Genomic DNA, 130660 nt, shown 5'->3' with positions numbered 1-130660 from the left:
AAGCACAACAAAGTCGGTGTTAAAGATATGTAATAAAAGCCTATTTCAAACTATAGCCTGCTGAATTTGCACGATAACTTTTCTTTCGGCACAAATTTAAATGCGGAATTGACTCGCCCATGGAATAACGTTTCAGCATTGTCTCAATGAAGAGTTTAGCGTTCGACTAGCCATGTGCGACATGCACGCGAAGTTACAAGCCTGCTAGATATCAGCAGGCCGACGAGCAATCTCCACCGTTGTAGTATATATGAAGTCTGAGCTGGAATGTGAAGCTAACTGATGCTGGTTAGCTTTAGGAAACCCTGAGTAGATCTAGCTTGCTTCAGTGGATACCCCTCAGTTTGTTAATTAACTGACCTCATAGTTTTCACTAAAGTGGAATGAATGTCCACCCTCCTTCCAACTGAAGATGCCTTCACATTCAGACTTCAGCTGCTTCATCATGTTTTGGACCCTGTCTGCTCCTAATTGGAACTATTTCCGTGTTGCACTGCACAAACAAGTTATACTGGCAAGCAGGAAGAGGTGCAGGGGTGTCCTCCAGATCATTAAAGTGTCACGTTTCACTCCCAGACATTCTCTTCTGGCTAAATAACATTTTCACACTGTCTCTGTCTTTCCTCATAACTCACACAGAGGAAATCCACCCAGACATAAACAGATGAATTGGAGCTGTGTGTGTGTAACCAAAACAAGGCTGGCTATCATTCAGTCAGACCACAGTTATTAGGGGTGAGGTGAGTGTGGTGTATTATGGTAATTGTGTAATGAGGGAGAAACCAGGAGGGGTTGTTGTGTGTCTGATATGTTAAGTATTTTCTGTGTTGCAGGGGAGAGGCTATAAGGACACTCCTGACCTATAAAACGACTAACTAAACTCTAAAACTGACCTTAACCCTAACCTAATGTTAACAAATTCTGAAGTTAAATATCGCTTTGCAGGTCAGGAGTGTACATATAGCCTTTTCTGTGTTCCAGTCTCTGCTCTGGGCGTGAACAGGAAGGCAGGAGCCAGATCACCAACAGGGGGCGCTAGTCACCATAACCATAGTGTCAATGTGATGTTATCTCCTGAGAGAGACAATGACATGTTATGAGTGTATCTCTGGTTACTATATGGTCATAAAATATGTTTTTGAGCAAGTGGTTGGAAGGATTTTTTAACCAAACAATATTAAATGCACTAATATGACAGTTGTTCAGCCAATACCCTTGTTCTTTAGAACTGAATATGTATTTTGTTTATTTGTTGGTATCTGTGGTCACATAAGAATCCAATAGAGACAATATATTTTGCCATATTCCCAATTCATGTCTGTTATCATAGTGACTGACTGGTATCATAGTGACTGACTGGTACCCTATGGCGTGTTTTCATGGATGCCATGGAAAGCCAGGCTTCCCAAAAAAAGACAAAAGAAAAACATTTAAAAAATTCTTTCATCTTTGTGTTTCATAAATTTCCTTCAATTCGCAAGAGGCTGAATGTATCTCACTGGAGTGATTATCCAAGCGAACGGAACAACACCCCGCTGTCTCTGTATGTGTATCCCATCTATGCTGTCTGGTAAAGCTTCCATGGCAGGGTCTTGTCCCCTGCCATTACCTCCTCCCAGGTCCAGGATGTCCTCCACTCTTTTTCACGCTGCTTGGTCCTTGTTTGGTGGGTTATTCTGTCACGTTCGTTGAATGGAGGAGACCAAAGCACAGCGTGATGTGAATACATTCTACATTCTTCTATTTATTAACGAAGAAACACTAAACAAACTATACAAAACGAACGTGACGCTATATATAAACAAGTGCAGACACAGGCAACTAACCATAGATAATAACCCACGAAATACCCAAGGAATATGGCTGCCTAAATATGGTTCCCAATCAGAGACATGATAAACAGCTGCCTCTAATTGAGAACCAATCTAGGCAACCACAGACATACATAACACCTAGACTAGTAAACACCCATAGACATACAAAACCCCTAGACACATACAGCACCCATGTCACACCCTGACCTAACCAAAATAATAAAGAAAACAAAGAATACTAAGGTCAGGGCGTGACAACTACTTAAGTTGTTTTTGGGGTATTTGTACATTACTTTACTATTTATATTTTTGACAACTTTTACTTCTTCACTACATTCCTAAAGAAAATATTGTACTTTTTACTCCACACATAATTTGCAAATAAATTCATTAAAAATCCTACAATGTGATTTTCTGGATTCTTTTTCTAATTTTGTCTGTCATAGTTGAAGTGTACCTATGAGTAAAATTACAGGCCTCTCATCTTTTTAAGTGGGAGAACTTGCACAATTGGTGGCTGACTAAATACTTTTTTGCCCCACTGTATATATAGGGATGTAACCCAAGCAAAAGAGCGAGGTGTAAACATCTAAATAATACACGGGACGAGACCTGTACTAACAAGTGCACAAACACGTAGCACGAAAGCCGATACAACAGAGCACAGGTACTCACAAGACCAACGGACATGGGACAATAATAGACAAGAACAATGGGGAACAGAGGGCACAATTATACACATACTAATCAGGGGGAATGGGAACCAGGTGTGCGTAATGAGACGACAGTCTGGGGTTGGTGGTAATGAATCCAGTTCAGTGACGCCTAGAAGGCCAGTGACGTAGACCTTCGGAGCTGGTGAACAGAATGAGCAGCAGTACCGGGGGATCTGTGACAGACCCCTTGACCTTTTCTACATTTTGTTACATTACAGCCTTATTCTAATATATTTTTCCTCACCCATCTACACACAATACCACACAATGACAAAGCAAAAACCTGTTTTTAGAAATGTTTGCAACTTTGTTAAAAAAATACATACTGTAAGTATTTAGACCTATGTGACTCGAAATTGAGCTCAGGTGCGTCCTGTTTTCATTGATCATCCTTGAGATGTTCCTACAACTTGTTTGGAGTCCACCCATGGTACATTTTATTGATTGCACATGTGGCCTCCATCATTCTTAAATGGAAGAATTTTAGAACCAACAAGACTTCCTAGAGCTGGTCGACCATCTAAACTGAACAATTCGGGGAAAAAGGGCCTTGGTCAGGGAGGTGACCAAGAACCCAATTGTCACTCTAACAGAGTTCTAGAGTTCCTCTGTGGAGATGGGAGAACCTTCCTGAAGGACAACAATCTCTGCAGCACTCCACCAATCAGGCCTTTATGGTAGAGTGGCCAGACGGAAGACACTCCTCAGTAAAGGGAACATGACAGCCCGCTTGGAGTTTGCCAAAAGACTCTCAGGTCTGATGAAACCAAGCTTGAACTCTTTAGCCTGAATGCCAAGAGTCACGCCTGGAGGAAACCAAGCACCATCCCTATGGTGAAGCATTGTGGTGGCAGCATCATGCTGTGGGGATGTTTTTCAGGGGCAGGGACTGGGAGATTAATCAGGATCGAGGGAAGGATGAACGGAGCAAAGTACAGAGAGAAACTTGATGAAAACTTGCTCCAGAACACTCAGGACCTCAGACTGGTGCAAAGGTTCACCTTCCAACAGGACAACTACCCTAAGTTTTTTTTCCCAGTTTAAAAAAAAACTGTTTTTGCTTTGTAATAATGGGATATTTATTGTGTGTAGATTGATGAGGGAAAAAAAAACGATTTAATCCATTTTAGAATAAGGCTGTAAAATAACAAAATGGGGACAAAGTCAAGGGGTCTGAAGTCTTTCCGAATGCACTGTAAGTAAACAAACTTTTATCAATCATACAGTGGGAAGGATACTATAAATCAAAACTGTGAATGCATGTACCAATCCAAATAAATACATACTCTGCCTTTGAGATTAGTCTCTGGTCATGTGACTACAATACAGACTGGATGTCTTAACAAAGTCAATCATTCTGAATAACAATAGATGTTTTTATTCATTCTCATCAATGACAACATTCTAGAACTGAGTTATCATTCATCTAAGTCTGGTATTCAGGGTAAACTGGTTAATGACTATACAATTGATTAAGTTCTTTGTAGAATGTTGACCGCTGTATAGAAAACATTGTATTTCTAAGATGCTTAAGCTTAACTTAATAGCTACACCCACCGACACGGGATAGTCTTTATCCCTCATGGCCCTGACAAAACTGGTGTGTTGCCCCTGTAACAGTACAAATTTAAACCGTCCCCTCGCCCATACCCGGGCGCGAACTAGGGACCTTCTGCACACATCAACAGTCACCCTCGAAGCATCGTTACCCATCGCGCCACAAAAGCCGCGGCCCTTGCAGAGCAAGGGGAACTACTACTTCAAGGTCTCAGAGCAAGTGACGTCACTGATTGAAACGCTATTTAGCGCCCACGCTAACTAAGCTAACTAAGTTTCACATCTGTTACACCCCTCGCTGTAGCTGCCCTTCTCCACATTGACAGACTTATAGTGGTCTTCTCCCCTTTAATGCTCTTACACTCACCCTTGAAAAATGCCATAAGGTCTGGACTAGACAAATAGTTGACATACTGTACAAACAATTATCTAGGCTAAAAAACGTTGTTGTATCTACTGCTCTTCTAACTAGCTGGCTAAAGTGTAGTCAGTGGCTAGCTAAGAAAGTGAAGGGGTGTGTAAGAAGTTCAACACTTTATTCAATTCATTTCAATACAGCACATGGATTCATCATGGATTGTGCATAAGTCTCTGATGGCGCTGGTGAACGGTAGCTGACACTGTTGCTAGAGATGACGTTCAGGATCTTCCTGCAGGAATTTGTAGTCTTGCTGAGGGCTTCTGTTGCTAATTAGCATTTCACATCATTCGTGGGGGACAACATGTTTATCTTCATTATGTGACCTGTTTCACTCTTTCTTGGAGTAAAATATTTAGTTTTGTCATAAGATTGTCTTTAGTCAGGCCTAATCTTATTTAAGTCTTTTCAACATTGGGGGAGAGCAGGCAATCTTCAAAATCCACCCTCTTCTCCAGACCCATTAGAGGTGTATTATGTTGAGTCCAATTTAGTTTGATAGAGCCAGACAGTCTAAAGTGGATTGTAACTGTTGTGTTGAAGTAACATCATGCCATTCATACTCAATATCTGGCCTTTCTCATCCCATTACTCCTGATGAAGGACCGCTTTTTTTTCTTAGAGGCACGGGAGACGGGTGTTAAATTAACTTTTATGGACAAATATTAATTTCATGATCGTTTTTGCTCTGCCACTTTGGCTGCCAAGAGCTGTTCACCGTTGATTTGTGCCACGGGCCACGATACAAAGCACAGTGTTCTGCTTTCACTGTATAGGCCCAAGCTTCCCTGCTGAAAAACGTTAACGCACCCTTCACACGCACCAACCCACCCGAGACGCGAAAAAGCGCCCGCTTCTGGCATGGCGGGCACGCGGTGTGTTGTTGTTCTTGGAAGGCGTCGGGGCAGAAACATTCCTCCCTGACTCCAGTTCTGTAAATCTCGCAGTCCCCTAATGCTTTCCATTCACTTTATCTACGCTTTACATCTTCAGCAGCGTTGGCTTTATGCAGAAAATATGTTGGCATCCGACACGTCCCTTAAGAAAAAAACAGCGTCTGCGACTTGTTAGCGAAAACCAAAGCGCCGGGGGTTTGAAATGTTGATCCTCCAACAAGGTGTGTTTTTCTATCCGGCTTTATGAAAGTCATAAGCACCACGTATCATGCTCCTATATGTAGGCATATTCGTTTTGGGCTGTGTTAGTCCTAACGGAGGCCTTATCTGTTATCAACTGCATAGGCCTAGCCTGCTCTAAATACAGCAACAATCACCATAAAGAACAGATATATAGGTCTTTCTCCGTTGGGGGTATAGGCTATTTACTGTATGTATCTGCTGTTCTGCTAATATGAAGTATTTTAAAGTTTCGATTTGTATGTGTTTTGGTTTATATCAGAAGGACACCGGTCAATGTTTTATTATAGGGCTATCTGATGTTAACTGCAGTTGACTGATTAGTTGTGTTTCTTCTGAGGGGTTGACAGTTTCTGGCAATGTGACAGTGTCTGTGAGTGAGTGACTTTCCTGCAGTCTCTCTTTGATGACAATGTGCCAGTGGCTCAGTGACACACAGTGGATGTAACTGGGGCACAGCAGGGTGCCAACAGCAGTATGGGTATGTACACACTGTACAAGGTCACGCCGTGTCACCTCTCCACCATCTTAACAGGGCGGTCTAACTGGAAACCAGACTTTTCTATTATTTTCAGAGCAGCCGTTCTCCGTATGGTCTGCAGTAAACCAGGGTGGGTTTGTGTGCATACTGTTTGTTTTAGTGTTAATTAAAATGTGGGAGAGTGGGTAGGTTTCTCCCGAGGGCTCGGGGGAGACTGTGGTGGGAGATAGGACGGTGTGGTGGTCCCCTTGAGCTGTCCAGTGAGGTGGTCTGGTCTCACCCCCTTCTGGCCCCTTCACTCACACACTGTGGCAGGGCTGTGGTGACTGCGGGCTCTGCGCTGGCCTGGTAGTGAAGGGCTTATTACAGTCTGTGGAGGGGAGACAGCGAGACTGCACCTCAGGCTCCACTATGGTATTATTCAACAGAATGGCCACTAGAGGACACTCTGCCACAGCCAGCCTGGAGGGATCGGTTTTCCTGACCTTGCAGAAACTGTTCTGCTTTTATCTTGTCTCCTCTATATGGTCAGCACTTTTTCAGGTAGTGTGTGTATGTGTGTTCAGGTAGTGTGTGTATGTGTGTGTGTGTAAGTACATGTGTGTGCAAAGTTGCTTATACTTGAGTTAAGTATCTTCTTCTTGTTTTGTATGTCTGATCATGTTGCGTGGGTTGTTTTATGAGACTTCAATAGCAGTCTGTTTTGTTATGTCTGATCATGTTGCGTGGGTTGTTTTATGAGACTTCAATAGCAGTCTGTTTTGTTATGTCTGATCATGTTGCGTGGGTTGTTTTATGAGACTTCAATAGCAGTCTGTTTTGTTATGTCTGATCATGTTGCGTGGGTTGTTTTATGAGACTTCAATAGCAGTCTGTTTTGTTATGTCTGTGACCAAAAATGATTAGACATAAAAGACTTGCTCTGTAACACCTTCCTTTTCTACCCACAATGAGAATTGCCTTGCAATGTATTACGCTAGTGTGTCATAGTTGCCCTCAAGGCATATCTGTCTGGTATGTGGCAGACTATATTGCTGTGTGTGTGTGTGTGTGTGTCTGTGTGTGTGTTTAAGTCTGTCTGCATGTGTTTATCAAGTAAAGTGTTGTCGAACACACTATATTGTGCTCCACCATACTCTATTTACTTCACTGTAGTTCTCTAAATTGTGTTCTGCCCGACACTAAAGCATTCTGAAAATATAATAATTTCCTCACCATATCATTCAGTTGTGCTGTACTCTGTCTCTGAGTCAGTGGCCTAGGACTCTAGTTATAGTTTCACCATGGAGATGTGGTAGGGAGGGGCAGGGGCCAAGTGAGCGTTTCTCTTTAATATCCCTGGCCTCTACAGAAGCTGGCATGAAATGAAAGCCCGCAAGCTGGAGATGGATGGCAGACCCAGCACTTCAAAGACCTCTATCCCCCTGTATGTGCCACGGGTCTAAAATGGGAACCTGCTAGTTCACTTTAGTACAAAGACACACACACACACACTGACACATACTTCCAGACACACACACACATTGGATTATCTGTTTGTTCAACATACTGGTGTTTCCTGATTCTTTCATTGGAGTAGGTAGGATTATATTGCATTGACACACAAGACTCAGCCCGTACTCTACACAGACCAGTGCAGCATAACCAATCAGAGCTGCAGTAAGTCTATATGCAAATAGACCTTTGCCATATATGGATATGTGTCATTTACATTGAACTGGACTGTATTTACAGCTGTAGTCATGAGTAGATGCCTTTGTTTTGAGATCAAAGCCAGAGATGCATGTAGACACGTGTGCACATTTTGTTCATATTTTGCTAGTTAGTGAGTTATTAGTCCAGTTATAGATCATTTGTAGTCAGCAATAGGGGAGTGATTGCTTCCTACAAGAGCACAAAACGTGTACATTTATAGACATCTTTGAAAAGCGAGTCAAGTAAAGAGTTTTTTTGTCTTGAATGGGCAGTGTTGTATTTTGAGACAGGCTTTAAAAAGCTAAATAGCCAATAGTCAGAGGGTAGCAGAATTTGTCTGATTCTCTGTAATAATGGTATGGGAATAATAATGCATTTGATTTTGTTAACTGGTTTCTTGCATCAAACAACACAAAAATATTTTCAGTCACCCCCTGTCTGAAGGACAAGTGTATAAACAGGTTAATGTCAAGCCCTTCAAGTCTCATGGTATGTAGGCCTGCATTGAACACCACACATTGGCTGCCTCTGTACTGTAGGCTGAATTATAGAACAGCTATTTCCATTGTTTTTGATGGTAGGCCACTCTGGTAGGCCTACATTATGATAAAATAGCCACAGTAGCCTACTTGGCCTCTGTTGAAACTGTAACTTAAAGCAGGTACAGCCTCGGTGTTCACAGTAAACGTGTGTTTTCACTACATGCACAACTTTGTGCTCAGCAGGCCTGAAATTTGCTCAGTGAATCCAAACATGTGAGGGAACATTGGTCATGACCCATAATGAATTCATTCTTTAGTCATGTTTTTTTTCATCATAATTTAAATAACTTGTAGAAATACACTTTATGACACTGTCATGAGGCATTATGACCACCCTGTGTCACTTTACTTGGACTAAGAAAATACACTTTGTGACACTGTTATGAAGCATTATGACCATCATAACCATATCAGCCAGATAGGCCTATCACGCACATGCCCTTATGTCAGTCATCAGTCACAAAGAGGGTGTCTTGTCCTGCTACGAAATCTACTCCCGCATTCATCCCAGTCATCAGCAACAGAGCATTGGGGTAGGTGCATGTCCGACATCAATGTGTGCACGATTACAATGATAATGTAATATGGTCAATTTCAAAACATTTGATATAGTATAAACATACTGTTGACACATAGGCTATGGTGTAAAGGAATGTTTTGCCTTGTGAGGTAGGTGTTGTGGGTTTTTACACTCTCATGTAGGTGTCATAACTAGCCATAAAATAATGCAGTATATGTCACAGCAGGCCTAAATATGTGTCATGACAGTATTATCACCATATTGTGTGTTATGACATATTGCGACATGGTTATGACCGTGTCATAACGTGTTATGACGTTGGGTGTCAAGTAAAGTGTTGTGTGTTCAATAGAAAAGAGTAGAGTGGAGAAGACTGTAGTTCACTAGAACAGAATGGAATAGAGTTCAATAGAACATGGTTTAGTAGAGTAGAGCACGACAGGAGCATGACATCAGTGCGATGTTCTCCAAACTGAACCTCTGATCTTACCTCTCACCGCAGGTGCTCCTCCGGCCCCCAGTTTCTCAGTCCTCTGATCTGAACCAAGGTGTCTACTTTACTCACCAGGAGCCATATTGCCATCACATTTCAAATTAACACTGGAGGAGGAGAAGGAAAAGCCCTATCGATTGCCCTGCCGCTTTACCATAGCAGACAATAGAGGCAGGTTGTCTCTCCTAATGGCTTTTAGCCATCCATTAGGCAGTGCAGGGTTTAAGTAAGTAACAGAAGGCCTGTCGGAATGCTTTAACCATTAATAAGACAGCAAGTGTTACTCCTGAAGGATGTCAGTTCACCAGGAGACCTGCTCTGAACATAAGACCTCCACAAAGCCCAGATTAGCCTGCTCCTTTGTTGCAGGGAGCTGTGGCCAGACTCAACCCTGTCTGCTGATAATCTCACCGGACATGTTACAGTAAATGCCTTGGCTCGGCCCGGGACCTCTTGAAGTAAAAATAGGAGGTGGAACAATGGTGTGGTTCTGTACCTTTAATGATGGAAGGGAGGGTGGGGCGATATGGGTAACAGGGTCTGAAGTGAGTCAGTGTTATATGGTACCAGAACCTTGAGCAGGACCGCAGGGCTGGCGTAGCTTTAAAGGTAGGGTAGGTTGGAGGAGCCTGCTCGATTTTGTTGTTCGCTTGTGTCTGGCTCTGCTTTCCTGGACGGCGAAGCGGACATCTTGTTTTTATTAAAATTGTTTATTAGGAGTGAGTTCCCTCTCGGTTTTAGTGAAATATGTTGTAGACGACGCTGTTTCAAATCAAAGTGATTATTGGGTAAGTGGCTTTGATGGTACAACAGCCATGCCTCAGACACTTAGGCTGTTTACACATGGTGCCTAATTCTGATTTTCTTTTCCACTAATTGGTCTTTTGACCAATCAAATCAGATCTTTTCACATCAGATATTTTTCAGAGCTGATCTGATTTGTCAAAAGACCAATTACTGAAAAAAATATCAGAATTGGGCAGCGTGTGTGAACGCAGCCATATACTCACAGAGAAACACATTTCGGTACACACACACACACACACACACACACACACACACACACACACACACACACACACACACACACACACACACACACACACACACACACACACACCAGTCCACATGTATTTCATGATACTTCCTTGATGTAGTGCCTATGAGTTGAACTAAAAGACAGCCTCACAAAATCAGTGTATTGGTTTTCTCTCACCAGCCCAGTAAATCCTCCATAGAGAGTTCAGAGACCTGGGATATCCTGCCCCAGTTTGCCCCTCTGGGTTCTGTCCCAGCTGGGCACGGTGTCTCCTACCCTGGCCTGTCCCTGAGAGAGAGACTCACCATGCTATTCTTGCTCTGGCCTGCTCTCCCTCTGGCTCCTGGGCTTTCACTCTGTGACCACATTTTTCCACAGAGACGTCTGCCGGGGATGTGTGTGTGTACCATTTTTGGAAGAGTCCCTGTGTTCTCTCTGCTCCAGCGCTCAGGAGAATCATAGAGCTACGGAAGCCCCGCGGGTCCATTTCTCCTGCGGCTCAACCGCATGCCCTGGGATGGAGCATCAGTTGGAAATGTTTATTTTTTTTTCCACAGTTCATAAAAAGGAGAGCCTCCTCCGTTCTCTCCAGTCCATATTAAACAGATCAATTGGCCTGGTTGCTGCTGGTTACAGTAACAATCAACACCTCGCCTGCCCCAGACTGAGGCATTTCAGTGTGTGTATCCGGTTTCCCCACGCGCACTGTGTCTACTCAGTCATCAGCAAGGCCAGTGTCTTTGCCAAAACTCTCCTCTACCTCTGAACGTCTGTAACTGCAGCCTCTGAGGGTGTGTGAGAGAGGGGGCTGTAGTTTTCACTGTAAACGTGATGATGAGCATGTCTTTGACTTGAACCATCTCATCAGTGGTAGACCACAGTGGCAGCCATTGCATCATACTATACCTGAGAACAATTATCTGTATGTGATGAATGATGACCCAGTGAGAGTCACTTTCTGCTGCGCACACCTCATAAAGTGGCATTCATGATATACTGTAATGGTGTTGCTCAATGAAAAAAATGCCTCCTGTAACACTCTATACCCATTTTATTTTCATTGTCATCATTTTTATTTCCTGATTTTCCTGTTTATGGCATGGTTCCTCAGATCCTCAAAAGGTTCTACAGCTGCACCATCGAGAGCATCCTGACTGTTATGGCAACTGCCCGGCCTCCGACCACAAAGCACTACAGAGGGTAATGCGTACGGCCCAGTACATCACTGGGGCAAAGCTCCCTACCATCCAGGACCTCTATACCAGGCGGTGTCAGAGGAAGGCCCTAAAAATGGTCAAAGACTGTTCTCTCTGTTATCACATGGCAAGTGGTACCGGAATGCCAAGTCTAGGTCCAAGAGGCTTCTAAACAGCTTCTACCCCCAAGCCATAAGACTCCTGAACATCTAATCAAATGGCTACCCAGACTATTTGCATTAGACCCCCCACCCACTCCTTTACACCACTGCTACTCTCTGTTGTTATCATCTATGCATAGTCGCTTTAATAACTCTACCTACATGTACATATTACCTCAATTACCTCGACTAACATTTGCCCCCGCACATTGACTCTGTATATAGTCTCGCTATTGTTATTTTACTGCTGCTCTTTAATGACTTGTTACTAAAATGTCTTCTTCTTCTAATAAATAAAAAAACTGTGTTGTTGGTTAGGGGCTCGTAAGTAAACATTTCACTGTAAGGTCTACATCTGGTGTATATGGCGCATGTGACTAATAAAATGAGATTTTACTTGATTTTAGTATTTACTGTCTTTCGACTGTCATTTTGATGTGCCAGCACCTCCCTCTCTCCCAGCCAAGTACTCTGCCTACACTTCTAGCCTGTCTGAATCTGAGACCTGTACAAGTACTGTATAATGTTTGGTGGGCAGTGGGCTGGTATCCAGTCTGAGAGCAGTGGTGGAAACAATAGCTGGGCAGAACAATGGCCTGGCTCCAGATCTGTAGAGCTGTGCTTGGCCTCGCCCAGACGCTACGTCTTATTTCCTCTTTGATTACTCATGTCTGCCTCACAAGCAGCAGGCGCACTCATAGGCTTGTCTGTCTGTCCGCGAGAGAAATTACAAAGAAAAGGATTTTTGTCAGTGACTGGTTTTGATTTTGGAGGCAGGGGGTGTGATATGTGTGTGTTTGCTTGTGTTTGTGTGTGTGCATCTGTTTACTTTTGTGTGTGTGAGTGAGTGAGTGATTAGCGGGGAGAGTGGAAGATGTCTGCATTCGTGATTCAGACTCATCCAGACAGGTTTAGCCAGACTGGCAAAATTAGAACTGGAAAAGTAAAAGTGTGTGTGTTCTTGTGGGTAAGTGTGTGTATGAGGAGGTTGCTGTGTAAATTTATGTCAGTTTCCAGTGATGGGGTTCCAAGGTCTGTCCATAAACAGCATTTAAACAGGGGACTGGTAGCGCTGCCATGGAGGCCCAGACTGTAGAGCCACCCAAGCGTGCCGATCGCCTGCAGTGGGCTGGGTCTCCTTCACCACCGCCCTCCACCCCCACCCTGCCTGCCACCAGAACCCCCCAGCACCCCCTTCGCCACAGGGCCGGAGGTAGGAAATCAAACCAATTAAGGTCGTATTTAAAGAAAATTGGAGCAGGGTCGGAAAAGTGGGGTCTTTTCCAAAAACCACATAAAGAAAAACTCCAGGGCTGCTCGTAGGCAAAATATGGAATGGCATCGGGACTGATATGGAATGGCACTCTTTGTGGTTGATGGTGTTGAAGGCACTTTTCTCTTACTCTTTACTAATACAGCATTCCCTGGCCTCGCATAATTCTAGCTTTTGACAATTGAAAGTTTAGCTATTTCGGCTATTAATCATGTGAATTTGTTCTTGTCAGTGGTGTTTCTTATTCAAACAGAGGTTCGGGGAGAGATGGATGTTAAATAATGATTCTGACCAGGAGGCGTGGCTGCTTTTCCACTCAGGTTGTCTGTTCCCTGCCTACTGTGAGATTTTACTCAGTGTAGAGTAGAGACAGAAATTCTCTTCATAATGAGTGCATCGGGTGTAGCCAGGACACTCCAGGTGCCACTATCTAAACCCCTGGTTGGGAAAGAGGGGCCTCAGTGAAAACACAGACACCTGTGGGGTTAAACAGTGAGAGGGAATGTGGAGTGTGATAGTGGTGTCTGATCCAGTGGTATGTCTGTATGAATGTGTTTGGAGGAGTATGTGATATGTGTGAGTTAATCTGAGGGGGATCTTTACAGCTAGAAAGCTTGTCTGGGATCAGCAGTAATTGCCCCCCTTGGTCGGGGACGTTAGCACATTTCTAGCACTCTCTCTCTCTCTGATCTTCCTCATTGCTGTCATCTCTCAGGAAAATCCCCTCATTACTGAGCCCAGAGTGTAAATGCACCATTTTTATTTTCCCCCCATAAGAAGGCTTTGTTCCCTCTCCCGTTTCGCTTTTTTTATCTCAGCACTTAAAAGCAATTATTCCCTAAATATGAATGCTTTCAAACAGACGCAGCTATTCAAAAGTATTTTTTTCTCCCTTCATCTTTCTCTCCTTTGCCTTATGGGCAAAAACAAATGGAGGAAAGTAAAGGTGTCTGGTGTCTGAAGAGCTCTCTCCCCGGCTGCAGAAAGAGAGTTGTTGTAATGTGATCTCACATTAAGGATGAAAACAAAACAAAGAGAGGGTGCGGACCCCTGAGGATGCGCCCCGTCACTACAGAGGAACCATGGGAACTGCTTCTGAGCCCAGCGGCTGCCAGACGAGGGGGAGTGGAGCACAGTCGCGCGCCGGCCACATGATGAGATAGGACTCTATAATGCAATAACACTGCTGTGTTTAGGAGGGCCACACAGCAGTGTCTGATGTTCACACCTGCAGACGCAGGCTCAAGGTTACCATTCTTGTCTGGGATGTTTGTGTGATACTGCTGCTCATGATGATGATAAAGATGATGATAATACTGACGATGATGATAATAGTAACTAGAAAAGGCCGTTACAGTAGAAACTTTATGTGCTTGCTCAGCTTGCTGAAAGTATTATTATTCGTGGTTGTGAAAGAATTTTACATAGTGAGATAGTTAGGCCTATATCTTTGAGATATCTTCCACTAAATATTGGTGACCATTAAAACAAATCTTCCAATGTTGATTAATGCAACTTTAAATGCTTACATTTATTAAAAAAAAACATTTTGTCAACAATCTACACAAAATACTCTGTAATGTCAATGTGGAAGAAAGATTCTAAGGGTAAAACTAAATCATGAAAAATAAAACACTAAACATCTTGATTAGATAAGTGAGTCCCTCAGTCAGTACATGTTAGAATCACCTTTGGCAGTGATTACAGCTGTGAATCTTTCTGGGTAAGTCTTAAAGAGATTTCCACACCTGGATTGTGAAACATTTGCCTGTTATTATTTTCTAAATTATTCAAGCTCTGTCAAATTGGTTGTTGATCATTTGCTAGACAACCATTTTCAGGTCTTGCCATAGATTGTCAAGCAGATTTAAGTCAAAACTATAGCTCGGACACTCAGAAACATTCACTGTCTTCTTGGTAAGAAACTCCAGTGTAGATTTGGCCCTGTGTTTTAAGTTATTGTCATGCTGAAAGTTGAATTCATCTCCCAGTGTCTGGTGGAAAGCAGACTGAACCAGATTTTCCTCTAGGATTTTGCCTGTTCTTAGCTCCATTCTGTTTTCTTTTTTTTATCCTGAAAAACTCCCCAGTCCTTAACTATTACAAGCATACCCATAACGTGATGCAGCTAGGCTTGAAAATATATAGAGTGGGTCTGTCATGTACTGTCATGTTGTCTTGTCTCTGTCCTTTCCCTTCACCCTGTCTCCCTCTGCTGGTCGTGTTAGGTTACCTTTTCTCCCCCGCTTTCCCCCAGCTGTCCCTTGTCTCCTCTAACTACCCATTCACCCCGTTCCCCACCTGTTCCCTTTTTCCCTCTGATTAGGTCCCTATATCTCTCTCTGTTTCTGCTCCTGTCCTTGTCGGATTCTTGTTTGTTTGTGTCATTCATGCCTGAACCAGACTGTCATCATGTTTGCTGTAACCTTGTCCTGTCCTGTCAGAATCTGCCGGTCCATCTGAGCCTACCTATGTTTGGTAATTAAAGAAGCTCTGTTTAAGTTGATTCGCTTTTGGGTCCTCATTCACGCACCCCGTAACAGAAGAATCCGACCAAGAATGGACCCAGCGACTTCGGATCCTCTCCACTCAGCCGTCGAGATCCAGGGAGCGATGCTAGGCAGACACAAGCAGGAATTGTCTGCTGCTCGACATGCCGTTGAGACCCTGGCCACCCAAGTCTCCAACCTCACAGAACAGGTTCACCATCTCCGCCTCGATCCACCGGCCACTTCCAGGGCTTTCGAATCTCCGGAGCCCAGAATCAATAACCCGCCGTGTTACTCTGGGGAGCCCACTGAATGCCGCTCGTTCCTCACCCAGTGTGATATTGTGTTTTCTCTCCAGCCCAACACTTACTCCAGGAGCACTGCTCGTGTCGCCTACGTCATATCTCTCCTTATTGGACGGGCTCGTGAGTGGGGCACGGCAATCTGGGAGGCAAGGGCTGAGTGTATTAACCAGTATCAAGACTTTAAGGAGGAGATGATACGGGTTTTTGATCGATCTGTTTTTGGGGAGGAGGCTTCCAGGGCCCTGTCTTCCCTATGTCAAGGCAATCGATCCATAACAGACTACTCTATTGAGTTTCGCACTCTTGCTGTCTCCAGTGGCTGGAACGAGCCGGCCTTGCTCGCTCGTCTTCTGGAGGGTTTCCGCGCAGAGGTAAAGGATGAGATTCTCTCCCGGGAGGTTCCTTCCAGCGTGGATTCCTTGATTGAACTCGCTATTCGCATTGAGCGACGGGTTGATCTTCGTCACCGAGCTCGTGGAAAGGAGCTCGCGCTCTCCGTCGCCTCCCTCTCCGCATCACTACCATCTTCCTCTGCCGGCTCGGGTGCTGAGCCCATGCAGCTGGGAGGTATCCGCATCTCAACTAAGGAGAGGGAACGGAGAATCACCAACCGCCTCTGTCTCTATTGCGGTTCCGCTGGTCATTTTGTCACTTCATGTCCAGTAAAAGGCCAGAACTCGTCAGTAAGCGGAGGGCTACTGGTGAGCGCTACTACTCCTGTCTCTCCTTCAAGATCCTGCACTACCTTGTCGGTCCATCTACGCTGGACCGGTTCGTCAGCTTCCTGCAGTGCCTTAATAGACTCTGGGGCGGAGGGCTGTTTTATGGACGAGACCTGGGCTCGGGAACATGACATTCCTCTCAGACAGTTAAAGGAGCCCACGGCCTTGTTCGCCCTGGATGGTAGTCCTCTCCCCAGGATTCAGCGTGAGACGCTACCTTTAACCCTCACTGTTTCTGGTAATCATAGTGAAACCATTTCTTTTTTAATTTTTCGTTCACCTTTTACACCTGTTGTTTTGGGCCATCCCTGGCTAGTTTGTCATAATCCTTCCATTAATTGGTCTAGTAATTCTATCCTCTCCTGGAACGTCTCTTGTCATGTGAAATGTTTAATGTCTGCTATCCCTCCTGTTTCCTCTGTCTCTTCTTCACAGGAGGAGCCTGGTGATTTGACAGGGGTGCCGGAGGAATATCACGATCTGCGCACGGTGTTCAGTCGGTCCAGGGCCACCTCTCTTCCTCCACACCGGTCGTATGATTGTAGTATTGATCTCCTTCCGGGAACCACCCCCCCCCGGGGTAGACTATACTCTCTGTCGGCTCCCGAACGTAAGGCTCTCGAAGATTATTTGTCTGTAGCTCTTGACGCCGGTACCATAGTCCCCTCCTCCTCTCCCGCCGGAGCGGGGTTTTTTTTTGTCAAGAAGAAGGACGGGTCTCTGCGCCCCTGCATAGATTATCGAGGGCTGAATGACATAACAGTGAAGAATCGTTATCCGCTTCCTCTTATGTCTTCAGCCTTCGAGATCCTGCAGGGAGCCAGGTTTTTCACTAAGTTGGACCTTCGTAACGCTTACCATCTCGTGCGCATCAGGGAGGGGGACGAGTGGAAGACGGCGTTTAACACTCCGTTAGGGCACTTTGAATACCGGGTTCTTCCTTTCGGCCTCGCTAACGCTCCAGCTGTCTTTCAGGCATTAGTCAATGATGTCCTGAGAGACATGCTGAACATCTTTGTTTTCGTTTACCTTGACGATATCCTGATTTTTTCACCGTCACTCCAGATTCATGTTCAGCACGTTCGACGTGTCCTCCAGCGCCTTTTAGAGAATTGTCTTTTTGTGAAGGCTGAGAAGTGCACGTTTCATGCCTCCTCCGTCACATTTCTCGGTTCTGTTATTTCCGCTGAAGGCATTAAGATGGATCCCGCTAAGGTCCAAGCTGTCATTGATTGGCCCGTCCCTAAGTCACGCGTCGAGCTGCAGCGCTTTCTCGGCTTCGCGAACTTCTATCGTCGTTTCATCCGTAATTTCGGTCAGGTGGCAGCTCCTCTCACAGCCCTTACTTCTGTCAAGACGTGCTTTAAGTGGTCCGTTTCCGCCCAGGGAGCTTTTGATCTCCTCAAGAATCGTTTTACATCCGCTCCTATCCTTGTTACACCTGACGTCTCTAGACAGTTCGTTGTCGAGGTTGACGCGTCAGAGGTGGGAGTGGGAGCCATCCTTTCTCAGCGCTCCCTCTCTGACGACAAGGTCCACCCATGCGCGTATTTTTCTCATCGCCTGTCGCCGTCGGAACGTAACTATGATGTGGGTAACCGCGAACTGCTCGCCATCCGGTTAGCCCTAGGCGAATGGCGACAGTGGTTGGAGGGGGCGACCGTTCCTTTTGTCGTTTGGACTGACCATAGGAACCTTGAGTACATCCGTTCTGCCAAACGACTTAATGCGCGCCAGGCGCGTTGGGCGCTGTTTTTCGCTCGTTTCGAGTTCGTGATTTCTTATCGTCCGGGCTCTAAGAACACCAAGCCTGATGCTTTGTCTCGTCTCTTCAGTTCTTCAGTAGCCTCCACTGACCCCGAGGGGATTCTCCCTGAGGGGCGTGTTGTCGGGTTGACTGTCTGGGGAATTGAGAGGCAGGTAAAGCAAGCACTCTCTCAAACTCCGTCGCCGCGCGCTTGTCCTAGGAACCTTCTTTTCATTCCCGTTCCTACTCGTCTGGCCGTTCTTCAGTGGGCTCACTCTGCCAAGTTAGCCGGCCACCCTGGCGTTCGGGGTACGCTTGCTTCCATTCGCCAGCGTTTCTGGTGGCCCACCCGGGAGCATGACACGCGTCGTTTCGTGGCTGCTTGTTCGGTCTGCGCGCAGACTAAGTCCGGTAACTCTCCTCCTGCCGGCCGTCTCAGGCCGCTTCCTATTCCCTCTCGACCGTGGTCTCACATCGCCTTAGATTTTGTCACCGGACTGCCTTCGTCAGCGGGGAAGACTGTTATTCTTACGGTTGTCGATAGGTTCTCTAAGGCGGCTCATTTCATTCCCCTTGCTAAGCTTCCTTCTGCTAAAGAGACGGCACAAATCATCATCGAGAATGTTTTCAGAATTCATGGCCTTCCGTCAGACGTCGTTTCGGACAGAGGTCCGCAATTCACGTCTCAATTTTGGAGGGAGTTTTGCCGTTTGATTGGGGCTTCCGTCAGTCTCTCTTCCGGCTTTCACCCCCAGTCTAACGGTCAAGCAGAACGGGCCAATCAGACTATTGGTCGCATCTTACGCAGTCTTTCTTTTCGCAACCCTGCGTCTTGGTCAGAACAGCTCCCCTGGGCAGAATACGCCCACAACTCGCTTCCTTCGTCTGCGACCGGGCTATCTCCTTTTCAGAGTAGCCTCGGGTACCAGCCTCCGTTGTTCTCATCTCAGTTCGCCGAGTCCAGCGTCCCCTCCGCTCAGGCTTTTGTCCAACGTTGCGAGCGCACCTGGAAGAGGGTCAGGTCTGCACTTTGCCGTTATAGGGCGCAGACTGTGAGAGCTGCTAATAAGCGTAGAACGAAGAGCCCTAGATATTGTCGCGGTCAGAGAGTTTGGCTCTCCACTCAGAACCTTCCCCTTAAGACGGCTTCTCGCAAGTTGACCCCGCGGTTCATTGGTCCATTCCGTATCTCTCAGGTCATTAATCCTGTCGCAGTGCGACTTCTTCTCCCGCGATATCTTCGTCGCGTCCACCCGGTCTTCCATGTCTCCTGTGTTAAGCCCGTTCTTCGCGCCCCCGCTCGTCTTCCCCCCCCCCCCCCCCATCCTTGTCGAGGGCGCACCTATCTACAGGGTCCGTAAAATCTTGGACATGCGTCCTCGGGGCCGTGGTCATCAGTACCTAGTTGACTGGGAGGGGTACGGTCCTGAGGAGAGGAGTTGGGTTCCCTCTCGGGACGTGCTGGACCGTGCGCTGATTGATGATTTCCTCCGTTGCCGCCAGGTTTCCTCCTCGAGTGCGCCAGGAGGCGCTCGGTGAGTGGGGGGGTACTGTCATGTACTGTCATGTTGTCTTGTCTCTGTCCTTTCCCTTCACCCTGTCTCCCTCTGCTGGTCGTGTTAGGTTACCTTTTCTCCCCCGCTTTCCCCCAGCTGTCCCTTGTCTCCTCTAACTACCCATTCACCCCGTTCCCCACCTGTTCCCTTTTTCCCTCTGATTAGGTCCCTATATCTCTCTCTGTTTCTGCTCCTGTCCTTGTCGGATTCTTGTTTGTTTGTGTCATTCATGCCTGAACCAGACTGTCATCATGTTTGCTGTAACCTTGTCCTGTCCTGTCAGAATCTGCCGGTCCATCTGAGCCTACCTATGTTTGGTAATTAAAGAAGCTCTGTTTAAGTTGATTCGCTTTTGGGTCCTCATTCACGCACCCCGTAACAGGGTCTCAGTAATGTGTAGTTTTGGATTTGTCCCAAACATAACACTTTGTGGACAAAAAGTGAATTGCTTTACCACATTTTCTTCAGTATTACTTTAGTGCCTTGTTGTAAACAAGATGCATGTTTTGGAATATTTTTATTCTGTACAGGCTTCCTTCTTTTCACTCTGTAAATTAGGTTAGTATTGTGGAGTAACTACAATGTTGTTGATCCATCCTCAGTTTTCTCCTATCACAGCCATTAAACTCTCGAAATGTTTTAAAGTCACCATTGGCCTCATGGTGAAATCCCTGAGCGGTTTCCTTCCTCACCGGCAACTGAGTTAGTAAGGACGCCTGTATCTTTGCAGTGACTGGGTTTATTGATACACAATCCAAAGTGTTAATAACGTCACCATGCTCAAAGGGATATTCAATGTCTGCTTTTTTATTTTGACCCATATTCCAATATGTGCCCTTTTTTTGCGAGGCTTTGAAAAATCACCCTGGTCTTTGTGGTTGAATCTGTGTTTGAAATTCACTGCTAAACTAGGGTACCTTACATATAATTGAATGTGTGGGGTACAGAGATGAGGTAGTCATTCAAAAATCATGTTAAACACTATTATTTGTTAATTGACTTGCTAAGCACATTTTTACTCCTGAACTTGTTTAGGCTTGCTGTACAAAAGGGGTTGAATACTTATTGGCCAAAGCCATTTCAGCTTTTCATTTTTAATGAATTACTTTGACATGATATATTGTGTGTAGGCCACTGAGAGAAATCTCAATGTAATCCATTCAAAATTTTGAAAAACTCAAGGGTTGTGAATACTCTCTGAAGGCACTTCAAATGTCATTTTAAAAGTGAACCCAAACCTTTCTCTGTCCAGTTTCAACAGAAATTGTCCAATATGAACTGCACTATCTAGCTAGCTAGCTAGCTTAGCTCATCGTTAGCTTGGTTTGCTAGCTAGCTAGCTTAGTAAAACATGGTTGGCAATAGGCAACATTTTGGCTAGATAGCTGTATTGTACAGACATCATTTTCTGTTACAATTACCAAACGTTTGAATGAACAAATTATTTATGGAACCATAATGTGATGTAGGACAAGATTGGATGTTGCATGCAATTTCAATTGCATTTTAATTGCTTCGTGTATCAGCAAAGTTCCATGATATGATTTCACTTTCAACTTGCATCCGCACCAGAAATTGTGTCCAAATTGGCTTAACAGTTATCAAAATGCTGCATCGAAGCAGCTAAAGTAAGAAAAGTGTGTTTTGGATGTCTACCTTAAAAGTGGAAAGCGACAGGTTTAACCGTCCTTGTCTTGAACACACCTGCCTTATTATCACCCTTGACGCCAAGGGTGATAATAAGGCAGGTGTGTTCAAGACAAGGACGGTTAAACCTGTCGCTTTCCACTTTTAAGGTAGACATCCAAAACACACTTTTCTTACTTTACCATAACTACACATGCAGGTCACCATAACTACACATGCAGGTCACCATAACTACACATGCAGGCTTGACAACTTGTCCGTAAAATGCAGTTAACAGTAGAGATCACACCTGTAGCTAGATGTCATTGGGCTCCAATTTGATCCTCTAAACAGTGATTCGCAGCACTAAAAACATGACCAAATATCGTTTTGGTAATCACCCCAAGGTGCGTCTGCTCTGACCAACACAAACTTTGCACCAATATTTAGCTGAACAGTAAATGGGAGTGTTCGAAGCGAGTGGGCAAATTAGCCATTCCACATTCAATAATTAACAATAGGCAAAACTAGATACTTATTTGATCATAACAGGCACACCAATGGTCGGAGATATTCTTTAAAACATTGAATGACCAATGCTGCATATATCGATCGACTCTGCTCTCTGTGTCAATTACTAATGAAATCATGCAACTGTGCATGATAGGGTATCAAATGAAATAGGATAATGTATTAAACATTGTAGGCTATACTGTAGACTATCCTAAAAACTAGTGGCCCCTCCAGTGGACGGTCAAAATCATTACTTTAACTCAATGTTGTCAGGCTACCATATATTTTATACAGTAGAGCGGGCCATTTTTACAATGGCACTGTCACATTGGGAAAGCAGACAGTGGCATTGGTAATGAACAACTCTCCAAAGGTGTCATGTCATTCTAAGAATAGCCTACAAAAAAGTTTTTGCTAAGCCCTCCACCAGACATTTTTCCTACTGTTCCATTCATCCCGTCAAGACTGTCACGTTGGATTATTAGATCATTGGAACATGCACATCGCTGTCTTAACAGGTTCAAACAACCACATTTGTGAATCCATTCCACAATGATTATGCAAGGTATTTTTTATAGGGTGTCCACCCAGGCACAGGCTCATAGTGCAAGAAAATGCAATTTAGTTAGGAAATTTCATTTTCTTATAATATAAAATACATTTAACCCCAAAAATACGACCATCCAGTTTCTGAGTCACTCAGTGCGGTATTTCGGTAAGAAATCATCAACATTAGATCTACAGTGCCTTGCGAAAGTATTCGGCCCCCTTGAACTTTGCGACCTTTTGCCACATTTCAGGCTTCAAACATAAAGATATAAAACTGTATTTTTTTGTGAAGAATCAACAACAAGTGGAACACAATCATGAAGTGGAACGACATTTATTGGATATTTCAAACTTTTTTAACAAATCAAAAACTGAATAATTGGGCGTGCAAAATTATTCAGCCCCTTTACTTTCAGTGCAGCAAACTCTCTCCAGAAGTTCAGTGAGGATCTCTGAATGATCCAATGTTGACCTAAATGACTAATGATGATAAATACAATCCACCTGTGTGTAATCAAGTCTCCGTATAAATGCACCTGCACTGTGATAGTCTCAGAGGTCCGTTAAAAGCGCGGAGAGCATCATGAAGAACAAGGAACACACCAGCCAGGTCCGAGATACTGTTGTGAAGAAGTTTAAAGCCGGATTTGGATACAAAAAGATTTCCCAAGCTTTAAACATCCCAAGGAGCACTGTGCAAGCGATAATATTGAAATGGAAGGAGTATCAGACCACTGCAAATCTACCAAGACCTGGCCGTCCCTCTAAACTTTCAGCTCATACAAGGAGAAGACTGATCAGAGATGCAGCCAAGAGGCCCATGATCACTCTGGATGAACTGCAGAGATCTACAGCTGAGGTGGGAGACTCTGTCCATAGGACAACAATCAGTCGTATATTGCACAAATCTGGCCTTTATGGAAGAGTGGCAAGAAGAAAGCCATTTCTTAAAGATATCCATAAAAAGTGTTGTTTAAAGTTTGCCACAAGCCACCTGGGAGACACACCAAACATGTGGAAGAAGGTGCTCTGGTCAGATGAAACCAAAATGGAACTTTTTGGCAACAATGCAAAACGTTATGTTTGGCGTAAAAGCAACACAGCCCATCACCCTGACCACACCATCCCCACTGTCAAACATGGTGGTGGCAGCATCATGGTTTGGGCCTGCTTTTCTTCAGCAGGGACAGGGAAGATGGTTAAAATTGATGGGAAGATGGATGGAGCCAAATACAGGACCATTCTGGAAGAAAACCTGATGGAGTCTGCAAAAGACCTGAGACTGGGACGGAGATTTGTCTTCCAACAAGACAATGATCCAAAACATAAAGCAAAATCTACAATGGAATGGTTCAAAAATAAACATATCCAGGTGTTAGAATGGCCAAGTCAAAGTCCAGACCTGAATCCAATCGAGAATCTGTGGAAAGAACTGAAAACTGCTGTTCACAAATGCTCTCCATCCAACCTCACTGAGCTCGAGCTGTTTTGCAAGGAGGAATGGGAAAAAATGTCAGTCTCTCGATGTGCAAAACTGATAGAGACATACCCCAAGCGACTTACAGCTGTAATCGCAGCAAAAGGTGGCGCTACAAAGTATTAACTTAAGGGGGCTGAATAATTTTGCACACCCAATTTTTCTGTTTTTGATTTGTTAAAAAAGTTTGAAATATCCAATAAATGTCGTTCCACTTCATGATTGTGTCCCACTTGTTGTTGATTCTTCACAAAAAAATACAGTTTTATATCTTTATGTTTGAAGCCTGAAATGTGGCAAAAGGTCGCAAAGTTCAAGGGGGCCGAATACTTTCGCAAGGCACTGTAGATCTGTACATATACAGTAGGTAGGGGTAAAGTAGCAGCTGCGTAGGTGATGAGTCAAAAGAGTTAGAGCAAAAAAAGGTCAATGCAGATACTCCGGGTAGGTATTTGGTTAACTATTTAGCAGTCTGATGGCTTGGGGCTAGAAGCTGTTCAGGGTCTGTTGGTTCCAGATATGGTGCATCAGTACCGCTTTCCACTCGATAGCAGAGAGAACAGTCTAGGACTTGGGTGGCTGGACTCTTTGACAATTTTTTGCACCTTCCTCTGAAGGTATAGATGTACTGGATGGCTGGGAGTCAGGCCCCAGTGATGTACTGGGCTGCATGCACTAGCTGCTTGCAGTCGGATGCCATGCAGTTGCTATACCAAGCGATGATGCAGCCAGTCAAGATGCTCTCAATGGTGCAGTTGTAGAACTTTATGAGGATCTGAGGGCCCATGGAAATCTTTTCAGCCTTCTCAGGGTGAAAAGGGGTTGTCGTGCCTTCATCACGACTGTGTTGGTGTGTGTGGACCATGTTAATTCTTTAGTGATATGGACACAGAGGAACTTGGAGTTCTCGACCCGTACCACTACAGCTCCGTCTATGTGGATAGGGACGTGCTCGGCCCCCCTTTTCCTGTAGTCCACGATCAACTCCTTTCTCTTGCTGACATTGAGGGAGAGGTTGTTGTCCTGGCAACACACTGCCAGGTCACTGACCTCCTCCCTATAAGCTGTCTCTTTGTTGTCGGTGATCAGGCCTACCACCGTTGTGTCATCAGCAGTGGTGGAGCAAGTACCCAATTGTCATACTTGAGTAAAAATACAGATACCTTAATAGAAAGCTGTTCAAGTAAAAGTGAAAGTCAGCCAGTAAAATACTGCTTGAGTTAAATTCCAAAATGATTTGGTTTTAAATATAGTTAAGTATCAAAAGTAAATATAATTGCTAAAAATAAAAGTATAAATCATTTCAAATTCCTATTATTTAGCAAAGCAGACATCACAATTGTCTTGTTTTTAAAATGTTCTGATAGCCAGGGGCAACACTCAGACATTATTTACAAAAGATGCATTTGTGTTTACTGAGTCTGCCAGAACAGAGGCTGTAGGGATGACTACTTGTTCTCTTGATAAGTGCGTGAATTTGACTATTTTCCTGTCCTGCTAAGCATTCAAAGAGTACTTTGGTTGTCATGGAAAATGTATGGAGTTAAAATAACAATATTTTCTCTAGGAATGTAGTGAAGTAAAAGTTGTCAAAAATATAAACAGTAAAAGTACAGATACCCCCCAAAACTACTTAAGTAGTACTTTAAAGTATTTTTACTTAAGTATTTCACACCACTGGTCATCAGCAAACTGGTGTTGGAATCTTGTGTGGCTACGCAGTCGTGGGTGAACAGGGAGTACAGGAGGGGACTAAGCACGCACCTCTGAGGGGCACCTGTGTTGAGTGTCAGCGTGGCAGATGTGTTGTTGCCTACCCTCACCACCTGGGGGCAGTCCTTCAGAAAGTCAATGGTTCAGTTGCAAAGGCAGGTGTCAGTCCCAGGGTCCTGAGCTTAGTGATGAGCTTGGAGGGCACAATGGTGTTGAATTCTGAGCTGCAGTCAATGAACAGCATTCTCACATAGGTTTTCCTCTTGTCCAGGTGGGAGAGGGCAGTGTGGGGTTCAATAGAGAGTGCGTCATTTGTGGATCTGTTGGGACGGTATGTGAATTGGAGTGGGTCCAGGGTGTCTGGGATGATGGTGTTGATTTGAGCCATTACCAGCATTTCAAAGCATTTCAAGGCTATAGGTGTGAGTGCAAAGGGGCGAGTAATTCTTGGTAGTGTTAAACAAATCTACTTTGAAACAAAAGTATACACCTCACACACATGGTTATGGGCTTAAAAACGAAGACATCTGAAACATGTCAGGCATAGAGTTTACATTTATTAAATTCAGTTTGCATCCCAATTTTACACTAATCTTACACTACTACTCACCACTGAAATATAACAACACTGTTATGAAATTCTGAAAAATATTAATAACATTTGCTTTTGGCCATTGACTGCAGGAAAGTGCTACCTACACAGGTTATCTTGCCGTTCTTGGACACAGGGACTATGGTGGTCTGCTTGAAACAGATAGGTAATATACAGACTGGGTCAGAGAGAGGTTGAAGTTGTTAAGACACTTGCCGGCTGGTCAACGCAAGCTCTGAGTATGCGTCATGTTAATCCTTCTGGCCCCGCAGGCTTCTGAATGTTTATCTGTTTAAAGGTCTGACAACAACTACAGAGAGCGAGATCACACAGTCGTCCGGAACAGCTGGTGCCCTCATGTATGGTTCAGTGTTGAAGCGAGCATAGAAGGCATTTAGCTCGCCTAGTAGGCTTGCATCACTGGGTAGCTCACAGTTGTTTTCCCTTTATAATCCGGGATAGTTTTAGAGCCTGCGTAGTAGGATTCGATTTTAGTCCTGCATTGATGCTTTGCTTGTTTGATGGCTTGTCAGAAGACGTAACGGGATTTCTTATAAACATCTGGATTGAAAGCGGCAGCACTAGCCTTTAGCTTAGTGTGGATATTGCCTGTAATCAGTGGCTTCTGGTTGGGATATGTACGTACGGTCACTGTGGGGACGACGTCATCAATGCACTTATTAACGAAGTCGGTGGAAGGATAGAGTTATTGTCAGATTTGCCAAAGGAAGGGCGAGGGAGAGCCTTGCGTTTCTGTGTGTGGAGTAAAGGTAACCTATAGTTTTGTTGCCTCTAATGCACAGGTGACATGCTGGTTAAAATGATGTTAAATGGATTTCAGTTTCCTTGCATTAAAATCACCGGACACAAGAAGCACCGCCTCTGGATGTGCATTTTCTTGTTGGCTTATGGCCTTATACAGTTCGTTGAGTGATGTCTTTGTACCAGAATTGTTTTTTTAGTGGTAAATAGACAACTACGAAACGGTTATGCACAATAAACAGTAAACATACAGTACGATATTTGAATTTGAAATGGCCTCTGTATAGCAGTTCCACTGGGAAGCATTATTGAAAGGAGGAAAGATCCAGTTTTAACAAGCCTTTGTCTTCCCATGTGACTCAAAACAGACATCATAATTGTACTCACTGCCTGTGCACACAGATGTAAAAAGAAAGAAAGAAAGAAGAAAGAAAGAAAAAGAAAGAGAGGTTGTGTATGTGAACTAAAGAGAGAGCATGTTCAATTCTCATGCAGGAAGTGAAAAGAGACCTGATCCGTAGGGATCCCCGTTTCCCCTTTTTGCCTCATTTGCCCCCACTCTACTCTAGACTCCAGGGTAATGGAGGGAGGGAGGCCCGAGAAGAGCCTGGCACAGACTAGGAGTGTGTGTTCATTTCCTGTATTATGAAAGGAGCACTAGTTTTTCGCATGGACATGTGATCATGGACAGTGATCATGGACATGTGATCATGGACAGTGATCATGGACATGTGATTGTTATTCAGAGTTTACTGTGTGAGAAAGAGGACAGTGTCGTGTATCGGTTCTCAGGAAAAAAAACTATTCCATCGTGTGGACGTTTTTTTCCCCAATACATTTCTGGGAAACCTTTTCTTTCTCTTCGTCTCTATTCAGTTAATGTCCCGTGTCACCGATTATGCACAAATATATCAAGTTGAAAAATAAAGAATCAAACATCAAACTCATGCAAGAACCTAATACAGTGTGTCAGTGTTGTGTTGTGAAATGCACTGACACAGATGTGCTTTTCACTCTGTTTCAAATGTTCTATTTTCTGAAATTTCTCAATGAAAGTGGCCTAATCAAATTAAGGGTAATTTGGTAAGAAAATATGAAGCTATGTGGACATGATGTAACGAAATAATCCACAAAGATCAACTCCAACCCATTTAATGGTCAGAATGAAGAGTTTAGATGTTGTTGTGGTCTTGGTCAGTAAACCCCATGACCGTGGTCTTGGTCAGTAAACCCCATGACCGTGGTCTTGGTTATGAAACTTACGGTCTGACTGTCTGTCCTGCAGTAGTCTGTCCTGTCTGTCCTGCAGTAGTCTGTCCTGTCTGTCCTGCAGTAGTCTGTCCTGTCTGTCCTGCAGTAGTCTGTCCTGTCTGTCCTGCAGTAGTCTGTCCTGTCTGTCCTGCAGTAGTCTTGCTGGTAAGGGAGAAGCTCTTTTTGTCCATAAAATAGTGCTGCTTCTAATTAACTTATTAACATCTTTCTTGGTTTACTAATTTCTGTTTCTCCTCAACTCAAATTAATTTAAGCCTATGTGATCCTGACTCAGTTGTGCAGTTGATGACACACGTAGTGTGAAGTAGAGTGCTTCAATATAAAAGTTCTAAATTGAGAAGTGCATGCAATTACCAAACATAATTATTCACCTGAATGTCCGTTCAAAGATGAGAGCAGGATTTCCATGCAATTCCAAGCATTTTGTTTCAAACTAAGCACTTATACTTGGTCTCTCCGCACAAGGGCATTAAGTGTATGTGTCTAGATGACTACCCTATAGAGCTGGAGGTCTTGGACTACCTCATATGAAGATGTATTACTGGGCTGCACAACTGCATGGAGGACTATCAAAGCCACAAATGTAATACCGTATAATCTACAATATATTCACTACTTCAGGTCCAAGGCATTGAAGAAAAAAACGGACAATCCAATGATTCTCAATTCCATTTGTATTTGTAGTTTAAATTCATGAGGTGGAAAGAACCAATATCACCAGGAATAACCCCACCTTACCTCCAACGTTTGATAACATCTTTAAGTCGTGGTTCCAAAGTGGCATCATGAATTTTGAACATGTCTACTAGGATGGATCTCTAGTGTCATTCAATCAATTACAATCATTTTTTGTTTGTTTGTGACTGTCATATTGTTTTGGATCGATTTTTTGTCTTAGTGTTTTGTTCGTGGATCCCTCTGTGAGAATGAATGTATGTGGATCTGTGGTGTATATTGACACTGTGTGAGATTAAACTTAAAGTTCTGTAGAAAAACAATCAAAAACATATTGTCCCCCAAAAAAGTTATCTAGATATCTGATAGTTATATAGTTATCTGATAGAGTGAGTGTTTCTATGAGTATTTTCTGAGTCGGTCCTTCGTCACTGATTCTCATGGGTCTCTGTCGTAACAGAGGTTTGGCTCCACAGAGAGTTCCTCCGCTGTGGGAACTGGATGGTGTGTGGAGAAACAGAGAACAGTCTCTGAAGAGTTACACTGTATGAGAAACTACCTTAACTGGGAGACTCTCACTCACTTTTCTTCTGCCTCTCCTTCTTCCCTTCCCTTCCTCTCTCACTCTCTTTCTCTCTCTCCATCACATCTTTCTTTTCCCATCTCGCTTCCATATCTCTCTCTTCCATCTCTCTCTCTCTCTCCCTATTTTTCTCTCCTAGATATCTGTCTCCCCCCTCTCTCACTCTGTCCCTCTTTGTCATTGAGTTAATCATGGTCCTCAGTGTGAGAAGGGATACATCACGACTCTCGCCAGAACCCTAGGCCCTTACCGTTCTTGGTCGATCTGTGGGAACCTTGATTTTGGACGGCAGCCGCTTTTCCCACCACCAGTCCAGTTAGAAAATAGGCCCGGTCGTACTAAGCACCCAAATCAAACTGGTTCTAGCCCGCTTGCCACTTCTCACGACTTCTGGGAGTAGAGGTCAGCAGCTCCAGAATAAGCTCTAATGGGTTTTGAATGCAGGTACCGCTGTGTCCGCTGCAGCATGGGATATTGAGTTCATGAGAAATGAGAGGGCTTTAATGATGTACTCTTTCCAAAAAAAGAGAAACAACATTTCTCCCTACTTTTCCCAGTTTATATCTATTTATAAATAGTGTTTCTCTTCTCTAACTGAGAAACAGTCTTGTTTGTGTTGTATTACTGTCAACTAGCTGATGAGCTGATGATGAGCTGATGATGAGTTTGAACAGAGTGGAAAAAGGAGATGTGGAAAAAACGTAAATACTGCAAAGGCAGGATGAAACCATGTACTACAAGGTCATGTCGGTTTTACGAAACATATGAATGTAATGTCTGTATTAACTGACGTTCCCAATGGCTTAGATTGTTTTTGTGCACGCCTGCATTTTGTTGTTTGCGTACCGGTGTGTTTGATTGCTTACTGAAGAATACATCTCCCACTCTCCTCATACTGTAAGACCATTCATCAAGCCATCTTCGACTTCCATCACATCCATTAAACTTTGAGTGTGTTTCCCGTCTTCCCGGAGAGCTACAGTTTTAGGAAGAGGGCAGCAAAAAAAACTCTTCTTGTATGTCTACGACAAAGCCAAACCCAGATGGGAGTTCCTCTGGTCCCCACATGTGAAGCACAGAGTCAATCTCACAGAGTGTGTGAATACAGCTGGAAAATTCCCCAGAGCTCTGGCTAATTGAAAGCTTATCGTCTTCTCTTTGTATTTTCTGAGCCGTGGGGGAGCGGTGTGGAAGGACACTGGCTCTGTGATGAGACTAAAGGAAATGGATGGTAATGTTTAAGACAGCACAGATCTGTCATACACTGTGAAGTGGAGCTCAGGTTCTCTGTGTGAGAATCCAACCGGTGTGAGATCTGTCAGCGGGGATTCTGAGTGTGTGTGTGTAGAGATGCTTTGAGTGTTCTGAGTTAATTGAATGCAGTGTGTCTCATGCCTGCGTGTGTGCGTCCTGAGGCTTTGTTGCCTTGCCAAGACTGACCCCACAGAAGGCCCGATGCTGAGACTCATGAAGGAGAGAATAGAAGAGGAGAAGAAAGGAGATGAGAGGGTAGGTGGGCAGGAGAGGAAAGAGGTAAAAAGGAATAGAGAGAAAGTAGCATAGGAGGGAGGGAGAAAGGAACGATGGAGTGGGGGAAGCAACAAACCTTTTCATGGAATCTCAACAGGTGGGATTAGTTTAAGAGTGAGGGATTGTGGGTATTGTATTTCAGGTTAACCACTGAACTCATTTGATATCAGACCACCCTACGAGAGAGAGATCTCAAGTGTTTAATCCTGTGGGCAGACCTCAAATGAGCTAAATAGATGCCATCAGCAATGCATAAATTAACACCCAATATTACAGTGGAAAACAATGCTGACATTCCTAATTTTTGCTCTTTTGTTTTTTAACAAGTGACAACTTGCTGATGTGTTTTGCGCGGAGGATGCCAGGGTGGTATCGGATTCCTGGGACGTGCTCTATTTATGCCTTGGGTACAGCCGTGTTGACAGATGTGGCGTTTTGCGAGGCACTGAGAAGTGTGGGTAATTTGCCATTGAGTGGCATACTGATGGGAGACTGGGGGATAATGAAGAGGGAAGGCTTGGGTAACCACCACTTAGAGAGAGAGAGATATAGAGAGATATATAGAGATTGTAGGGACATGGTACACAGTCTATGGTATTTACGGCTCTGAGCCTAAGAGAGTATTGGATGAGAATGGAATTTGCTGGAACGGAATAAATTGGAATGGAGTGGGTTTGATTGAACATTTGTTCCCTTATACTGTACCCATTAGTCTGCTGAGGTGATCCTGTTTGTATTTCTAGAGGTGAATTATAGCATGTGCCTACTTGTTTACATTCTTCACTTTCAATACCTTCTCTCTTGCTAATCATAGAGGTATTTACAATTGAGACTTTTCAATATTGAATGTCAGAATTGCAGTTAATGCCTAAACTTAACACTTATATGTATATGACCTTCTGCCTGCCCCTGGACCCAGCTACCTGCCTCCTCCTGTGGTCTTTTACAATTAAACACCTGCTGCGCCCTGCGTTTGAAACCAGCTCTCTGTCTCCCCTCATGTTCAATACACTAACCTTAAAATGCAGAGCTAATGCCTAGACTTAACCTTAAACACTTTGAAATTTGACGTTTGGAACAACTTAGAAATGTGGCGTTTGAGAAACTATTCTGATGTGAGACTGTGAGAGCTTTTTGTGAAGGATGTGGGCGGAAATATTTTTGAGACCCGTAATATATAGCTCAATGGATCTATAATGCTATAGAGTATTATTACTTGTGTTGACATAGCCTAGATTTTCTCCTCATTAAGGGGAACTGATATACATGCATCATTTTGTCATATTATAATTGGAATACAAACGATCCTGAGAAAAATCTGAAATGGATGTTTTTTAATTAAAATGATTAAAAACTACACTATCTGCACACTTTACAAGCACTTAATACAGAGTCTTTAAGGATATTACATGGATGAAAATTAAATTAACATAGCTTCAGACATACATGCTTTGAGCAAAATGAATTAACATTATGGTAAAACAAAATGGAGAGGTTGTTTAAAATAAACATTAAACAAAACAAAAGCTTTGTGCTTTTCTATCCAACATAAAATAAAATGTAATTCTACAATTTAACCTCCCTGTTTTGCAAATGCCTCATGATATACACACCTCTTTCTTAAGAGTTATGGACATTTTATCAACAGATAATGGAAACCAACCGAGACATTTTGTGTAAAACAACAAATCCAAACCCCTTAATGTAACAATATTACAGGCCTTTCTTTGGTTTTGATATAACCATATGATATCAGGTACATCTTTGATTTCTCATAGCTGCATGAATTTTGCCCAATCTAAAGTTAGGCCTTCAAACCCAAAGGGATGGGTAGGAACACAGTGATTATAAGAACATGCTATTCTTTCCCTCTACTCCCCAAGAGTTAGGAATGCATCTTTATATAATTGATTGTCTTAAACAAAAATAAGGCATAAGGTAGTAGATTTGTCAATAGAGTTAGCTTAACTTTTTTTCTGAGCTACAAATGCTAGCAATATTTTTTGTTTTTTAATGTATGCGCTCAAAGATTGGGGGTCGCTAAACCAACTCTAATTGGTATAATATCTGCTCTTAAGAAGCCACAACAACTCTCCTCTTCCTTTTCACCAAAACACCTCAATTTCTTAACATGGCACACCTGACACAATTAATTAAGTGGCTCAGCACAGCTCATACAAAAAAAGTTGCTCTGTCCTGACATCTGAATCCTGTGCAGTGCCCTGAGCTGCAGGCACTAATGATCAATAAATTACAATAGGAAGGAGAGAAAACATGGTCAGAAAGGCTTCAAAGGACTCACAGCTCATGCAGAACAAAGGGACCTGTGCACAACAAGGGCTTGTTTTTAGTTAGGATTGCCCTTGGTGTTGGTAAGAGGATCCCACTTTGAACCCCCTCTATCTTCATCCCTACCCTCTGTGTCCCCCTGGGGTGGGAAAGGCCATTGGGTCTGTGAGAATGTGCACAATCACACCTGTAGCACAGAAAGTGTGTGTGTGTGTGTGTGTGTGTGTGTGTGTGTGTGTGTGTGTGTGTGTGTGTGTGTGTGTGTGTGTGTGTGTGTGTGTGTGTGTGTGTGTGTGTGTGTGTGTGTGTGTGTGTGTGCTTACGTGTGAAAATCAGCCCACTCCATCTCTACTGTTTAGTTAGCCACTTCAGACATGCCAATGTGGTTTGAGATTAAGCCAATCATAGTCTGAGGTTTCAGTGATAAACAAAGAAACAAGATCTGCATAGCCACATAATGTGGGTTGTGTGTCTTAAGTATTTATTTTCTTCTTTAAAAGAGTGGAAAAATGTGAACTCAAGGAGGCTGGGGGTTGGTGATTGGGCGACTGTTTAAGGGGGGATCTTGTAAATAAAGTGATTGTTGGATTTAATGTTGGGATCTGTGCTTCTAATGGTTGAATATCATGAATGTTTTTAGTGCATCGAAGCTACATTGAAATACAAAATAACATTAAAAGTTTAGTTTTTTTCATAATTTAGAAGAAATATATTACACAAATTCAAATTTTATATTAAACAACAAATAAACAAAATATTTATATAAAAAAGATAAGGTAGAGAGAAATGCTAAATGTTTTTGGGCATAAGTGAACATTTTCTCAAATTTGGCTCAAATAAATATAAAAAAGGTCAACTGTATTATCTAGTTCAGACATACTACACTAGAACAGTTTGCAGACACAATGAAGAAATATATAGGCCTACCATGAGTAAAAATAAAGAAAACAGTCCAAGAAACTAAAAAGACAGGAATCCATAAAATTCCTGCTTCAAAAAACCACTTCTCTGCTAAAGTCCTGGACAGTCCTCAGAATATCAGCTATTGTTCTGCTACATAGATGATCAATACATTAACGACTTTACAGGGGAGTTTCACTCAAATACATAATGTTGTTCATTTTGAATAAGCATTGCTTACTGTACCTCCAAGGACTGATCCATCCTAGTATAGATAATAAATGCAATTTTCAAGCAATGCATAACTACTTTGAGACGATGGATTGTTCTTGATGATCTTTCATGGACTGATGGATGAATCTCCAAACCGCTCACAAAATAAAAGCTTCAGGATCAATTGACATGTATACATTAGCAATACAGCCACAAGTCATCTAGGGCAGTTTCTGAGTCATGTGAAGCAAACATCCTGTTTGACTTCTGTTTTCACATAACAGTCAAAGGCCGTTGAGGCAGTACAGTCACTGTTCTGGATGTTTAGCTCGTAACGCCAAGAAAGGTATCCCTTATCTGAGGGATAAGGATAGTTTTGGTCTCGTTGGCTGATCAGCCACAATAGCACTTGCATTTTTACCGTTCATCAGCTGCATAGAATGAATGGATGTGAAAGTTTTGCCTTTTCATAGTCTATGGTATGCATGTTGTACCTGTTTTTCAGAAGAACCCGATACAGTATATTACTATGGCTTATTTGTTCTAACACGATAACATCTATTTGCAGTTATTTTGCAGTTCTTACTCATCAATTGAAAATAATGAGATTTGTATGGCTTTCAGAGTCTCAGAGAATAGTCCCTGTCACAGTGCAGGGTGTACCCATGGCCTTCATAAAGGCCACCTCTGGCCATGGCATTCTGACAGACATTGAATGTCTTTGGTCAACTAGGAAAAGGGTACGAAGCGAGTGCGGGATAAATAAAAGACAAACATGCAACATTTATTTTTGGGGGAAGGATTCATCTTTTTTTGTTTCATATAACTTCTTGACTTTTGCTTTCTCTCTCTCTTCTCTGTCCTACATATCCTCTAGTTGTCTAACAGTCAGTAGGGCCTCCAGACAGATTCGTCCATGCGTCCAGACCCGCTCATGGTCGTAGGGGAGTTGCTGTGGCTTCCATCCGCCTCCACCCCCTCGCTCTGGTTGCTCAGGCCCTGGATTATCAGGCTGTTGCCAACTCCAGAGGCTGAGGCCCCCGAGCAGGGCAGCAGGCGGCTGGGGGAGCGCTCACCCCCGGTCCCACCTGGGCCCACCATGGAGAACTGGTAGGAGCCGGACCCGGTGCCGTAGTACAGGTGGTAGGGGGAGGAATTGGACTGGAAGTGGCTTCCCTGGTTCTGGTTGCCTGGGTAGGGCGGGGGCAGGTAGGTGTGGTAGCGGGAGGAGGCAGACATTCCCGTCACACTGAGGCCTCCGATGCCCGTGCTGGAGGGGTTGGCTGAGTAGGTGAAGGCTCCTGGGTAGTGCATACGTGGGTCTGAGAAACGGGGGTCAGTCAGCGGGGACAGAGAGGGGAAGGAGGTCCTCTGGGGGAAGAGATCAGCGGTGGGACCTGAGAGAGGGAGAGAGAAACAACACATTTGGTTTAGAGACTCCTGGTGCACATAGATGTCATACATGACCTGCCCATGAAAATGTTTCAGAGTCAAAGTGAGATAGGGAGAGTCAGAATTCATTCCACTGACAGGAAGCTGTAGTAAAGTACCACGTCCCCAACTGACAGTGTAGATCTACAACCCTACAAACACTATCTAGTTAGAAGTAATGAACTGACAGTAACAGGTCAGTAACAGTCATGAAGCTGTGACAGCACATCAGCAAATAAATCTGTGAAGTTATGAGAGAGTCCTCAACCTCAGAATACTCCCAGTCCTCCTACACAACCATTCCAGCTAAACCAGAGGAACCTACAGTAACATCATTCTCTGTTATTTCAAATAATTAAAAGGAGCTAACACTGAGAGCTTGTTGTGCATTGTGGGCTGTTGTGTAATTCTACATAAATCACACTGAAGAGAGGGAACAGGAAACTACAGAGATAACCGTCACATTCAGACACAAATAGGGGGAGGGAGGGAGGGAGAGAGCAGCCCGGTCTCATAGACTAGATGTTACATAGTATATGTAAATCCAAGACATTCAAATGAGTGTAATATGTTACGTTTGGTATGGTTACATAAGACAGAAGATTACTTAAGTCAAAAATGAAAGGAGGGTGATTGGTCGGGCTGGATGCGTAAGCGTATAACGCGAACATCTAGCAACCCATAGGTTGCATGTTCGAATCTCGTCATGGACAACTTTAGCTAATTAGCAACTTTGCAACTACTTACTACTTTTTAGCTACTTTGCAACTACTTAGCATGTTAGCTAACCCTTGCCCTAACATTAACCATTGAACCTAACTCCTAACTTTAACGCTTTAACCTAACTTCTAACTCTAATCTTAACTCTAACCTTAACCCTAGCTAACGTTAGCCACCTAGCTAATGTTAGCATTAGCCACCTAGCTAAAACTAGCCACAACAAATTGGAATTCGTATCATATCATACGTATTGCTAATTCGTAATATATTGTACGAATTGTAATTCTTAACATATCATACGAATTGCAATTTATAACATATCATACTAAATGGAGGATGGACATCCAGAAATGAATACATACCAGGGGTTGGAACTGGTTCAGGAAACCGAAAAGCATAAAGTAACAAAGATTTTCAAGTAACAGAAACAGAACCTGGAACATACTGTTCCATACTGTTCCAGAAGAGAACAGTTATTTTAAAAGCATGGGAAACGGTTAATAATGTTCTTTTAAGTTCCAGTTTTTTTTTCTAGTTCCACAACAAAGCACAAAAAAGTGCCTATGCATTGTCTTCACTCTGTCACTCAGAAACTTGTTCCAGTGTCTCTCTGCAAGCTAAAAATATTTGCCTGTGTGTGTGCGTGTTTAGGCTACCTCTCCTCCCCCCTCCGAAGCATAGGCTTTTTTAATTAGCTAGAAAATAATGGATTAACTCTTTCAATGCTAGTTAAGGAGGCCTAGTTATCACGTTTCAAGTTGGATTTATTAACTACAAAAAGGTTAGATGTGTTTTAATTCTGCTACCGCTCTACACACACACAACTTGTTAGCTAGCTAGCTCAAAGGACATTCAAAGTACCCCCATAGAAACCACTCCTCCTAGGTATAATTATGTGGACCTAATTCAGATAATGCATGTCATAACAAGATGCCCAGTGCTTCAAGCCTCCTCCTCAACTCTCTCTCGCTCTCTACCCACCCGCAAAATTTCAGTTGCATGTTGTGCCATAGGCTACACTGTCCATCACCGTGTAAACAACTAGCCTACTCTATCCGTACTGATTGGTGAAGTAATTCAATGAGCTAAATGTAAAAAAAAGGTTGATTTCACAGGTTCAAAAAGAAACAGAAAGATGCGATATAAACCGGGAACTTTTTTGGGGGTTCGAACCGGTTCAGAACTTTATTTGGCTGGTTGGAACAGTGGAACCAAACAAAAACAAATTGTCATTCTGTTCAGAATGCAATGATTGGAAAATTATGTAGGTTCCAACCTATGATATGGAGTGTCTCGGATTTATGTACAGAATAATATGAAATGCTCTGAGACCAAGTTGGTGAAAAAGAGTGGTAGAGAGAGAGAAAGAGAAAGAAAGAGAAAGAGAGAGAGAGTCAGAGAGAGAATGTGTGTGTTCTATGTATTTGTGTATTTTGTAAAAGTAACCAAACCGGATCAATGTCACAGACCAGTCAGTGCTAAACTATCCTGAAGTGTAGTCGCATAGGTAACACAGTACACAAAAGCCAGCTGTTTTGAGTCAAATTTCCACGCATTCCCTAATTTATTCAACTGACAGAGGAAATTCAGATCATGCTCAAGTGTTTGACGCTGCAGTTTTCCTCGCTGGGATTTGGAGCAGCTCCTGTCACCAGTTTATTTCCTTAAGCACAACACCATACTGCCCCACAAAAACCAAGGCATGACTGCAGGGTTAGGCTGATCTGGCAGTTCTTTCCAAACACAACATGAGCTGTGTGTGTATATGTGTCTCAGTCTTCTCATTCATCTGCTGCCACCTACTGTACTGTAGTATCTGGGTTTGATAGGCGCATACAAGGACAGATGAGGACATGACTGCACACACCATGCATTTAATGTATGCACCTAGGCCTTCAGCTAGTCTACCTGTTGAATCAGACATAGTTAACCCATAAAGGACCCACTGGGCACAGATGTCAGTCAAACGTCTAGTTTTGATTTACAGTTGGTTGAGTTGTCAACGTGAAATCAACAAAAAATATCGCCATGTCATTGGATTTAGGTTAAAAGTTGGATGAAAAAAACATGAAATTCCCTTATGTTGATGACTTTTTTTGCAAATCCACATCACATAGATTTTGGGGGGTTGAAATGATGTGGAAACAACATTGACTCAACCAGTTTATGCCCAGTGGGGCTCCACTTACAATTACCAATATTGACAATAGTGACAGCATCAGCTGATTAATGTGACAGACAAACATTTGATTAGTTTTTTTTGTGTGATGTAGGCTTCCATAAACCAATAAACGGCAGTTTAATATCGCTCTCTTGATCAGTTTAATTTCTCTTTGGCAGGCAGTCAAGAATGAAGGTTTGCTCAGGGTGCGGCAGTCAATCACCTATTGGAGGCCAACGGGAGTAGGCCAATGGGAGCCATAGAACACCTGATAACTGTCACTCATCTCTGAGTACTGTCTGACTGGTTTGTTGTTACTGTAGCCAGGGTTTTGGAATAAGAAATATGTTTTATAATCAGAATTCTGAGACTTTTATTATAGTGTCACCATTTAGACTTTATGTCAGGGATTTTTATTCTGACAATACCTTTCCCCATGCTCACCTGCGCGGGGGATTCACCTGAGTCAATTATGTGCTACAGCTACTACAGCTACTATTCGAATTAAACTATATAGAAAGGAACGTCATTGTAACTCGATTCTTTAGCAATGGGCCCTCACAGAAAGTGATAGATAATTAAGTCAATAAATTAGGGTTACATTACTACCTAAAACAGTTATAGTTGGCCAAGATTTTACAAGACGGGCGCAATTTGCATTGTAGCCTAATAGCATCCTGCCAAAGCTATGTTTCATTAAGTAGGCCAACTGTCGTTACTGTAAACTGCAAGGATTGAAAAATATGATTGTTTGCCTATACTTTTTATAATCTTAAATTTGTCATGCAGCAATTAATAATGAACCCCACGGAAACCAGACACGTGGCCTTCGGTTAACGAGGCATGCAACATGCAGGTGTGCCAGTTATTGTGAAGTGCCGTAAGTCTCCCCATCTTGCTATCTTGCAACTATATACAGTAAGTCATCCCTTCAATTCTCTATATGCAATTGCACACGGTTTAGTGCAGTGGAGGCTGCTGAGGGGAGGACGGCTCATAATAATGGCTTTCATCAAGCAAATGGAACGGCATCAAACCATGTGTTTGATGTAGCTGATACCATTCCACTAATTCCGCTCCAGCCATTAGCACAAGCCCGTCCACCCCAATTAAGGTGCCACCAACCTCCTGTAGTTTAGTGGCATACATTTTATCTAGATGAACTGTACATAGGCTAATGGGCTGCATAATGTTCTGTCTGTTTGTAGCTGATTTTTTGTACATAAGCAGTAGTGGCAGTTTGATACTGGGTAAGGTGGGAATGTAAGTATGCAATGTATGCTCTAGAATTTGTTTGACTTTGACTTCCTTGTCCTGAGCTTCAGTGGCTTAAAAGAGACATTGTGAATACAACAGGTGTGACGTAGTTACTTGCCAACCACACACACACACACACACACACACACACACACACACACACACACACACACACACACACACACACACACACACACACACACACACACACACACACACACACACACACACACACACACACACACACACACACACACACACACACACACACACAGTCTGATTCCACTTGATTTGGTGTTGATGGGTTCAGTGTAAAATGTGGATTTGGATGGCATAGAAACTACACAGTACAAGTCAAAAGTTTGGACAAACCAACTCATTTGAAAATAGTACAAATAAAGAAAAACCCTTGAATGAGTAGGTTTGTCCCAACTTTTGACTGGTACTGTATATACAGGGTTGGAGTCATTTCAACCACTCCACAAATGTATTTTTAACAAACTATAGTTTTGGCAAGTCGGTTAGGACATCTACTTTGTGCATGACACAAGTCATTTTTCCAACAATTGTTTACAGACAGATTATTTAATTTATAATTCACTGTATCTCAATTCCAGTGGGTCAGAAGTTTACATACACGAAGTTGACTGTGCCTTTAAACAGCTTGGAATATTCCAGAAAACTATGTCATGGCTTTAGAAGCTTCTGATAGGCTAGTTGACATCATTTGAGTCAATTGGAGGTGTACCTGTGGATGTATTTCAAGGCCTACCTTCAAACCCAGTGACTCTTTGCTTGACATCATGGGAAAATCAAAAGAAATCAGCCAAGACCTCAGAAAAACATTTGTTGACCTCCACAAGTCTGGTTCATCCTTGGGAGCAATTTCCAAATGCCTGAAGGTACCATGATAAGCTGTACAAACAATAGTACACAAGTATAAACACCATGGGACCACGCAGCCTCATACTGCTCAAAGGAGACGCATTCTGTCTCCTAGAGATGAACGTACTTTGGTGTCGAAAAGTGCAAATCAATCCCAGAACAACAGTAAAGGCCCTTGTGAAGATGCTGGAGGAAACAGGTACAAAAGTATCTATATCCACAGTAAAATGAGTCCTATATCGACATAACCTGAAAGGCTACTCAGCAAGGAAGAAGCCACTGCTCCAAAACTGCCATAACAAAGCCAGGCTATGGTTTGCAACTGCACATGGGGACAAAGATTGTACTTGTTGGAGAAATGTCCTCTGGTCTGATGAAACAAACATAGAACTGTTTGGCCATAATGACCATCGTTATGTTTGGAGGAAAAAGGGGGAGGCTTGTAAGCCGAAGAACATCATCCCAACCGTGAAGCACAGGGGTGGCAGCATCATGTTGTGGGGGTGCTTGCTGCAGGAGGGACTGGTGCACGTTTGACCCAAGTTAAACAATTGAAAGGCAATGCTACCAAATACTAATTGAGAGTATGTTAACTTCTTACCCACTGGTAATGTGATGAAAGAAATAAAAGCTGAAATAAATAATTCTCTCTACTATTATTCTGACATTTCACGTTCTTAAAATAAAGTGGTGATCCTAACTGACCTAAGACAGGGAATTTTTTACAAGGATTACATGTCAGGAATTGTGAAAAACTGAGTTGAAATGTATTTGGCTAAGGTGCATGTAAACTTCCAACTTCAACTGTATATATAGTGCATTCGGAAAGTATTCAGACCCCTTCCATTTTGCCATTTTTTAAAAACGTTAAAGCTATATTCTAAAATTGATTAAATTAAAAATGTTCCTCATCAATCTACACACAATACCCCATAATGACAAAGGGAAAATAGAAATACCTTATTAATATATGTTTTCAAACCCTTTGCTATGAGACTTGAAATTGAGCTCAGGTGCATCCTGTTTCCATTGATCATCCTTGAGATGTTTCTAAAATACAACTTTAATGGAGTCCACCTGTGGTAAATTCAATGGACATGATTCAATGGACATGATTTGGAAAGGCACACACATGTGGTCATAAGGTCCTGCAGTTGACAGTGCATGTCAGAGCAAAAACCAAGCCATGAGTTCGAAGGAATTTTCCGTAGAGCTCTGAGACAGGATTGTGTCGAGGAAGGGTACCAAAACATGTCTGCAGCATTGAAGGTCCCCAAGAACACAGTGGCCTCCATCTTTCTTAAATGGAAGAATTTTGGAACCATCAAGACTCTTCCTAGAGCTGGCCGCCCGGCCAAACTGAGCAATTGGGGGAGAAGGGCCTTGGTCAGGGAGATGACCAAGAACCCGATGGTCACTCTGACGGAGCTCCAGAGTTCCTCTGTGGAGATGGGAGAACCTTCCAGGAGGACAACCATCTCTGCAGCACTTTAGCCAATTATGCCTTTATGGTAGAGTGGCCAGACAGAAGACACTCATCAGTAAAAGGCACATGACAGCCCGCTTGGAGTTTGCCAAAAGGCACCTAAAGACTCTGAGACCATGAGAAGCAAGATTCTCTGGTCTGATGAAACCAAGATTGAACTCTTTGGCCAGAATGCCAAGGATCACATCTGGAGGCAGCAAGCCTACGGTAAAGAATGGTGGTGGCAGCATGATGTTGTGGGGATGTTTTTCTGCAGCAGGGACTGGGAGATTAGTCAGGATCGAGGGAAAGATGAACGGAGGAAAGTACAGAGAGATCCTTGATGAAAACTTTCTCCAGAGCACTCAGGAACTCAGACTGGGGCAAAGGTTAACCTTCCAACAGGACACCAACCCTAAGCACACAGCCAAGACAATGCAGGAGTGGCTTCGAGTTTCCTTGAGTGGCCCAGCCAGAGCCCGGACTTGAACCTGATTGAACATCTCTGGAGAGACAGCGACATTTCCCATCTAACCTGACAGAGCTTGAGAGGACGTGCAGAGAAGAATACAGGTATGCCTAGATTGTAGCGTCATACCCAAGAAGACTTGAGGCTGTAATCGGTGCTTCAACAAAGTACAGAGTAAATGGTCTGAATACTTATGGAAATGTGATATTTTTTATTTTTAGTACATTTGCAAAAAATGATAACCTGTTTTTGCTTTGTCATTATGGGGTATTGTGTGAAGATTGATTTGGGGGAAAAAAACTATTGAATCAATTTTAGAATACTGCTGTAACGTAACAAAATGTGGAAAAAGTCAAGGGGTCTGAAAACCTTCCGAATGCACTGTATTTAAAGTATATTTTTAATATATCTTCCTTTATAATTTCCCCATAGACAACAACACTTAGGCTTCTACTTCCAGCTTACACATACTATACACATTTTACTGACACAGTTTATTTTACAATAGTTCTCTTTTGTTTGTTTTTAGTCCCATCCTTCAGCTACCTTCAACCTCTCCCAAGACATTCTGTATTTGTGAAACAGCAAGCGCTTGCACGCCACAGCCCTGAGGGGGTAGGATGCTGAACTTGCGTGCCACAGTCTTGTTGAAATGTCTTTCCCCTACGTCTGGAGAACTGGGTATATTTTCAGCAACAAAAAAAATCTGTTCCTTTGTAATTTCCACGGCTTCTGCTTCATTTTTTACAGGGACACATTTATTTTCTGCAGTTGAAATTCTCTTATTTTCCGGATAAGGGGGGTGCATGAGGAGGGTTAGGGGTCTGTTTCTTTTTCCAGAGTCTAGCAGGCCCCGGAGTCGGGCCCCATATCTGATTTCACGCAAGGAAAATCCAAACCTTCAGCTGCTGTCGATTCGGGAGAAGTGGAGTCAGCCCCCCCTGTCTCTCTCTCTCTGTCTCTTCCTGCTGAATATATGCTTTAGGGTAGAGCTGGGATTTGTGGCACGGGGACTTGATGGCTCTGGTGGCTGTGGCCCACCCCACACATGATCTCTATTTAATTGTCGCCAGTTGAATCGTGTTGACTAAATTGTGGCGGGGACAGGCTCCTGTATTTCGTCAGGGGAAACTCAACTGGACACTTATCAAAACACCTTAATGGGGTTGTGTTGTGTCACAACCTTGGCGGTCAGCCAGCCAGAGAGCACCCACCACAACCGTTCCCCTCTCAGCAGTTCAGCGGCTCCCCCTAGAGGAGTGGGTTAGATAAATAACGCCATACTCACAAACATAACCACAGTTTTGCAATCTTCTTTTTTTATTCACCCTGTTTGCTACCCTGATCCACACACAGCCACCTCCTCCTCTCTCTGCCAGCTAGGTATAGACCTAGGCCCTAGGCTCTGCCGCAGGACTGGGGAGGAGGAGTGGTGGATCTATGGCACAGGGTCCTGACGGGGCCTAGCTGGTAGCAGGGGCCCACCCAACACATGATCTCCATTAGGCTCAGCTGAAACGTGTTGACTAAATTGCAGGGACATGAGAGGGGATGAACCCCAGAGGGCTGGCTGGCGCGGCCCACCGTCTGTGATGTTCCCACTCTAAAAGTGGTGGCTTGGAATCAAGTTTTTTTTAAGAGAACACAGTGTTCTAGTGCGTTCCTCCCTTTCCCTCACTCCCTTGCTTGTGTGCGTGCTCCCATATTGAGTTCTGCCACACAGCAGGGCGGGGGAAATCTCTCTCTCTCTCTCTCTCTCTCTCTCTCTCTCTCTCTCTCTCTCTCTCTCTCTCTCTCTCTCTCTCTCTCTCTCTCTCTCTCTCTCTCTCTCTCTCTCTCTCTCTCTCTGTCACACTCTCTCTCTCTGAGGTCCACTAGTCCACAGTCAAGCGTGTAACCCAGATACGGAGGGAGGTTTGCCTCATTTGCTTATGGGAGAAACTGATTTTGGTTGTTAACATAAGGACGAGCAGAGGCCGCCAGCGAGGTGTGTGTGGAGGGGTGAAGGGATGCAAATCCAGGTGCTCACCTGTGAAATGTTTACTCTGAATGCAAACGTCGACAAATAGCACCCAGGGAATGGTGTCTCAGGCAAATGAGCGGAGAGGTGGGAAAGAGAGGAAGAAAACCTCAGATCAGGCTGGCCCAGAGAGAGATAGATGGAGAGATATATCTATTCTCCTTTCATCTCCCCCACAGACCGCAGCCAGAGACAAGTGACTGTCCCATGCTTCCCAGACCATCACTGATTTGAGATGTGATGAGAGTTTTTATAGTTTTTATTATTGACCAAATGCTACAAGGATGGTCACAGTTGACATCAGTATGGCCAAGCAATACAAAGCCAGGCAAATCATGTTGGTCCACAAGCCAAAGAATAGGAGACACAAATGAACACAAATGATCTGTAGATGTTTGTATAAGCGCTTAGGCCTTGGGGTCAGAGCTTCGCATCTGATGCAAATAGAATAACACGTCAACAACCCCAAAGACCTATCCATGGTAGCCACTGTAACATGTGAGCCAAGCAAGTTTTGCATGGCCCTATTTATCACTAGCAACACGATCGAGGCATTAGGGAGTTTGTGATGATAAAACACAGAGATTTTCCTAATGTATCAACGAACCAGATATGATTTAGGAGTTTGGATAACTAAATTACCTGGATGGGTTCTATTAATATTTGTTATTGCTAAAGAGTTTGCAAGATCTGGCCAGGTGGCATGTACACTCCTATGTATTATTTATTGTCATACTAATTTATTTCTATTTCAGTCTCTTTGGAATTGGGTTGGAATTTCATGATTAGACATTGGGACCTCAACCTCAATAACAATAGTCCCCATCAAACGTCAATTCTACTTTTCACAACTTAGTGAATATCTTGCTCTGAAATGAATATCTGGCAAGGGAATTTGCCAATCTATACATTCCATCTCCTCATTCTAAATCAGGGGAAAATTATGAAACTGCTCTGTTGTTTTTGGAAATCACTGACAGTCACACCTAAAATACTGTTTTACCCCAGGGGCTTTCCTCATCAAACATATTGAAAACTTCCAGCAAGCCCAACTGATCAGTCCTACAGAAGGGTGTGTGAGTACAAGGAGCATCTAGGAGTAACATGGAAGGGTGTGTGAGCAGATGACTCAGCAGGTCTGGTGCGGTGGTTTCTGGGAAGAGGACGGGTGGGTGGCTGAGTGGCTGTGAGGCAGGAGAAGAAGAGTGCCAAAACACCATGATGGAGGGAAGCAGGGAGGGAGGGAGAGGGGAGCTACGGGGTGTTCTGGAATGTTCTGGGATCCAGAGCCCTGAGGGCAAACCGAAACACATTCCCAAAAATGTCACAACGAGTGGAACACCCATTGCCATACCCATAGTTCGAGCTTTTCCAATATCTCTATATTCATTGCACTGTGTCAGAAAAATGTTTGATTAACTATTGATGTACAATTATGATGCAGAATTTCTCAATTTGTGTCCTTAGCTCCTCTTGATGAGGTTATATTGTGTGAATTGTCTTGGGTGATATGTATATGTAGTCCAAGACTGGTAATTATGGTAATCTCTTATTGCTCGCCACACCTCTTATACTGTGCCATGATTGGGCCTGGCATGTTATGATTGAGCCTCAGAAACCAACAAACAACACTTGCAAACATCTTGCCATACTGGCCTGCACACACACGCAAAAAATTTGGGGTCATCTAAGGAGAGCAGAATGTTTGTTGTGTTTACTTCGTACTGTTGAGAGAGCGAGAGAGAGAGAGAGAGAGAGAGAGAGAGAGAGAGAGAGAGAGAGAGAGAGAGAGAGAGAGAGAGAGAGAGAGAGAGAGAGAGAGAGATAATTATAAAATAATGGAGAGAAAGCACAAGTGAGAAGAAAGACGATTCAGATGAGTTTTGGAGGATAGGACCCAGGGCAGAGTATATATTATATCTCTCTTACTTGACCATCTGAGGTCGTCCTCCACTTTGCATGTCTTCAGAGCTGGTGGGTCAATCTGGTCAGACCACAGGGCTGCAATGAACACAGATATTATGTGTTAATTAAGGAGAATTTAGACATGACACTAGCCTGCTAATACTGTAGCCTGGGCAGGTACTGAATCTGTGCGGTATGACAAAAACCTCATAACATGAGTGTTTCTAATTCTGGTGCACAGTACAAGTACAAGGTATTTAGAGATAATTGTTTCAGGTTATGATTCTGTAGTTATGTGCACTTAATGAGTCTCCTCAATGCCCTAAAAAAAGCTTGCAACATGTTTGGGGAACTGTCTACCTGTGACAGGTCTGTCTGTGCTGACTGAGCAGAGAGAAGGGCAGAGGGGGAGCTCTCACTGGAGTGAGACTGGAGAGAGGGCCTGGGAAAGCAGGGCTGATGGGTTGTTGGAGCTAACAAGAATATTTTGGTCTCTCAAGGGGCTGGTGAGCGGAGGTGTGAGGCCTTTGTTGGCCTGTCCAGTCAGCCTGTCAGGGAGAGAAGAATCCCTACTGGCGCAGCGCGTGGGACCCTGGTTCACACTCAACGGCCACACCGCAGGAGGCTGACAATTTGACATGCAAATAGTGTCTGTTTGCTCTCGGTCTGAGATGGGGCAGTTGTTACAAGCCAACCTGCACGAACCATGGACCTCAAACACCCATGCTTGTACACACACACATGCACAAACATTCTCATACAAACCCTAGTACACATACAGATTCATAGAGACACTGTCATATATCTCCTGTTAATATATTTGTATGACAGTTTTATCTATTAATGTACAATTATGAAACAGAATGTGTCAAATGTTGTCCTTAGCTGTTCTTGAAGATGTTATATAGTGTGAATAGTCTCAGGTGATATGTATATGTAGTCCAAGCCTCCTCAATTATCCTCTCTCTGTATTTTTCATGCCTCTTGTCTCAGACAGTTAACACAGACACACACACACACACACACACACACACACACACACACACACGCGCACAAACATTCTCATAAACACTAGTACACATACAGATTCATAGGCATACATATTTGCATGGCAGTTTTCCATTAACATACATTAACTAAGGCCTGGAGAGTACTCTGGTCATGTCCCTGGCCCTCATCCTGCTACAGTAACACTACGCTACAGTATGAGGTGAGGAACAACATCCTAACCGCTATATTAGCAGTGGTGATCCTGACCTTGAGAGGGGCCAGGAACAGGGAGGGAGGGGTCGTTCACCTATGCCCACACTGGGCCCAGGCTGGCTGGGGCTGAGGTGTGTAAAAGCTCTCTCACCCTCGGAGCTACTCTACTTCCTCTCCAAAGGCCCAGATCAGCACTCAGCCACTGAGAGGTTCCGAGCTTCGCCCCACAATGGGAAATTCTTACACATAAATGGGGTTATTCAGAAAGGCTTCGAAGCAGCTGGTGCAATTCGCTCAAGAAAATAAACATTTTTTAAAAATATTTTGATTGGCCTGTGGACAACGTCAATACCAGCGGCACAGATTACCCCTGTTAATAAGAGGCTCGGCCCCCGGGCGGGGCCAGAGATTAGGGGGTAAGGGGTAGGTGCAGGATTGGTAGGAGACAACGGCTGCGTCACAAATATTAACGTTTTTGGGGCGGCGCCACTGATGGCTGGGAGGACACAAATAAACACACAATCTGCAGTTGAAGTGCAGTTGGAGATGAAAGGGCGTCTGCTGAGACATTTCAAACCAAGATGGCGTTCTTCCTCGTGACTCCGGATCCGGCAGCGCCTCAGAGACATGTAATGCGCCTGGCGCAATGAAGCGTGTCATTGAAACACAGTGAATGCCGGGCTTGTGCTGGCTTCCTGTTTCACTTAGGCCCTAGGCGTCGCTACGAAGAAAGAAAATGTGAGAGTCGAGAGAGAGACAGAGAGAGACAGAGGAGAGAGAGAGAGAGAGAGAGACAGAGAGAGAGAGAGAGAGAGAAAGAGAGTGAGACAGAGAGACAGAGGAGAGAGAGAGAGAGAGACAGAAGGAGAGAGAGAGAGAGACAGATAAGTAGAGAGAGAGAGAGAGACAGAGAAGGAGAGAGAGAGAGACGGAAAGAGTGAGAAAGAGAGAAAGAGAGAGAGACAGAGAAGGAGAGAGTGTGAGAGAGAGAGAGAGAGAGAGACAGAGAAGGAGATAGAGAGAGAGAGAGAGTGAGAGAGAGAGAGAGTGAGAGAGAGAGAGAGAGAGAGAGAGAGAGAGAGAGAGAGGGGAGGAACATGGCCTTGGCTCAGCTATGTGGGACATTTTATATGTCTTTTGAGCCCTCACTTTTAACATGAGTAAAAACAAACACATTGGCTGAAAAATCCTACGTTCTATTTGAGAGCCCCGCACCCTCCCTCCTTCCCTTTCCCCTCTCCTCAGAGTCAATAGAGACTGCTCATGCACACATGTAGTGGCTGTAATTGCTGAAATGTAATACTGGACCCGGCTCTGATGTTAAATTATAACTAACACAAACAGTTGAGTCTGGTAAAAAACTTGCTTTCCCTTCTCTTTTTCTTTTGACTGTGGAGAGATGGCTTCAAAAGAGAATATTTTTTTTATTGGTGAACAAAAACATTTTCAGTTTGAGTAATTCATCCTAAGGTCAAAAAAATAGAGTGACCACAAGTGCAGCTCTTAGGCACCATAACAAATAAACTCCATGGTTGCCTTTGACATATTATGTAAATACAGCCCTGTAAAAGTAAAACGGAATCACTAGTCGCTGGTCTGGATTCCCGCTAGTTTTGGTTGCGTTTGGCCATAGAGCTCCTTTCCTGTACGGGTTTGGCACGGACCAGCATGCATTGATGCCCAAATGGAGCTTGTAGCCAACAGCCTTTCTACCAGGCTCACATCATGGTCACCTCTCTCTGGTCTTGTCCTGACATATAGTCAACGACCCACAGACCAACACAACTACCCAGTAACCACATCTGCTACTTCCAAACAGAGACATGGCCTTGCCATCTATAAGCATGTGCAATGTGCCTGGTTGCCTGCTCCAGGGACTGGCATGCTTGTTGTGTCTCACAGTGACTCTTTGTTGGTTATAATTGGTTGATCATGTCCTGCTGGCTGTTAGAGTGGGTTTGAGGCTTGAGCTAGACACAGATCCAGATTACCCAACTCCACATCCTAACATTTACCATTAGGAGGATTAAATCAAATCTGACACTGGACCAGCGGTTAAGGGCTCTGGGTCTGATCAGGGCTGTTAGTGATAGAGACTGGCGCAGGCGTTTGCTTAGGGGGCCAGCCATCTTGTTTATGTGGAGTAAACAGTGTGGTCCCTGTGGACAAGGGAGGAGGGGTAGGGCCTCACTATAGCTAGCAGGATTTTCACAACCAGAGAGAATCCAGGATAGATTCAGCTGTTTGACATTTCACCACAGTAGAATGGCTGCAGATATTTGCCATTGGAACAGTTTTGATGTATTGGAGGAGTACTTCACAGCATGTCCTGTAACCACCAGTAAATGGTTTTCATGTAACATATCACATATATACATCTCCCAGGTGTAGTGGCTTAGCATGCCAACTTGTGAATCATACTGTACATTCTATGAAGCATAATGAGAAGCTTCTTGTATTATCTTAGCCTTGATTTAATGTGCGATGAGGTTACCATAACCCCAGAACTACAGTCTCCTGGCATATGCTGACATGCCAGTCTTTAGAGGGGTCTTAACAGGGTGCTGAGATGGGATCGTCCTGGGCAGCAAGGAGGTGGTCCTTTGTTTCCTGCTCTGCTAGAATCATTAAGACTAGATCCCTCATCGGGGTGAGAGCATTAATACAACCAGAGTGTGTTTTATCACTCACAGCCATCACACACCCACACACACACACACACCTCCTCAGCAAAGCGTTTCTTGGGCCCTCATCAAAGCAGCGAGCAATTGACTAGATGGCGGAAAGTTATGCTAGTATCTGATATTCATCCAGTTAGGAACGCAGGTGTTGGAACAAATAGCATGTTAAATGATACCACCTCAAAAGGCAAAATACTTTGTATTCAACGATTGACACTGTCTTTTTTTTCTTCTAAAAACATTTAAGTTAAAAGAACAGCTCTGGTCTGGAGACCTTGTTAAAGCAGTCTGAGGCTGGTTAAGTGTGCCTCCTTTAGAAAAGAGAATGAGGAAAACTGGAATTTCTAGGATTATTTTTGCAGTGTCTCCCTGAAATCTAATTTTCTTTCCATTTAATCTTAACATCTTCAACATCTTTGCCTCTTTGTCTGCGTGGTTTGACTGGTAAAAACTGTAGACAATATACACAGGGTGCTTTAAGGAGATGGACAGCATTCTCTGAATATCATTAGAACACACACATACACATTTAGAAAACCAGAATAAAATGGTATGGTATCCGATTGTCTGAGTGTGGGATTTGCTTTACTGCTCTGGCAGAGCCACACACACACACAGCTTCCCACATGCCCTCCCGTAGGATAATTCTTCACATCTAGCAGGCTCACCTGTGGCCACGGCTGAACAAAAACAAGTGGTGAGCCGAGCGCTGGAATCCTGTCACTGCATGTGCTGTAATGAGCTCTTAATGATCCCGTCTGTCTGGAGCACTAGCAGAGCTTGCAACATTGGCACGTAACTTTGTGTGTGTGTGTCTGTGTGTGTGTATTCTGTATGTGTGTGTACGTCTGAGGAACCAGGGCAGCGTTTAGCAGACATCTCAAAAGTGTTATGTTGACGACAAAACTCAGACACTATTTCCTGGCTCAGAAATCTATATGAAGCAATGGGCTTTAGCAGGAGATTACATTGTATCTTTTCCTGTTGTTGTCGGCTGTAAACTCTGGGTTTCTGTGTAGATAATAGAAAACATATTTAGCAATCAGAAGATGAGAATCCATTTCATTCTAAAGTGTTGACGGCTCATCTATTACCCAGTGATTCTCAAACAAACAGATCCAGGACTAAATGTATCTGCAAGATACAACTCTTTCTGCGATGGCTGCCAAAAGCAGAGGTGTGTGTCGTGTTTATATGTAAATACATCCCTGTATTACCAAGGGACTATTTTAGTTTGAGCTAGGTTTGTATTAGTGTGTTGTCTAAGCATGACTACTATAAATTCTGTACATGGCCATGCCCAGTGATCTGTGTCAAAGTGTACAGTACATTGGCGGCAGGTAGCCTAGTGGCTAGTAATCGAAAGGTTGCTGGTTTGAATCCCCGAGCCGACTAAGTGAAAAATATGCCGATGTGCCCATGAGCAAGGCACTTAACACTAATTACTCCTGTAAGTCGCTCTGTATAAGAGCGTCTGCTAAATGAACAAAAAGTGTAAATGTAAGGTACATATAAGCCTAGGTAGAAAGGGGAGGGAAAACATCTCTCCACTGTTATTTGATTATTTTAGCATTAGCCCTGAGCTACACAGTCATGGTGGTAATACCAGAGATTAAGGTGTGTGTGATTGTACAGTCCTCCCCTCCTTGTGTCTACACACACACGAACGCACGCACACGCACACGAACACACACACTTCAGAGAGGGCCTCTAGCCTCTGGCGGGTGTTGTGTGGAATCAGTTTGGAGCTCTATGCATCTCATCCCTGGCAGCTCTGAGCCGCATGAATGTGGTGTGTCTGTGCTGAAGGAGTGTGTGCACCCAGTGTGTGTGTGTTGTATTGGTGCAGGCCTTTGAGATCTGACATGCTTATAAAGATCTGCACTGATCCCCCTGCAGCTAGGCAGACGAGTGCAGAGCACAGAGCCTTTCTTCACTTGCCATCTCACTGCTGCCCTGCTAGACAGGAAGAATTTGGAGATATTTAGCAAGCCCTTATGGATACTGTGCCGGGAAAAAGTATTTGCCCCCTTTATAATTTTCTCTACTTTTGCATATTTTTTTTACACAAAATGTTATCAGATCTTCAACCAAAACCTAATATTAGATAAAGGGAACCTGAGTGAACAAAAAACACAACAATTACAAACTTATTTCATTAAATTAATAAAATAAATAGAATGTTCTTTTGTTATTTGTAAACTCATGTTCCCTTCATCTAATACAGTTGTGTAAAGTACTTAAGTAAGAATACTTAAAGTACTAGTTAAGTCGTTTTTTTTGTATTTGTACTATTATTATTTTTTGACAACTTTTACTTTTACTTCACTATATTCCTAACAAAAATCATGTACTTTTTTACTCCGTACATTTTCCCTGACACCCAGAAGTACTCATTACATTTTGAATGCTTAGCAGGACAGGAAAGTGGTCCAATGAACTTCCCTACTGCCTCTGATCTGGAGGACTCAATAAACACAAATGTTTTCTTTGCTTGTTTTGCCTATATTTAACTAGGCAAGTCAGTTAGGAACAAATCCTTATATTCAATGACAGCCTAGGAACAGTGTAACTGCCTTGTTCAGGGGCAGAACGACAGATTTTTTACCTTGTCAGCTCAGAGGATTCGATCTTCCAACCTTTCGGTTACAAGTCCAACACTCTAGGCTACCTGCCTAGTGAATGTTAGAGTGTGCCCCATGGAATTGTGCCCTCTGGTTTGCTTTATACAAGGAATTTGAAAGGATTTTTACTATTACTTTTGATATTTCAGTATATTTGAGAAATTACATTTACTTTTTACCCCTTTTTTGTGATATCCAATTGGTAGTTTCAGTCTTGTCCCATCGCTGCAACTGGCAAAGGTCGAGAGTTGGCGAAGGTCGAGAGAGACGTAGGTCGAGAGCCATGCGTCCTCTGAAACAAGACCCTGCCAAGCCGCACTGCTTCTTGACACACTGCTCATTTAACCCGGAAGCCAACCGCACCAATGTGTTGGAGGAAACACCGTACAACTGGCGACACGAGTCAGCGTGCATCCGGCCTGCCAGAAGGACTCAATAGAGCGCGATGGGACAAGGATTTTTGATACTTAAGTATATTAAAAATCAAATACTTTTAGACTTTTACTCAAGTAGTATTTTACTGGGTGACTGGGTCACTTTTACTTGAATCATTTTCTAGTAAGGTATCTTTACTTTTACCTAAGTACTTTTTCCACCACTGATCTAATATTAGGTTTTGATTGAAGATCTGATATCATTCAGTATAAAAAATATGCAAAAATAGAGAAAATCAAAAAGGGAGCAAATACTTTTTAACAGCATTGTAAGTCCATCTGGATAAGCTTACCTGCCAGGGCCGTTCCAATGACAGACAACACGCATTCACGTGCAGAACACAAACTTTAAACCATCAAGAAATGTGTAACAGTAGGACTGTCTTTAGTTGTATAGATGCTAACTACTCATGGTCCTGCTGGTCCATGGCACTGGCTGATTAACAGAGTTGTTTAAGCTCAGCTACACTACATAACCAAAGGTATGTGGACACCTGCTCGTTGAACATCTCATTCCAAAATCATTGGCATCTATATGGAGTTGGTCCCCACTTTGCTGCTATAACAGCCTCCACTCTTCTGAGAAGGCTTTCCACTAGATGTTGGAACATTGCTGCTGGGACTTGCTTCCATTCAGCCACAAAGACATTAGTGAGGTTGGCACTGATGTTGGGCGATTAGGCCTGGCTCGCAGTCGACATTCCAATTCATCCCAAAGGTGTTCAATGGGGTTGAGGTCAGGGCTCTGTGCAAGCCAGTCAAGTTCTTCCATACTGATCTCGACAAACCATTTCTGTATGGACCTAGCTTTTTTCACTGGAGGCATTGTCATGCCGAAACAGGAAAAGGCCTTCCCCAAACTGTTGCCACAAAGTTGGAAGCACAGAATCGTTCAGAATGCCATTGTATAATGTAGCATTAAGATTTCCCTTCACTGGAACTAAGGGGCCTAGCCCAAACTATGAAAAACAGCCCCAGACCGTTATTCCTCCTCCACCAACCTTTATAGGGGCAGGTAGCCAAACCCAGATTCGTCCATCAGCCTGCCATATGGTGAAGCGTTATTCATCACTCAAGAGAACGTGTTTCCACTGCTCCAGAGTCCAATGGCAGCGATTTTTACACCACTCCAGCCGACACCATGGAAACCCAATTCATGAAGCTCCTGGCGAACAGTTATTGTGCCGACCTTGATTCAAGAGGCAGTTTGGAACTCGGTAGTGAGTGTTACAAACGATGACAGACGATTTTTACGCGCTATGCACTTCAGCATTCAGCGGTCCCGTTCTGTGAGCATGTGTGGCTTCACTTCATGGCTTAGCCGTTGTTGCTCCTAGACGTTTCAGAACTTACAGATGACCGGGGCAGCTCTAGCAGGGCAGAAATTTGATGAACTGATTTGTTGGAAAGGTGGCATCCTATGACAGTGCCACATTGAAAGTCACTGAGCTCTTCAGTAAGGCCATTCTACTGCCAATGTGTGTCTGTGGAGATGTAGAATCCAGTCATTTGAAGGGGTGTCCAAATACTTTTGTATATATAGTGTATCTAGGTTACAGTGGTGAGTCAGGAGTACAAGGCTAAACCCCATGTACCGAGATATACACTTCCACCAACAGAGAGCAAAACACTCCTAAACACCTTTACAACACACTGATATAGGCTCATTAACTGGGAAGGAGCCTCACTCTGTCTGTCAGCCTTAACCCCCTGCATGAGAACTAGGGAGTGGGTGAGAGAGGACAGTGTCTGTGTGTGTGTCTGTGTGCATATGCGTGTGCATATTAGTGTTTTGTCTGCACACTTCCAGACATGCCATCATGTTCAGAAGCTCTGACATATGTCTGTGAGCAAACCTCCACCCACGTACCCCCTTTCCCATTAGACACACACACACACACACACACACACACACACACACACACACACACACACACACACACACACACACACACACACACACACACACACACACACACACACACACACACACACACACACACACACACACACATTCCCCTCCTCCACACTGTCTCAACTGCAGATCTGCCCTGTTAAGCCAGTCAGCCTGAGACTGACGTGATTGCAGAGGTACCAGGTGGCTGTGAGATTCCTGAGGCTGTAGTGTGACATGGTGAACCAGCCCCAGTGCTCCAGTCAGGCTGTTTGGCAGGGATCAGGGTTCCACCTAGCCCCAGACTAGACCCTGCGTCCTGCTCTCTGCGGCCCCGGGCCTCACCGACGCAGGGCATCCGGGGACAGAGCTGGCGTGAGTGAGCGGCCCCTGCCAGTAAATGTACTGGACCCTCCCCCAGGTCTGGGCTCTCATATCAGCAGGGAGGGTTGCACTCAACCTTGGGCCTCAGCCTGCCACATAAAACTAACTCAACCTTGGGCCTCAGCCTGCCACATAAAACTAACTCAACCTGGGGCCTCAGCCTGCCACATAAAACTAACTCAACCTGGGGCCTCAGCCTGCCACATAAAACTAACTCAACCTGAGGCCTCAGCCTGCCACGTACAGACTAACTCAACCCGGGGCCTCAGCCTGCCACATAAAACTAACTCAACCTGAGGCCTCATCCTGCCACGTACAGACTAACTCAACCTGGGGCCTCAGCCTGCCACATACAAACTAACTCAACATGGGGGCCTCAGCCTGCCACTTACAGACTAACTCAACCTGGGGCCTCTGCCTGCCACATACAGACTAACTCAACATGGGGCCTCAGCCTGCCACATACAGACTAACTCAACATGGGGCCTCAGCCTGCCACATACAGACTAACTCAACCTGGGGCCTCAGCATGCCACATACAGACTAACTCAACCTGGGGCCTCAGCCTGCCACATACAGACTAACTCAACATGGGGGCCTCAGCCTGCCACTTACAGACTAACTCAACATGGGGCCTCAGCCTGCCACATACAGACTAACTCAACATGGGGCCTCAGCCTGCCAAATACAGACTAACTCAACATGGGGCCTCAGCCTGCCACATAAAACTAACTCAACCTGGGGCCTCAGCCTGCCACATACAGACTAACTCAACCTGGGGCCTCAGCCTGCCACATACAGACTAACTCAACCTGGGGCCTCAGCCTGCCACATACAGACTAACTCAGCCCATAGAGATAAAGTTAGAGCAACACTGTCAGTTCATTATGTGTCACAGTTAGGGAGAGGCATTTGTAGACCAAACCTCTATACAGTACTGTAGCAGAACGTGGAGTGTTTGTGATGAGTGAGCAGCTCTGAATTGGGACAGACAGAGTGAAAGAGTCAGTGTGATAGGGGTTCCTGTGTGGTCAGTGGTCCTACCTTGTATCTGGGACTGGGTGGAGGGCCCCAGGTGGCTCTGGTGCATGGGCCGGGGCTGGGGGTTACCAGGCCCCATCCTCAGGCTGGCCCGCTGGTAGCGCTCAATCTCTGTCAGCCTATCAGAGAACTGCATCTTCTGGGGATCCTCTAGCTTCACCCTGTGTCCTGAGGGAGGATGAGAGAAGGACACAGAGAGAGAAAATGAGAGAGAGAGGAGACCCAAATTACCACCTACACAGCCGGGAAATCATGGCACTTTATTCATTTTCCACAGCGGTAGTAAATAGTCAAAAATAGAAAAAACAACAGTACATCCAAATGTTATGTCTGCTGTAATATTTCAGTTTTTCTTTCCTCAGATCTCTCCATGGCACCAACAGTTTACTAGGCCTTGTGAGTCTGTTTTGAAGTGGGAGGGTATATATTGGCGATAGGGGATAGTACAGTGACATAATCATATTATAGGAATAAAGCCCTCTGTTCTCCACCAACTAATCTATTTAAATCGGATTATAGAAAATAACAGTAGCCAAGTTTACTTAGAAATAGAAACATATGAATAGAATGTTGACAGGCAGTGGTGTTGTGGTTGGGCTAAACCTGCACCTGCCTTTGTGTTATAATCAGATACATGGAATACCACTAATACTCTATCTAGTGTATAACAATAGTACTAGCTTAATAATACAATAATTACATGATAAGGATAGTATGAAATAGGTTATAATTACAGCAACAGAAAATACTGCGAATCTATCCCCTTATCCCCTAACTTGTCGACTCAACAGTACAACCCCAGTATAACCCCGGTATAACCCAGCACAGCCCCAGCACAACCCCAGTACAACCCCATTACAACCCCAGTATAACTCAATACAACCCCAAAACATCCCCAGCATAACCCCAGTACAACCCCAGTATAACCCCGGTATAACCCAGCACAGCCCCAGCACAACCCCAGTACAACCCCATTACAACCACAGTATAACCACAGTACAACCCCAGTATAACCTCAGTACAACCCCAGTATAACGCCAGTACAACCCCAGTATAACCTCAGTACAACCTCAGTATAACGCCAGTATAACCCGAGTACAACCCCAGTATAACGCCAGTATAACCCCAGTACAACCTCAGTATAACACCAGTACAACCCCAGTATAAAGCCAGTACAACCCCAGTATAACGGCAGTATAACCCCAGTACAACCCCAGTATAACGGCAGTATAACCCCAGTACAACCTCAGTATAACGCCAGTACAACCTCAGTATAACGCCAGTACAACCTCAGTATAAACCCAGTATAACCTCAGTACAACCTCAGTATAACCCCAGTACAACACCACAGACTGGGTCTACTTGTCCAAATAGTGACTATACTGTACGTCTCACAGCGACTCAGGGCTGACAAAGCAGTCACTCAGTGAGGGAAACACCCAGACATCCCTCCTAGACTATAGCACTCATACTGGAACACACTGTGTGGACGTGTTGCACATGTGTGCATGTTCGTGGAGGTGTGTGTGATGAGAAAGATTGGAATGTATGAATTAAAGCATATTTGACACCTCGCATACATCCGATCTGAAGACGACGCAGAAAGACCAAATTCTACAAGCAAACCCTTATCACTTTAATATCTCTTCCACTGAAAAGCTTTCCATAAAAGGCATACTTACAGTACAAGGCTAATTCAATGCAATCTTTCTCAATCATATTTAACATGTGATGTCACACACACACACACACACACACACACACACACACACACACACACACACACACACACCTAAATGCCATACGTGAGTCCGGATGAGGGACTCCTCTAATGGAGGAAGGGCTTTTAATGTAACTATCAATGCAACAAACACATGTCTGAAAGAACATGTATACATTCTGTGGTTTTCTCCCTGGCATCTCTAATGTGAAGTAATGGCTAGATTTGAATATTTTATCACTATATAAAGGGGGCCAGCAGACGGACTGATATGGATTTTGCCCGCCCTCTCTCCAGACTGACCCATGGGCAATATATCTTCCCTCCTGCGACTTGACCCATGGGTAATATATCCTGCCGTTTACCGCTCTGTCCATTTGGTAGAGATCACTCCCTCTCTTTACATAAAATGTAGTATTCTCTATCCCCCCCCCCCCAACACACACCCTTTCACACACAGACATACACATAACAATTATGTGGATTGAGCTTGACTCCCAAGTAGAATAGTCTACATTACAATGGTGCCACGACTAGTCACAGACACATTCAAGTCATCGCTCTCAAATGCAAACATACTGTAGATAAATAACCATCACCCAAACTACAACATCGGCCCCTCAAACACACCACATGACCAGTAACAAACACACCACATGACCAGTAACAAACACACCACATGACCAGTAACAAACACACCAACACAGGCCCCTCAAACACACCACATGACCAGTAACAAACACACCAACACAGGCCCCTCAAACACACCAACATAGGCCCCTCAAACACACCACATGACCAGTAACAAACACACCAACACAGGCCCATCAAACACACCACATGACCAGTAACAAACACACCACCACATGACCAGTAACAAACACACCAACACAGGCCCCTCAAACACACCAACATAGGCCCCTCAAACACACCACATGACCAGTAACAAACACACCAACACAGGCCCATCAAACACACCACATGACCAGTAACAAACACACCACCACATGACCAGTAACAAACACACCACCACATGACCAGTAACAAACACACCACATGACCAGTAACAAACACACCACCACATGACCAGTAACAAACACACCAAACACATGAATACTCACACTGGGATCAACACCCTCTCAGTGTGAGTATGTGAGTATAGGAGTGTGAGGGTTTGTGTGTGTGTGTGTGTGTGTGTGTGTGTGTGTGTGTGTGTGTGTGTGTGTGTGTGTGTGTGTGTGTGTGTGTGTGTGTGTGTGTGTGTGTGTGTGTGCGTGTGTGTTGCTGCATGCGTGTGTGTGTGTGTGTGTGAGTGTGTGTGTGTGTGTGTGTGTGTGTGTGTGTGTGTGTTGCTGCATGCGTGTGTGTGTGTGTGTTGCTGCATGCGTGTGTGTGTGTGTATGTGTGTGTGTGTGTGTGTGTGTGTGTGTGTGTGTGTGTTGCTGCGTGCGTGTGTGTGTGTGTGTGTGTGTATATATAAGTAATGTCTGAATGTGGGCTGTTTGACTGCTCAACATGTCCAGCTGTCTGTGTTGGGAGTCAGACGTAAAAAACGCAGAAGGATGTAGTAATAGTGAGTGACCCCACCTATAAACCCACCATTTCACTATGACACAGGGACACAGTCTGGGGGAAACGGCCCTCCAAATATAGACCCATGTGTGTCCCCTAGTGCAGTTATTAAGAGGTGAACACCAGGTCAGGGAAATGATACATCCCACAGCTCTGTGGAAGTAGACAACAACCAGGCAAAAACAACCAGGGGAAAAATGGATCATTGTTAACTTTTTTCTGTGGCCTGTGTTGGTCTGGGATGAACTGGCTGGTGCTTTGGTGATGAAAGAGATCATACCGCTTGATCACCCACGTGTGTACACGCACACACACACACACAAATGCACACGCACACACGCGCACGCACGCACACACGCACACACGCACACACACACACACACACACACACACACACACACACACACACACACACACACACACACACACACACACACACACACACACACACACACACAGCAGCTCAGGTCCAGCTGGCATGGAGTGTGGTGATGACACACTGTTCTGTACTTCCAGTAGGGGTTGGCCAGCCAATGTTACCATGAGAGAGAACCATAGGAGCAGAGCAGACAGAGGCTTCATTAGGATCCGGCCTGGTGCTCATTACCCCAAACCCCACAGTTACTGTTAACACTACAAGTCAACTCACATGGTTGACTATAGCTCTCCTCTCTCCCCCCTCTTTATCCCCTTCTCTCTCTCTCTCCCCCCTCTTTACCCCCTTCTCTCTCTCTCTCTCCCCCGTCTTTCTCCCCTTCCCTCTCTGTCCCTCCCTTTTTTATATATAAGAGAAGACTTCAACAGTTTTCCATGTGGAAGCTAACATACAGTATTTACAGTATATACAACCTTCCTCCTCTTGTCTTCTCTTAGACATCACCCTTCTAAGCCTCATAGAGAGGAAATGGATTGGTGCAATGGTGGCGGGTCTTGTAGAGAAATACAACCGACATGGTCGTGAGAGTCTCATATAGTTTAGGCCATTCGGACGCTACAGACAATTCTGTGGGAAGACAGATTTTCGGGATGTGTCAGTGTTACATAGGTGGATGCAGTGAATTGAGACACATCCAATGCAAATTAAAAAAACATATCTCGAGCTTAAACAGAAAGATTTTTATGGGGATTTTTGTATTATGCTAATTAGTTTCCCACAGGGGCACGTATATCGACTCTAGGTTAAGAGACAGACAGAGCCCTTTGCCTGATGCTGTTCAATGCAGTGTTTAAACATCTTTTTAGGCCTGACCCCACTCATCCATATGTCTGGTAGAACGCCAGAGGTTGACTCCCACTCTGTAGGGTCTCGACCAGGGTTCTCTGTGCACCACGGACCCATTTCGGAGGGGATTCTGTGGTGGATGAATATTTTATGTGTCAGGGTGCACTTAGGAAAGAATGCCCAGTTGTTTCTCTATGATATCATAACCACAAGATAGAGCTGGGAGATGGAGGCCAACAGGGAGGCAGGGATGATGTGGTTCAAACACCAGCGCTCAATACATGGAAGAGGTAAAATGGATGCCAGAAGCTGTAGATTTACTAGCTTCCTCTCTAGATGGCTGTTGCATCATCTTACAGCATTATAAGGACTGTGAGGACCAAATAAAAAGGTTGATATAAAATGTCTGGTATTAATGATGTACTGAAAATCCATTTCACTGAAAATCTCTGTAGGAATAATGGCTGTGCTTTTCCCACCCACCGTTTCTGTTTTCTTTGGCCAATACAATATCATTTATCAGCAGATTAACTGAAGACAGAGGGCCTTGATGCCCCCCGTGTTTTTTTGTGCTCTTCAGAACATGTAGATAGGTTCAAGTGTAACAGATAAGATACATCCGTGTGGGAAACTGACCCTGTGACTGGTCCCTTTGAATTGAAACACTGAAGAGCAAAATGATCAACCCTGATCGCCTACAAAATGACATTGAGCCACAAGGAGCAGAATGATTAAGGTTAGTACTTATGGAACGTAGACCTGTGCCAACGGGCAACTCTTACCAAGAGCTGACCAACCCCTTCAGACCAGACGTGCCAATCTCAGCGAGTCCCACCCTAACCCCCTAAAGCCCATATCAGTGGAACACAGAGACAGTGTTTGCTCAGAGGGTGCTAATGACAGCTCCTAAACGCTGACGGGTCCAGCTGAATGATCACCCGATATGGCCCCTTTCCTCCCTCACCCCTGTGCCGCTCCTTTTTTTCTAACATTGAAAGAAAGAAACATATGTTCCCTTCCAATGAGAGACACATTAAACACAAGCTCTTTTTAGTAAAGGGCTGGGCGTGCTTTCAGGGGCAAAGTGAAACTCTATCTGGACTGCAAATGGCAATACGTGCCTTGGCCCGGACCCAGATCTGTGCTGAATATATTTGAAGTGTAAATATTTGTATCCGTCGTATAAATGGACTTGGTAGGCCCTTGATAACAGACTAGAATTGGTTGAGTGCCTGTATCAGACTGAAAACTATAACACGTCTATAAGGACTGTGCACTCTGCCTGTATACAGAATAGGTGTACATAGTAAGTGAGAGGGATTATGTGTCAGTCCTACACCAATAGCTGTAGTGCAGAGTTCTGGGTTTGTTTAGCTCTATTATTAGGACATGTTGATGCCAGCCTCTCCCTGTCTGATTCACAGCTTGACAAAAACAACACATTCGACTAACATGCTGCTGTTGAGTGTGTTGAGGGACGTGTGTGTGAGTGTGTGTATTAGGGAGGAATATTTCAAGGCAATAGGCCCTATACTTTCTATACTGAACTGTAAACTCTCTGACTGTTTCTATCCTGAACTATAAGCTCTCTTAACTGTTTCTTCGTCAGTCAGAAACGTCAACCTGCTTGAGAACGACAGTTGAGAGTTTGTTGTAGTGGCGTTGGCTGGGTTGCTAGCAAACTTCCGCTTTGTATTGGAGCTCGAATACGTTTCAACATCTGTTGAGCGAAGCGTTGCACACCTGTCTTCCTCTTCCTCCTATCTTGACTATTTTGCCTCCCCCTTTCCCCTACCCTCTCTTACTTCCCTTTTCACTATCACTGGTACCATCAAGATGCCTGAGGCATTAGCGATTACACTGCCACAGCAATGCAACCAATGACAGAGTTGGGCTTTAGAGGCTGTCCAATCATAGATCAGTTTGAGGCTGACCCAGAAGGATGTGGGTTTTATTATTGAATAGTGTTTGTGTTTAGTCTGTTTATAGTCTGGCTCTAAATTAGTCTCAAAAACACACAGACACACAGAAACACCACACAAGCAATGAACTCTTTCAATGCAATGAATGTATCTTGTTATATATTGATGTCCATGTCATGAACTGAATGGATGCAGTATTTCACTGTAAACTACCACCATGAGACGGACTACCTTTAGTATTCCATAATACTTATGTGGCTGTGACTAGTACACTGCCCTCATGTTTTTTTTTAACCTGAATGTGGGACACTGCTGCTTGATGATGCCTGTGCTTTTTTATTTCTCTCTGTAATATTTTGATAGGTAATGTACCGGTGGGATTTCCACAGCCTACACCAATCTATCAGGGGAGGTTTAGCTAAGCCTGGCTCTCTCCCCAACCTGTTACTGCTGCCTGTCTGTATGCATGCATGCATGTCTGTCTGTCTCAGAGGCAGATGTTAGCTAGGCTTCCCCTGGGGACCATACTCAGCCTGAAATCCCCCTGTCTACAGCAGGGCTGAAAACCAACTCACAGCAGGGGAGAAAATGTGAGACTGTGTGTGTGAGCACAGATCCAGCCTTCCTGTCTTGATGAAGGGATAAGGCTGCGTAGCAGGAGTGTAGTTAGATGTGTGTGTGTGTGTGTGTGTGTGTGCGTGTGTGTGTGTGTGTGTGTGTGTGTGTGTGTGTGTGTGTGTGTGTGTGTGTGTGTGTGTGTGTGTGTGTGTGTGTGTGTGTGTGTGTGTGTGTGTATGTGTGTGTGTGTGATTAGAAAGGAATAGGGGCTATGCCTGGGGCAGGTCAGGGCAGGCAGTATGAGTGGAGGGGTGCAGGCCCACCCACATCCACTAACAATACAGAGAGGCCCGTAGCACTGAGCAATCATCTCTCTGTTGTTCCACCATACTATGTATGTATTTCCTCTGGTGGAGGGGAGGGGTGATGTGTGTTAGTAGGAGGGAGGCAGTAAAGGTGGGTGAGGGAGGGGGTGAGGAGAGGGTGAGGGAGAGGGTGAGGAGAGGGTGAGGTAGCCGGTGAGGAGAGTACAGGGTGAAGGAGGTTGTTTTTCAGCACCTCTTTGGATGGTTGCCTGAGCACAACCCTTCCCATGCTGCAGACTCAGCCTGCTGAACAGAGAGGGCCCTTTTTCACCCCAGTGACAGATCATATTAAAGAAACAAGCTGCTCTGAGAGTGTTGTTTTAGCTCTGGTGAGAGGTTGTAGGGGTTGCACGGCTGTGTGTACAGGGGTAGCCAGGGTGTGCTAAGCAGTGAGGTGTCCTCGCAGATCTGTTGGAAAGGAAAGCAACCATCGTTGTCACGTGTCAACGCAACGCTAGCAGACGTGTCAAAGGTTTCACACCTCGGTGCGCATAAACTTAAACACAAACACCTACGCACGTATAGCTACGAGCATGCAAAGGCCATTTTGGCACACACACACACACACACACACACACATACCGCTCAGAGTAACAACTGACAGGAAGAAAGACTCCGGCTGTGTCAATGGGCAGGTGTAACTTTTCCTCTGTATTTGTGTGTGTGTGTGTGTGTGTGTGTGTGCGTGTGTGTGTGTGTGTGTGTGTGTGTGTGTGTGTGTGTGTGTGTGTGTGTGTGTGTGTGTGTGTGTGTGTGTGTGTGTGTGTGTGTGTGTGTGTCTGTGTGTGTGTGTGTGTGTGTGTGTGTGTGTGTGTGTGTGTGTGTGTGAGTGAGTGAGTGATTAGCGGGGAGAGTGGAAGATGTCTGCATTCGTGATTCAGACTCATCCAGACAGGTTTAGCCAGACTGGCAAAATTAGAACTGGAAAAGTAAAAGTGTGTGTGTTCTTGTGGGTAAGTGTGTGTATGAGGAGGTTGCTGTGTAAATGTATGTCAGTTTCCAGTGATGGGGTTCCAAGGTCTGTCCATAAACAGCATTTAAACAGGGGACTGGTAGCGCTGAATGTGTACAAGAATATATATTTTTATTGTTGCAATATCTAAGTGTCTTAATGGGTTTGGACGCCAGGAAGAGTAGCTGCTGCCTTGGCAGCATGGGGATCCCTAATAAATACAAATAGAAATGATGTTGTACACTTTAATCTTGAATATGATCAAGGTCAGCAGAGTGCCACAGGAAGAAGCCCTGGTCACATTCTCATAGTACAGACCAGACATTCAAATTCAGTGGTTAGTATAAACTGATGTTTGAACCACAGGTTGAAGAAGCTTCTCTCCTCCATGTTTGCCCATGGGATTACTCAGTCCTCCAGCTCTGGAACCAACATTACATCTCCAAACACCTATTATTTGCTGCCTGTTCCTTAATATGAAGTCCCAGAAAAATAAACATGTCAACCCCATGGGTTTCCAGTAAGCCACAGATACTTCTTCCCACTATCCACCCCCTCCCAAACACCCCTCGCCATAGAAAAACGGTTTATTGTCATAATGCAGTAAGGGAGTAAATATTCCAACTCATGGGACATTTATTTTTCTAAATGGAGATCTGAACCTTTATTAAATGAGGTCTAAAAGGTGGTAATGGCTCCCTCTTGTATGGGTGAGAGTAAATAAGGAAGAAGCAGTACATAGAGTGGGCTTATACTTCTCTCCACTGGTAGGTAAACAGGAAAGACGTTTGGGCTGTGAGTTTGGGGGAGGAAGGGGAGCTGAGTTTGGGTATGAAATTGGCTTTTCTGTGTTTCTGAGAAAAAGTCCCCTGGCAGCCTCACTTCCATCATCAGGGAGAATTAAAAGCACTTGCTGAGGTCTCTTTATAGAATTCTGTAATTGTTTGTGTGTCCACTTGCTGCGTATGACATCAGCGAATATCAAGTTCAAATGTTGTTGAGCGCATTCTATCCCCCACCCCCCTCCACCCCCTGCATGTTTGTGTGTGTTTGTCCAACCAGACAGGAGCAGACAGGAGCCTATATGACTAACCTGAGGAGTAGAAAGGGGGCACAACAAAGCAGTAGACAATGCTATGCTCGTCCTTTTTTCCTCCTTGATAGAAACTTCTGCATTCATGTCACAAGGACTTTCAGAACAGCAAACAGAGACACAGTAAACCGTGATGAGAAGAAAAAGTGATGGGCTAACTGAATGGTTTAGCTCTTTCTCTCTCCCTCTCTGTCTAAATTCCTTGTCTGTGGTATTTAGGCTCATTTGCAGTGCTTGGGCTTAAGTGGCATTATCTACAGTTCACTCATAGAAAAATTAGTGCTATCTAGAACCTTGTAGGGTTCTTCGGCTGTCCCCATAGGAGATCGCTTTGAAGAACCCTTTTTGGTTGCAGGTAGAAACCTTTTGGTCCCAAGTTTGGTTCCACTTTCTACAGCGTGTTCTACATGGAACCCAAAAGGGTTCTACCTGGAACCAAAAAGGGTTCTACCTGGAACCAAAAAGGGTTCTACCTGGAACCAAAAACAGTTATCCTATGGGACCGGGTAGTTGAGGGGTTTGGGGATAGCTGAGGGGTTTGGGTAGCTGAGGGGTTTGGGGTAGTTGAGGGGTTTGGGGGTAGCTGAGGGGTTTGGGTAGCTGAGGGGTTTGGGGGTAGCTGAGGGGTTTGGGTAGTTGAGGGGTTTGGGGATAGCTGAGGGGTTTGGGGATAGCTGAGGGGTTTGGGTAGTTGAGGGGTTTGGGGGTAGCTGAGGGGTTTGGGGATAGCTGAGGGGTTTGGGGATAGCTGAGCGGTTTGGGGTAGTTGAGGGGTTTGGGGATAGCTGAGGGGTTTGGGGATAGCTGAGCGGTTTGGGGTAGTTGAGGGGTTTGGGGCTAGCTGAGGGGTTTGGGGATAGCTGAGCGGTTTGGGGTAGTTGAGGGGTTTGGAGGTAGTTGAGGGGTTTGGGGTAGTTAAGGGTTTAGAGGTAGTTGAGGGGTTTGGGGATAGCTGAGGGGTTATGGGTTTGGGGATAGCTGAGGGGTTTGGAGGTAGTTGAGGGGTTTGGGGATAGCTGAGGGGTTTGGGGATAGCTGAGCGGTTTGGGGTAGTTGAGGGGTTTGGGGTAGTTGAGGGGTTTGGAGGTAGTTGAGGGGTTTGGGGTAGTTAAGGGTTTAGAGGTAGTTGAGGGGTTTGGGGATAGCTGAGGGGTTTGGAGGTAGTTGAGGGGTTTGGGGTAGTTGAGGGGTTTGGGGATAGCTGAGGGGTTTGGAGGTAGTTGAGGGGTTTGGGGATAGCTGAGGGGTTTGGGGATAGCTGAGCGGTTTGGGGTAGTTGAGGGGTTTGGGGTAGTTGAGGGGTTTGGAGGTAGTTGAGGGGTTTGGGGTAGTTAAGGGTTTAGAGGTAGTTGAGGGTTTTGGGGATAGCTGAGGGGTTTGGAGGTAGTTGAGGGGTTTGGGGTAGTTGAGGGGTTTGGGGATAGCTGAGGGGTTTGGGGTCATTGAGGGTTTGGGGATAGCTGAGGGGTTTGGAGGTAGTTGAGGGGTTTGGGGTAGTTACGGGTTTAGAGGTAGTTGAAAGGTTTGGGGAAAGCTGAGGGGCTTGGGGTAGTTAGGGGTTTGGGGTAGTTAGGGGTTTGGGGTAGTTAGGAGTTTGGGGGTAGCTGAGGGGTTTGGGGTAGTTGAGGGGTTTGGGGGTATTTGAGGGGTTTGGGGATAGCTGATGGGTTTGGGGTAGCTGAGGGGTTTGGGGTAGTTAGGGGTTTGGGTAGTTGAGGGGTTTGGGGTAACAGAGGTTTTGGGTAGGTTGAGAGGTTTGGGGTAGGTGAGGGGTTTGGGGTAGTTGAGGGGTTTGGGGTAGTTGAGGGGTTTGGGGATAGCTGAGGGGTTTGGGGTAGTTGAGGGGTTTGGGGTAGTTAAGGGGTTTGGGGTAGTTGAGGGTTTGGGGATAGCTGAGGGGTTTGGGGATAGCTGAGGGGTTTGGGGATAGCTGAGGGGTTTGGGGTAGTTGAGGGGTTTGGGGTCATTGAGGGTTTGGGGATAGCTGAGGGGTTTGGGGATAGCTGAGGGGTTTGGGGTAGTTAGGCGTTTGTGGGTACCTGAGGGGTTTGGGGTAGTTAGGGGTATGGGGGTAGCTGAGGGGTTTGGGGTAGTTAGGAGGTTGGGGTAGTTGAGTGGTTTGGGGTAGTTAGGAGGTTGGGGTAGTTGAGGGGTTTGGGGATAGCTGAGGGGTTTGGGGATAGCTGAGGGGTTTGGGTAGTTGAGGGGTTTGGGGTAGGTTGAGAGGTTTGGGGTAGGTTGAGAGGTTTGGGGTAGGTGAGGGGTTTGGGGTAGTTGAGGGGTTTGGGGTAGTTGAGGGGTTTGGGGATAGCTGAGGGGTTTGGGGTAGTTAGTGTTTGGGGCTAGCTGAGGGGTTTGGGGATAGCTGAGGGGTTTGGGGTAGTTGAGGGGTTTGGGGTAGTTGAGGGTTTGGGGATAGCTGAGGGGTTTGGGGATAGCTGAGGGGTTTGGGGTAGTTAGGGGTTTGTGGGTAGCTGAGGGGTTTGGGGTAGTTAGGGGTGTGGGGGTGTGTGGGTAGCTGAGGGGTTTGGGGTAGTTAGGAGGTTGGGGTATTTGAGTGGTTTGGGGTAGTTAGGAGGTTGGGGTAGTTGAGGGGTTTGGGGTAGGTTGAGAGGTTTGGGGTAGGTTGAGAGGTTTGGGGTAGGTCAGGGGTTTGGGGTAGGTGAGGGGTTTGGGGTAGGTGAGGGGTTTGGGGTAGTTGAGGATTTATGGGTAGTTGAGGGGTTTGGGGATAGTTGAGGGGTTTGGGGGTAGCTGAGGGGTTTGGGGATAGCTGAGGGGTTTGGGGAGTTGAGGGGTTTGGGGTAGTTGAGGGGTTTGGGGTAGTTGAGGGGTTTGGGGATAGCTGAGGGGTTTGGGTAGCTGAGGGGTTTGGGGTAACTGAGAGGTTTGGGGTAGGTTGAGAGGTTTGGGGTAGGTGAGGGGTTTGGGGTAGATGAGGGGTTTGGGGTAGTTGAGGAATTTGGGGTAGGTGAGCGGTTTGGGGGGAGCTGAGGCCTAGTGTTTCCCTTTAGGGCGTTGTACAGGGTGCTGATGGGGCTATGGGTCACAGCAGCCAGGGTCAAAGAGTAATCACTTCTGCCTTCTCAGCCCTACCTCTCCACTAATGAAGGTCCTAATCATGCCATGGCTCTACAGGCCTCACCTCACCTCAGCTCACCTCTACCTGGATGACTGAGGACCCTAGCAGACTGAAGTAATATAGCAGAGTCACTGTGTACATGGCAGTACAGCTCCCTCTTGCTACACTCCTATACCTAGTCAGACTAATGTGAATGTTTATCCCAGAACATAAGTTTCCTCTGAAACCAATCAAACGTATTCAACTTACAGACCACATTCCAGGGGATTTATCAGTCAGACAATATTTGCTCAGTTTCTAATCGCAGAAGCCAAGTGTGACGGAGAGACTGAGCCCAGAGAGAACCCTCGCCGTCGCCTCAGGTCATCCAAACAACATAGTGACATTTTTGGGAAACCATAAGATCTCACGATTTGCCTCATAAATATGCGTCCTTTATATCTTTTAACGGCCCATGTCCAATTCCACATCACATCTTTAATTAGGTGTTTTTCTCTGAAGTCTTCCTCTTTGACATCAGCTCTGCTGCTATGTCTCCATGTCTGCAGGTTATGCATCAGGGAGTTGAAGTGAGGATGGATGGCTGGGCTGGCTAGGTGGTTAGACAGGAAAGCACCCCACGTCAGGCAGACGTGACACTTTTTTCTTTTTTGGCACTGATACGCTGTAGGCTTTTTCAAAAACACCCGTCTCCGTTTCAACATCAAAGTGGCCTTCGAGAGAGCAATTGGCATCGAGGGCGAGCCTTTCATGTGATTTGTGGAGCATAGGCGTGGCCGAGCTGCTGACTTAAGGGATGGACACACCTGGCAGGTGCACACACACACACACACACACACACACACACACACACACACACACACACACACACACACACACACACACACAAACAGCTGTGTGCACATACACACATTAACACACACCTCTCTTTGTTTACTATGAGGAGAGATTGCGCCATGAAGAAAAATAACACAGCCAATGTCATTGTTTGTCTATTTGCATACTTTGTACAGTCTGCGTGCCACATCCAAATCAAACCCCCTCTCCCCGCCCCCTCTCCACACCCCTCCCCCAACCTTCTGAACCCCAACAGAGTAAATATAGGCAACAAAACACAATAATGCTCATGTGGATTCTGTACACTCTTCGAAAAAGGGGTCCCAAAAGAGTTATTCGGCTGTGCCCATAGGATAACCCTTTTGGTTCTAGGTAGAACCCTTTTGGATTCCATGTACAGTAGAACCCTCTGTAGAAAGGGTTTTACATGGAACTCAAAAGGGTTCTACCTGCAACCAAGAAGGGTTCTTAAAAGGGTTCTCATATGGGGACAGCCAAAGAACCCTTTTGGAACCCCTTTTTTAAGAGCATAGAAGTTCTACAATACTGAGTGTGGGAAAGAGTGTGATAGTATCACAAAGACAGGATATGCAGTAGTAGGGCCTGCTATGACTGACAGTGTTGGGGAGTAGTTTCACCTAGGGTTGAGCTACAAACAAACAGGCATTTTTCTCTGTTTTTTCACAGGCGTGTATGTTCTCAGCCCAGCCCTGTGTGCCTTGTATCTGGTGAGTTCATCTTTCTCAGGAACGGATTCGTTCTGGGTGAGATAAATACTAGCAGCCCCTCCCCCTCTGAGGATATGTGACTGGTGATGTCATCACAGAGACAGAGACAATGGACGCTAAATACAGTTAGGAGATGAATTCAGCTGAAATCCCCAAGGAGGAGAGGGGAGAGATGGGGGAGGGAGAGTTGGGTGGGGGGACAGCGACAGGTCTCAACACTTCAGTCATCTCCTCTTTTTGCTCTCTTTCTATCACAAATCTTCTCGCTCTCTCTGATGCAGTATTCTCTCTCTCTCTGATGCAGTCTTATCTCTCTTTGATGTAGTCTTCTCTCTCTCTCTGATGTAGTATTCTCTCTCTTTGATGTAGTCTTCTCTCTCTTTGATGTAGTCTTCTCTCTCTCTCTGATGCAGTCTTATCTCTCTTTGATGTAGTCTTCTCTCTCTCTCTGATGTAGTATTCTCTCTCTTTGATGTAGTCTTCTCTCTCTTTGATGTAGTCTTCTCTCTCTCTCTGATGCAGTCTTATCTCTCTTTGATGTAGTCTTCTCTCTCTCTTTGATGCAGTCTTCTCTCTCTTTGATGTAGTCTTCTCTCTCTCTTTGATGCAGTCTTCTCTCTCTTTGATGTAGTCTTCTCTCTCTCTCTGATGCAGTCTTCTCTCTCTCTTTGATGCAGTCTTCTCTCTCTCTGATGTAGTCTCTCTCTCTCTCTCTCTCTCTCTCTCTCTCTCTCTCTCTCTCACTGATGCAGTCTTCTCTCTCCCTCTGATGCAGTCTTCTCTCTCTGATGCAGTCTTCTTTCTCTCATGTAGATTTTCTCTCTCTCTCTCTCTCTCTCTCTCTCTCTGATGCAGTCTTCTCTCTCTCTCTCTCTCTCTGATGCAGAGCATTGACGTACACAAAGCTGCTTCTCAGAAAGCACAGGGTGGTGAGCTCTAATCAAAGAGACTGGTTCACGTTGTACGATTTTGCTTGAAGGCCTATTGTACAACAAGGGCAGTGTTTGGGACGAAGTGCATACGTGTGAATGTGTTTTTCATCAGTGAGTGAGATGAGGGCTATGTGTTTGGCAGATCTTTGCCGCAGGGGAGATTCAGTCCTGTCCGTCAGGTTAAACATTAAAAAAGCACTTCCCTCCTGCTCTGCCAGCTTCTCTCCTGGCAGCCATGCAAATGCAGGCCCTACAGTAAAGCCCTGAGCAGCCCAGCCCACTCCTCTCTGCCAGCCAGCCAGCTGACAGGTGAACGTTTGCAGGCCAACCAAGGTGGGGGCGCTCATCTCACAATGGGATAGAGGGATAGTCATATGGTACACTTAAACTCATGCAGTGCGTACTTTAGCTGAGGATATCGTCGGGAAGCAATCTGTGTTGTGTGTTTTTAAATACTCAAATCTTTAGGAGGAAAAAATATAAAGATTCTCATTATCAAGTACAAATGTGGTGGTGCTGTTCTCGATTTAAGAGTCCACTCTTTTAAAGCAAAATTCCCCTTCCCTAAATTAAACAATGTCTCTTTATAGCAGGATGGGGCCTGGCCACCGGAGTGTATATTAAATAAGCGTGGCCACACTGACGCCTTCAGTGCAGACATGACATGTAGACAGAGACAGAGAGGAGACAGCTTTACGGTATGTGCAGGGTTATTTCCAACTACAGGAAGCCAACACACTGACTTGTGCATGCATTCAGGAACACACACAGACACACAGCTTGAGTGCCTATTTTTCTTCAGCAGTGCATGCAGACACAGACAAAATGTCCTTTACTACACACATAGACATAGCCAGCAACTCTATCACATTTCACACATACGCACAAGCACAAGCACACGCACGCGCAGACACACACACACACAGTGGATATTATGATCTATTCCTCCCATTTTCCACACTGTTCTCCTCCATTTCCAACACCTCCTTAAATAGCCTCCAGCGTCACAGGGGGGCGATGCACCACCCTTCGCCTCCTCATCCTTCGCCTCCTCGCCCTTCGCCTCCTCGCCATTCGCCCCCTCGCCCTTCGCCCCCTCGCTAGGAACCCCATACCCCCTCCATGTGGCACCCTGAACCCCCTGCCTACCTGCATTGGCCAGTTGGTCTGTTTTGACTGGGCTAAATCCACCCTATCCCAAATAAAACACTTAAGAGACATGAGAACAGAGCATAGCAATCAAGCCATCCACGGCAGCCACTATAAACCTGCACAGTATAACCATAGGGGACATGATATCTCAACAGGAGTGATCATTAATCCCTATTAATCCCAATGCTCTGGTCTGACTGCTCCTAGCCAGCATGGGCAGACACACACAAGCAGTCTGTAGCGGTTGACTCAACCTTGTAACACAATCCTCCACAGTCTTTCACATGATCATACATTAAACCACAAATATATGCATCACTGCCCAAATGATGGAGCTAACAGCTTTAGCCTATTGGACCTCACTGGCACAGCTCACAGCAGGCAGCTCACCATCTCTTTAGAGTGTTAAGTCAACGATCCACTTATGTGGTCAACCAGGTACGACCCTCTGACCAAAGGCAGCAGGGTGAGGCCACAAGCGTTTGGTATTTGCGGCTTGGAGACACAGCTCCTCTTAGCGGTCTCGGGTTATGCCTTAATACGCTTTACAGTTTCCTCTGACAGTGCCCCTCGCCACCCCCTAATACCACACACACACTGCTGCACCACCAAACATACCACATTGTCTCCCATTGATTGCAATTGCTGGTCAACTGTTGTTGATCCGCCCACATACACTGACAGTACACACACATACTCATGAACACACACGGCTACATTTTCTTGTATCATCTGCATATGACTCATGTATCTCTTTTAGTCTGCAATGGTTGCACCCCCTTCTCTCACCCCCTACGCCAAGAATAGCCTCTCTCTCTCTCGCTCTCTTTCTCTCTCTCTCTCTGTGAATCCCTCTACACACAGCTCATGAGAGCAGTACATTTGATTTCTGACAAGACAAGACAAATATTCTCATGTACCCTGTAAGTACTCACGTCTGGGTTCCCTGGGCCCATCCACTGTCACTTTAATGGCACGGTGGTAGGTGGCCACCTGAGGGGGACCAGAGAAGACTGTGATGGTCAGAGTGAAGCTCTTTCCTAGGGTAGACAGAATAGAGAAGGCATTGGTTAGGGAAGGGCATCAGTAACACAGAGTTTGAGGAGGAACATCAAACCAGAGCATGTGTGAGGGTTTCCTGGCTTGGTTAATTCATTGTGGAAATAAACAGATTTTTGTGGAACATACACACTTTGTTCATAACCACCACAGTCAGCTTGCTGAATTAAAATTGCCTCCTGATATGGCTCCCTTTTAAGTTTGTAAATTAAAGGGACCACCACTTTGATGGGCTGAAATGTGGGCATGATTTGAATTATTGAGAGAATCTATTCCAGATTGTCCAAAAGGCTTACAGCGACAGTTTATTGTTCAACAAGGCAGATTCTTGCACGAGCTTCCTCGAGCTCTGCCATCTGCATGAAAGAGGAGAGAGGGAGATCGTGCAATGGTCCGTTTTTCGACCCAGGCTATGAAGCAGCGCTTTCATAAAAAAAGGCATCTCTTGTTAAAGAGACGGTGGGGGGAAAGGAATCCTGGGGTGGGGTAATTGACTACAGAAATGAAAGGTACGTTTAATTCAGAGACTAGAGCGTTTTCCATTCATCAGTCTGCAACTATTTAAAGTGTAACATTTAAGGGAAATATGTGAGCGCTAGGGCCAGGAGGAAGGAGAGGGATACGAGAAGGTTCTGGTGGAATGTCAGCTATGTGAGAACTAGTTTTTAGAAGTGTAAACAGGCAGGCTTTTAGAAATGCCAAGCCTTGAACTGAATATTCTGATCCAGGCGATTTGTTTATTTGGACACTGGTGCAATGTTCGTAGAATATATGATGCTGCTACTATCCGGATCATCTTTTGAAGGGGGCGTGCGTGATGGTCAATTAGGACTCGTCCTATAAAAATAACTTGTGGCAATGCTTGGCTGAGCATTAGGCTATAATTTAAAATTGGGCTTTGCTCTTTGTCGATAAAGAATGTTCAAACCACATCTTAAAATATGTAATAATCATATTGTGTTCTGGATTTTATTTTGTTCCAATAAACATTGATAATCCCCATAATTATACCTGCGCAATGCTGGTGCGGTCTTGCAGCTATAATTGGCCCGGGAGATGAATTCATCTGATTCTCACATTCCCTAACACTTTTATTTTATCTGTTAAAAAATAGATTACCAAAAGTAGGTCTACTCAGGCTAAAGTTTTGCAAATCAGTGCAATTATGACGCATGCAGGCAGGTGTTTTGTATGCGATGTTAGTTATTGATTTCATTTAGTAGGCCAAATACTATTCATGGTTTAAGGATATAAGTGCGTGACTCCCTCTGCTCACCTCGTCCGCTTCTGCCGACAAACCGCAGGTCGTTGAAGCGGGCGACCTGGTTCTTCATCACCGCAGACGCGTTCCTCAGCTCCGCAGAGAAGTTCTCGTCGTTCCCCGCCATCACAGTGACCAGAGTCCCGTCGGGTACATCACCGAGTGCAACAACCTGTGAGAACTCAACGCGGTCAACCGGGGTCACCATGCTAAACCAAATACAGACTGCAACAAACCGCATCCGGTGGAATCAAAAAACGCACCATAAAACATAAATATTAGACCTGATTTAAAATCCCCCCCCAAAAAGTGCCCTTTAGATATTGTTAGCAAATATTTTGATCAAAATATATAGGCCTATTGTGCTATTAGGTTACAACTACATGGTAAGATGCTTTCTTGAAGCAAGCTTGCAATTCAAACACTAATATTTTAAAGCTATGTAAATGACTTTGACATTTGATAGGCCTATATCCAAATCACTCCCAAATCATTTTTGCAAATACTCCTCATTAAATAAGTAGGCCTATGCGATCTAAACAAGCATTTTTAACATTTGGATATGATTTAAATCAAATAGATATAGGCTTGTCTATTTTTCTAAATATTACACTTTTAGTCCACAAATTCTATTCACGTCCTGGTGTATAAATATAATTGATAACATTCAATGTAGCATAATTTCATTGCTACGTAATATAGGCCTAAATATGTTTTTCTGCATTGCAAAATCTTTCAAAATAGCAATTAAAAAATAACTAGCTTACCAGGTATAATAATATATGTTATCATTAGAATTATTGTTATTAAATTATCATTATTTGTATTAGGGCCTATATTGTTGGTTAATTGTTGATTAATTGTATGTCATTGCAGTTCATGCAAATCCACTTTTCTAAATCTCACATTCAAGTAAGTCCAATGCAAAAAAGAAACAAGATAATTATGCCAAGTTATCACTTTGGCAGGCCACTATAATTTTGACAACTTTATTTAATTCAATTATTTAGGCCTATATTACAGAAAAGGGCTCTGTGTAAAAGTAATTGTAATAGACATACTAATGTCAGTAACTGCCTTGTTAGCGAAATGAAGCCTACTCAAGAAAGCTTTTAAAAAATATATTTTACGCTTTTTCTGCAGTAGCCTACAGTAATACATCATTAGGTCGGTCATTAGTTCATAAGTGCCCATTTGTAATTAGGCATAATTTACCTTACCTTGAAAGCCACAGGGAGTGTCTTGTTGCACCTCCAGTGTGAGGGCAGCACGGAGCAGAGGAAGTTTGGGCTGTCTGTACGGACCAGCTCGCCAGCGTGGTCTGACAGGACGTCCACCACATTCCTGGCCTCGGGTCGTGTCCTCAGTGGTCCAGGGGTGCCCATGGTCCCGCTGCCGTCTCCAATCTTGCTGCAGGGGAACGACGTGGAGGGCGGTGTGAACCGTCTGGTGGTGTTAGGGTCTACGGGAATATGCATCACAACAGCTTTGGTCAAGACCACTTCTCGAGGGGTTTTGACGAGTGTTCGGGGCTCTTTTTTTGGAGAATATATGTATTTTCCCGCTCTCTGACACTTGTTCCTTTGGTCTCGGTCAAGTCCAGCGGTTTACGCGATGATGGAGCTGAGCGCACGCAGCTCCCCCGGTTAATCTATCACAATAAATCCTGAACTGTCCAGTGAGTGAAGATACTTTTTTTTTATCTTGCAGACACGATAAAGTTGAATGTTTGCGTGTTATATCATCTGCTCAGGATGTAGCTGCATGAGAAACATCGAGTTGATTTCTGCTTCTCACTGACTACAGCAAAACCACGAAACCACAAACTTAGATCTGACCTCTTTTCCACAGTGCTCTGTTCTGGTTGCCTATAAGGCTTATATTCTATCTGCACTATTCAGCATTTAATACGATGCCCATCCGCAATAAGATTTTGGCCTCATATTACAAAATAAATATCTATACAGTGAGAAACATTAATAACAATCTATCGACTGATCGATAAACACTAACATATACAATTATTAATAACGTCCAGTGAAAAGGAAAACTATGAAATCCAATATTTTTTGCAATATTCACGGAAGCTGACGAGTCGAGTGCTCCTTGCTTGCTTCAACTTTATAGCAGAATTGTCCAAATATCTTGTTTCACCTTCGGTGACTGAATGAGCTCCTTCGATTGAATTGGGCTTTTGGATCTCGCCAGACCTCACCGCACACACTGAAAGATGTTGCCTACTCAACAAAGTAGGCTAGCTATAATCAGAGTATGGAGGCTACTCGGCAATTCACAGTTCTCAACGCGAAGTACAAGACGCAGAAGTCCGATGTTTCATGTAAAGTTTCTTTATATTCAGTGTTTTTTGTTCATCCGTATCACATGTCCTGCCACCGGTTATCCTTAATGAAACTAAAAAGTAAGTCGAGATCCAAAAACTATTTTCTTGAAACTATTCTGTCTCTACGTTGAAATAATCTTGAATATCTGTATAAATGTAGTCCTTTTGCTGTGGTTAACGCAGTTGAAGGTAACAAAGACGCGCTTGAGTGAGTGGTGGTGCGAGAGTGAAGAGTGCTGTGATATTATTTACTCAAGTCATTTTAGTGTTTAGTGTTTCGAGTGTGGCGATAACTTCCACCAATGAGTCGCCTGGGTTGGGCTTTCATAGACCAATCAAAGTCTTTGGAATATAGGCGAAGTGAAAGCGCTCTCTGCTTATTCTGCCATACACACACGATACATTATTAATAATATACTATGTATTTGTGCTTTTCTACATTATGTGCTTAGATGTTATAATGATTTGCACAGTTAGACTATATTTATACTTAAAGTTATAGCAACTGTTCTCACCTGAATGGTGAACCAGTTATTATTCCCCCCAAAAGTTATTTGTTAATTGAAGATAAAAAAAAAAAATACATTTCGTGTTATGACTGATCCCTCTTCCTTCTTTATATGACATCAGCAAATTAATATAGGCAACCACTTTTTGAAGAAAAATAATCACATAATACATTCTGCCTATATTAGTACATCACCGCAGTGCGCTTACACACAGAGTGAAAATAAACAATAATTCAAAGCATACACATGTATTTGGTGACTGCAGAAGAGATCAACGTCTGTAGGGAAAATAGGCCAGTCATATAATGCAGCTACACGATCTTATTATGGGCCTATACCCTTAGCCTATTTGTTTTTACTAAAAGCAATAGGCTATTTCTGAATGCAGAATTGTCAATCAACTGTAATGAGCTATTGATCATTTTAGGGGTTCATGCACCTTTCAAATGACATGACTATGGTTTATTTATCAATATGAGTTGTGAATTTATTATGATTTTTCCCATTATTGTCCCATATGCAATTCACCCTTGACTTTTCAGAGAACGTCAAAGCCAAAGGCATCTACCGGATGATGTTGTTGTTGTTTAGTATCACGTAATTGACAGTAGGCCCAATAGGCTTAGGCTACATTACATTAACTGTAGTGCTGCTGCGTTAAAGACCTACTCACAAAATATGTGAATACATATTTAGCAATATGCTTTTGTTATTTTTATTTTTTATTTTCTTTTTAATATGTTATTTGTTCCTATATCCAAGGATATAGAATAAATTAGGCTAAGGATGCGTATACATTAATAATATAGGCCTATACATTTGACGTAATATGCATTGGTGCATATTAGTTAATATTTATAATTATATATAATTGTGCTATCACCATGATTCGATCAGACCAAATGAAAACGAATTAAAGCCCCCGTAGGCTTACATAACAACTACAATTTTGCCAAAATACATTAACCACAGGCAAATATTAATTGGAATTCCATCATTTAATAGGTTAGTCAGTGTATTGCACATGAAACGGCACACCCCGTTTACTCGTTCCCATGCAATGAGGGCCCACAGACGCTAGTTGGCGCATTTGTCTTTGCCAAATGGACCTGCCTTAGTACAGAAGGGGTATGGGAGGGAGAAACGGCATTTGTACCATCAGGGAAAATCTGAAAAAGTAACATATATACTAGATACTAGCTTGCTCCAAGACGACAAAACGTGGGTCCTAGACGACAATTATTAGGCCTACCTGTGTCGAGCGTAAAGGTTTTTTAGTCAATTGACCCATGTGCTGGAATTCTGCTCGTCCGTTCCATTATTTTCTGCATTGAAGTAGGCTTAAAATGCAAAATAAAAACCACTCAATTTTGTATTCGTTTAATGCCACCTTTTAGGTGCTTAACAAGTTACGAATAAATGTACCATGCACTGTTTTACTCTTATATAGCCTCGATTAGGAAATCATTTATATATATTTTTTCCACAGTTGTATGGAGACATTACATCACGTCTTGGGTGTGACAATAGCGCCTAACAAATGTAAATGATTTATTATTATTGTTATATATTTGCTGTTTTGTCCAACACACAATAAATTATTGAATAAACAAATACATGACATACCGGATAGCCCGTCTATATATCGAAGAGCAGTTATTTAGTAAATATATAAAAGTAAAGGCCCAGAAAATCATCAAGAAGATTAGGCTATCTACAATCACATTCGTTATAGATTAGCCTACATATTAATTGTGGGGGAAAAAAGAGGGGGGGGGGGGGGGGGGGGACGTTTCAAATGTCAAATATTTGTGGATGACTTGTTTATTGAATCAAGAGGCATTTGATTCTTGGGGTTATTTTTTTTTTTTTTTTTGTGGTGAGATGCACAAGCCCATTAAAAACCGCTCTCGTCAGAATTAGACCTTATTGTCAGAAATTAATAACATAAAACACATCATGGGATCGTATAATGCCTTGAAAGTCATTGAAGTAAAATGTTATAACTTACCTACGTGTGGGGTACTTATTTATTTGTCTTCAATTTTCCCCAAAATTGCATTGGTGCGCTATCGAAGTCTATAATGCCTTATTGAAGTTAATGCCCATTGGGATTATTCATTTAGGTAAGTGTTTGATATTTAATTATACCTGATTGACAATCATTAGTCGACGGTCCTGGGGGAAAAAAAATACCCTTATATATTTCCCCCCTATTTCTACTGAATATGCAAAGTGTGTGTGTGTACGTGTGCTTTTGTTTATTTTAGATAGGAAGGGAGTGGGTAGGGTAGGGACGGGAGTGGGTTTAGATTTACCCTTCATTTTCTTTATTATACTGATGTCGTTCAGACAGATTAAGCCAGAGTCTTGTGGGGAGAGTGGATGAGAAGATTATACACTCTTCACGCCTGCGGAGACTGTTAGGAGGGAAGCCATTTTAAATCATATTTTAACAACACGAATTGGCGCCAAACGTATTGATAACAATTATCACAGCCATAGTCTATACGTGTATTTGCTAGGCTCTTGTCTGTAGAGTGCAGACTCCATGGTGGGGTGAGACCTCAACTAGGCGAGCTGTCAGCAAGCCTGTTTCTTTATGAGGAGAGAATGTGAAATTCTTAATTGCTACAACCGCACTGAATGACCGCAAATATCAAGGCATGTGCCTTTTGGAGAACACTGGACATGTGTCTAAAACAGATCGTTCTTCTGATTATAAATTCCCATGCCTAAAATCTTCCGAGTTTATATCTAAGTAATTAGAGAGTAATTATTCAACCAACTGTTGTAAACTTATAATAATGCAATTATCATAAAATGTATATGCTGTTAGCTGAAGCTGCAGGGCGCATTTTCAGGACCTAATGTCTTCAAAAGTATCACCTATCATTGTCCGCTATTTTGAGACAATGAAACAACTAGAGTATGACAAATACATCGGGGATTTTTCAGTCGTCCTCCTGCCTCTGTTCATTATTAATATCCGACCACATGACCGACAAAAAACCCTGCGCAGCGGTAATGCGCGCTTCGGGCGCCGGTCTTATTTAGACTCCTACGTTTCAACAGACAGTTTCTACGGTTTCAGCCGCACAGAGACTAAGGACGGAGCCCATCGTGCCCCTGAACGATTTTTAATGATTCGAGTGGGTTCAGCTCAACCGAATGCAGAACTCCAGGAGGATATCTGATACCCCAGGCCAACCTCACGTACTAGACGTTTTACCCTCTACTTTTAAAACACAGAGGTTTCAGCTATAGTCTCTATAGGCCCAGTCTAAACACTACAGGCCTCCAGTATGGAAAGAGTTTGGAGGGTTGGAGTAAGAAAGGATACAGAGTGCTCCAACCAAAATTAATAGATTCCTTATGAATATGAGAAGTTTCCTTCTCAAAATCACATTAACTCTTACTATGACCTGTGCGCTGGCATATACACCTCCAGCCATGCTATCTCTCTGTCGTGAAGAACTAAAGGTTTTCAAAAGAAAGAGCGTTTGCCTTTTCTTTCCCACTTGAGGCCTGGTTTAAAATGAGCCTAGTTAAGCCTGCCTTGCAGAGGCCAACCAACACCCCAAATCATGACATAGCAAAGAGACTATCAACGTTTTCTTCCTCTCCATTTTCATATGGTTTGGCTGATAATGAAGCAGAATGTAAAAGCTAATAGTTAGAATATCATCCCCATTCGCTGAGAAACCCACAACAAGCCTGTTAGTTGTAAACCTACCCCTGACTCCACCATGCCCACCATACCCACCATGCCCACCATGCCCACCACCCATCATATTTCATATGTCTGATGTCACTTCAAACAGGTTTTGATGGATGGGGAGACACTTTCAGATATGTGAGGAGATACAAATGTGAAATGTTAATTCTCAATATGAACCCCAATAACCCCATAAACCCATGAGATATTTACAGACGTGTGTACGTGTGCCATTGGAGGGGTGCTTTTCATTAGAAAAATGGGGCTATGGAGCAATCAGAAATAGTTTGAGGTTAAACGATGACATAAGACAAAGATTTCTATCTTTAGTGGCTGCGGCGGTCGCACATTTCTGTACATTCACAAATTACAGGACAAGCCTGACCCTCAACCCACCGAACGCATTCCTTCCGAATCCTATTTCAGCCGGGGGTTTTCTGCTCAGTGGAAATATGAGTGTTCTGAATGGAAGACTCCTATGAAATGGACTTTTATTTCTCTTGGATTAAACAAGCTTTGCAACTGTGCTCAGGATATTTTTTATGTACATTATCGATGGTGAATTCTGTGGTGGACTTAAAATGCTGCTATATTTTTTGAAATGCAGTTTGCTATGAAATGGACTTCTGCTGCTTGATATGACAAGAGTGTCAGTGGTTAGTATTCCAAGCATGACGTAAGTCATCAAAGCATTCTGTCCCTCGTCCCAAAGCCAAATCATATTCTAGCATTTGGATGTTTACACACAGACTATAGAGAGACTTTGAAAAGTAATGCTTCAGAGAGACTGGGTAAAGATTGTTTCATTTTGTATGGGGGTTCTAAGCTCCGTTTGCTGATGCTTTCTCAAACCATGATTACATAATGTGTCAGCACATCGCAGTTGGTGGTCATTGTTGTCCGTTTTGATGTAGACCATGAAAAACCACATTGGCAGTTTTTATCATAGCATATTTATGTGTCCTTAATTGATCTAAAGCCAATTAATCCTCATCTTATCAACTTCCAGTTAGCTGATTCAGATATGAGCACCAGGCTACTCGCTTAATAATGAGATTAAACACTTTAACTTTTGATCTTTCTTTTTTAAAGACTTCAAACTAATTTGGGATACAGCTATGAACGGACGTGACTTTTTCCATAGTAGGTTAGGAGAATTAACGTAGCAGGTTAGGAGAATAAGGTTAAGATTAGGAAAAGGGTTATGATCAGAGAAAATGCTCTCCTAACCTGCTAAGAAAATCACTTCTGGTCGTAGCTGTATCAAAGTGGCATGAAAACAGTGTGTCCCTGTGATTCTTGAGAAAGTTTGGGATCCATATACTCCACATACTCCATATACTCCATATACTCCACATACTCCATATACTCCACATACTCCACATACTCCATATACTCCACATACTCCATATACTCCACATACTCCATATACTCCATATACTCCACATACTCCATATACTCCATATACTCCACATACTCCATATACTCCATATACTCCACATACTCCATATACTCCACATACTCCATATACTCCACATACTCCATATACTCCACATACTCCATATACTCCACATACTCCACATACTCCATATACTCCACATACTCCATATACTCCACATACTCCATATACTCCATATACTCCACATACTCCATATACTCCATATACTCCACATACTCCATATACTCCATATACTCCACATACTCCATATACTCCACATACTCCATATACTCCATATACTCCACATACTCCATATACTCCATATACTCCACATACTCCATATACTCCATATACTCCACATACTCCATATACTCCACATACTCCATATACTCCACATACTCCATATACTCCACATACTCCATATACTCCACATACTCCACATACTCCATATACTCCACATACTCCATATACTCCACATACTCCATATACTCCATATACTCCACATACTCCATATACTCCATATACTCCACATACTCCATATACTCCACATACTCCATATACTCCACATACTCCACATACTCCATATACTCCACATACTCCATATACTCCACATACTCCATATACTCCACATACTCCACATACTCTATATACTCCATATACTCCATATACCCCACATACTCCATATACTCCATATACCCCACATACTCCATATACTCCATATACTCCACATACTCCATATACTCCATATACTCCACATACTCCATATACTCCATATACTCCACATACCCCACATACTCCATATACTCCATATACTCCACATACTCCATATACTCCATATACTCCACATACTCCATATACTCCATATACTCCACATACTCCATATACCCCACATACTCCACATACTCCATATACTCCACATACTCCATATACTCCATATACTCCACATACTCCATATACTCCATATACTCCACATACTCCACATACTCCATATACTCCATATACTCCACATACTCCATATACTCCATATACTCCATATACTCCATATACTCCATATACTCCACATACTCCATATACTCCATATACTCCACATACTCCATATACCCCACATACTCCACATACTCCATATACTCCACATACTCCATATACTCCATATACTCCACATACTCCATATACTCCATATACTCCACATACTCCACATACTCCATATACTCCATATACTCCACATACTCCACATACTCCATATACTCCATATACTCCACATACTCCATATACTCCATATACTCCATATACTCCATATACTCCACATACTCCATATACTCCATATACTCCACATACTCCATATACTCCATATACTCCACATACTCCACATACTCCATATACTCCATATACTCCACATACTCCACATACTCCATATACTCCATATACTCCACATACTCCACATACTCCATATACTCCATATACTCCATATACTCCACATACTCCACATACTCCATATACTCCATATACTCCATATACTCCACATACTCCATATACTCCATATACTCCATATACTCCACATACTCCATATACTCCACATACTCCACATACTCCATATACTCCATATACTCCATATACTCCACATACTCCATATACTCCATATACTCCATATACTCCACATACTCCATATACTCCATATACTCCATATACTCCATATACTCCACATACTCCATATACTCCATATACTCCATATACTCCACATACTCCATATACTCCACATACTCCACATACTCCATATACTCCATATACTCCATATACTCCACATACTCCATATACTCCATATACTCCATATACTCCACATACTCCATATACTCCATATACTCCATATACTCCATATACTCCATATACTCCATATACTCCATATACCCCACATACTCCATATACTCCATATACTCCATATACTCCACATACTCCATATACTCCATATACTCCATATACCCCACATACTCCATATACTCCATATACCCCACATACTCCATATACTCCATATACTCCATATACTCCATATACTCCATATACTCCATATACTCCATATACTCCATATACCCCACATACTCCATATACTCCATATACTCCATATACTCCACATACTCCATATACTCCATATACTCCATATACTCCACATACTCCACATACTCCATATACTCCATATACTCCATATACTCCATATACTCCATATACTCCACATACTCCATATACTCCATATACTCCATATACTCCATATACCCCACATACTCCATATACTCCATATACTCCATATACCCCACATACTCCATATACTCCATATACCCCACATACTCCATATACTCCATATACTCCATATACTCCATATACTCCATATACTCCATATACTCCATATACTCCATATACCCCACATACTCCATATACTCCATATACTCCATATACTCCACATACTCCATATACTCCATATACTCCATATACTCCACATACTCCACATACTCCATATACTCCATATACTCCATATACTCCATATACTCCATATACTCCACATACTCCATATACTCCACATACTCCACATACTCCATATACTCCACATACTCCACAAGCTTCCAACATACTTAACATCTTTGTTGAAATGTAGAATTTCACGTTATCCACAGAGTTCGAGAGATCTGTTATTTCATATCATATCATATGTTGAACAGTCTCCAGTTCGCACTTCATTTGGATGATTTGGTGTCCCTGGGTCAATTTAGGGAACAGGTTAAGGATTTTTACAGTGATGAATGTGTTTTATTAGATTATAATGGCTATAGTGTATCATGTATGTATATATTGTGTATATTTTGTGCATTTTGTATATAATTGTGTGTGTGCTGATATGACTGTTGTTCCCAGGGCACACTTGTGAATGAGACCTAGGTCTCAATGTGTCTCCTTGGTTAAATTAAAGTTAAATAAATATAAGCAGATATAAAATATATATCACATACAATGATGAAAGAATCTGTAACATCTCCAAAACCAGCAGCTAATTACTATGTAAGTGTGATCAGGTGAAATAGTGCAGTTGTAGACTCAGACAATGAGCATATTCAGCTCATGCATCTTTAATCCACAGCCTACATGTTTTAAAAGGTGCAGAGTGTAGCCAAGGGCTTATTAAAGGACTCTGAATCAATTGAGTAAAATAATGGCTGTTGGGGGATGTCTCTGTCTTGTCTCTGGGTGCCTCAACACTTTATTCATGCACACTAAAGGACAGCTAGCTATACAGTAACTAACTGAGTAAAGACATTAGTCATAACGAAGAGGCCTTCAAGTCAGATGACTGTTATTATCACTGTTATCAACACACTCAGAGACAATTAACGTGTCCCCCTTCCCTTGTTTTACACATCATGTATCAAATAATGTACAGTGTGTACATGAAGATACTGATTATGATCACACGTTTTGTGTTTCAGAGAAAGATAGAGAGACAGAGAGAGGCGGAGATAGAGAGAGGCGGAGAGATAGAGAGAGACAGAGAGAGAGACACAGAGAGAGAGAGAGATCGAGAGACAGAGACAGACACAGAGAGACACAGAGAGACAGACACACCCACAGAGAGAGACAGACACAGAGAGAAAGGCAGAGACAGACACAGAGAGAGAAAGAGAGAGAGAGACAGACGGAGAGAGAGAAAGCTAGAGAGAGAGACAGAGACAGACGAAGAAAGAGAAAAGAAGAGAGAGATAGACAGTAAGTGAAAGAGAGAGAGACAGACGGAGAGAGAGAAAGTGTGAGAGAGAGAGAGAGATAGAGACAGATGGAGAGACAGAAAGCGAGAGAGCGCGAGAGAGACAGACAGACAGAGAGTGAGAGAGAGAGAGTGAGACAGACAAACAGACAGACAGATAGACAGACCGAGAGAGAGACAGACAGACAGACAGAGACAGAGAGAGAGAGACAGACAGAGACAGAGAGAGAGAGACAGACAGACAGACAGACAGACAGACAGACAGACAGACAGACACAGAGAGACAGACAGAGAGACAGAGAGACAGAGAGAGTGAGAGAGCGAGAGAGAGAGAGAGAGAGGGTTATGTGTCCCTCTCCTCTAGAGGGGGCTGCTGCAGACAGGACTAGGGGTGATTGTGCTGTATGTTCTGTAGTAGCACTCATATACTCTCTTTCTGATACTCCCTAGTATGTGTCAGGCTCTTATAAAGGCTGTTATAAACCAGACAATGTGAAGTACTACATAGGAATAATTGCATAATAATGCAATTAAATTAGATGAAACATGAAATATGAAAACTATACTTATTCAAAGATCAATAGACTTTTCTGTAGTGTGACCTCACATTGACATGCTATATCAAAACCCGATCAAATAAATAGTTGTGTAAGAAATAGTTTAAAGTCGTATGAATTTGATTTAAAGTTTTAGATCTGATCAGGGTGTAAGGTTAACCCCATGGTCAGACCCCACCCCTGTCACCCCTGTCTTTTAGTTGCAGTTCAAGGGGACACCTCCGGGGCCTGCCCTGGGGTCTCTCTCTGTGAACTCCCATGTCACCATCGGTCCGCCCTCACATCATCTATCGGGTACGCTCGCCCCACAATGACAGTCAGAAGGCTGTGATGTGGTTGTGTGTGGTGTTTATTCATTGGAAAGCCACTAAGAGTACTATTGATGGTAAAGTCACAAACAGAGCTGTGTTATTATATGAGCACATTTGGTTGAGTTCTGATCTAGTTGGTTGAGATCGGATCTAGTTGGTTGAGATCTAATCTAGTTGGTTGAGTTCTGATCTAGTTGGTTGAGTTCTGATGTAGTTGGTTGAGTTCTGAAGTAGTTGGTTGAGTTCTGATGTAGTTGGTTGAGTTCTTATCTAGTTGGTTGAGATCTGATCTAGTTGGTTGAGATCTGATCTAGTTGGTTGAGATCTGATCTACTTGGTTGAGATCTGATCTAGTTGGTTGAGTTCTGATCTAGTTGATTGAGATCTGATCTAGTTGGTTGAGATCTGATCTAGTTGGTTGAGTTCTGATGTAGTTGGTTGAGTTCTGAAGTAGTTGGTTGAGTTCTGATGTAGTTGGTTGAGTTCTTATCTAGTTGGTTGAGATCTGATCTAGTTGGTTGAGATCTGATCTAGTTGGTTGAGATCTGATCTAGTTGGTTGAGATCTGATCTAGTTGGTTGAGTTCTGATCTAGTTGATTGAGATCTGATCTAGTTGGTTGAGATCTGATCTAGTTGGTTGAGTTCTGATCTAGTTGGTTGAGTTCTGATGTAGTTGGTTGAGTTCTGATGTAGTTGGTTGAGTTCTGATCTAGTTGGTTGAGATCTGATCTAGTTGGTTGAGATCTGATCTAGTTGGTTGCGTGTGTGTTGTGGGTCCTGTCTTGCAGAGTTAGGGGAACCAGTATGATATATTGTTGAGGGCTGCTGACCTGTTGAGGACTACTGACCTGACCTGAAGGTTGCTTCATCAACTCCCTTATACTGCCATGTCTGATTTGGCTTTGAACCTTGTTTGGCAATATACATTGACATCATATTGTTATTAGTTGTTGGTAAATCATACACTTTAACACGAGACTTGTTTATCGTCTAATATGAATATTTAGCTTCATGGTGAGGAAGAGGGACATAACTGTCCATGACCTTAGTCTCTATTGGGCCTTATAAATGCACCAACTCATTCATCTTTGAGGTTTTTAGTATGACTTATAATCATGTATCTACTTTCTTTGTCTCTTTGTATGTCTCACACACAGGCAAGTCTACATGCCCAGACACACACACACACACACACACACACACACACACACACACACACACACACACACACACACACACACACACACACACGCACACACACGCACACACACGCACACACACGCACACACACGCACACACACGCACGCACACACGCGCACACACACACACAGACCCATTTTCCTCTCTCTGGCGAGTTCTTCTGATGCTAGGAAGGCAATCTTTAATCTGTAGTAATTGCATGTTGCAGAAAAACATTTTTCCGCTGTGGTAATTGCTGCAATATGTGCCTCGGCGTTGCCAAAGTGACAGCACCCCCACCCCCAACACACAGACACACACACATCCCCGACTGGCTGACTCACTCTGCCTAGCCTCAGCCAACTGTGTCCGGCTACAAGAGTCGTAGACCCAGCCTCCTCTGGATGGGTGAGATACGGTAGACAGACGGCTGTAGAATACAGAGGAACTAATGGACAGACAACACACCTGTGGCAGCAGCAACATCATGCTACATTCACCTTTAGCAGCAGATTTATAGTTCCCCCCCAGTGACAGTTTAACTGCTGTACCACACCACTTCAGAGCCCTGCCAGAGCCAGATCACAGCTACAGCTAGTCACAGCTAGTATTCACATTCAAAATATGTTTTGTTACTGTCATGCATTGCACAACTAGACTTAAACGGTATTATGAACGTACAGTATATTTTTGACAGCGCTGCTCTCGGGTCAGCTTTCTCCATTCAAATCTTACATTAACGTTGTAATTATCCCACATTACTGACGAAGGATCAGCTCCTAGAGAAATATTATCACCTACAGTATGGCAGCAAATATGGAGGTGGCTAATGCTTACCCTAAATAATGCACAAAATCTAAATTTGGCATAATTTCACACGTCAGGCTACACATCATAAAAAAATTGAGGCAAAGATTAGACAGTAGCCAAATAGCCAAATAAAACTAAATTGAATGAATATGAAATTGATTTCAACATCATTGAAATATATAGACCTATAGCCATACTGTAGGTAGGCTTTTTCTTTTTTAATACAGTCATTTGAGGCATCTTTTTATCCTTTGCTTATTTGTAAGAACTGCAAAGACATTGACAACTTTGTATTTGTAGTCAACTTTGTATTTGTAGTCAACTTTGTATTTGTTGTCAACTTTGTATTTGTTGTCAACTTTGTATTTGTAGTCAACTTTGTATTTGTTGTCAACTTTGTATTTGTAGTCAACTTTGTATTTGTTGTCAACTTTGTATTTGTTGTCAACTTTGTATTTGTAGTCAACTTTGTATTTGTTGTCAACTTTGTATTTGTTGTCAACTTTGTATTTGTAGTCAACTTTGTATTTGTAGTCAACTTTGCTGTGAAATGATCAGAGGTCAAGGCGAGATGGATGAACACTGTGATTCTATGTTTAGGATGCTTTTGGGAAAACGGGCCCTGTCAAAAGACCAATTAGTGGAATTAATATCAGAATTGGGTTGCTGTCTAAACACGTTAATTTTAGGTCGATATTCTGTTTCTTTAACAATTATTAATTGTGATCAAATTCCCTTTTGTTACTTTCCTTGTGTAAAATTAAATTTACTAAATTACTATTATTAGGAATAATTGATTGCCTGGCTACCCAATCTCCTTGTTCCAGCCAAACGCTATGCCACACCCACGGACATTAGTTTCTTCTCAGCAATGAGTCTGGATCTGAGTTCCTCCCCAAGAATTTCTAGAACACAAACACATTCTAACCATTCTGATTGGTCCCAGAAACCAATGGGTTGGGCCAGAGCCAAGAACACATGTGGGTAAAGAGGGGTTTTGAAAATTCATCATTGGCTTTGATACTCTTGATTGGTTAGAGATGATCCAATCACTGATGACTGATTTGTACAACACCCCTCATTTTGACATCACCACAAATGACTTAAACAATGGCAGTCTCACTGAAGTACTCTATGTAGCAAACATAGAGCAGCGGAAGTATTAAGTTTGAGTCATCAGGCAACATAATTGAGCCACTGGTGAGGAATTCTGTGAATGTGGTTAAATGAAGCTCAGCTCAAGGTAGGTAAGGCTGCTGTGTCGGTCTGTGGCTGGACTGTTGATGCATGTTTATTAAGCCTTTGTCCACCACTCCACCACTCGTTAACACTGGTTTGCTATGTGTGATTGTGGCACATGGTTATGAGGTCCCCAAATCGATTCGCCCGATGTCCCAGACACACTGTTCTGTGAGACTGTGGTCAAACTGTGGAGTGAGTTGATGAAGTCCTCGTCCACCATTTCACTACTCCACCACTTCAACAAACAGCTTCTCAGTGTGTAACTGTGGCTCGACTGTGGCGCAGGTTTATGAAGTCATTACGCACCGCATCACCACCCCTGTGCCCAACACAGCCCCAAGACATGTTAGCTCACTGATGTTGCACTTCCGCACACTCCACACTGGGTAACCACACACCTACGGTGGGCAGGGACATTTACAGATCCTCATTCCCTTCACTCTGCCAAAATGGGAGTCTGCCTGTGATCCTCTCCCTCGACATCTCACACAAATATAGAACCGAATTGAGGGACCCAGCAAGGGGTGGTTTGGCTGAGCCAACCTGGACTCTGGCATAGACGTAACATAGTAAACCTTTATCTGTCTCCCTCCATTTAGTATGACAGGGTAAGTTGAGCATGGGGACAGGGTAAATTGAGCATAGGGACAGGGTAAGTTGAGCATAGGGACAGGGTAAGTTGAGCATGGGGGCAGGGTAAATTGAGCATGGGGACAGGGTAAATTGAGCATAGGGACAGGGTAAGTTGAGCATAGGGACAGGGTAAGTTGAGCATAGGGACAGGGTAAGTTGAGCATAGGGACAGGGTAAGTTGAGCATGGGGGCAGGGTAAGTTGAGCTTAGGGACAGGGTAAGTTGAGCATGGGGACAGGGTAAGTTGAGCATGGGGACAGGGTAAGTTGAGCATAGGGACAGGGTAAGTTGAGCATAGGGACAGGGTAAGTTGAGCATAGGGACAGGGTAAGCTGAGCTGCCTTGGGGTAAGTGGATGATGGTGTCCTGTGGATGATGGTGTCCCGTGGATGATGGTGTCCTGTGGATGATGGTGTCCTGTGGATGATGGTGTCCTGTGCAGTGGCGTAGTGGAGGGTATACGCAGCTATTCGCTCTATACCCACTTATTTTTCAGTGATCATTGCATATACTCACTTCTTAATCTCCACTGAAACGTATCAAAGAAGTGTAGTGGGGGTATACGCCATATCAATTAATAGGACTGATGGAACAGATCAGAATGTTTAGCTTAAAACTCTTATTTCTTCCCATTTTCGGTGCAGCGGTGTACACATGGCAGTATGCCTGAATGTTCCAAAATGCGGAAAACCCTGTTCTAAAATGCGCACCGCACATGGGAGCGATTTCATGGACAGAGATGGAAATATCTGTTAGAAAGAGGGGGATTTAAAGATGCAACAACTGTCATGGGTTGCTAATGCTATTAGGATGATGCCTTTGGCTGCTAGACGTTGGGGCGGCAGGTAGCCTAGTGGTTAGAGAGTTGGGCCAGGTTGCTGGATCGAATCCCAAAGCTGACAAGGTAAACATCTGTTGTCCTGAGCAAGGCAGTTAACCCACTGTTCCCTGGGCGCTGAAGACGTGGATGACGATTGAGGCAGCACCTCTCTGATTCAGAGGGTTAAATGCAGAAGACACATTTCAGTTGAAGGCATTCAGTTGTACAACTGACCAGGTATCCCCCTTATTTAATGAAAGAAAGATGGCATAAATATGAGGAAGTCATTAATTGTAGGAGGAAGTCATTTCTATGGTGGGATTTTGGCTATATGCTACTTTGAGAGACTTGTAATGAGAAGTAAAATGTCCAGGCCTCAAACAATGAAGGAGCATGAAAAATATAGCGATGCTAATGATATAGGCCTAACTGTCCGGTAGATGAAAAGTCTTTCCAAAAAAATGTTAACTAGCTACAAAGTAGCCTGTCAGACTATTTGTCAGACTATCAGTGGCCATTTCTTTTGAAAACTCCATCTCATGTGCTACAGAAACACCACTAACCAAACAACAGTGCTAGGTGCCTGCACGCCTGAACTACACTAAACATCTACATTTCTTAGATTTTTCCCAGACATCAAAAGTGGTCTCCTGATGTGGTTTGCTATTGACTTAGAACATACAATTGTGTTGTTTTTATGTTAAAAAAGACAAATGTATCTGTTTCAATAGTAGGCCTACTATCAGCCTACTTGCACAGTACAGCTTGGGTTGGTCTGACAATGAAAGTCCAATATGTGATTTACCATTTTAGAGTGTACATGTATGTCACTGCTCCTCTAGAATCTTTAACACAGGGCAAAGTAAAGGCATGGGTGGAATAGGGGTGTGATATATTGCTTATCTGAACTGTATTCTTACATTCAGATATAGATCTCTCTGTTCTATATCAGTACATCATTGCGGCTAAGCTCCCTGCCATCCAGGCCCTCCATACCAGAAGGTGTCAGAGGAAGGCCCAAACAATTGTCAAAGATTCCACCCACCCAAGCCATAGTCTGTTCTCTCTGCTACAGCATGGCAAGCGGTAATAGTCTGGAACCAACAGGACCCTGAACAGCTTCTACCACCAAGCCATAAGACTGCTGAATAGCTAATCAAATGGCTACCTGGACTACCTGCATTGACTCTTTTTTGCACTAACTTTCTTACACTTACTATGTGCACACACTGGACTCTACCCAAACACACATACATGCATACTGACACCACACACACACACAAACACACACACACACACACACACACACACACACACACACACACACACACACACACACACGCATACATACAGCATATGTGTGTGTGTGTGTGTGTGTTGGGGTGAAAGCACTAACCCCTCAACACTATAGTTACACCCCAACACACACACACACACACACATATGCTGTCTGTATGTGTGTGTGTGTGTGTGTGTGTGTGTGTGTGTGTGTGTGTGTGTGTGTGTGTGTGTGTGTGTGTGTGTGTGTGTGTGTGTGTATGTGTGTGTGTGTGTGTGTTGGGGTGTAAGTATAGTGTTGAGGGATTAGTGCTTTTTGAGGTCGGTTCGGTTTCAGTTAGATTATTATGAAATAATCACAGATCTCGGTTTTTAAATGAAATGCACTATGCATTATGTGGGTTGAATGCCGTATCAACACAAAATGAATTAACCATAATTTATCCACATTTCTTGAACAAAATATTTGTTTTATCTGTTTTATTATTTAATTCCAAGTCATTATCACATCTCTATAGAGTTGCTGCCTATGCTGTCTGACAAAATCACAATTTTAGTAGTTCTTCAATGTAAATAAGGCTTCATGACTGCTGAATACCAGCTACGAATCATGACTTAGATCATGTATTTTCAGGCTTGCAAAGCAACTGCTTCTATCCCTCTCGATCGCATGTTCTCTCTTCTCTCTGTCCACAGACCGGATAAGTTTAAGCGGGGGTGTAATGGATTATGGTCATTGTAATTACCACGTTTTCTGCAATAAACGATGCAGTATTTTGGCCTGTTGGAAACGACAACTCACTAATATATTGCACAGTTCAGACTTGATCTAATTTATCTCTGCAGAAACTGCACATCAAGCTCGCAGAAAAAAAATGTAACAAAATGGAATTCAAATCATTTAACCAATTTCGGTTAAAAAAAAATGTGGTTAATTGCTCAGCACTAACACACACACACACATCCGCCCACTAGATTATTTAGCTACATTTGTGGGAATTAAATTGGGGCGTTGTTATGTATCCTATCACACGGGCACAGAATACAGAACCTGTTTGGAGCAGAATATCACTTGCCAGACAACGGTGGAGCTGCTGCAGCTCCTCAACTTGTTTCTGCTGGAGTGAAACATGCTGTTATAAGCCCAGTCATTTTGCTCAACAGCTCTAAATGCAATTGCGTGTTCAAACCATTTTGATTGGCACGATAAAAAATAGTTCATATGTGTATTTCTTAGCTGGTAATTTAAGCGCCCCTCCCATTCGCCATTCAAGTGCATAGGCAACAGTAGGCAGGCTATCAGCGTGTCACACACCACTTTGCAACGTGAGCTGGAGGCAGCATGCATTTTGAAAACATATACTTAATTATTTGAAGCATTTTGAAAACATATACTTAATTATTTGAAGCATTTTGAAAGCATATACTTAATTATTTGAAGCATTTTGAAAACATATACTTAATTGTTTGAAACATTTTGAAAACATATACTTAATTGTTTAAAACATTTTGAAAACATATACTTCATTGTTTGAAACATTTTGAAAACATATACTTCATTGTTTGAAACATTTTGAAAACATATACTTCATTGTTTAAAACATTTTGAAAACATATACTTCATTGTTTAAAACATTTTGAAAACATATACTTCATTGTTTGAAACATTTTGAAAACATATACTTCATTGTTTGAAACATTTTGAAAACATATACTTCATTGTTTAAAACATTTTGAAAACATATACTTCATTGTTTGAAACATTTTGAAAACATATACTTCATTGTTTGAAACATTTTGAAAACATATACTTCAATGTTTGAAGCCTGAACACCTGAAACCTGAACGCTTGAAATCTGAACGAGCGGCCCACACACATGCATACTGATGCCACACACACACACACACACACACACACACACACACACACACACACACACACACACACACACACACACACACACACACACACACACACACACACACACACACACACACACACACACACACACACACACACCTCACACACTGCTACTACTGTCTATTATCTATCCTGTTGCCTAGTCACTTCACCCCTACTATATATGTACATAACTACTTTAATTACCTAGTACCCTGCACAACGACTCAGTACTGATACTTCCTGTATATAGCCATGTTATTACCTAGTACCCTGCACAACGACTCAGTACTGATACTTCCTGTATATAGCCATGTTATTACCTAGTACCCTGCACAACGACTCAGTACTGATACTTCCTGTATATAGCCATGTTATTACCTAGTACCTTGCACAACGACTCAGTACTGATACTTCCTGTATATAGCCATGTTATTACCTAGTACCCTGCACAACAACTCAGTACTGATACTTCCTGTATATAGCCATGTTATTACCTAGTACCCTGCACAACAACTCAGTACTGATACTTCCTGTATATAGCCATGTTATTACCTAGTACCCTGCACAACAACTCAGTACTGATACTTCCTGTATATAGCCATGTTATTACCTAGTACCCTGCACAATGACTCAGTATTGATACTTCCTGAATATAGCCATGTTATTACCTGTACCCTGCACAATGACTCAGTACTGATACTTCCTGTATATAGCCATGTTATTACCTAGTACCATGCACAATGACTCAGTACGGATACTTCCTGTATATAGCCATGTTATTACCTGTACCCTGCACAATGACTCAGTACTGATACTTCCTGTATATAGCCATGTTATTACCTAGTACCCTGCACAACAACTCAGTACTGATAATTCCTGTATATAGCCAACTCTGCATTGTTGGATAAGGACCCGTAAATTGGCATTTTTACAGTTAGTCTACACCTGTTGTTTACGAAGCATGTGACAAATACATTTTGATTTGATTCGACAATATCACTTACACTTACCCTACACTTACCCCATTTCTTCACCAGTTTTCTAGGCCAGAGATGTTGTTTTGATGTGTCAAATCGTAGAGCAAATTCTCTGCATTTGAGGCTACTAAGCCTATTAAACTGGTCCATGAGATTCTTGATACGTTTAGCAAGTTCAGACTCCATGTCATCAGATGAGACCTTGTGTTCCTCTGCTACTCTGTCATCAGATGAGACCTTGTGTTCCTCTGCTACTCTGTCACAGCCTCTCTTTATACAGCTCAGACTTCATGTCATCAGATGAGACCTTGTTTGCCTCTGCTACTCTGTCATCGCCTCTATCAAGCTCAGACTCCATGTCATCAGATGAGACCTTGTGTGCCTCTGCTACTCTGTCATCGCCTCTATCAAGCTCAGACTCCATGTCATCAGATGAGACCTTGTGTTCCTCTGCTACTCTGTCACAGCCTCTCTTTATACAGTTCAGACTCCATGTCATCAGATGAGACCTTGTGTGCCTCTGCTACTCTGTCATTGCCTCTATCAAGCTCAGACTCCATGTCATCAGATGAGACCTTGTGTTCCTCTGCTACTCTGTTACAGCCTCTCTTTATACAGCTCAGACTCCATGTCATCAGATGAGACCTTGTGTTCCTCTGCTACTCTGTCACAGCCTCTCTTTATACAGCTCAGACTCCATGTCATCAGATGAGACCTTGTGTTCCTCTGCTACTCTGTCACAGCCTCTCTTTCACACAGATACACGTTTGTTTTCTTATTTGTCAATATACCTCTTAAGTGTCATAAGGTAAAACAATTTCCTCCCTTGTTACTGAACTTCTCCCCTTCTCTCCCTTCCTTGGTTGCTCACTAAAGAACCTCAAGAGGGGATAGACCCGTGCTTGTTTTACATTTGTATATACAGGGCATGATGATGTCTGCTCCATCTTGAGTTCATATGCATGACACATTGCAAAAATACTCTGCATATTATGCATAAAACTGACAAAATGTAATCATCATTTGCATGGGGTATTCAATCAACCTTTTTTTTTCTTCTAACTTTTGAAATGATGACCTCTTCTTAAATATTTGGTCACATGATTCGTTTTGTGTATGCTTTCCTAGAAACAATGGGTGGCTCAACTAACTCTTTGGCTCAACTTATTCCACTCTCCCCTAACCTTCTGTCATATGTAACAATACCAAACATAACATATCATCCTAAACTGTCTGTCAGAGATTTACGTCTACTATGTTACGTCTAGTCTTTGAGGCCAGGCTGGCTGAGTCCCGAGCCCGCCGGCTCCAAAAATAAGTTGTGAGGCGAGGCGTCCCTCTTGCACAAAGGCAAAGCCCCATAACTCAGTGTTTTCCCAAAATGAAATCGCATGTGAACCGAATATTAGGAAGCACGCATGGCTGCCAGCAACCGCCAAGCCATTATAGCTGGGCCTGTAAACCACATTTTCACCAGCAGACAATGCCCCTTTGTGCTCGTGTGTGGCTGTCCCCTCTGCCGTAACACAGAGTGGAGCCCTATACAATTAAACAGTGTGGATGAGGAGAGCAGAGAGCAGAGCAGAGCAGCAGAGAGGAGAAGAGAATGGAGAGGGAGAGAGAGGAGGAAAGCTAAACAGAGGGGAGGAGAGAGTTGGAGTAGAAGAGAGGAGAGAGGAGAAGAGAAGATGTATAGACTGGAGTGTCAGTTCTGTTCTCTAGTTAATTAGTCACAGTCGCGTCAGGAGAAGGAGGCAGGGGAGCCTGCCCTCGTTTAGCCTCGTGGCGAGAGGGACCTTTCATGTGGTTGCTCACGGAATGCTGTTGTTCATTCCTTCCTGCAACAAAAGCCACATGTTTTTATTTTTTTGTAGAGCATAGGGCCCCTTCCCTCTGGAAATATGAAGAAACAAGACAAGGTATGTCACGTATGAGTGGTATGACTGCTAAGAAGAAAAGGCTAGCCGGTAAGGAATTCACCAAACAATCCCTAATCCCTGACTGTGCCAATGTGCCACACACACACACACATACACACACACACACACACACACACACACACACACACACACACACACACTTACTCACTTAGTCACTATCTCATCTGTTGTCTATGCAGCTATCCTGCCCCGTTAAACTTCTTTCATCCTTGTTTGGGTATTTAAACAACGGTCATCCCAGGTTCTGTCACACTCTTTCAAGTGTAAAGATGCCTAAAAGCATTTCCATATATTGAAATCCCATTTATTTCCATCTTCACTGTACTTCAATCTCGCCGGCCCTGTCTGGCTCACCACAGAGCAAGACTAGAATCAAACAGTGACCCAGGGCCTGTTTCCTGACAACTGTCCATGGCACTTTCCATTGCAGACGTGAGACAACTCTTGGAAGCAGCGAGCTCCTGCAATGGGCCTGAAGGCTTTCATCCCGATGCAGGAAGGGTGAGGCTCCTCCTCTCCGCCAGAGAGTTTCAAGAGCTCAAGAGACTCACAGACATACAGTAAATCCTTTTATCACCTGCAATAAAACTACTCTTGTCTTTTGTGCACAAAATTATTACTGTCAATCATCAAATTGAACCCAACTGAGTTTGAATTCAATCATAATAAGTGAAGGGATCAGCATCATCTCATCAGCATCATCGCTGTGATTATCATTGAATTCTTGTCTCTTCTCTGAACTTTCACAGTGTCCGGACAGATGGAGACTCTCTTTCTCCATTCCATGCATCTCTCTCTGTCTCTGCCTCTCTATGAGCTCCGTAGTGACGGAGTGTTTCCTCTCATAATCTTTGTGACTAATCCCTAGTGGCATTGCCCATGCGTAGTTAGCATCTTGCCCCATGTAGTGTAGCGTACTTACCTTTCCTCTCTCTCTGTGACTCAGAGCCTCTGAGAAGACCTAACTGATCACTACAGATGTAGGATCTTAATTTGATCACCCTGTTGTGGGAGAACCTTCCTGCAATGCAGTACATGTAAAACTTGTAGTGTAATTGAGGTTTAAAATGGCTCCTGAAGTTTGCAATTTCCACTTAGACATTTCCAACTATGTTTTCCCTTACGAAAAATGTATCAACCCCTACAAAAAATGTCCATTCATTATAACCCACATAATAATTAATATGTCCTGTTGCTGCAGGATTACTTTCCTGTTGTAGCAAACTGGCTCAAATGAAGATCCTACATCTGAAATCCTCTGATTGCTGTGTTCGGCCACTCGGGCTCCTCAGTGCCGGGGCGGGCCAGGCTAACGACGATGACAACAAACAAGCGTTTATAAATCCAATCAGGAGGATGGAGTCTGGCTGGTTGTGTGGTGATTAGCCTGATCAAACCTATAACAGGCTTCTAGTCTACTGACTGACTGACTGTTTGCTGTGAAATGATGCTGATTAAAGGAGCGTTGGTTGGCCCCTAGCTTCATGTAACACACAAGTCTTTCTGTTGGCTTGGTTATTGGTTGGTTACGTTAGCAAGGGTAGCCCTGTAGTCTACATCCTGTCTCAATGCCAAAGGGATGGTGGATGAGATGGTGTGAAGATAAGAGGTTTCTTGTTGATGGTAACATTCAGGTTCAGTGTAGGCTGTGTGGCCGCGAAGAGCGGAGTCTGGTTTGTGAGGATTTTAATCACAGTGGTTTACCTTTCAGCTGATGGTGTGTTGGTGTTTGACAGTATGGGGGAGACGGTGAGGATAAATGATTCATCACCACGGCCAGGGAGGATGGTTTACAACACAGTATTTTTAGACAAGTCAGCGTTTACCCCAAATGTGGGTTTTCCTAGACTGTTATAAAATCAACAGGAGGCCATCTGTGACCTCTTACTGACTATTACACTGAGGACAGACAGGATTGAGAGGGAGAGAATGACATGGTCATCATGTTGACACACTGTACAGTACTTCTCTCTGACTCAGCACACAGAGATACTCACAGTCAGCTGTCTGGACATGTGTGTGTCTGTATGTGTGTGTGTGGAGAGGGCTGCGTGTGTGATGTGTGTGTGCAGCGTCCGTGTGTGATGGGTGTGTGCGATGTGCGTGATTGTCTGTGTCCTGTCTGTGAGAAGAGTTTCAGAGCCAGATGGAGTGACCTAGCACTAGACAGAGAAGGGAGAGAGAATGGGAAGGGATAGAGGGACCACTTCTGCTCCATAGCTAGGGGGGGTATTCCCCCGTGTAGGGCTTTCTGCTGAGGGATTACAGAACTGAGCAGCTGGAGAGAAGGTACAGATCCACACCAAGGTTACCTCAGGTCAGTCTCATAGGGGGAAAATACTTATTCTTACATAGTTTTTTTGTAGCATTCTTTTCATTCTTAGTATTCTTGTCATGTTCACTATCAATAAAGCAATTGTACACGAGAGGGCAAGCTAAACAACTTTTTTAGCACGGTTGTGCTGCATTCATACTGTAGGTACGAGGCTGAACTGGGTACCGTAAATCAGCACAGCCAAGTTGTTTTGTCGTTTTGCACAACCTTGAGGGTTACTACATTTTTTTTAAAACGTTATTTTGATAAATGTATTCATAGGCTACTGTTTCATTCCTCAGCCTAGTCCCGACACATCTACAGTTTGTTTGCTAGTCAAGCTGGCTGGCCATTCATTCTATCGGTTAGGTTGCCAGAGATGCGACCCAGTCTATATCCAGTCGTTCATTCTAAATGTTCCGTTGCCATGCGGGCTGGCAACATTCTTATCTCTTGCTTGCTAGCTAGCCAACTACTGCTAACACAGTTGCGTCAAACCGTGCAGCTAGAATAACAGAAAAGTAGCTGCATTTCATTTAGTTTTTTTAAGACTTTTTTCTAGTTGACAATTTTTTGTATATATCCATAAAAATTATGCTGATTCATGATTTCGACTGGCTGAGAAAAGATGTCCAAAATTGAATCCATGTTGCAAATATCGAGAGACAGACAGCAAACGTTTGTACAAACCCCCATTGTTGCAAACCAAATGTTAGGCTAGAAGCAAGGGGAATAATGTTTAGATGCCTTTCACAGTGGAGATCCAGTAAATGAATTGGCTGGCTTGGCTGATGGGACAGTGAATGAGCAGGGATTCCTCAGATGGAACAGAAAACAAGATTCCCATTTTTCCGTCATCGGCTTACCTGTGCTAAACTGAATTTTTAGTATGGCTTAGAGTCTCAACACACTGTTAGTTTTGACTAACCCGTTGTAGAATGACCTTTTCAGTATTGAGTTTCAGTATACAAACGTTGTTCATTTTTAGCTACCCATTTGACAAAACACTGCGCCTCGCTATGGTATCTACATACTATACAAGTTGAAATTCCCCAAATCCTGTGACTGGTAAAGCTGAATGACCGGTAAAATACATTATGACCACCAACACTCAATTGACTGGCATTTGCTTGAAGACATTAATGTAAAAGCCAAATCCCTTATATCTGCCAAACATAACGTAAAGTCTTAAAGTACAGAACATTAAAGAAGGTTCAGTTCACAGAGGGTAGTTTCACTATGACTAATATTGTGTCCAAAAAGTCAAGAAGTAAAAATTCCCATTTCTGAAATGTTCGTCTCTTGAAATAACTTTTTATACTTTTTTGGGCAGGTTGTCACATCCCTAAATCATGCATTTTATTGCACCAAAGACAATTAACTAAACGTAAACAACTTGAGATATTTCTTTGAAAAACCGAGAAAAAAGTATAAAAAACAATTTCATAGCCTACAGCTTCTATATCCTATCATTATCTGCATTTTTCCTCCTCCGTAATTAACTTTTTTTTTTATTGCTTTTGGGAAGAGGGATGGGCGATGGATGTTTTGAGCAAGATTAAAGATTTCTTGTAATGAAGGGAAAAAAGGCTTCAGTCTTAACGTTCAGTTTGACCTGTTTTTGCTGTTGAATTGCTCCATGTCTCCACATTAAAACCAGATGACCAGATGTGTCATACTGTACATAGGCAACTGAAATGAGCTGAATGTGAAAATAAACTAAAAGCCGCAATAGTTGTCATACACTATCCGAAATGGGCTGATTTGTCTTTATGTTGTGGCTACAGATAGGATGTTTTTCAAACCATCTGTTTCACGGTATTCACTAAGCATGCAGGGAGGGGTCATGCCTTCTGAAAATCAACAACATGCTCTCGAAGTTTCAAATTCAGGTCATATGGACTCCAATTATTGTCTAGGTTTGTTTAAACTTGTTCACAAGATAGCCTTACAAACTACATATAATGAATTTATATTCAAGAAGTATCTTCATTTTCACTCTTTAACTTCCTTTAAATTAGTTGTTGGTTATGATCTAATTTCTCCTTCACTAGCCCAACACTTCTAACTAGGGACTTGTTTGGGAAATGTTGAAATCATAGTTAATTACACGGTAATACACACTTAATGACATGGCAATTAAGACTTAATAGTACTTATATCATCTTCCTGTAACTTAATTATTGCCACACTTAGGTCACTATACCATAATCACTGGTGGTATTAGACTGTTGCTTGTCCCTAAATGTCAGCTGCCTCATTGCATGAAACCAGCTGTAGCTTAGGGCATATGTTATACAACTGCATAATAAGTGAAATAAAACATTAACAGCCTGGGTTTGTTCATAATTCAACTGTCTCTCAGACGAAAGGGATGAGGTCATGAAGAGCACGATAGTAATGATGTGGATTTAACCAACAGCATCATAAGGGCCTAATGAAATATTATCAGCTCATAAGAGAAGGTAATTAAACTTAAATAAATGATTTGTCTGAATATAGCAGCCATATGTAGTAGATGGGAGACTTTAAAATATCAAATAAAAAACTATATTGTGATCATTTCTATCTCATTATCCAGTTATCCACATATTGTCGTCGTCTGAATAATTTCCTGCCTGCTTGCTAGTGTTCCTGTTCCGATATTTATTTTCCACATCGAAGGGTCCCAGTTTAAATAACTTGTCTAGACGTTATAAATTGCGCTGACATCCCAGTGCATTGTATCATGACAGACTTGAACATTTGTGTCTCTCACCATACCAATTATTTCATTCTGTAATTATTATGGAAGGGTATAATACATATTTTCTCCTTTTTGTTCGTCTGAGGGTGGTGTGGTAATGTATTTAGCATACATTCACAGCGTTCAGTCTCCTCAGAACTGCCATAGACAATCAGAGAGCTGCTCGTAACGTGCAGTCTAACTCTGGATGAACTGTGCTAAAGGGGCTGAGACTCCACATACAGCTTTCTTCATTCCTCATCCAGTCTGTCTCAATGGCCCACTGGCCGGGAACCAGCATCAGATCATATTCACAGTACACACCAGCCATGCCATGCAATGCAAAGTCTATCTTTAGTTTGTTTTCAAGATTCATTTCAGAAACATGTTGGTCACCCCTCCAGTGATGTTTGTTGATGGAAATATAAGTTGTTCGCCTTTCCAAAATACTTACTTGTCCAAACAAAAAATATTCTTCAGCTGTCCCCATTGGAGAACCCTTTGAAGAACCCTATTTGGTCCAAGGTAGAACCCTATTGCGTTCCATGTAGAACCCTTTCCACAGAACCCAAAAGGGTTCAACTTGGAGCCTTGTGGTTGCTAGTTGACCACCAGAAAATGTTATTGTTAACACTTAGCACAACTTTAACCTTGACCAACATTATATAGTTTAACATGCTCAGCCAAACAATTTAGGGGAGATGGGGTTTGGGGGTTGATTGACCACAAAATCAGCAAACGCCTCCTCCCTTCCTCTACCTGGAAGCCATCTTGTTGGCGACCCCTGAAGGCGTTTCCCATCAATGGGTATTGACAGACAGTGAAAACGATGAGACAGTCCAAAAAGTAAATAAGTACCTCAAACGTTTACAACACTAATCAAGTCCAGAGCGTTGCTCCCATCCAATATGCCCTCAGAGTTTTATAAATAGATATTATACTCGGCTAAATTGGAGACAGGATTCCGCTACTCGGTGGCCGTTGTGAGTTTTTCATTATTTGCCTAGCTTTCGAATATTGAAACTCTTAATATCTGGTTACAGATTTCAGCTCACTCAGCCAATCTCCATGTTTTGGCTTTGAAGGCCTGACGCTCGGCAGAAAGGCTTTGACTGGCTTCCAATTAAGTATATTATTCATTTAGGAGGGAGGAAAAAACACACCACATGTCTAAGTGATTAATAAATTCCCCGGGGGCCATTCTTCCTCACTGCAGATTTCTACACTTTTGATAGTAAGCTACTGTCTAGTAACTTATGACACTGCCACAATAACTTTGTTGTAATGTTTTTGGCATCAAAGATCTGATCCTTACGTTAAATTCATCTTGAGGATTTTCCGTAATGTTAAAGAATTCATTTGAGGGTTTTACCCAAAGTTTCTCACACAATTCTAACAGTCATGACTCCTTCAGCTTTTAATTTCCGAGTTGTAGAACTAACCAGACCACCTCCCAGAATCCACCAAAATAACCCCACTACTACCGTGTCGAAGCATTGTACATTTTTTCTCACACAGAAATGAACTTTCATTCATACAGTGCAACAAGCCAAACATATAAAACCATTCCCACCCTAATAAACTGGGGCCTTTTTTCTGACACAAAGGAACTGGCGTTACAGTCTAAACGTCCTCCTGTCTAAAGGGCCTGCTGGGAAAACAAGCTTCCCAACTAGGAGGAAAACAACTAGGAGGAAAAGTAGTCAGGGAACCAAACCAAGTATATGACCCAGTGCCTATGCCCAATCCGACTCACTGTAAACTAGGTACATCACCTGGCTCAAACACTGAATACAGCCAAAGTGGAAGGTTTGTAACCCAATAAAAGTCAATAAAGAAAGTGAGTGTGGGCTTTTTTTCCCTACTCGTATTGACAAGATTTCCATAATTTGAGATACCAAGCTATTAATGTTAGTTCTGTGAGTATTTAGCATACCTCAGATGGTTATATCTCCAGTAATGGTTGGATGCTTGGTGTGTCTCTGGATAACAGGTCTGTTGTGAGAGAGGATCAGAGAGAGGAGCAGGTGTAACCTCATTGTGGTTATTATCGGAGAACGACACGAGCTGTTCGTCTGTATCAGATTAGCGCCTTTAGAGAGCCTCTCCATCTCGCACACTTACACTCAGCCATAGTGTACTAACTGACCTAGTATTATAAATACCGTAAGAGCTTCAGTGTCCCTCTCTCACTTCTCTTCGCTCTTTTCTTTCTCTTTTCTCTCTCCCCTTCTCTGTGCTACAGGAGTGAGGTTTTTGAGGTGAAGCACATTCTTTTCTCACGCAAAGCGCATCAGATGTTGCACATCACATGCTCATATGTGTTCACGTCTCAGCTTGAGATATGCTGCTGCTTAATGTGATGGAACTAAGAATATCATTCTATACTTGCTTGTGGACAGGGTTTCTGCGCGTGCTTTTGTTTATATATTCAGAACATCCCTGAACACATTAATCAATGTGTAAGCTATACAGGATCTCTCTTGAGTTGCTAATCAATAGAGATAGATATTGAAACAATTCTGAAGAACTTTTGATGTTGACAATTTTCTGAACTAGCCAAGTTAAAAAGTTAATGACTTCTGATAAGATGTATACAGTGCATTTGGAAAGTATTCAGACCCCTTGACTTTTTCCATATTTTTTTTAATGTTACAGCCTAAAATTGATAAAATATTTCAATCAATCTAAACACAATACCCCAGGTATTTAGACATTTTTGCTAACGTATTAAAAAAAAAAAAATTAAATCACATTTGCATAAGTATTCAGACCCTTTACTCAGTACTTTGTTGAAGTAACTTTGGCAGCGATTACAGCCTTGAGTCTTCTTGGGTATAACAGTACAAGCTTGGCACATCTATATTTGGGGAGTTTCTCCCATTCTTCTCTGCAGATCCTCTCAAGCTCTGTCAGGTTGGATTGGGAGCATCGCTACAGAGTTATTTTGAGGTCTCTCCAGAGACATTCGATTGGGTTCAAATCCGGGCTCTGGCTGGGCCCCTCAAGGACATTTAGAGACTTGTCCCGAAGCCACTCCTGCATTGTCTTGGTAGTGTGCCAAGTTCCTGTTGGAAGGTGAACCTTCGCCTCAGTCTGAAGTCCTGAGTGTTCTGAAGCAGCTTTTCCATCAAGGATCTCTTTGTACTTTGCTCCGTTCATCTTTCCCTCGATCCTGACTAGTCTCCCAGTCCCTGCCGCTGGAAAACATCTCCACAGCATGATGCTGCCACCCCCCACCGTAGGGATGGTGTCAGGTTTCGTACCAATGACTCTTGTTTCTCTCGTTTCTCATGGTATAGTTCCCTTAAGGAAAAGCACCTTTAGTCAATCTGATTTCTCTATGAGAGCTTCCCATGTTTGGAATACACTGCCATCAGACACACACAACTGCACCACCGATCACACTTTCACAAAAAAAATGAACATGGCTAAAGGCCATAATCCCTAGTTGTGTATTGCCGCTTTCCATGTTGTCTGTTGTCTGTAGCTTGTGAGGTGTGGAAACACTGTTGCTTTTATGGATTTTTTCTTGTTGCTTTTTGTGCTATGTTGTTCTGTCTGCATGTTACGTCTTGCTTGTCCTATGTTGCTCTGACTGTGCTCACTGCTCATTGATTGTCTGTATTGTTATTGTAATTATTTCGAATAACCTGCCCAGGGACTGCGGTTGAAAATGAGCTGGGTGGCTAAAACTGGCACTTTTACTGAAATGTTGATTAATGTGCACTGTCCCTGTAAAAATAAAAATAAACTCAACTCAACTCAACTCATGGTCTGAGAGTCCTTTGGGTACCTTTTGGCAAACTCCAAGCGAGCTGTCATGTGCCTTTTACTGAGGAGTGGCTTCCGTCTGGCCACTCTACCATAAAGGCCTGATTGGTGGAGTGCTGCAGAGATGGTTGTCCTTCCGGAAGGTTCTTCCATCGCCACAGAGGAACTCTGGAGCTCTGTCAGAGTGACCATCGGGTTCTTGGTCACTTCTGTGGAAAGGTGACCAAGGCCCTTCTCCCCCGATTGCTAGGCTTGGATAGGCGGCCAGCTCTAGGTAGAGTCTTTGTGGTTCTTGGGGACCTTCAATGCTGCAGACATTTTTGGTACCCTTCCCCAGATCTGTGCATTGACACAATCGTGTCTCAGAGCTCTACAGACAATTCCTTCAACCTCATGGCTTGGTTTTTGTTCTGACATGCGCTGTCAACTGTGGGACCTTATAAAGACTGGTGTGTGCCTTGTCAAATCATGTCCAATCAATTGAATTTACCACAGGTGGACTCCAATCAAGTTGTAGAAACATCTCAAGGATGATCAATGGAAACAGGATGCACCTGAGCTCAATTTCGAGTCTCATAGCAAAGGGTCTGAATGCTTGTGTAAATAAGGTATTTCAGTTTTTTTTTAATGCATTTGCAAAAATGTCTAAAAACCTGTTTTCGCTTTGTCATTGTGGGGTTTGTGTGTAGATTGATGAGAAAAAAAACATTTATTTAATACATTTTAGAATAAGGGTTTAACGTAAAAAAAAAAATGGAAAAAGGGAAGGGGTATGAATACTTTCCGAATGCACTGTACAGCCACATTTCCACTTAGGATTCATGTATCATAGGATTAAAGTCAGGACTTGGAAGCATAAAGTTATCCACAAACATTAAGCAGTCTCCTTGATTTTTTTTCAAACCGTTCCTCCTAATTACAGTTTGATTTCAATCAGAAAAAAGAAGATCTTGGCCAAATCGCTACGCCTGTGTAATGCAAGTTGTTAAACTAACCGCCAGAGTATTTTGCTTACATGAGGTAGTCTTTATTTGAAATGCTTTCAAATTGAACTGGAGGATTTAATGACTTTTGGCCTTTGTTCTGTTACAGTTTGGTTTCATTTTCTAGACTGAACGAATTGTAAAAGGATATTGCATATTCACTAATGATTTCCAATGGCGATTACAGCTTTAAATGTTCTCTTTGTTTCCAGTCTATCTTTCGCATGCACATCAGTTTCCCTTCTCGCTACAGTAATACTGCTGAAAAACTAAATCAAGCATCCGAATCGCATTACAAAAGAACCCTACTAAGTATGAGATCTGATCCCAAGTCAGATCTTATTCAGACATTAGAGAGTAACATGCTAATACTTGAATGGAGGATAATCAACCAACAACTACAACCTCACGACTGCATGATAATCAACAATGAAGAGATGAGAGGGATGGAGAGAGAGAGGAGGAATAAGAGAGAGAGGCATACTTAGTGATGCAGAGAAAGAGGACGAAGGAGAGAGAGAGAAAGATATGGTGCAGAGATGCGGCTTTGTCAAGAGGAAACTATAAATGACTGAGTAGCTGTCTGAGCTGTGAGAACACTAGAACACCATCCTCTGTCACTCTGCTCACTGTACTGTGGTTCCAGTTGGGATATCAGAGGCTTGTTTTCATATGAGCGGCAGATGGGAGTGTATGTGTGTGTGTGTGTGTGTGTGTGTGTGTGAGTTTGTGTGGGTAGCGGGGGAACCGGGGCTCCAGAAATGTTAAGATATATTCTGCAAACAATTAGGAGCTGGTAGTACTTCTCCTGTGGCTGTCTCTAATTAACACAACAACCAGGCATCAATAAAGTGGAGATTTTTTTGCCATTTTTTGTTGTAGCAGAAACAGTGGGAACCAATCTCCCAGACCTCCTCAGATTAATGGCTCAGTGACTCTCACAGCGACGTGCTCTCGTTAAAATGGCATGTTAGGGACTTTTTAGATTGATAGCAAAATAATACGAATCAAATTTTGAAGCAGCTAGAAAGAGAGGAAACTATGTAATACTTACACTCCCCTACTTACACTCCCCTGCTTACATAGCCCCTACTTACACTTCCCTACTTACATAGCCCCTACTTACATAGCTCCTACTTACACTCCCCTACCTACACTCCCCTACTTACATTCCCCTACTTACACTCCCCTACTTACATAACCCCTACTTACACTCCCCTACTTACATAGCCCCTACTTACACTCCCCTACTTACATAGCCCCTACTTACACTCCCCTACTTACATAGCCCCTACTTACACTCCCCTACTTACATAGCCCCTACTTACACTCCCCTACTTACACTCCCCTGCTTACATAGCCCCTACTTACACTCCCCTACTTACATAGCCCCTACTTACACTCCCCTACTTACACTCCCCTACTTACACTCCCCTGCTTACATAGCCCCTACTTACACTCCCCTGCTTACATAGCCCCTACTTACACTCCCCTACTTACATTCTCCCTACTTACACTCCCCTACTTACATAGCCCCTATTTACACTCCCCTACTTACATTCCCCTGCTTACACTCCCCTACTTACATTCCCCTACTTACATTCCCCTGCTTACACTCCCCTACTTACATAGCCCCTATTTACACTCCCCTACTTACATAGCCCCTATTTACACTCCCTTACTTACATAGCCCCTACTTACACTCCCCTACTTACATTCTCCCTACTTACACTCCCCTACTTACACTCCCCTACTTACATTCCCCTACTTACATTCCCCTGCTTACACTCCCCTACTTACATAGCCCCTATTTACACTCCCCTACTTACATAGCCCCTATTTACACTCCCTTACTTACATAGCCCATATTTACATTCCCCTACTTACATTCCCCTGCTTACACTCCCCTACTTACATAGCCCCTATTTACACTCCCTTACTTACATAGCCCCTATTTACACTCCCCTACTTACATTTCCCTACTTACACTCCCCTACTTACATTCCCCTACTTACACTCCCTTACTTACACTCCCCTACATACAGTTGAAGTCGGAAGTTTACATACATCTTAGCCAAATACATTTAAACTCACTCTTTCACAATGCCTAACATTTAACATTTAAACATTTAAAAATCCCTGTCTTAGGTCAGTTAGGATCACCACTTTATATTACGAATGTGAAATGTCAGAATACTAGTAGAGAGAATTATTTCTTTCAAATTTTATTTCTTTCATCACATTCCCAGTGGGTAAGAAGTTACACTCAATTAGTATTTTGTAGCATTGCCTTTAAATTGTTCAACTTGGGTCAAACATTTCGGGTAGCCTTTCACAAGCTTCGCACCATAAGTTGAGTGAATTTTGGCCCATTCCTCCTGACAGAGCTGGTGTAACTGAGTCAGGTTTGTAGGCCTCCTTGCTCACACATGCTTTTTCAGTTCTGCTCACAAATTTTCAATAGGATTGAGGTCAGGGCTTTTTGATTGCTACTCCAATACCTTGACTTTGTTGTCCTTAAGCCATTTTGCCACAACTTTGGAAGTGTGGTTGGGGTCATTGTCCATTTGGAAGACGCATTTGCGACCAAGCTTTAACTTCCTGACTGATGTCTTGAGATGTTGATTCACTATATCCACATAATTTTCCTCCCTCATGATGCCATCTATTTTGTGAAGTGCACCAGTCCCTCCTGCAGCAAAGAACCCCCACAACATGATGCTGCCACCCCCGTGCTTCACAAATGGGATGGTGTTCTCTGGCTTGCAAGCATCCCTCTTTATCCTCCAAACATAACAATGATCTTTGTCCCCATGTGCAGTTACAAACCATAGTCTGTCTTTTTTATGGAGGTTTTGGAGCAGTTGCTTCTTCCTTGCTGAGTGGCCTTTCAGGTTATGTCGATACAGGACTCGTTTTACTGTGGATATAGATACTTTTGTACCTGTTTCCTCCAGCATCTTCACAAGGTCCTTTGCTGTTGTTCTGGGATTGATTTGCACTATTCGCTCCAAATTACGTTCATCTCTAGGATACAGAACACATCTCCTTCCTGAGCGGTATGGCGGCTGCGTGGTCCCATGGTGTTTATACTTGCGTACTATTGTTTGTACAGATTAACTTGGTACCTTCAGGTGTTTGGAAATTGCTCCCAAGGATGACCCAGACCTGTGGAGGTCTACAATGTTTTTCTGAGGTCTTGGCTGATTTCTTTTGATTTTCCCATGATGTCAAGCAAAGAGGCACTGCGTTTAAAGGTAGGCCTTGAAATATATCCACAGGTACACCTCCAATTGACTCAAATGATGTCAATTAGCCTATCAGAAGCTTCTAAAGCCATGGAATGTTCAACTTTGTGTATGTAAACTTCTGATCCACTGGAATTGTGATACAGTGAATTATAAGTAAAATAATCTGTCTGTAAACAATTGTTGGCAAAATTCCTTGTGTCATGCACCGACTTGCCAAAACTATAGTTTGTTAACAAGAAATTTGTGGAGTGGTTGAAAAACGAGTTTTAATGACTCCAACCTAAGTGTATGTAAACTTCCGACTTCAACTGTATTTATTTGGACAGTGAAGCTAAAACTTTTAATTTGGCTCTATACTCAAGCATTTTGGATTGTAGAGCAGAGTTCTATGTGAGGCGACAGTACAGAATGTCACCTTTTATTTGAGGGTATTTTTATAACTGTTTTTTTACCGTTTAGAAATGAAAGCACTTTATGTATCTCATCCCCCCATTTGAAAGTGTCATAAGTATTTAGACAAATTCACTTACAGTGCATTAATGTACAGTGCATTTTGTCCTGTCCTAGCATGCAATGAAGGTTAAGCTTGTGACTTTACAAAATTGTTGGATGCAATTTCAGTTTGTTTGGTTGTGTTTTAGTTTATCTTGTGCCCAATAGAAATTAATGGGAAATAATGTATTATGTCATTTTGGAGTCACTTTTATTGTAAATAATAATAGAATATGTTTCTGAATACTTTTACATTGACGTGAATGCTACCATTATTATGGATAATCATGAATAAATCGTGAATAATAATGAGTGAGAAAGTTACAGATGCATAATTACCATGCTCCCAAGAAAACCCTAACCTCCATTGTTATTGGTAATGGTGAGAGACTTTGCGTGCTAGGAATGTGCAACCAAATACTGAACTTCTGACTAAATGTAATACACTATAAGTGAATTTGTCCCAATACTTATGACACCTTCAAATGGAGGGAGTAGATTCACAAAGTGCTTTCTAAATGGTAAAACAGCGTTGTATTAAAACATCCTGAAATAAAAGGTGACATTCTGTACTGTTGCCTCATATAAAGTATTTGATCTCAAATCTAAAATGCTGAAGTATAGAACCAAATTAAAAGTTTTAGCTTCACTGTCCAAATATACACGTAGGGGAGTGTATGTAGGGGAGTGTATGTAGGGGAATGCAAATAGGGGAGTGCAAGTAAGGGAGTGTATGTAGGGGAGTGTATGTAGGGGAGTGTATTTAGGGTAGTGTATGTAGGGGAGTGCAAGTAAGGGAGTGTATGGTTGTCATAGCAGAATATCTGACTTGTCTAAATCTAAAGGTTGAGAGTGTTTGAAATAACTGTGCAAGGTGTTGGCTGAGGTTCTCTCACAACAACACTCACTTAAAAACCTAATTGAATCATCTATCACTACATGTAATATAATTTTACTACATTATTATCAAATAATCTTATAATTTATTGTTTTATTATAACAGCTGAACAATTCTCTCTTAACTTGAAGTCAAGGTAGGATGTACTTCCAAGTAAGGGCTGCTGGATTGAGGTAACCATGGAAACAAATGGCTCCTTCATTAAGAGCAGTCTTCAGCATGAGTGTAATGCACTCACCTCACCACACAGGCCAAGAGTACCTCCTGTAAGTAGTGTAGGAGACAGACCAATGTTTCTTCTCTTTCTGTTTTATTGTATTGCTGTGTTCCAGTAAAGGCCGGTCAGTCTTCCTCTTACTCTCCCAGAGAGCTAGAACATCTCTCACTTGATGCCTGTGGTAAGAAGCCCATTACGGTGTGCACCATCAAGACTACATAAAACACAGCACTGAGGCCCAAAGCTGTAACGACCCTGTCTAACGGCCTCAGCTACTGTACTGACCCGTGCCTCCTTTCATCCCATTAAATAGGAACGTTAAGGACATTCGTGTGGTGGAAGGATACCACAGAGGGTCTACTCAAACACCAAAATAAAGTTTCTCTTTCAGAGGTGTTGCTGTCCCTTTTTGTTTTGGAAGTAAACTCGCACACACACACACACACACACACACACACACACGCACGCACGCACGCACGCACGCACGCACGCACGCACGCACGCACGCACACACACACACACACACACACACACACACACACGCACGCGCGTGCGCACACGTGCACACACACAAACACACACACACACACAAACCCTCACACTCCTTCTGCTGCCAAACAGACATTTTAAACAACTGGGAACGAGGGGACCGCCAGAGCCGCCAATATCATTCTCTCTCTGACACCTCAAGCCACAGACGTGACAGAGGAGAGAGAGAGAGAGAGAATAGAGAGAAGGAAAGAGTTCTTACCTCTCAGTAGAGTGGGGCCGTAGTTGCCGAAGGAATCAAAGATGCTGTTAGAAGCCATGTCCACGTGCCTGAAGTGGTGCCAGAGTCGTCGCCAGCCCTCTACAGTTGATAATGATCAACCCTGGAGAGACACAGGGGTTGAAAGAGAGAATGAAAGAGTGAGAGAGAGGAGAGCAAGAGAGGACAGATCCTGGAACTCAGAGCCCGTTTGCTACCAAGAATTTGGGGTTTGTGACTACCGCAGGAATCCCTAGCCACAAGCCTGCAAAGAGAGCAGCATATGTTTGCTGCACCAGGGGTATAAGGCATTAAGAAAGAGAGAGAGGAAGAGAGAGTGATAAGGTGAGGGAGAGTGAGAGGGAGAGAGTGAGAGAGAGAGAGGCAGAGAGAATGATAAGGTGAGGGAGAGTGAGAGAGAGAGTGAGAGAGAGAGAGAGGGAGAGAGAATGATAAGGTGAGGGAGAGTGAGAGAGAGAGAGAGGGAGAGAAAATGATAAGGTGAGGGAGAGTGAGAGTGAGAGAGAGAATGATAGTCTGGGAGAGTGAGGGAGAGTGTGGCTATACTGAGGTGCAGTGGTACCGTCCCCCTCCAGGACTCTGGCCTTCCAGTGGACTCACCGTTGCTGTATCAGATCTGAACGTCCTGTTAGCGGCTTGGGGTAGGGTGGCAGGGAGGTGTGGTGTGGTGCTGGTCCGGTCCGTCAGTGGGCAGTGGCTCTGAGGTTACCTAGGTTCTCTCTCTCTGTCAGGAGACGTGGTGTCCCACGGTGGTGACCTGACTGGAGCGTCAGTGTTTACTAGCGCCGGCTAAAGCCACAGCTCTCTCTGTATCCTCGCCATCCTCCAGCTCCCCTCCTTGAGTGGTGGAGCCCGCGTCACATGTCACGTGAGGTCACAGGGCCTCTCCTCCCCTCCTCTCTCTCTTATTTTCGTTCTTACTCTGTGTAGCTTCTTTTTTTCCTCTTTGCTTTTACTTTCCACAGCTCTCTCTTTCCCTCTATCATTTCTCTCTGTCTTTTGATTGGTCAAAGATTGGCCAAGTTTGGAATGTTCTACTTTCTTTTAAGTTCAAACCAGGCAGCAGCCTACGCCACTTTATCAGAGGGTGCCGAAACCCAATGTGAACAACCAGAAAAACATTAAACACACATTAAGAGAAACAGAAATAAGAAAGCGTTAGCGAGAGGCAGAGATCATAAGAGAGAGAGAGAGAGGGCTATATAGTGTAGGGAGATGAGTGGGGTTTGCTGCCGCAAGGAGAGAGGAAAGAAGCAGAGCAAAGCAGAGAGGGTTCTGTCTCTGAGCTCCTTCAGAGAGAGACTGTGTGTTTCTGTATATATGTCTGACTCACTGCACATCTGTGTTTGTAAGAACTGGTGGTTTTGGGCCTACAAAACCAACCCTCCACCCTCACTTACCACTTGATAGGATCCTAATCTTAGCCTCATTAGAAGAGGCAGTTCCAGCACTTCAGTTTACCCTCTCCTTGTTGTTATTGTCTCCTCTCCTCTCCTCTCCTCTCCTCTCCTCTCCTCTCCTCTCCTCTCCTCTCCTCTCAGGTATTATTATTTCTCTCTCACACTATCCCTTTCACTATTCTTTTCTACTTTCTGTCACACAATATAATTATTTAGGGATATTTATTTCCTGTAGTACAGGACAAAGGAGAAATCAACACGTTTATTAAATATTTAGAAAATGTATAAACATAGATCCACTACTACATAATTTACTAAAATGCATTATGATTTTGAGCAAAACATGACTGTGAATTCCCCCCACCCCCCTCAAATATCTAAACCGGACTTAACCTGATTGTGGTTTTGACACTTTCAGAAAGCTCATACTCTGGGCAGGGCTCTGTAGAGTCATATGATAATTTATAATTTACCATTTAAAAATGTAAGCAAACCAGAGAGACAGACAAATACACTCTTAGAAAAAAAGGTGTTACCTAGATCATAAATGTTTGTTTTTTCTGATTGCCCCCATACTGTAGGAGAACCCTTTGAATAACCCCTTTTGGTTCCAGGTAGAACCCAACATGGAACCCTGAAGCTTTCTACCTGGAACCAAAAACTTTTGCAACCCTTTTTCTAAGAGTATAGACAGACAGACATTGCCCTCTGAGGTACTAGACACTGCATGTGCGAGTCATACTGTAGGTGGGGGTGGGTTAGCCAGCCAAGCTGCCAAATGTCCCCCGTCTCCTCGCTCTCTCTCCCAGTCATCCTAACCATGTCTGGCCATGGGACAACACGACCCACAACCACTGTCTGGACAGTCATGTGACCCTTGGCAACCTGTGTGTGTGTGTGTGTGTGTGTGTGTGTGTGTGTGTGTGTGTGCACGTGTGCGTGTGCGTGTGTGTATGTGTGTGTGTGTGTGTGTGTGTGTGTGTGTGTGTGTGCACGTGTGCGTGTGCGTGTTTGTATGTGTATGTGTGTGTGTGTGTGTGTGTGTGTGTGTGCGTGTGCGTGTGCATGCATGTATATGTGTGTGCTACTTGGGAATTTTATGCATTTGTGAATATTGTTGTGTATCTTTTAGCAAATCTATTATCCTTTCACACGTGTTTCTGTATGTGTAGCGTGTGACTCCTGACCCTCACGTGCTTGTGTGCTAATTGCTGGACAGAACTGTGTGCTCCATGTTCTGGTCTGTGTGTGTGTGTATGTGTGCCTCAGAGCCCACACTGGCCTGTAAAATAGCAGTTTCCTTTGGTTAGGCGACAACGTGGGGACGTGGGAAGACACGGTATCGGGAGTGTGACCAAAGGCTGAGGTCACAACAGTCCCCAAAGCTTTGATCAGTCGATCTCCTGGGCCACTACAGGCCTCTGACTTGACCTCACACAACTCACAGCACCCTGTTCACACCTCCGCAGCCCGCGCTTCCCGCACATCGCCAGGAGACCAGGAGATGACAGCTCTCAGTGGAACTATAATTTACTGTACCAGAGAGCCTGGTTAAAACATGGGTTGAAGTGGGACATGTTTGATATGTAGAGATGTTACTCTAGTGAAGAGTTTTTAAACAGCCCAGAACACAGAGTTGTGGTGCCACTTCCAGTTTACAGTCTAGATTGATACACTACTCCTTTACTCTCCTACTCTAATCTCCTCTACTCTCCTCCTCTACACTCCTCCCCTACTCTCCTCCAAGACAATCCTCCTTTACAATCCTCCTCTACTCTCCTTCAAGACACTCCTCATCTACTCTCCTCCTCTACTCTCCTCCTCTATTATCCAACTCTACTCTCAACCTCTATTATACTCCTCTACTCTCCTCTTCTACTCTCCACCTCTATTATCCTCCTCTATTATCCTCCTTTACTCTCCACCTCTATTATACTCCTCTACTCTCCTCCTCTACTCCCCACCTCTATTATCCTCCTCCACACTCCTCCTCTATTATCCTCCTCTACTCTCCTCCTCTACTCTCCTCCTCTACTCTCCACAACTATTACCCTCCTCCACTCTCCACCTCTATTATCCTCCTCTACTCTCCTCCTCCACTCTCCACCTCTATTATCCTCCTCCACTCTTCACCTCTATTATCCTCCTCTACTCTCCTCCTCCACTCTCCACCTCTATTATCCTCCTCTATTCTCCACCTCTATTATCCTCCTCCATTCTCCACCTCTATTATCCTCCTCTACTCTCCTCCTCCACTCTCCACCTCTATTATCCTCCTCTATTCTCCAACTCTATTATCCTCCTCCACTCTTCACCTCTATTATCCTCCTCTACTCTCCTCCTCCACTCTCCACCTCTATTATCCTCCTCTACTCTCCACCTCTATTATCCTCCTCCATTCTCCACCTCTATTATCCTCCTCTACTCTCCTCCTCTAATCTCCTCCTCTACTCTCCACCTCAATTATCCTCAGCCACTCTCCACCTCTATTATACTCCTCTAATCTCCTCCTCTACTCTCCACCTCTATTATCTTCCTCCACTCTCCTCCTCTACTCTCCTCCTCCACTCTCCACCTCTATTATCCTCCTCTACTCTCCACCTCTATTATCCTCCTCCATTCTCCTCCTCTACTCTCCACCTCTATTATCCTCCTCCACTCTCCTCCTCTACTCTCCTCCTCGACTCTCCACCTCTACTCACCTCCTCCACTCTCCACCTCTATTATCCTCCTCTACTCTCCACCTCTATTATCCTCCTCCATTCTCCTCCTCTACTCTCCACCTCTATTATCCTCCTCCACTCTTCACCTCTATTATCCTCCTCTACTCTCCTCCTCTAATATCCTCCTCTACTCTCCTCCTCCATTCTCCACCTCTATTATCCTCCACTACTCTCCTCCACTACTCTCCTCCTCTACACTCCACCTCTATTATCCTACTCTACTCTCCTCCTCTACTCTCCACCTCTATTATCATCCTCCACTCTCCACCTCTTTTATCCTCCTCTACGCCCCTCCTCTACTCTCCTCCTCTATTATCCTCCTCTACTCTCCACCTCTATTATCCTCCTCTACTCCCCACCTCTATTATCCTCCTCCACTCTCCACCTCTATTATCCTCCTCTATTCTCCACCTCTATTATCCTCCTCCACTCTTCACCTCTATTATCCTCCTCTACTCTCCTCCTCCACTCTCCACCTCTATTATCCTCCTCTACTCTCCACCTCTATTATCCTCCTCCATTCTCCACCTCTATTATCCTCCTCTACTCTCCTCCTCTAATCTCCTCCTCTACTCTCCACCTCAATTATCCTCAGCCACTCTCCACCTCTATTATACTCCTCTAATCTCCTCCTCTACTCTCCACCTCTATTATCCTCCTCCACTCTCCTCCTCTACTCTCCTCCTCCACTCTCCACCTCTACTCACCTCCTCCACTCTCCACCTCTATTATCCTCCTCTACTCTCCACCTCTATTATCCTCCTCCATTCTCCTCCTCTACTCTCCACCTCTATTATCCTCCTCCACTCTTCACCTCTATTATCCTCCTCTACTCTCCTCCTCTAATATCCTCCTCTACTCTCCTCCTCCATTCTCCACCTCTATTATCCTCCACTACTCTCCTCCACTACTCTCCTCCTCTACACTCCACCTCTATTATCCTACTCTACTCTCCTCCTCTACTCTCCACCTCTATTATCATCCTCCACTCTCCACCTCTTTTATCCTCCTCTACTCCCCTCCTCTACTCTCCTCCTCTATTATCCTCCTCTACTCTCCACCTCTATTATCCTCCTCTACTCCCCACCTCTATTATCCTCCTCTACTCTCCACCTCTATTATCCTCCTCTACTCTCCTCCTCTACTCCCCACCTCTATTATCCTCCTCTACTCTCCACCTCTATTATCCTCCTCTACTCTCCTCCTCTACTCCCCACCTATATTATCCTCCTCTACTCTCCACCTCTATTATCCTCCTCTATTCCCCACCTCTATTATTCTCCTCTATTCACCTCCTCTATTCTCCTCCTCTACTCTCCACCTATATTATCCTTCTCCACTCTCCTCCTCTACTCTCCACCTGTATTATCCTCCTCTACTCTCCACCGCTATTATCCTCCTCTACTCAACCACTCTACTCTCCTCCTCTATTATCCTCCTCTACTCTCCTCCGCTACTCTCCACCTCTATTATCCTCCTCCACTCTCCGCCTCTTCTACCCTCCTCCACCACTCTCCCCCTCCACTCTCCTCCTCCACTCTAATCCTTTCCTCTTCTCGTCTACTAACCTACTCTAATCTCCTCCTACACTACCCTCCTGACCTCTACTCCTCTACTCTCCTGCAAAAGTCTCCTCCTCTCCTCTCCTCCTCTACACTTCTCCTCTACTCTCCTCCAATAGTCTCCTCCTCTCCTCTCCTCCTCTACACTCCTCCTCTCCTCTCCTCTCCTCTCCTCTTCTCTCCTCTCCTCTCCTCTCCTCTCCTCTCCTCTCCTCTCCTCTCCTCTCCTCTCCTCTCCTCTCCTCTCCTCTCCTCTCCTCTACACTCCTCTTCTCTCCTCCAATACCCTCCTAATCTAATCTCCTCCTCTCCTCTCCTCCTCTCCTCTCCTCCTCTACTCTTCTCCTCTAATCTCCTCATCCACTCTCCTCCTCTACTCAGCCCAGAACACAGAGTTGTGGTGCCACTTCCAGTTTACAGTCTAGATTGATATACTACTCCTTTACTCTCCTACTCTAATCACCTCTACTCTCCTCCTCTACACTCCTCCCCTACTCTCCTCCAAGACAATCCTCCTTTACAATCCTACTCTACTCTCCTCCAAGACACTCCTCATCTACTCTCCTCCTCTACTCTCCTCCTTATGTATCCTCCTCTATTCACCTCCTCTACTCTCCTCTTCTACTCTCCACCTCTATTATCCTCCTCTATTATCCACCTCTACTCTCCACCTCTATTATACTCCTCTACTCTCCTCTTCTACTCTCCACCTCTATTATCCTCCTCTATTATCCTCCTTTACTCTCCACCTCTATTATACTCCTCTACTCTCCTCTTCTACTCTCCACCTCTATTATCCTCCTCTATTATCCTCCTTTACTCTCCACCTCTATTATACTCCTCTACTCTCCTCCTCTACTCTCCACCTCTATCATCCTCCTCCACACTCCTCCTCTATTATCCTCCTCTACTCTCCTCCTCTACTCTCCTCCTCTACTCTCCACCTCTATTATCCTCCTCCACTCTTCACCTCTATTATCCTCATCTACTCTCCTCCTCCACTCTCCACCTCTATTATCCTCCTCTACTCTCCACCTCTATTATCCTCCTCCATTCTCCACCTCTATTATCCTCCTCTACTCTCCTCCTCTAATCTCCTCCTCTACTCTCCACCTCAATTATCCTCAGCCACTCTCCACCTCTATTATGCTCCTCTACTCTCCTCCTCTACTCTCCACCTCTATTATCCTCATCCGCTCTCCACCTCTATTATCCTCCACTACTCTCCTCCTCTACACTCCACCTCTATTATCCTACTCTACTCTCCACCTCTATTATCCTCCACTACTCTCCTCCTCTACACTCCACCTCTATTATCCTACTCTACTCTCCTCCTCTACTCTCCACCTCTATTATCATCCTCCACTCTCCACCTCTTTTATCCTCCTCTACTCCCCTCCTCTAATCTCCTCCTCTATTATCCTCCTCTACTCTCCACCTCTATTATCCTCCTCTACTCCCCACCTCTATTATCCTCCTCTACTCTCCACCTCTATTATCCTCCCCAACTCTCCACTTCTATTATCCTCCTCTACTATCCTCCACTATTCTCCCCCCCAACTCTCCACCTCTATTATCCTCCCCAACTCTGCACCTCTATTATCTTCCTCTGCTCTCCTTCTCTCCTCTCATCCTCCACACTCCTCCTCCACTCTCTTCCTCTACTATCCTCCTCCACTCCCCTGTTCCACTCCCCTCCTCCACTCTCCTGCTCCACTCTCCTCCTCTAATCTCATCCTCCTCCACTCTCCTCCTCTCCTCTCATCCTCTCCCTCCTCATCCAACTCCTCCTCTACTCTCCTCCTCCACTCTCCACCTCTATTATCCTCCTCTACTCTCCTCCTCTACTCTCCTCCTCTATTATCCTCCTCTACTCTCCTCCTCTATTTTCCTCCTTTACTCTGCACCTCTACTCTCCTCCTCTTCTATCCACCTCTATTATCCTCCTCTACTCTCCTCCTCTACTATCCTCCTCTACTTTCCACCTCTATTATCCTCCTCTACTTTCCTCCTCTATTATACTCCTCTACTCTCCTCCTCTATTATCCTCCTCTACTCTCCTACTCTATTTTCCTCCTTTACTCTGCACCTCTACTCTCCTCCTCTTCTATCCACCTCTATTATCCTCCTCTACTCTCCTCCTGTTCTATCCACCTCTATTATCCTCCTCTACTCTCCTCCTCTATTATCCTCCTCTACTCAACATATCTTTATCCTCCTCTACTTTCCTCCTCTATTATCCTCCTCTACTCTCCACCTCTAATCTCCTCCTCTACTCTCCACCTCTATTATCCTCCTCTACTCTCCTCCTCTAATCTCCTCCTCTAATCTCCTCCTCTATTATCCTCCTCTACTCAACATATCTTTATCCTCCTCTGCTATCCACCTCTATTATCCTCCTCTACTTTCCTCCTCTATTATACTCCTCTACTCTCCTCCTCTATTATCCTCCTCTACTCAACATATCTTTATCCTCCTCTACTCCCCTCCTCTATTATCCTCCTCTACTCTCCACCTCTAATCTCCTCCTCTACTCTCCACCTCTATTATCCTCCTCTACTCTCCACCTCTACTCTCCTCCTCCACTCTCCACCTCTATTTTCCTCCTCTACTCTCCTCCTCTACTCTCCTCCTCTATTGTCCTCCTCTACTCTTCTCCTCTATTTTCCTCCTTTACTCTGCACCTCTACTCTCCTCCTCTTCTATCCACCTCTATTATCCTCCTCTACTCTCCTCCTCTATTATCCTCCTCTACTCAACATATCTTTATCCTCCTCTACTTTCCTCCTCTATTATCCTCCTCTACACTCCACCTCTAATCTCCTCTTCTACTCTCCACCTCTATTATCCTCCTCTACTCTCCTCCTCTAATCTCCTCCTCTAATCTCCTCCTCTATTATCCTCCTCTACTCAACATATCTTTATCCTCCTCTGCTATCCACCTCTATTATCCTCCTCTACTTTCCTCCTCTATTATACTCCTCTACTCTCCTCCTCTATTATCCTCCTCTACTCAACATATCTTTATCCTCCTCTACTTTCCTCCTCTATTATCCTCCTCTACTCTCCACCTGTAATCTCCTCCTCTACTCTCCACCTCTATTATCCTCCTCTACTCTCCACCTCTATTATCCTCCTCTACTCTCCTCCTCTAATCTCCTACTCTACTCTCCTCCTCTAATCTCCTCCTCTACTCTCCTCCTCTACTCCCCACCTCTATTATCCTCCTCTACTCTCCTCCTCTAATCTCCTCCTCTACTCTCCTCCTCTAATCTCCTCCTCTACTCTCCACCTCTATTATCCTCCTCTACTCTCCTCCTCTAATCTCCTCCTCTAATCTCCTCCTCTATTATCCTCCTCTACTCAACATATCTTTATCCTCCTCTGCTATCCACCTCTATTATCCTCCTCTACTTTCCTCCTCTATTATACTCCTCTACTATCCTCCTCTACTCTCCTCCTCTATTATCCTCCTCTACTCAACATATCTTTATCCTCCTCTACTTTCCTCCTCTATTATCCTCCTCTACTCTCCACCTCTAATCTCCTCCTCTACTCTCCACCTCTATTATCCTCCTCTACTCTCCTCCTCTAATCTCCTCCTCTAATCTCCTCCTCTATTATCCTCCTCTACTCAACATATCTTTATCCTCCTCTGCTATCCACCTCTATTATCCTCCTCTACTTTCCTCCTCTATTATACTCCTCTACTATCCTCCTCTACTCTCCTCCTCTATTATCCTCCTCTACTCAACATATCTTTATCCTCCTCTACTTTCCTCCTCTATTATCCTCCTCTACTCTCCTCCTCTAATCTCCTCCTCTACTCTCCTCCTCCAATCTCCTCCTCTACTCTCCTCCTCTACTCCCCACCTCTATTGTCCTCCTCTACTCTCCTCCTCTAATCTCCTCCTCTACTCTCCTCCTCTAATCTCCTCCTCTACTCTCCACCTCTATTATCCTCCTCTACTCTCCTCCTCTAATCTCCTCCTCTAATCTCCTCCTCTATTATCCTCCTCTACTCAACATATCTTTATCCTCCTCTGCTATCCACCTCTATTATCCTCCTCTACTTTCCTCCTCTATTATACTCCTCTACTATCCTCCTCGACTCTCCTCCTCTATTATCCTCCTCTACTCAACATATCTTTATCCTCCTCTACTTTCCTCCTCTATTATCCTCCTCTACTCTCCTCCTCTAATCTCCTCCTCTAATCTCCTCCTCTATTATCCTCCTCTACTCAACATATCTTTATCCTCCTCTACTTTCCTCCTCTATTATCCTCCTCTACTCTCCACCTCTAATCTCCTCCTCTAGGTGGAGAGTAGAGGAGGATAATAGAGGTGGAGAGTCACCTCTATTATCCTCCTCTACTCTCCACCTCTATTATCATACTCTCCTCCTCTATTATCCTCCTCTACTCCCCACCTATATTATCCTCCTCTACTCCCCTTCTCTAATCTCCTCCTCTACTCTCCTCCTCTAATCTCCTCCTCTACTCTCCACCTTTATTATCCTCCTCTACTCTCCTCCTCTATTTTCCTCCTCTACTCTCCTCCTCTAATCTCCTCCTCTACTCTCCACCTCTAATCTCCTCCTCTACTCTCCACCTCTATTATCCTCCTCTACTCTCCTCCTCTAATCTCCTCCTCTACTCTCCTCCTCTAATCTCCTCCTCTACTCCCCACCTCTATTATCTTCCTCTACTCTCCTCCTCTATTATCCTCCTCTACTCCCCACCTCTATGATCCTCCTCTACCCTCATCTACTCTCCTCGTCTGCTCTCCTCCTTTACTCTCCTCCTCTACCCTCTACTCTTCTCATCTGTTCTCCTCCTTTACTCTTCTCCTCTAACATCCTCTACTCTCCTCCACTCTCCACCTCTACTCTCCTCCACTACTCTCCTCCCATACTCTCCTCCACTACACTCCTCCTCTACTGTCCTCCACTACTCTCTTCCTCTACTCTCCTCCACCACTCTACTCCTCTACTCTCCTCCTCTTCTCTCCTCCTCTACTCTCATCTACTCTCTTCTACTCTCCTCCTCTACTCTCCTCCTCTACTCTCCTTCTCTAATCTCCTCCTCTACTCTCCTCCTCTACTCTCATCTTCTACTCTCATCTACTCTCCTCTCCTCTCCTCCTCTACTCTCCACCTCTATCCCCCTCTATTCCCCACCTCTACACACATCCTCTCCTCTACTCTCCTCAAATACTCTCCTCTTCTACACTCCTCCTCTACACTCCTCCTATACTCTCCTCCTCTACTCTCCTCCTCTACTCTCCTCCTCTACACTCCTCCTCTACTCTCCTCCTCTACTCTCCTCCTCTACCCTCATCTACTCTCCTCGTCTGCTCTCCTCCTTTACTCTCCTCCTCTACCCTCTACTCTTCTCATCTGTTCTCCTCCTTTACTCTTCTCCTCTACCATCCTCTACTCTCCTCCACTCTCCACCTCTACTCTCCTCCACTACTCTCCTCTTATACTCTCCTCCACTACACTCCTCCTCGACTGTCCTCCACTACTCTCCTCCTCTACTATCCTCCACTACTCTCCTCCTCTACTCTCCTACTCTACTCTCCACCTCTATTATCCTCTTCTACTTTCCTCCCCTACTATCCTCCTCTACTCTCCTCCTCTATTATCCTCCTCTACTCTCCACCTCTATTACCCTCCTCTACGCTCCACCTCTTTATCCACCTCTACTCTCCATCTTTTTATCCTCCTCTACTCTCCTGCTCTATTATCCTCATCTACTCTCCTCCACTACTCTCCTCCTCTACTCTCCTCCACTACACTCCTCCTCTACTCTCCTCTTCTACTCTCCTCCTCTACTCTCCTCCTCTACTCTCCTCCACTACTCTCCTCCTCTACTGTCCTCCTCTACTCTCCTCCTCTACTCTCCCCCACTACTCTCCTCCTCTACTCTCCTCCACTACTCTCCTCCTCTACTCTCCTCCACTACTCTCCTCCTCTGCTCTCCTCCACTACTCTCCTCTCCTCTACTGTCCTCCTCTACTCTCCTCAACTCTCTCCTACTTCACTCTCCTCCTCTACTCTCCTCCCCTACTCTCCTCCACGACTCTCCTACTTCACTCTCCTCTATTCTCATCTACTCTCCTCATCTGCTCTTCTCCTCTCCTCTCCTCTCCTCCTCTACTCAACTCTACTCTACTCTACTCTCCTCATCAAATGTCCTCTCCTCTCCTCTCCTCTCCTCTCCTCTCCTCTCCTCTCCTCTCCTCTCCTCTCCTCTCCTCTCCTCTCCTCTACTCTACTCTACTCTACTCTACTCTATTCTCCTCCTCTACTCTACTCTCCTCTCCTCCTCTCCTCTCCTCTCCTCTCCTGTCCTCTCCTGTCCTCTACTCTACTCTACTCTACTCTACTCTACTCTACTCTACTCTCCTCCTCCCCTATCCTCTCCTCATCAAATTTCCTCTTCTCTACTCTATTCTCCTATCATCCTTTTCTCTACTCCACCACTCTACACTACTCACCCCTACTCTCACCTACTCTCCTCCTCTGATCTCCTTCTTTCCTCCTTTCCTTTCCTCTCCTCTTCTACTCTCCTCCTCTACTCTCCTCTACTCTCCTCCTCTTCTGTCTTCTATTCTCCTCCTCTATTCTCCTCCACTACTCTCCTCTACTCTCCTCCTCTTCTGTCTTCTATTCTCCTCCTGTACTCTCCTCTACTACTCTCCTCCACTGTTCTCCTTATCTGCTGTCCTCTCTTACTTTCTTCCTTGACTCTCGTCATCTGCTCTCCTCCACTGCTCTCACCCTCTGCTCTCCTCCTCTACTTCCGCGTGGGCTCCCGAGTTAGGCAGCGGTCTAAGGCACTGCATCTCAGTGCAAGAGGCGTCACTACAGTCCCCGATTCGATCAAATCGGGTCTTGATTGTTAGTCCCATAGGGCAGGACACAATTGGCCAAGCGTCAGCCTGGTTTGGTCGGGATAGGCCGTCATTGTAAATAAGAAGTTGTTCTTAATTGACTCCTGCTCTAATCTCCTCCTCTACTCTCCTCCTCTACTCTCATCTTCTACTCTCATCTACTCTCCTCTCCTCTCCTCCTCTACTCTCCTCCTCTACTCTCATATTCTACTCTCATCTACTCTCCTCTCCTCCTCTACTCTCCACCTCTATCCCCCTCTATTCCCCACCTCTACACTCATCCTCTACTCTCCTCCTCTACTCTCCTCATCTACTCTCCTCTTCTACACTCCTCCTCTACTCTCCTCCTATACTCTCCTTCTATACTCTCCTCATCTACTCTCATCTTCTACTCTCATCTACTCTCCTCTCCTCTCCTCCTCTACTCTCCTCCTCTACCCTCATCTACTCTCATCCTCTACACTCCTCCTTTACTCTCCTCCTCTACCCTCAACTCTTCTCATCTGTTCTCCTCCTTTACTCTTCTCCTCTACCATCCTCTACTCTCCTCCACTCTCCACCTCTACTCTCCTCCACTACTCTCCTCCCATACTCTCCTCCACTACACTCCTCCTCTACTGTCTTCCACTACACTCCTCCTCTACTGTCCTCCTCTACTCTCCTCCACTACTCTCCTCCTCTACTCTCCTCCTCTACTCTCCTCCTCTACTCTCATCTACTCTCTTCTACTCTCCGCCTCTACTCTCCTCCTCTACTCTCATCTTCTACTCTCATCTACTCTCCTCTCATCTCCTCCTCTACTCTCCTCATCTACTCTCATCTTCTACTCTCATCTACTCTCCTCTCCTCCTCTACTCTCCACCTCTATCCCCCTCTATTCCCCACCTCTACACTCATCCTCTACTCTCCTCCTCTACTCTCCTCATCTACTCTCCTCTTCTACACTCCTCCTCTACTCTCCTCCTATACTCTCCTCCTATACTCTCCTCATCTACTCTCCTCCTCTACACTCCTCCTCTACTCTCCTCCTCTACTCTCCTCCTCTACCCTCATCTACTCTCCTCGTCTGCTCTCCTCCTTTACTCTCCTCCTCTACCCTCAACTCTTCTCATCTGTTGTCCTCCTTTACTCTTCTCCTCTACCATCCTCTACTCTCCTCCACTCTCCACCTCTACTCTCCTCCACTACTCTCCTCCCATACTCTCCTACACTACACTCCTCCTCTACTGTCCTCCACTACTGTCCTCCTCTACTCTCCTCCACTACTCTCCTCCTCTACTCTCCTCCTCTACTCTCATCTACTCTCTTCTACTCTGCGCCTCTACTCTCCTCCTCTACTCTCCTTCTCTAATTTCCTCCTCTACTCTCCTCCTCTACTCTCATCTTCTACTCTCATCTACTCTCATATCCTCTCCTCCTCTACTCTCCACCTCTATCCCCCTATATTCCCCACCTCTACACTCATCCTCTACTCTCCTCCTCTACTCTCCTCATCTACTCTCCTCTTCTATACTCCTCCTCTACACTCCTCCTATACTCTCCTCCTCTACTCTCCTCCTATACTCTCCTCCTCTACTCTCCTCATCTACAGTCCTCCTCTACACTCCTCCTCTACTCTCCTCCTCTACTCTCCTCCTCTACCATCATCTACTCTCCTCGTCTGCTCTCCTCCTTTACTCTCCTCCTCTACCCTCTACTATTCTCATCTGTTCTCCTCCTTTACTCTTCTCCTCTTCCTTCCTCTACTCTCCTCCACTCTCCACCTCTACTCTCCTCCACTACTCTCCTCCCATACTCTCCTCCACTACACTCCTCCTCTACTGTCCTCCACTACTCTCCTCCTCTACTCTCCTCCACTACTCTCCTCCTCTACTCTCCTCCTCTACTCTCCTCCTCTACTCTCCTCCTCTTCTCTCATCTACTCTCTTCTACTCTCCTCCTCTACTCTCCTCCTCTACTCTCCTTCTCTACTCTCCTCCTCTACTCTCATCTACTCTCCTCTACTCTCCTCCTCTACTCCCATCTTCTACTCTCACCTACTCTCCTCCTCTACTCTCATCTTCTACTCTCATCTACTCTCCTCTACTCTCCTCCTCTACACTCATCTACTCTCCTCCTCTCCTCCTCTACTCTCCTCTACTCTCCTCCTCTACTCTCCTCTACTCTCCTCCTCTTCTGTCTTCTATTCTCCTCCTCTATTCTCCTCCACTACTCTCCACTACTCTCCACTACTCTTCTCAGCTACTTTCCTTCTCTACTCCACTCCACTATTCTCCTCCTGTACTCTCCTCCACTACTCTCCTCCACTGTTCTCCTTATCTGCTGTCCTCTCTTACTTTCTTCCTTGACTCTCGTCATCTGCTCTCTTCCACTGCTCTCACCCTCTGCTCTCCTCCTCTACTCTCCTCCTCTACTCTCATCTTCTACTCTCATCTACTCTTCCTCTCCTCCTCTACTCTCCACCTCTATCCCCCTCTATTCCCCACCTCTACACTCATCCTCTACTCTCCTCCTCTACTCTCCTCATCTACTCTCCTCTTCTACACTCCTCCTCTACTCTCCTCCTATACTCTCCTCCTCTACTCTCCTCATCTACTCTCCTCCTCTACACTCCTCCTCTACTCTCCTCCTCTACTCTCCTCCTCTACCCTACTATACTCTCCTCCTCTACTCTCCTCCTCTACTCTCCTCCTCTACACTCCTCCTCTACTCTCCTCCTCTACTCTCCTCCTCTACCCTCATCTACTCTCCTCGTCTGCTCTCCTCCTATACTCTCCTCATCTACTCTCCTCTTCTATACTCCTCCTCTACACTCCTCCTATACTCTCCTCCTCTACTCTCCTCCTCTACTCTCCTCCTATACTCTCCTCCTCTACTCTCCTCATCTACTCTCCTCCTCTACACTCCTCCTCTACTCTCCTCCTCTACTCTCCTCCTCTACCCTACTATACTCTCCTCCTCTACTCTCCTCCTCTACTCTCCTCCTCTACACTCCTCCTCTACTCTCCTCCTCTACTCTCCTCCTCTACCCTCATCTACTCTCCTCGTCTGCTCTCCTCCTTTACTCTCCTCCTCTACACTCTACTCTTCTCATCTGTTCTCCTCCTTTACTCTTCTCCTCTACCATCCTCTACTCTCCTCCACTCTCCACCTCTACTCTCCTCCACTACTCTCCTCCCATACTCTCCTCCACTACACTCCTCCTCTACTGTCCTCCACTACTCTCCTCCTCTACTCTCCTCCACTACTCTCCTCCTCTACTCTCCTCCTCTACTCTCCTCCTCTACTCTCATCTACTCTCTTCTACTCTCCGCCTCTACTCTCCTCCTCTACTCTCCTTCTCTAATCTCCTCTTCTACTCTCCTCCTCTACTCTCATCTTCTACTCTCATCTACTCTCATATCCACTCCTCCTCTACTCTCCACCTCTATCCCCCTCTATTCCCCACCTCTACACTCATCCTCTACTCTCCTCCTCTACTCTCCTCATCTATACTCCTCCTCTACACTCCTCCTATACTCTCCTCCTCTACTCTCCTCCTCTACTCTCCTCCACTACTCTCCTCCTATACTCTCCTCCTCTACTCTCCTCATCTACTCTCCTCCTCTACACTCCTCCTCTACTCTTCTCCTCTACTCTCCTCCTCTACCCTCATCTACTCTCCTCGTCTGCTCTC

The 130660-nt window shown here is 44.0% G+C and overlaps 1 protein-coding gene across 3 annotated transcripts; it reads right to left on the bottom strand.

Annotated features, from left to right (window-relative positions):
* Positions 1–33024: 33024 nt before the first annotated feature.
* On the bottom strand, positions 33025–115214 carry LOC110498012 (runt-related transcription factor 3). Of its 3 annotated transcripts, none has more exons than XM_036954936.1 (8): positions 115003–115208; positions 114385–114505; positions 76804–77045; positions 75599–75755; positions 74184–74303; positions 57132–57296; positions 46892–46963; positions 33025–35951 (listed from the first exon to the last, which is right to left on the bottom strand). In XM_036954936.1, the coding sequence occupies exons 2-8, from the start codon at positions 114440–114442 to the stop codon at positions 35443–35445; spliced, it is 1323 nt and encodes a 440-aa protein (XP_036810831.1). In that variant the 5' UTR covers positions 114443–114505; positions 115003–115208; the 3' UTR covers positions 33025–35442. The 3 variants fall into 3 exon arrangements, with proteins under 3 accessions (XP_036810831.1, XP_036810832.1, XP_036810833.1); XM_036954937.1 differs by having other exon boundaries at positions 74199–74303; positions 115003–115203; XM_036954938.1 differs by lacking the exon at positions 46892–46963 and having other exon boundaries at positions 115003–115214.
* Positions 115215–130660: the final 15446 nt, after the last annotated feature.

The sequence above is a fragment of the Oncorhynchus mykiss genome, chromosome 19 (assembly GCF_013265735.2).
Source record: "Oncorhynchus mykiss isolate Arlee chromosome 19, USDA_OmykA_1.1, whole genome shotgun sequence".
NCBI lineage: Eukaryota > Metazoa > Chordata > Actinopteri > Salmoniformes > Salmonidae > Oncorhynchus > Oncorhynchus mykiss.
This window is presented reverse-complemented; position numbering and strand designations above follow the sequence as displayed.

What these genes read in the sequence shown, in the direction of transcription:
- LOC110498012 (XM_036954936.1), bottom strand. Translation starts at nt 114,442, where the DNA reads ATGGCTTCTAACAGCATCTTTGATTCCTTCGGCAACTACGGCCCCACT. An exon ending in CGGCCCCACTCTACTGAGAG is followed by an intron (nt 77,046 to 114,384) that starts GTAAGAACTCTT and finishes ATATTCCCGTAG; the next exon opens with ACCCTAACACCACCAGACGG. An exon ending in TGTCGGCAGAAGCGGACGAG is followed by an intron (nt 74,304 to 75,598) that starts GTGAGCAGAGGG and finishes TGTCTACCCTAG; the next exon opens with GAAAGAGCTTCACTCTGACC.